Source organism: Medicago truncatula, chromosome 3 (genome assembly GCF_003473485.1).
Source record: "Medicago truncatula cultivar Jemalong A17 chromosome 3, MtrunA17r5.0-ANR, whole genome shotgun sequence".
NCBI classification, from domain to species: Eukaryota; Viridiplantae; Streptophyta; class Magnoliopsida; order Fabales; family Fabaceae; genus Medicago; species Medicago truncatula.
Window position 1 is genome coordinate 53,619,119 of NC_053044.1, and position 142,412 is coordinate 53,761,530.

At 33.2% G+C, this 142,412-nt stretch overlaps 15 protein-coding genes, 3 long non-coding RNA genes, 1 other non-coding gene and 1 pseudogene across 21 annotated transcripts in view; 11 read left to right on the top strand and 9 right to left on the bottom strand.

Annotated features, from left to right (window-relative positions):
- Window positions 1–5,086: 5,086 nt before the first annotated feature.
- On the bottom strand, window positions 5,087–8,108 carry LOC11433028 (glucan endo-1,3-beta-glucosidase 5). Its single transcript, XM_024777671.2, has 2 exons — window positions 7,408–8,108; window positions 5,087–6,347 (listed from the first exon to the last, which is right to left on the bottom strand). Exons 1-2 carry the CDS (start codon window positions 7,761–7,763, stop codon window positions 5,234–5,236), a joined length of 1,470 nt encoding a protein of 489 aa, XP_024633439.2. The 5' UTR covers window positions 7,764–8,108; the 3' UTR covers window positions 5,087–5,233.
- Window positions 8,109–10,214: 2,106 nt separating this feature from the next.
- On the top strand, window positions 10,215–10,317 carry LOC11427342 (U6 spliceosomal RNA). The gene has a single exon (XR_003010775.1). It is a non-coding gene; the product is annotated as a U6 spliceosomal RNA (small nuclear RNA).
- Window positions 10,318–16,839: 6,522 nt separating this feature from the next.
- Window positions 16,840–18,813, top strand: LOC11431984 (uncharacterized). The gene is made up of 4 exons (XM_003603468.4): window positions 16,840–17,023; window positions 17,122–17,220; window positions 17,377–17,591; window positions 18,304–18,813. Exons 2-4 carry the CDS (start codon window positions 17,131–17,133, stop codon window positions 18,554–18,556), a joined length of 558 nt encoding a protein of 185 aa, XP_003603516.2. The 5' UTR covers window positions 16,840–17,023; window positions 17,122–17,130; the 3' UTR covers window positions 18,557–18,813.
- Window positions 18,814–20,388: 1,575 nt separating this feature from the next.
- LOC11431985 (protein arginine N-methyltransferase 1.5) lies at window positions 20,389–32,515 on the top strand. The gene is made up of 23 exons (XM_003603469.4): window positions 20,389–20,620; window positions 22,995–23,112; window positions 23,625–23,734; window positions 24,275–24,364; window positions 24,466–24,531; window positions 24,904–24,983; window positions 25,147–25,222; window positions 25,318–25,404; window positions 25,622–25,697; window positions 26,898–26,989; window positions 27,071–27,106; window positions 27,208–27,276; window positions 27,621–27,689; window positions 28,008–28,061; window positions 28,163–28,237; window positions 28,844–28,936; window positions 29,021–29,124; window positions 30,545–30,593; window positions 30,677–30,763; window positions 30,905–31,013; window positions 31,580–31,667; window positions 32,038–32,131; window positions 32,241–32,515. Exons 1-23 carry the CDS (start codon window positions 20,483–20,485, stop codon window positions 32,322–32,324), a joined length of 1,944 nt encoding a protein of 647 aa, XP_003603517.1. The 5' UTR covers window positions 20,389–20,482; the 3' UTR covers window positions 32,325–32,515.
- Window positions 32,516–34,638: 2,123 nt separating this feature from the next.
- LOC11431986 (uncharacterized) lies at window positions 34,639–35,637 on the top strand. Its single transcript, XR_003009989.2, has 2 exons — window positions 34,639–35,010; window positions 35,383–35,637. It is a non-coding gene; the product is annotated as an uncharacterized lncRNA (long non-coding RNA).
- Window positions 35,638–37,174: 1,537 nt separating this feature from the next.
- On the bottom strand, window positions 37,175–47,859 carry LOC11435462 (ubiquitin carboxyl-terminal hydrolase 26). The gene is made up of 14 exons (XM_003603471.4): window positions 47,706–47,859; window positions 47,200–47,305; window positions 46,515–47,111; window positions 45,718–45,973; window positions 43,210–43,946; window positions 42,972–43,080; window positions 42,163–42,341; window positions 41,651–41,935; window positions 41,375–41,573; window positions 40,517–40,588; window positions 40,000–40,230; window positions 39,326–39,589; window positions 37,887–38,034; window positions 37,175–37,775 (listed from the first exon to the last, which is right to left on the bottom strand). The coding sequence occupies exons 2-14, from the start codon at window positions 47,277–47,279 to the stop codon at window positions 37,681–37,683; spliced, it is 3,252 nt and encodes a 1,083-aa protein (XP_003603519.1). The 5' UTR covers window positions 47,280–47,305; window positions 47,706–47,859; the 3' UTR covers window positions 37,175–37,680.
- Window positions 47,860–48,469: 610 nt separating this feature from the next.
- Window positions 48,470–51,721, bottom strand: LOC11431536 (uncharacterized). Of its 2 annotated transcripts, none has more exons than XR_003009827.2 (2): window positions 51,128–51,721; window positions 48,470–50,186 (listed from the first exon to the last, which is right to left on the bottom strand). It is a non-coding gene; the product is annotated as an uncharacterized lncRNA (long non-coding RNA). The 2 variants fall into 2 exon arrangements; XR_005645348.1 differs by having other exon boundaries at window positions 48,470–48,632; window positions 51,128–51,719.
- Window positions 51,722–56,983: 5,262 nt separating this feature from the next.
- On the top strand, window positions 56,984–58,265 carry LOC11425868 (uncharacterized). Its single transcript, XM_024779071.1, has 5 exons — window positions 56,984–57,079; window positions 57,188–57,352; window positions 57,468–57,521; window positions 57,661–57,804; window positions 57,891–58,265. Exons 1-5 carry the CDS (start codon window positions 56,984–56,986, stop codon window positions 58,263–58,265), a joined length of 834 nt encoding a protein of 277 aa, XP_024634839.1.
- A 1,470-nt stretch (window positions 58,266–59,735) lies between these two features.
- Window positions 59,736–64,169, bottom strand: LOC11433034 (uncharacterized protein At2g24330). The gene is made up of 6 exons (XM_003603474.4): window positions 63,959–64,169; window positions 63,518–63,801; window positions 62,669–62,813; window positions 61,488–61,597; window positions 60,680–61,109; window positions 59,736–60,522 (listed from the first exon to the last, which is right to left on the bottom strand). Exons 2-6 carry the CDS (start codon window positions 63,779–63,781, stop codon window positions 60,104–60,106), a joined length of 1,368 nt encoding a protein of 455 aa, XP_003603522.1. The 5' UTR covers window positions 63,782–63,801; window positions 63,959–64,169; the 3' UTR covers window positions 59,736–60,103.
- A 1,135-nt stretch (window positions 64,170–65,304) lies between these two features.
- Window positions 65,305–71,165, bottom strand: LOC11427347 (cryptochrome DASH, chloroplastic/mitochondrial). Its single transcript, XM_003603475.4, has 13 exons — window positions 70,671–71,165; window positions 70,140–70,279; window positions 69,785–70,009; window positions 68,429–68,554; window positions 68,240–68,314; window positions 67,719–67,835; window positions 67,584–67,630; window positions 67,167–67,243; window positions 66,903–66,978; window positions 66,665–66,734; window positions 66,415–66,538; window positions 66,171–66,220; window positions 65,305–66,052 (listed from the first exon to the last, which is right to left on the bottom strand). Exons 1-13 carry the CDS (start codon window positions 71,110–71,112, stop codon window positions 65,834–65,836), a joined length of 1,788 nt encoding a protein of 595 aa, XP_003603523.2. The 5' UTR covers window positions 71,113–71,165; the 3' UTR covers window positions 65,305–65,833.
- Window positions 71,166–75,550: 4,385 nt separating this feature from the next.
- Window positions 75,551–77,641, top strand: LOC11429988 (protein FAM32A). The gene is made up of 2 exons (XM_003603477.4): window positions 75,551–75,869; window positions 77,251–77,641. The coding sequence occupies exons 1-2, from the start codon at window positions 75,731–75,733 to the stop codon at window positions 77,475–77,477; spliced, it is 366 nt and encodes a 121-aa protein (XP_003603525.2). The 5' UTR covers window positions 75,551–75,730; the 3' UTR covers window positions 77,478–77,641.
- A 1,235-nt stretch (window positions 77,642–78,876) lies between these two features.
- On the top strand, window positions 78,877–84,196 carry LOC11433540 (glycosyltransferase BC10). The gene is made up of 10 exons (XM_003603478.3): window positions 78,877–79,263; window positions 81,301–81,399; window positions 81,478–81,578; window positions 81,669–81,740; window positions 81,889–81,979; window positions 82,280–82,360; window positions 82,697–82,759; window positions 82,852–82,974; window positions 83,593–83,631; window positions 83,737–84,196. The coding sequence occupies exons 1-10, from the start codon at window positions 78,919–78,921 to the stop codon at window positions 83,872–83,874; spliced, it is 1,152 nt and encodes a 383-aa protein (XP_003603526.1). The 5' UTR covers window positions 78,877–78,918; the 3' UTR covers window positions 83,875–84,196.
- Window positions 84,197–84,556: 360 nt separating this feature from the next.
- Window positions 84,557–86,300, bottom strand: LOC112420287 (pentatricopeptide repeat-containing protein At3g02650, mitochondrial-like; annotated as a pseudogene).
- A 2,970-nt stretch (window positions 86,301–89,270) lies between these two features.
- LOC112419774 (uncharacterized) lies at window positions 89,271–90,686 on the bottom strand. Its single transcript, XR_003009823.2, has 2 exons — window positions 90,272–90,686; window positions 89,271–90,001 (listed from the first exon to the last, which is right to left on the bottom strand). It is a non-coding gene; the product is annotated as an uncharacterized lncRNA (long non-coding RNA).
- A 1,724-nt stretch (window positions 90,687–92,410) lies between these two features.
- On the top strand, window positions 92,411–93,399 carry LOC11433911 (fasciclin-like arabinogalactan protein 3). The gene has a single exon (XM_003603480.4). The coding sequence runs from the start codon at window positions 92,474–92,476 to the stop codon at window positions 93,254–93,256; it is 783 nt and encodes a 260-aa protein (XP_003603528.1). The 5' UTR covers window positions 92,411–92,473; the 3' UTR covers window positions 93,257–93,399.
- An 810-nt stretch (window positions 93,400–94,209) lies between these two features.
- LOC11433035 (thioredoxin-like protein YLS8) lies at window positions 94,210–96,072 on the bottom strand. The gene is made up of 2 exons (XM_003603481.3): window positions 95,855–96,072; window positions 94,210–94,774 (listed from the first exon to the last, which is right to left on the bottom strand). The coding sequence occupies exons 1-2, from the start codon at window positions 95,972–95,974 to the stop codon at window positions 94,466–94,468; spliced, it is 429 nt and encodes a 142-aa protein (XP_003603529.1). The 5' UTR covers window positions 95,975–96,072; the 3' UTR covers window positions 94,210–94,465.
- A 9,957-nt stretch (window positions 96,073–106,029) lies between these two features.
- On the top strand, window positions 106,030–114,206 carry LOC11427348 (protein KAKU4). Of its 2 annotated transcripts, none has more exons than XM_013606462.3 (13): window positions 106,030–106,511; window positions 106,896–106,960; window positions 107,794–107,906; window positions 108,625–108,737; window positions 108,818–108,948; window positions 109,061–109,234; window positions 110,242–110,503; window positions 110,705–110,784; window positions 110,918–110,945; window positions 111,333–111,402; window positions 111,957–112,030; window positions 112,758–112,851; window positions 113,334–114,206. In XM_013606462.3, the coding sequence occupies exons 1-13, from the start codon at window positions 106,238–106,240 to the stop codon at window positions 113,674–113,676; spliced, it is 1,821 nt and encodes a 606-aa protein (XP_013461916.1). In that variant the 5' UTR covers window positions 106,030–106,237; the 3' UTR covers window positions 113,677–114,206. The 2 variants fall into 2 exon arrangements, with proteins under 2 accessions (XP_013461916.1, XP_003603530.1); XM_003603482.4 differs by having other exon boundaries at window positions 106,032–106,511; window positions 112,752–112,851.
- Window positions 114,207–119,913: 5,707 nt separating this feature from the next.
- LOC11433036 (COP9 signalosome complex subunit 5a) lies at window positions 119,914–122,844 on the top strand. Its single transcript, XM_003603483.4, has 6 exons — window positions 119,914–120,423; window positions 121,187–121,468; window positions 121,567–121,714; window positions 121,845–121,927; window positions 122,285–122,362; window positions 122,458–122,844. The coding sequence occupies exons 1-6, from the start codon at window positions 119,929–119,931 to the stop codon at window positions 122,545–122,547; spliced, it is 1,176 nt and encodes a 391-aa protein (XP_003603531.2). The 5' UTR covers window positions 119,914–119,928; the 3' UTR covers window positions 122,548–122,844.
- A 7,296-nt stretch (window positions 122,845–130,140) lies between these two features.
- Window positions 130,141–136,600, top strand: LOC11436640 (plasma membrane ATPase 4). Its single transcript, XM_003603484.3, has 15 exons — window positions 130,141–130,188; window positions 131,067–131,423; window positions 132,079–132,840; window positions 133,044–133,166; window positions 133,254–133,358; window positions 133,457–133,601; window positions 133,695–133,859; window positions 133,970–134,208; window positions 134,294–134,326; window positions 134,430–134,511; window positions 134,601–134,761; window positions 134,852–135,025; window positions 135,305–135,487; window positions 135,845–136,026; window positions 136,142–136,600. The coding sequence occupies exons 1-15, from the start codon at window positions 130,141–130,143 to the stop codon at window positions 136,236–136,238; spliced, it is 2,856 nt and encodes a 951-aa protein (XP_003603532.1). The 3' UTR covers window positions 136,239–136,600.
- Window positions 136,601–138,351: 1,751 nt separating this feature from the next.
- LOC25490045 (uncharacterized) overlaps window positions 138,352–142,412 on the bottom strand; it is a 6,239-nt gene continuing 2,178 nt past the window's right edge. Inside the window, exons 8-13 of the mRNA XM_013606464.3 lie at window positions 140,787–140,844; window positions 140,506–140,642; window positions 140,364–140,420; window positions 139,537–139,634; window positions 139,117–139,316; window positions 138,352–138,706 (exon numbers count right to left, since the gene is read on the bottom strand). Coding sequence (XP_013461918.1) covers window positions 138,651–138,706; window positions 139,117–139,316; window positions 139,537–139,634; window positions 140,364–140,420; window positions 140,506–140,642; window positions 140,787–140,844 — 606 coding nt within the window. The 3' untranslated portion in view covers window positions 138,352–138,650. The remainder of the gene's footprint in view (window positions 138,707–139,116; window positions 139,317–139,536; window positions 139,635–140,363; window positions 140,421–140,505; window positions 140,643–140,786; window positions 140,845–142,412) is intronic.

The window sequence follows — 142,412 nt, forward strand, 5'->3', positions numbered from 1 at the left end:
TGGGGAGTGATTGGAAGAAAAATGGGATTTTTGGGTAAAACCAGTTTTCTGCCCGTACAGAAGTTCATCGCTCGCCTCGCGAGCAACTGTGCTCGCCATGGCGAGTGAGCAACTTCATCGCTCGCCTCGCGAGCAATCCAACTCGCCATGGCGAGTAGCCCAGATTAAAACTTAATTTTTGAAAAGTTGTTATAAGATGTTTTGGGGATGGTTTAAGGTACCTAGATGATTTTAATGATGAATGGTGGAAGTTTTAGGTTAGAAAGATGAATAGGGAGCTTAGAATTGGAGTTTGAGTGAGAAAATAGCATTTTTCCCGAGAGCACCTAATTTTCACTCGCCTCGAGTTCGCCTTGAACTCGCCATGGCGAGCTAGTGTTTTTGTGAACTCGCCATGGCGAGCAGATGTGCTCGCGAGGCGAGCTACTCAGTTCCTGTATGTTGAATTTCGTGCTTGATTGGTAGTACCTTAATGTTGTTGTATTGAGCATAGTTTCATGTAATTATGCATTATTGTGGTTGTTTTGATTTCTGGATTGATGATTGCTGATGATGAATGAAATGTATGCAAAGTAATGAATCATACATGTTGTTTAAGTTGAGTCACATGGAGTTGCATTGCATGGTCAGTTGTATGTAGATATACACAAGTAGGTCCATTGCATATGCATAAAACAGCGGTGAGGGCTTCGGTCCTGGAGTACTAGTTGCTCAACAGCGGTGAGGGCTTCGGTCCTGATGAATGCTTTAACCATTCAAAAGCGGTGAGGGCCTCGGTCCTGATTGGTACCACATGCATTATTGCATTTCATTTAAGAAGTCTAAGATGGTGTCTTAGCAGTGGTCATGTCATTTGCATGAGTCTTAGTGGTTATTCAGTTGTTATCTGATAAGGTGAATTTGGTGTTGAATAGGTGATATATACATATATATGATATTCAGGATGATTATGGTGTGTTGTTGATGTTGTTGATGCTTGTGACTTATACCTTCATATGTTTACAAGATAATGTGTTGTTGATTAGGGTGTTAGATTCAATGGTTGATTTTAATATCTATATTTATTGTTGTGAATCTCACCCCTTCTGCTTGAAAATGTTGCCCTTCCTATGGGTAACTTGCAGGTGATCCTGAGTAGTAGGTGGTGGCTCAAAGTCGTGTCTAGGGCTCTGATACGTGGGATGGGAATTATCATTTTTGTTATTGTTGCTTTTCCTTTCCATGTATCAAATTTTGGAACTTATGGTGTGGAGCCTTTTATTATCTTTTGAACATTGTTGATGAATTATGCTAAGGCCTTTAATGCCGTAGGATGTTGTTGGATTGAAAACTATTCCGCTGCTATGTTTTAATATTTTATCAGGTGGTTTGATTAAATAGTTTTATTTTCTATTTAAGAATTTTGAAATTGCAATGTAGCATACCCGTTTGGTGAAATACTCTGATGATTATTGTTATTTATTTACTTTTGGGTAACGGGGTGTTACATTAAGCATAATTAAACAAATTTTAATTTGAAAGGGACTAAAAACACTAATAGAAAATTTTGTAGGGACTAAAAAGTGTGATTTATTTTTATAGGGACTAAGAACAAAACTGCAGATATTTATAGGAAGCAAAAACTTAATTAACCCATTAATTAAAAGTAGGAAAATTAAATCTCAATGCATTAACTGCAACTAAATATTTCCACTTTTGACTCCTTAACATGTGCCCTTAAGGCACAAGTTAACATTTCCCTAAAACAAAATTAAACCATTTGACGACGGTTATAAACAAAAATCTATTTTTTAGATTTATGGAATAGATTATTGGTTTTTATAGAGATTATATATATTATTTATTTAATGAATCTGATGTTTGCCTATGATAATAGTGTATGGATGTTTGATTGAGATTTTGAAACAGCCATAAAATATTATGATTTGATTGCCCTTTTATGATAGAACAATCACCTTCAAAATCGCGTCAAGCAAGGATGTCAAACTTTAAAAAAAAAAAAAAAAAAAACGTGTTCTGCAAATCAACGTTATACTATCTGCGTTTAACATTTTAGACTTTCTAACACGAGATGTTGTCGTCATTTTACACAAAGTTTAAAAGGTCGTTCGTAACAAAATTATGCCTCTTAGATTCACAAATATTGTGTTTAAAAAAATTGAATTTGTGATAAAAAAAAATTTAGCGGCTCAACTTGTTGTTTGTTTGTGTTTCACTTATGTGTAATTTTTTGTATATGGAGATATATTTTTTGTTTTTAACTTACAATTACATAAAAGACTCGATGTTTTGTGAATTTTAAAATATTATGTAAGAATACCGTATTTCCGTGAGCATAACTCAAATATTAGAGATAGTGTATTGAAATATGCAGAGGTAAAGGCTCAAATCTTGTATTTTCCGCTTACTCAACTTAAAAGATGATGAATTTTTTTTATTTTTTTTGTCAGATAGTCTAGTGGGTAGAATTCACCTTATAAGGTGAATAAGTGGAGTGTCCGGGGTTCGAACCCCGGTCCCTAATAATGTATTGTTCTACCAACTGAACTATACTCACAGGACAAAGATGATGAAATTTAAACCACTGAATTACTTGACAAAAAAAAGAATCTTGTAATAATTAATAACCTTTTCCTTATTTTTTTTTATAATTTTATTAAAAAAAATTATGGATTTAATATGTTTTTAATCCTTACAAAATCATGGGTTTTTAGATTTTGGCTCTATTAAACTTTAACGATAATTAAATTCTTTCATAACATTAGCATTAATAAGGTTATAGTCCCAATTTAAAAAATAAGATAAAAATATGAATAAAAGTCAATATATTTTTTTATGGACAAAACTTTGAAGGTCGTGATTTTATAGTCATGTGGCCTTAGTTTTATAGTCAAAGTTTTAGAGATTAAATTATAAATAAAAATAAAAATCATACTAAGAATTTATAGGATTTAGCTAACTTTATTAATTTATAAGATTTCGAAGTCATACACACACTCTATCCTTTTTTTTTTTTTTTTTTTTCCGTTACATCTCTATCCTTTTTAACTACACAAAGTTTGTGAATTTAAAGAGAATGTTATATATAAAATTAAATCCTTCAAAAAAATTAGATTAAAGAAACTGATACTTTAAATTGATGGCTTAATGATTTCTAATATTTTTCTTAAAAAAAAATTAGTTTTTGTATCAAAATGACAGATTTTTTCAGTCTATAAATAATTTACGACAATTATATTCTATCGTAAGTGAGAAACAGCAACTAAGAAATTTTTTCCTAAAAATGAAAATAAAAACTAAACAAGTGTATAAATCTAGTAAGAAAAAGTCTAGATAATTCTACCTAAGTTATTTTCTTCATAAATCGTTTATTTTACCAAAAAATAATAAATTATTATTGTTTTTTTAAGAAAAATAATATTGTTTTCAATTCTTATTGTCAGTTCATTGAACGGAAATAAATAATCTACTATTTTATTAGTTTATTATTAATAATTTACTAATTTCCATAAAATAATTTATTAATTATTTACTATTTTATTAGATCATGGTTAATAATTAATATTAATATATTAACTACATTCCATACAATAATTTAGTTATAACTTTTTTAAAATACAATAAATTATAACTATAAAATAAATACTTCTATGCATGTAAATATATATAGACTTTTTTGATCAAGTAGCGTAGTGAGTAGAAATTTATCTTTTTAGGGTGAATAAGTGAGGTGTCTGGAATTCAAACTTCGGTCTCTCTGCATATATTATTCAATTTTCCTATCAACTGAACAAAATTATTACTTTTTGATAATAAAAAAAAACTATTAGTTTTACCATTGAATATTTAATTTACAATATTAAATACTACAAATTGAAGTGTTTTAATAAGTTTGAAACATTAATATCTTCGGCAGAAGATGTCACCTAACGTGTTTATTTATAAAAGTAGTGAAAAATGCTCATATGAAAATAAAAAAACTCAATTTAATTAATATATAAAAATAAAACTTTATAATCTTATATTAAGGAGAATTTAAAATTCAAGTGCGGGAAATAAAGACCCATTACCCAGACTAATGCAATTAACACCTTGACAAACATATAGGCACACTTGGTGGTGCCACATCTCTTGATCACCAGGCTTGCTGATGTCCTCCATTGAAGCAAATGACGTTCAGATTTAAATCAACACTAAATTGTTGATTTTACAACAAGTGAATTGTCATTTATACTAGCAGCAGAAAAAAAGGAATAACGTTGCAAGTAATGCATAACCACATGCATTCCTTCTGGAATATCATCAAGACAAGAAATAGAATTATCATCTTGTATAGAGTTATTATATAGAGAAATGATATTTGTATAATCATTTTGTGACAATTTTCTCTCTCATACTTACATGATGTTCTTTCCCTCTCTCTTCTTTTTTCTCTCTTCATTGATTTTGACCAATAAAAAAAGAGAAACATAAGGTTGTCATGAAATTGATGTACATATATCACTGCTCTATTATATAAGTGATATGTTGTGACAAATCCTCCTTTCCCTCAGACAAGGAAAGTAGTTATACTCCGACATTGTAAGTGGAGCCTCCTATACTAGTAGAAGACAATCTTCGGCAAAGAATGGGTGGAAGTAATGCAGAGAGTCACTGGACCATGACAAAGCACATATGTAGAAGTAGAAACCTTAAATTAATGCATTATTACCAAGAAAAATGTCCAGACTAACTACAAGAATTAATCCCCTCAAAAAAAAAAAAAGAATTATGCAACATACAACTAAGATCTACCAAACAAGATTGCTTTGCATTGAGAAATTGGGTATTCCCCATATCAACATTGTATTAAAAGTTCATATATCTACTATAAACTCTCTAATGACTAAATTCTATTGTAGTATGATAGATGTATTGCATCAAGTTTGCTACTCGATTGGACACATATACCGCAGTATAGAAATTGTATCTCATTGTAATCAACTTTTGTCATTCTATTGTAGTTTGTTTCTCATTCTATTTTTATTTTTTTTAGCAAAAACCATATAAGTTTCACCAGCTCCACCAAAATACCGTCTAAAATATGTGATTTAAAGAACCTCGCTGAATTTCACCCATTCTTTGATCTGCTACGAGTGTTTTTATACACCGGCTAAGCTCATACATACTGAGAATTTTTAATAGACATATCAAGTTATCCATCAATAATAAATTAAAAATAAAAACATGAAAATCAAAATTTAACATTACACAAGAGTGAAAAAACCAAAGCAAGGAACACTGTTGTTGTTGACCCAACAATACCATTTAGCTCAGCAGAATCTGTCTGTATCATGATTCTGAATTTGCAAGTTCCAACTGAAGGATCTTTATCGGTAACCATCGAAAGTCCAGGGAATTTGCATGCACTATCCATCTGATCATTAACTTGGTAGTAACTGTTAAATGCATAAGAGATATTGCCTTTCACATCTAAATTACTACATGAAGTTCCATATCCAAGACTAGTACAATCAGCGTTTTGACAAGCATAAGATACACTTGGTGCCAATTGATCACTATTAAGATTTGCTGAAGGCTTCAAAACGCACCACTTTTTCGCCAAATGATCAACACCGCTAGCTCCTACCAATCCGTTGGCCCGGCCCGTTCCAAGATTAAGTTGGTATTTGGGCTGTCCATCTAAGTAAAACAGCCCCCAATGACGCTCGAAGTTCCCGGGCTGAATGCTCTTATTATCTTCATCTATGAAACTAAACAAGTATGCGTCTATAGGACTAGGCCTCATCGGTGTACCCTTTCCAGAAACATACTTTGACATAAAACCTTGGTTAAATCGCTGCGCATTTTGAAGATTTGCAAATTTGTCTCCGTCCGTAGGCCACCCTATTTCCCCGACAATTATAGGCAAGTTTCCATAACCGTGTTTTTGTAGTGCCCAAACCAGAGTATCATGGTTAGCATCGAGCACGTTGTCGTAGGTCTTTCCATTGTCAACTATAGCAGACTGGAAGCCATTAAAAAAGGCATATTCAGAGGGGAAACTGGGATCCAAGTAGAGGCTGATAAAAGGATAGATGTTAACAGTGAATGGAGCTCCGTTGTCGCTCAAGAATTTGACTATCTGCAGCATGAGATTGTTGATATTCGATCTGAAATCGCCGTCGGATGGCTTTTCTGACGAGCTTTCATATACATCAGCGTTTAAAGGGACGGTGACTTTGACCCGACTGCTCAGACCGGCTTTTGTGAGAGCTGCCTGGATGTTTACAAGAGCTGGCAGTGTTGTTGCTTCAAAGGTGCCATTGTATGTTGACAGGAATGGTTCGTTACCCACAGCAACATACCTTGTGAAGACCACAGAGAATAAATGTGTATGAAATGACAAAATATAGAATGTAGTGGCTGATTTCATAATCAGTGAATTATCAAACATAACAACAGAAGAAAAAAGAGTAGCATAACTATTAACTAGGACACAACATTATACGTAATCAATGAGATACAATTAAATCCTCTTAGAGAAAGTTAGCAGAATCATTATTGATAATGCTTGTGTCCATGTTATGTCCTATGCGTGTTTCAAATCTTACATTTCAACTGAAATGTTCAAGATACGTATCCAAATCAGAAGAATAATGGAGCAAAAAACTAAAATCTGCCACATGCATTATTTGACAGTGGGGAGATCAGATAACTTCACAGCAACATAAACATTTGGTGATTGTGTTAGATACAATAACTTGTGGTAAAACACCACATGTACTGAATTTTAAATCTTGCATCTTTACTTGGTTCTTATCAGGCTAATGTAAAATAGATAAAACTAAAAAACAAATGGAATTGTGGACTTGATGTATATCATTAGTAAATCATTCAAGAGCAGAAACAGAAACAAAACTATTTCTGGCATTTCTTAGTTTGTATGTCTTCACATTAGGTATGTTACATAAAGTTAATAAACATTAGAAATTGATTTTTTTAAAATGTTCAGTCATTGCACTGTAAAACCAAATTAATTGTCATCTAATTGGTAGTAGGGCTGGCTGCCATGATGTCATTCATTAATATTTCTAAAGAAAATCATTGGTTTATGCACAGTTTATGAACACCACACTTCTCAACCCACTAACTTGTTTTCAACTAAGGGCTTAAAGCAGGTAATACCCCATGAAAGCAGTGCATCCACACCCTCTGTGGTAAAGAGGGCTTAACAGGCCCAGTAGCCTTTTCAGCTCAGATTGGGGGATAATATCCGTCTTACTCTTCGTCTCACATTGCTTAGGAATCGAGGCTAATTATAAACACTAACACTCACCGTGAGAGCTTACACGAGACCCAAACCGAACAAGTGTACTTAAGGTCAGAACAAAACCCTAAAAATATAAATTCAAATAGAGGGTATACCTGATATCAACACCTCCAGAAGAGACATGAGCAGAAACATTCTTGGAAACCCATTTTTCAGCAGCTGGAAGACTATTAGCAAGTGTATAAAGCATGTCATTTGGAATCCCCACCATGACTTGAATACCAGTCTTCTTGAGAGCATTTAAGATATTTGGATCAGCATCAAATAGTTTCACCTTCTGAATCCCATTATCTTTCAGCATTTTCACCACTGTGGTTGGTGACAAAAGATGTGTACACTGTGTACCCCAGTTAACACCAATTCCACTCACACAACACAACAACAACGCGTTAAAGAACAAGATAAAAACAACACAGTTACTAAACTTTTCACTTCTAGCAAACTCCATCATATGAGAAAAAAGAGTGTTGGTTTGTAATACAATTAGTGTATGCAAAATCTAAAGCTCAATAACTTTCCCTCAATAATCTCAAGTGAAAGAGTTGAAAAGTACAAGAGAGTAAAGTAAGGGCGAAAACTTAGGAGATAATAGACATACACACTGAAGCTGATGAGTTTGAAACTGCTTTTTGAGTTAAGCTGCTTTTTTGAACACCTCCACACTGAAATGAGTAAGTGAGAGAATGAGAAACAAGTTATGTGTTGTGTTGTGTTGGATTGGAGAATCTTTTTCCTTTTCCATTGGTACTAGTAACTAGTAACTCGGCATGCTTACTCGGAGACAGACCTTTTTCAAACAAAAGTTAAATAAAAGCCATGTCACCCATGTGATTATTTATTGCTTAAACTACTGCTCCTCCGGTCCGTTCCGCTATAAATGAGCATTTTCTTCATTTCACATACGTACTAAGAAAAAGTGTGTAAATGAAAGAGAGAAAAATGATTTTTAGTGTTTTTGTCATAAATGTAAATTAAAATATATTAAATTGGGAGTGGTGAAAATAATATTAATTAGAATTATAATTGGAAAAAAAAAATTAATATTGTATTGTAAAGTGAAATTGGTCAATGTTGCTCCGACAATATTTTTTTGCAAATGACCCACTTATTATGGAATGGAGGGAGTAGTATTTATAAGATATTATGTCTTATTTTAAATTAAAAAAATCAAAGCATGATTGACACCAAACATTATACCACTAAATGGGTCGTCTACATTAATCAAATTATGTCACAGTATTTTATCCAAAATCATATTATGTTGGCTTAATACATCCCCGGGTCCCTTAACTTATTTTAATTTCTCAGTTTGGTCACTTAACTATTAAATGTTTCAATTTGGTCCTTGTCTTTGTTTTCGTCATCAATTTGGTCCTATTTTATTAATTTTAAATCCCTAAGAAAGTAGACCGTTGAATAAAAGTATCACCAACACTTAAGTATCTGAAATTTAATTTTTAAAAAATAAAAAAATTTAAGGAATAAATTAACTTAAAAAATTGAAAATTAATTTTCGAAAATAAAAAAATTCTAAAATGAATTGAACAAAATCACGATACATTAAGTGCTTGTTTGCTTCCACAGCAAAACAACTCCAAATGTATGTTCACTAAGAAGCTTGGATTTTTAGCTTTAGAAAATCACAAGAGATTTTTGTTGGAATGCGAGAGAAAAATGTTGAATGTGTTTCCAAACACACACTAAATGACAAATTAAACATAAATTATAAAAAAGGAAAATGTTAACTAGTCGGTAAGCTAAATATAACAAAATTTATGTTGGAAATTATGTTTTCGACTTTTTTAAATTTGTGTTGAAAATTGTGAGTTTTTTAAAGTTTGAAATTTAAATTCACAAATTAAAAGAATTCTAAGTGCATGTTTGATTCCATTTTCAGAGAGCTCAAGATTGATTTTGGACGTGTATAATTGATTTTGACATGTTTGATTATTTTCTAGTATAATTCATTTTAATAATAAAGTTTTCTTAAATAATTAAATTTTAATATTTTGTTTTTATATAATGGCCTTGACTAAAATTAAATATTTTATATCTTTTAACTTAAAACAAATTAAGACAAAATTAAAAGACGAAATAACCAAATAACCTTAACTTTATTTATAAAGCTCTCACTTTAATTTTTATTATTAAAACAATTTTTTATGCGTTAAAAAAATTGAGTCAGGCGTACCATTATTCTCCCATAAACAGAGGAGAAAGTCTTGGTTGGGCACATCTCCAACATTTCAATTTTGGGCACATACTCACATAAAACTAACAAAATTAAATAAAAAATATTTAATCACATCAATTGATATATTATAATTTTATTAATTTTATTTTTCTTGGTTTTGTGTATGTGCCTAAAATTGAAGTGTTGGATATGTGTCCAACCAAGACTTTCTCATGGCCAAACACTCATATTTGAGCACAAATTTCATTACAATGATTAAGATTACAATAAAACCCTTTGATTTATTTGGATGAGAAAGTAAATAAAAATCCAATAAATGAAACAGAAAAACAGACAGTGATATAAATAATATATAAAGATGATAAAAATAAGGTGGCAAGCTAAGAAAAAAAAATTCGAGCGGTGAAAGGGATAGTGTCTAGTGGTTCAGACTACACTAACTTGAGGTACCTATACCTAATATTTTGTTTAAAATAAAAAGAAAAGAATAAAGAAAACAAAAGATCATCGTTTTTGTTGTGTAATGTTACTCTGTAGGAAGAAATTTCTATTTGCTATGGACTGGAATTTCGAGCAAGAGCTCATTGAGAAAATGCATCTTTCGCAGTAAGAGGTGCGTGTTGTTTGTTTTTGTCCAGAGTAAGTCCCACATCGACTAAATATGTGAAAATTTCAGTCTTTATATTACGCTACAACACCTCCTTGCTTGTCCCTTTGGGGACATCTGATAAAATTGGAACGATACAGAGAAGATTAGCATGGCCCCTGCGCAAGGATGACACGCACAAATCGAGAAATGGTCCAATTTTTTTTTTTATTGGTTTGTGTTTTTGTGGCTATTTTCATTTTCAATTTCGTGACGTCTCCTTTATGTTGCAGATGTAGTACCTTAACATAGTTTGTGTGAGTTTGAATGAATAAGGACGATACATGTTTCCAGATTTTTTATTCACACAGGTCTTCATATAATTTGATTCTGTTTTGTCCCCTTGATTTCAGTTTGTAGAGTAGGTTTAGGAGAGGAATTAGATGCTAATCTTGTCTTGCATACTCACCTATGAAGCTCTGACACAAACATTGACACATCAACGCCGATGATAATTTGATAAAATTAATGAAATGAATGTAGTCACATGTGTCAATGTCATGTCGGAGATACCAACATGCATCGGACACCGGACAGTTCGATCAAAGTGTCGGTGTTACATAGATACTCACTAATGTATGAACACTATAGTGAGTGTTTGTACCCTCTTAGAAGTTTGGCACAAAGATATGAAATGATTCATTTATTCTATTGCAAAGGACTCAAAATTCTTGCCCTAACATAATTCAGTTGCTACTTCCTCATTGCTTAGATTTTTTCTCCTTAATTGCTTCTTAAACAGTATGACTATATATCTTTGATGAAGTTTCTGGTAATATACTTTGTTTTTACGAGGTTTCTGGTAACATACTGTGTTTTTTATATTACAAAATGAATTTATGGCCTTCTGTCCGTTTTGCCCTCGCTGCCTACACTATTCCTCTTTGATTGTTTCGAGGGGATTCGAACCCAGTCACTTTGAATCCACACGTATTACAAATTACAGTATTTCTAGTGAGTTTTTCCTGAATACTCAATAATCTATAATATGGAAGTGTGTTTTCTCAATGATTTTGCTTCTACATGCTATATATTTGAGATCATATTACAGCTGATCTGAACAAGCATTATAAGGTCGTGCATTCAAAATTATCATTTGCATTTCATGAAGTTCATTAGGTTCCAAAGTGATTACTGGCTAGTGTTATACTAATATATGGATGAAACAAATCAGTGAAGGACTTGCTATGTAAATTTTACCAAGACAAACCAAACAAAATGTTCAATAAACATGTATATATAGTAGAGTGGGTTCTAGTGACTCCATAATGAATGGGTATACCGCCTAATTTTTATCTATGCCTTATTACAAGCTCCTTAAATCATTGGCCAGTCTAAAGCTTTTTCTGTTGTAGAACATATGTCCTTATTTGAAACGTATAAAGTGAAGAAAAGCATTCAAAAAAGTACTGATAAAATGAAGCTTAGGTTGTTAGGCTGTATTCCCAACTATATATTGCTAGACATGTCCTTGTTTATTTTTCGTTTTCGATGCTCATGTCTTGCATGGATTCTGGCAGTTTCATTGTTCTTCTGATTTCAACAACTTTTAAGTTAGAACAAGATTGAAATTAAATGTATATATATTATGTTAAGTATACTTTGAAAGGTGGAAATGACATGAAAATAAGTGTATCATGTGTGTCATCATTATGTGTCCTGCATCTTAGTACCACATGAAATATTTCTATAAATATCTCAATGTATATATGTAAGCATACTACACTACAACATTTTTGAACATAGGCCATACTTCAAAAAGGGCAGCCAAAGCCAGAAAATCCGTGGCCAAAGTCTTACACCACGGTTTGGCCACTATTATTCAAGTGTGGTCTATGCGCCCGTGGCCTTCCCAATGACCACGGATTTTTTCCTTAGCCCACGAAATTGTAGTAACCGTGGCTGAAGGTACATCAACAGGGTACGGTTTTATGGATTAGTTTAAACCACGGATTTTGGCATTTGATTTAGGTTTAGGTGTCACCTAAACATTAGGCCACGGTTTCAACTGTTGCCTTAGCATCAGAGTCAGAATGATCGAATACTATTGCCTTTTTAGTTGGACTACTCAGTCGTTAACTAAACTTTTGATAACGACAGTTGCCCATACTTTTAGGCCGCAACATTGTCTATTTATTTTTGTGCCTTTATTTCATATTTTCTAATATTTCTTAAAATAACACAAACATAATTAAAAAATTCATTAGAAAAAAGGAACATAAATTAACATGATAGTGTCACAAAATATATATTTAATTAAGGAAAGACAAAGTTATCTTTAACAAAATATGGTCTTGACTTCCAAAAGAAAAAACAACCAAGTTTTTGATTCCAAAAAATAAAATACGACCAAGTCTTGAATTTCTAAAACATAAAACAAGTATTACGTGCAACTCACTAGCTTCATTCCTCTTGAAGATAATCTTCGGGTCCAAACTGTAACAATAAAAAAAATTACATTAATAAAAATGAAACAAAAAATAAAGATGTAATGAAGGCACAAATGTGTTTAAATCTTTTAATTTTTTTACTAATTTATTTTGTATCTTTAATTTGGTATTTTATTTGCATTTTAGTTGACATTTACAATTTGATATAGAATATAGTGCAAAATATTATAGATATACTCAAGTCAAAGACCATAATAAAAACATTAGTTCATTTTAATGTCAGAACAACATAAAGTTCATCAGAGCCAAAAGAACACAACTGAAACAAACAAACAAACGCTTCACTAACTAACATCATTCCTCCTAGAGCTGTTAAAACGGGCGGCCCGGCCGGTTGACAAAACGGGCTTGAAATATACTACCCGAGCCCGGCCCTACACGGGCCGCGGGCTAAACGAGCCGGCCCATATTAAAAATTATATTTTTATTTTATTTTAAAAAAGTACTATAAAACACTGCTATAATTTTTTTATAAATAATATTTTTAATATGTTTAAATAATGTCTAGCACAAAAGTAAACTGTAAACATTTTCGTACAAACGTCGTAAACTAAAACGACGAGGAAAATGATTTTAAATAAATTAGATATGTTATGGTTATAGATATTTATATATTCGATCTTTAAAACTATAAAAAACGAAATGAATAAATATAATTTTATATTACATTTATATTTGTGTTAATTCATTGAATTTTCACTTTTGTTTTTTACTTTGATAATCAACTAAGTAAATAATTATTTGAAAAATATATATAATTTATAGATTTTTTTTTGTTATGCGGGCTAACGGGCTACCCGCGGCCCATTCGGGCTAGCCCTAACGGGTACCGGGCTTTTAAGGGTCGGGCTAAAAAGCCCTATTAAAATTTGGGCTCAATATTTTAGACCCAAGCCCTATATTTATTCGGGCTAAACGGGCCGGCCCGTTTTGACAGCTCTAATTCCTCCAATACTCATCCACTGTGTATTCAAGACAACTCATATACTATCATGCACAAAATTATTCAAAATTATCCAATTCATTTAGTTAATTAACCTTCTAGAATGTCATTAACAGTTGAAGCATGTCCAAGATTCAACATTCTCAGTCCCAAAACACTAATATTCTACAAGTAATGTCTTTTAACATTCTTTTACTAAGCAATTATCTAATCTTAAAATCAAGTAACTCAAACTAATATATCATACCTTTTCAGGAACATGGGTTGATGTAGACGAATGATGTGCTGCACTATTTGCAATGCCCAAAACATGTCCCATCATGTTATCCACGTCATCTTCACTTAAAAATAAACTATAAGCGCGTGATAAAATAATATAAAATGACAGTTATTAAACGAGATTTTTTTAGTCAAATGTCTTGCCAAACAAACCTTAGTATTTTCTGGGTCCGTTGCCTTACATACATTAAATAATTTGATCTATTAAGTTGTAAACAATAGATACTTTTGTCCTTTAGGTTACAAATGTCGGTCACTTTAATCTTGAAGAATCCTGAAGACGATTCACTGCAGTCATTCGCTGCATTCACATAGTCAAAACAATAATGACCGCCCAATCGTAATTGATCGGTCTAGGAAAAAAACATATTGCATTTTTATTTTATGTAATTCATAAGATATCAATCTTAATGAAACGAACACTCAAGTGTGACTGCGTGATTTTGGTAACATCAGCTAATCATGGTCTTTTTAATCCCTCCTTTCAATATTTATTGTTTGTAATTTAAATGATCAAAACTACAAACTTTTTTTTCTTAATAGACAACTGTGTCTAAAGTTTACAACTTAAGGGAACAAAGTGTTTAAACTTTGTAACTTAAATGACCAAAGTGAGATTAAAAAAACTCAAAATCAAAATGTGTAACATTTAAAACTTCAGATATTTAAGAGAGATCGAATAAAACTTAAAGAGTAATGTTATCGACACTTTCTTTTGAACACTCTTTGTAATACTCACTCTCTTATTGGTTTAAATCATTGTGGGTCTACACTTTTAAAATTGAACCCCCGCAAAGTTGTGGAACATACATTAATTTCATTCAATAAATAAGTAAGTATCAGAGTGTGTTGAAAAGTGAGTGTTGCTGCTAACATTCCTCAAATTAAAAATAACTTAGCAATCTAAAAATGTAATTTAGCTAAAAAGAGAAGTATATTGCATTGGGTACTTATGCTTTTTTTTTTTTTTTTTTTAAGAGTTTTTACCCTGAGTTCTTATGGTTTAATAAATTAAAACGCGAGAGTGAATATCGAATATTTCGTTAGAATTTCGGAATGGTTTGAATGCACTCTAAAAGTTGAGGTTGGACAAGTTTTTTTGCCGAGCAGCATATTCACTGGTACATTGTTATCCAAAAGTATTCTATACATAACTTGAACACTCGTCACTTTTACTGTAACTGAGTTCAATTATTTAATCGAAATCAAGCAATTATAATCTCCAAGGCACTGTCTCAGTTGGCAAAACATAATAGAGCGGAGTGCATGGATGTTGGAACTTAATTGTTTTGGTCTTTGTTGCTTTAACTCAAGTCTCGTGAAATTATCTGGAATGCAAGTCCTATAGCCTTGTGTTTTTTCTATCATGATGCTTTTCACCTTACAAACTGATTAGAGCTTAGTTGTTTTAGCCCAAGTCTCGTGAGATTACTTGTAACACAAGTCATCTAGCCTTGTGTTTTAGTTGAGAGAAGACAAACCTTTTTTGAGCCAACTGTTCGGCCAGGTTTGACCATAAAACATCAGAGGAGACACCAAGAGAAAACTAGAGATTAGAAGAGGTTGGAAAATCCCTAATACATTGGAAACAAGATGATGATGATGCATCAAGGATAAAGTTGAGATACACAAGAAACTTGATTTTTTTTTCTTTTTCTGAACCGCCATATCCAAGACCACGTTAGAGATGTTGCATCCCCATTTCTTTGCTTCAAAAATCAAATGAAACCAGACATGGTATTGTAGGAGTCGTTGAATTTGTTAGACCAAATGAAAGTATTTTCAATGTTGGGATTAAAGTGAAGACTGAGGTTGTTGATAACAACAAGGGGTAACTAAGTATGAAAGATTCAAGGTTAAAGGTGATGAGACACGAATCTCGTTAACTCTCAAAGCAACATCATTGATTCGCACACAAGGAACAAAGAACATAATGGGCCATATGAGATCCAATGGCTATATCAAGAGGAGAAGTTACCATATCCCCATCATCCATGTCAATTGAAACCATTTTTGAGATTGTTTTTGGCCTTTATGATGGAGTTCCAAGTAAGGACACTAGAAGTGACAATGCGAGCAAGAAAGCGAGCACAGTGTGTTATATATAATATGTTGGATTAATTATTTAATTAATCAATTATGGATTGACAATAATCAATTATTATAAATTAATATTATAATTTATAATATGGTCTACTGTATTAAGCACTCATTAGTTGATGAATATGTATGATTGTGCTATTATTTCTAAATGGACCGTGATGGGTTGGACCATTTAACTAAGTTCAATGAAAGGTTCATGCCCTCAGCCGTTTGGCTATTTAAATGTGATCACATCAGACGGTTAAACTATTCTGAACTCTTCTCAGGGAATGAGGGTAGTCATTCCGCTCATCCTTCTGACAGCTATTTTTTATGAACGAATCCTTAATCCTTAAAGGTACACAATCTCTTATCCCTTCTTTATTGTCTTGATATGCTATAACTTGTATCTAATGATCCATGCTAAATTCTAAAACTTTTATCATAATATTGACCCAAAACTTGTTAGTTTATTGAAGTAAATCACATACCAGTTTACCAAGAAGAGATGTGTTGACATCTTTTAGCATACGATACCTAGGCCTCCCCGCATCTTAGATCAATAAATTTTTTCCCAACTCACCAATGGCATCATCACAAATGATTTGACAAAAAATAGTTAAGAGTTAGTTTACTCTGGAGTTTATTTTTTATTTTTTTAAGGAGTTGACTTTTGAGTTGTCGGTATAAATTGTTATATATATATATTTTTTTTGGAAATTATTATTATTATTATTATCATTCATTATTTTACCAATTGTTATAATTATTTTATAAAATGAATTTGACCAATATTTTGTTTTTGTTCAAAAGAAGAAGAGAGACGTTAACCCGTCCACATGCAGAGACATTTAATGTGTTTATTTGTTTTTCCGCAATCGGTATGCTATTTTATGCATAAAAGAAAAAATACTGACTTAAAAAAAATAATTAAGGAAAAGAATTAATTATAGTGAGCTGTGATTGTATAGATTCGACCGCCAGAAACGGTGATTGGGAAGTTGACGATTTCAGCGGCATCCATTTAGCGGTAGATAACGTAGTCTCACTCTCACCTCTTTATAGTCACTGAATCATTAACGATCCCCTTTCGTCAATCTCTCTCTCTTTCTCCAAGGTCATTACTCACTCATAATTTGATTTTATTTTCCTTAATAATTCTTCAAAATCATTCCCTTGTTTTAATTAATTAAAATTGCTTGTTTTCTGTTACAGTGCGAAGTCATGGCTGCCTCCATCAAACACATGGCTCTCGCTGTTTCGTTACTTGGTTTCGTCTCTTTCATACTCGGTGTTATTGCCGAAAACAAAAAGGTAGCATTACTCTTTCTTACTTTTTCATCAAAAATCAATTATTTATCTTTGTGTAAAGTATGTCGCGTCAATATTATCTAATCAACTTTTGACTTTAATTTATCTATTCTCTCTCTCTGTTACTCAAATTGTAATCATTTGGATTGTAATTTGTAGCCTGCTTCTGGTACACCAATAGCTGTGAAGGATGGTGTGACCTGCAAGTTCCCTTCCGATCCAACAGTTGCATTAGGTTATCTTTCTGTTGCATTTCTCATCGCATCAACAGTCGTTGGATATCTTTCCCTTTTTTACCCTTACCAAGGAAAGTCTGTTCCACAAGGGGTTCTCTTTAAACACACCACTTTCCTTGTTTTCTTCAATATTGCATTGTAAGTACTATAACACCACTACTTCCTTATTCCTTGTTTTCTTCAAAATCTGTTGACTTTAATCGTAATTATCTTTTAAAATCGCACATATGATTGATTATAATGTAACCAAATGGTTTAAAAGATGGGTCTGCTTGATTGGTTGACTTGACGGTGAAATTCATTCTCCATCTTATGTTTTAAAAGATGGCTCTATTTTCTGTCAAAGCAAATTTACTAATAATGGTTACTGATACATCCTAAATGAAGAATGCATCTCTCTGTTTTTTAATTGGATTAAAGGGGGCAAAGCCCCTGGAACAAGACTATAAATCACAAGTGAAAAAACGAAACATGCATCCGTTACAAGCTGAGTCACAGACAAACCCAGAGCATTATCGCTAGTGTAGATTTGAATTACCTACAGTTGATAAATACTAAGTTAAACTATTCACACTGTATGATATTATGCAGATTTTGAATTTTATTTTTAAATTTAACTTTACAAGCTTAAAATATGAGCCGTCCAATTTTAAATCCCAATTTGCATTAGACCTTTAACCTCGAGCAATTTGCAGCCTTGATATGAAAGATACGTAGTTATTTACATTTATAATTCCCCTCCCAACTCGCATGTATAACCTGCAGGTCTTCTACCAGATTTACTTCGTCATATCTAAATCCTCCAATTTCTACTGCTTTTTTTTGTACTGATAACGGTGTTTTTACTTAGGTTTTCATCGGGACTTGCTGCAACTCTGCTGTTATGGCCAGTAATAACGGAGCAGATTCACCTATCGCGCAAAGTACATCTTGATGCCAACTATGCTTGCCCTACAGCTAAAACTGGTCTCATTGGAGGTGGTGCCTTTTTATCCCTTGATTCATGCCTCTTTTGGTTGGTCGCCCTTATGTTAGCTGACAATGCTAGGGAGGATCATTTTGAAGAAAACAAGACTTTTGAAGATGCAAGTGTAGCCATATAGGAACAGAAATGAATGGATGTGCTATAACCTGTTAATAAAGTCAAAGTAGAAGCATCAAACATTATTTTTATCTTGTCATTGTTTCAATTATATGATGGATTATATGGATTTATTTACTTTACGTGGCTGTTCTATTTTCTATGAATTTCATCGTGGTTCAAGCAGCACCACATTGTTGTCTATGATCAAGAACAATGCAACACTGTCACTTTTTTACCTTTTTAATGATAAATGTTAATATAGTAATTGTTATGTTAGTATTTTCTCACTTGTAAGGATTCAGAGAACCTTTAAACTGGGTAGGCCGATCACCATGTCAGCTTGGTTGGTCTCTTTTCAATGTCTACATTACAGGGCAGGCCAATCACGAGGCATTTTCACTGAACAATTTTTTAAACTCAAAATGATTATTATCCTGAAGCTAGCTTTTACTACAAAAGGAGATAGCAATTGTGGTTCATAGTCAAATGGTTAGCTGCTGTTGCAATTTATATTAATTAACAATTTTTTTTTTTTGAAAGAACAAAAATATTTTATGGACACCCAATCTGATAAACCTGACTAATTACATACAAAATAGTGATTCATTCAATTGAATATATGATTAATATGGATCACGTTGAAAACTTTAAAATTATGGTTAATCATGTAGTTGAAACCGCGACTTTTATGGGAATTGAATTAAATAAAAAATTTCCCCTGATCAATATCATTACTCACTCATTAGTCGTCTATTGTTTTTAGTTACACCGAGTGACTTACGGTAGAAATAAAGGTTGGTTGGAGTTGATCCACCCGTAAAGTTGTGAAGTTGTGGGTCAAACTTTCATCGCCATCGTAAATCATCTTTGATAAGTGATTTTTTTTAAGGAATCTTTGATAAGTGATCTGTAAGTACATTTATAAGCGTTTATTTACTTGCCCCGACTTTGACTACCACTCATTTTCTTTTACGAGACTACTACTCAGTTATAATTACACTTGCTTGATTTTAATTAGAATTTATTTAATATGTTATTTGCGCAATTATTTCACACATGTATGCAATAATGTGTTGTCATGTAAATTAATAAACATGAAAACATATTAGTTGTCATATTTTGTAATTGCTTTGACAAAACATTATTAAATACGTATATAAAATAATTGTACAATGACATGACTTACTAATTACACTTTATTATAATTTTTCTTGAAATGATGTGATCAATTGACGATGTAAAAAGCTTTACACCCACAATGTGTTGAAATAAACTGATTTTAATAAGGGCTGTTTGATAAGCAATTGGAGTTTAAAAGTATTATATCGTCCATAAATTAAATCAATTATATGCGTAATTTACCCATTTGGGTTTGACTAAGTGGTTGACTTGGGATCTTGAAGTGCGCTCCTCTCAAGGTCTCAGATTCGATTCCCTCTATTGCCAATTTTGATGTGCAAGTCCATACAGAGCTGATACCGAGTTTTAAAAAAAATAATTATATGCGTAATTTTAGAATATATGTGTTCACAAGTTACTTTGTCATTACTCAAAAGTACTTGGATAACATGACAATGAATGTCTTCGAACTTAACCACACGTCCTTTGTTCGAATCGAATGCAGTAGTGATAAATCTCTTGATGTAAAACTACGCCAGTCATTATGGTACAGTTGTACAAAAACACATGGTTCACACAAAAGAAAAGGCTAGTTTACTACAGGTAAAGAAAAATAAAATTGAAGGGTGTGACTAGTAACTGTAGCCTCTTGAGTTTTGGGCCAAGTTCTTTGAAGAATTTAGTTCTGAAAAGCCCATCCACTTGGCAAAGCCGTAAAACCCTAATTAGTGACGAGTAGGTAGCTGTTTCCAGCTTCGTCTACAAAAACCCTACCAAAACCTTGAGCAAAATTACTCCATTTGTCATTTAATTCAACGCAGCGAAAATGCCTCTAGGAGACAGAGGAGGTGATAAAAGTGAAGCTCGATTTTGCGGTGTAGAAACAGAGTTCAGCGATGACATGCCTAATGTCATTACTTTCAATCTCTCCACTGGAAAATTCGATTTCGTTGTTGCTCCTCTCGTAAGTCTTTTTTATTGTATTGTATTGTATAGTTTATGGTGACTAATTAGCCATTCATACTGCAACTTCACTGTTGCTCATTTGTGTGTGTGGTCAGTAAGCTCACCTATATCGATAACTGTTTGATGAGCATTTTCCGCCGAAGCAGCTCGATTGAGAGCATCCAAGGATTCACTGGATTGCTCTATTGAACTACATTGTACAACACTATGAGCAGTTTTGCGAGATTCACTTTTCTATTTAGTTATGTTTTTGCATGTGAATCTTTCATTTTTGTGTGTATTAGTGTAGCGTAGAATGTTCTAAGATCTATTGGATTACTGCTAAACAAGTTAAGTAACTACTAGTTGGTTATATTGCGATTATTTAGCTAAAGTATTGATATGATAAGCTGATAATCGAAGTTTTTTTATTGTATAATTTATAGTTTATGGTGACTAATTAGCCATTCACACTGCGACATCATCATTGTTGCCCCTTTTTGTGTGTGTGGTCAGTAAGCTCACCTAAAGCGATAAAGGTTCAATGAGCCTTTTTCAGTGAAACTGCTCCATTGTGAGCATTTGAGGGTTCACTGGGCCGCTACACTGAACTACATTTCACAACGCTGTCACTGGGAATAGTTTTTTGAGTTTCATTTTTCTGTATAGTTCCGTTTCTGTATTTCTGTATTGTTTTTGTCAGTATAATCTATAATGTTCTAAGATCTGGTAGATTGTTGTTAGAGTGGTTAAGTGACCGCTGGTTAGTTAAATCCTCATTAATTTGCTAATGACTTGTATAAATAATGAATAATAAATAGTCTGAAGAATGTTTTGAGGTAACAAATCATGTTTATTTAGGAGCGTGCGATATCATAAAAAGGGCAGCCTAGTGCACTTCATCATACACGCTATATTAATAGTTGGAGTTTTTTTACTGTACTTTATAGTTTATGGTGACTAATTAGCCATTCACACTGCAACTTCATTGTTGCTCCCTTGTTTGCGTGGTCAGTAAGCTCACCTAAATCGATAACTGTTCGATGAGCCTTTACTAGTGAAACTGCTCCATTGTGAGCATTTGAGGGTTCACTAGATTGCTCTACTGAACTACATTTCACTACATTAGGAGCAGTTTTATGATATTCATTTTGGTGATTAGTTCTGTTTTTGCATACGATTCTGTAATTTTTGTATATAGTAGTGTAATATGAAATTGGGTCTCGTTAACTTGTGCCCTAAGGGTACATGATAAAAAACTAAATATAGTAATTTGATCTTGGAAATTGTGCATTCATAATTTGAAAAACTTAAAAGTTTATCTTTTCAATACAACATTTATTTTTTAATTCCACTTTTAGATCCTTATCTTGTGCCCTAAGGGCACAAGTTAACATTTTCCTATGAAATTTTCTAAGATCTGTCTGACTGTTGTATGAGCAGTTAAATAACTGCTAGTTAGTTAAGTATTGATTAATTAGCCATTGTCTTGTGTGAAAAATGAACAATAAATAGTCGGAAGACTCTTTATGAGATAACATATCATGTTCATTTTAACGGGTTCTGTATCATATGATAAAGTGATAATTGGATTTGTTTTATTTATCTATTGTACTAGATAGTTTATGGTGACTAATTAGCCATACCACAACTTAATTGTTGCTCCTTTGTGTGCGTGGTCAGTAAGCTCACCTAGATTGAAATTGTTTGAAGAGCCTTTTCTAGTGAAGCCGCTTGATTGAGAGCATTTGAGGATTCACTGGATAGCTCTATTGAACTACATTTGACAATTTTGCAGAAATTCGTTTTTTGTTCAGTTATGCTTCTTTATGCAATTCTATATTGATTGTGTGTTAGATTGCTGTTAGAGTGGTTAAGTAACTGCAGGTTAGTTAAATGCGGATTAATTTAGCTAATGTATTCTATGAATACTAGTCTGAAAACTCTTCATGAGGTAACAAAATTCATATTCAGTTTTTTCAGATGCGCTCCTACGGTAGCCAATTAGCCAGTTACATTTCATATATGATTGGTCAGTAGGCTTACCCAAACTAACACTGTCCTGTACTTTATATGTAAAACGGACTAAATGTGATTTCACTCTAAGAGCTTAATGGACTACATTATTGAAACAATGTATGGACATGAAATGAAGCACACTGCCAAATTTCCCGTGCTTTCCAAGGGGGATTACTTGTGATATTCTATCATCCAAATGGATAGTTCATTTCCAGCTTTCCTGATTTCTTGAGCTTATGCAGTTTATCTTGCTACTGATATTTTTGTTGCAAATTATTGGTTTATAATTTAATATTATGAGAAATGATAATATCCTTCAACATATGCATTTCTTACTGCCCATTTAGCTTACATGATTTTGTGGTACAATTCAGACGGATCCTTCCTATAGGCCAAGCTTAGTGCAAAAGGATAGTTTGGGATCTGCTTCCCCGCCATTTGCTGGGTCAGACTTGGTCTTAAGTCCATCCCAGTGGAGTAGTCATGTAGTTGGTATGAGTTGCCTATCATTCTTACTATTAGCATTCATGTTTTTTAATTTATATTATGATTTATTGAGTATTTCATTATAATAATAATCCGCCTTTTATATTCTCCTTCATCAATTTTGCGTTCTTGGAAGAATATTGATTCTATCATGAATTCTGTTAGGCTCTTTTCTTTTTTTCTTTTTAAATTGCTTCATGGCCCAAAACTAATTTTTTTTGAATGTGGTTATTTTTTATGTTAGTTGGTCATGATTATATGGTTACTTTTTGCTAAAATTGTATGAGTTTGGTTTTCCTTTTCATCTTAAAAATTTCTATTTAAGAATTCGTTTATTTGTTTTTTCAATGATGCTTTTCATAGATGTTGATATTGTTGAGCACCTGATGAGCCTACTTTTCTTTTCTGTGCATTAATTTTTTTTACTCTTTTGGTAGTGGGTTTTCTATTCATTATTAAACTTTTGTTATCCACAACTGTATGAAACTTCTAAGGCAATTTATTGCATTTTTACTCAGGAAAAATTAGCTCATGGATTGATTTGGACTCGGAAGATGAGACCTTTAGAATAGATTCTGAAACTACTCTTAGACAAGAATTAGCCTGGGCTTCTCATCTCTCATTACAGGTGTGCTTTGTATAACTGAGTTGAACGAACTTCCCAGTTTCCAATGGATTAGGCACTCTTGTCTGATTGTTGGTAGTAATCATTATTTTGCTTGAGGTATCATGAAATTATCTGCCATTGAAAAAAAAGTCAAGAAATTTTCTATCTTTACTTTCCCTACACGAAGCGATATCATATTCTTATGGATATACTGTTTTTGTTGTTGTTGTTTTACTATTATTGTTGTTATTTATGTTGTGTCATGCCTGTATCTGCTACAAATCTGCTTGGTATTACTCTATGACATGTAGTTCCTAAAAAACGAAGTCTTTTATGAACCGTGTGGCATTTACTTCAATGTTGTCAACTTTCTCCCATAGCGCATCCTGTCATGGCAGATGTTGTGCCAAGCCGTAGGCTGCAACGCCTATTATCTCCACCATATTTTCGCCATATGCTACAACGTTACATTTATAAGGATTTTTAGCTTGTCAACATAATCTGCCATTCGTTATTTTCAACGTTGCTTTGTTTTTCCTAATTTCGTTTAATATACTGTAGGCGTGTCTGCTTCCTTCCCCTAAAGGAACCTCTTGTGCTAATTATGCACGGTGTGTGAATCAAATCTTACAGGACCTGAGTAATATGCAGGTGCTATTATGAGTTCAAACATTGTGATTGGTTAAATGTCTTTTCTTCATAACTGTCCTCATTTCATTCTTATGTTCATGTTTCTTTTATTTTGAATACAGTTGTGGCTCAGGATTCCCTTGGTTGTTCCCGATGATGACTCTATGGATGCAAGCTCTGCCACTTTGGTGAGTAAATATGCTAGGAACATGCCGTGAAGGTTATGTCTTCTGCGTGTTGTATCTTGGCTGGGTTCATGTAATGTACCGTTATGCTGTTCTTTTCTCTGCACAGGCAAAGCATGCACCGTTTTTTTTTTTTTTTTTTTTTTTTTTTTTCCTTTCTTTTTCTAATGTAAACTTAGGTCTTATTTTGGTTAAACAGAATGTTCAATTTTTTTCCCATTTATAACTACAAATATGCCCTTTGTTTTCATTGTAATTCTTGTTTTCCAATAGTTTTTATGGGAGAAAACAAAATTTAGGCTTATTGCAGCCAGTAAAGAATTAGGCTGTTATGCTTTCTGTATTTTTTTAAGGGATTTCAATCTTGATTTTTAGGTGGACTCCTGGGAAACATGGAATTCATTTCGTCTAATGTGCGAGCATCACAGTCAACTGTCAGCTGCACTTGATATTCTGTGAGTATTTTGTACTTCGGTTCATTAACATATTCTACTCCATTGTATACAAAGACCTTTGATATTTTTGCATGATTTTAATCCCTGAACTTCTTTTTAAATGCACTAATTCCGTATTGATCTCCTAAGTTCTGAGGGTTGTTATTGTAATCTCTTTCCTTAGGAGTACCCTGCCATCAGCAAATTCATTAGGACGGTGGTTTGGGGAGTCTGTTAGAGCAGCTATAGTAAATACGGATGTAAGGACATCTTATGACTAAGGAATTTTAAATGTCAGGTTTCATAGTTCTCATTGTTATCTAAAGTTTAAAGGTTTTAATTGGAATTTTGGCAGTCCTTTTTAACTAATGGTCGTGGATATCCATGCCTCTCCAAGCGTCATCAGATGTTGATTACACGGTTTTTTAACCATAATATACAGGTGAATAATTCTTTGAATTTTGAGGCAATAGTGTTTTCATACGCAAGTTGAGCAGTTATTGGTATTGTATATTACCATGCTGTCCTACAGTTATGTATTTCATTATTTTTGTGGATACTGCATTCTTGCTTGCATTGATTAAGTGAAATGGAATTTAAGTTCAAGTAGCACTGTTTTCCTTTGAAAGGTATTGAGTGAGTTTGAAACATCTATGTAGATAATTATATCTGGAAATTCTGGTCATCCTAAAGCAAGTGTGGATGCAAATGATTTTCATAATCGATCTGTTGCAGGTAAGTTACTGTTATTTATTCATGGGTCTGTTAAGATCATAATTCATGAAATTAAGGGCCTGTTTACTTCCCATGTTTCACGTTTTCATTTTCGCTTCTCTTAATACACCAGTCTCCTTTATATTTTCTGAAAATTGAGCCCTAGCATTTTAGATGTTTTGAAAATGGAATAACATTCTTTTCGTTGTTTCTAAAAATGCATTCTTTGCGGCTGCACTTCGATCTTCTCTTCATCACAATTGTTCAATACGCGGGTCATCCATCTACTTGTTAACAATTTAAAATGAACATATATTTTTGAAACTGGAAACTGAAGATATTTTCTGAAAGTAAACACGGCCTAAAATGTCTCAAGAGTGTGTTTGGATGAGGTAATTGAGAAATTTTAAAGAATCGAGAATTCTTGGCAATTTAAATACTTCAATTAAATTGTCTTCATTTCTAAATATTCTTGTTTGGATGGAGTAATAATTTCATTGTCATCATTTTTTAGCAACTTTTATACATTTTAATAATTTTAGCCAAATTTGAAAATTGAAATTAGTGGACAATTTGCAATTACAAAAATTTGGCGGGGTCAATTTATAATTTTGATAAATTGAGGGGTAAATTTGTAATTTCCAAAAATAGGGGTCAATTTGCAATATTTTGAAAATTTATTGGGGTCAATTTTAAAATTTGAGGACCAAAATGCAATGTTTAACTTGAACAAAAAACTTCATTAATTTCCATCCTTTTGAAAATTCTCCATATTATTATCCAAACAATGGAATTCAGCTAAAATTATTTGAGTTTCCTCAAAACATTACATTACCTCAAAACATTCCCATCACAGTTGTTGAATATGCAGGTCATCCATCTACTTGTTAACAATTTTAAATGAACATATATTTTTGAAACGGGAAACTGAAAATATTTTCTGAAAGTAAACATGGCCTAAAATGTCTTATTCTCGTTGTAATTTTGTTTGTAAATATGTTTCTATTTATATGCACTACTGTTTGGCCTCCATTGAAGCCGCAAAATGTCTCTTTTTTACAAAAGTATTTATATTTATTTAAGTATCCTCTTATCTTCCCCACTTTGTGTGCACACATGATTGTGCTTTGTATATTGTATGTGATGGTTGTGAATATTTTTCCCTTGGACCGAGTCCTTGGCCAAAACCTTCTGTTTATAGTGACGTGTTTTGCACCTTAGATTCACAAAGACATCCCTTGCGTCTATATCTGGAATATGTTGGACATCTGTACCAAAAAATGGATCCTCTTCCCGAGCAAGAACGTTTTGAGGTAGTTATCTTGTCATATGTTTGTAATATAGACATGACATGATTGTATTATCTTCTACTGACTCGCAACTTTTTATGCCAGCTGGGATATAGGGATTATTTACAATCACCTTTGCAAGTAAGCATTTTTTTCAGGCTAGTTTCTAATAATTTTATTGGCTTTTATACCTATGCACATTCAGTTATGTAATCTTGGAATCTCCAAAAAAATTTGTGCAGCCTTTGATGGATAATTTGGAGGCTCGTACCTATGAGACTTTTGAGAAAGATGCCATGAAGTACATTCAGGTATTGCAATGCATGACTTATATCCTCAAATTCACTCATCCAATTTATGTTTATGTTTTCTCTCCTGACCTTGAAGTCCTGTAGCTATACTATCACCTCTACTACAAACATGATGAGCTTTATGATTTAGTGCTCCCTTCCTTCCCATTGTATTCAACTGTTGTCCAATGTCTGTAGTCTGTTTTATATTTTAGTTTGTTTGGGTAGTATAAATATTTTGTATTGTCAGCTGTTGAATGTGATCATAAATCAAAGTATTGTCAGGTTTTTTTTTATATCTAGGTATTGACTTAGATTCTATGTTATGTACTTGTAGTCTAATCATTAGCTTTCCTTTTTTACAGTACCAAAGAGCAGTAAGTAAAGCAATGCTAGACATGATTCCTGATGAAGAGGCATCTGTTAAAACCATTGTAAGATTTTTTTCTCGTGTTTGATTTTTAAATGCATTTTCAGTATTAGGAGAAATTGGATTCACCTCCTTTCGGTTATGCTTAATTGACACACACCATTCTATTTTATTATATCAAACACTCACCACTCTTATTTGTTTGTAAAATTGCTTCACCTCCCCTCAGTCAATGTATTGAAATACAAGATTAGCTGTCTGTTATTTAAGAACACCTCAAGGAAATTGAGTGCAATTCCCCTTATTTTTAATTGCTATTTTTGTGTTTGAGAAGCAGTACTTTGAATGCATGTGGAGTTTAATTGTTTTTACTCACTGCTAGGTACTGATGGTTGTTGGAGCAGGGCGTGGACCTCTTGTGCGGGCATCATTACAGGTGTGATATTTCACCTTATTGTTCGCAATATATGACTCTGTTATATGTAGATTGGATATATTGTATTATTTTGACCGATTTTTGTGCATTTTTATTTGTAGGCTTCGGAAGAAACTGGGCGGAAGCTAAAAGTTTATGCCGTTGAAAAGAATCCAAATGCAGTTGTGACCCTTCATGTTAGTTGTGGATCTTTTAATTTATAGTGATTCCATGAAATTCTGTTCCTATATAGCGTTATTTGTTTATGGATCATGCTAACTTGTGCCTTTATAGGGCACAAGTTAAGGAGCTTAAAATAGAATAAAAAATAAATTTTATATTGAAAAGATAACTTTTGAAATTTTTAAGACATTGAATGCACAATTTCCAAGAAAAAAACTTCTACATTTGGTTTCTTAACTTATGCCCCAAGGGCACAAGTTAACATTTCCCTTTGTTTATTACTGAAGTAGAAAAACTCATTCACTGCCTAAACTTCATCAAGTATTATTTTTAGTGAAATGCTCTTTGTCATGCTATTGGTTTTGTTTTGCTAAATGTTAATTTAAGTTTTTAGTACCCGTATGTAATCATGGTAGGTAATACAAGTATTTAGTTCCTTTATTGTTCGGTCATTGTAACAGTTTTTTTATCTCTTGTTCATGAGAGTGTGGTTTCAATTTCTTGGTATTTTTGTGTTCTCTAATCAACCGTTCAGGAAGATATAAATTAGTTTACTTATTCTTCCCATTGTTTGAGATTATCCTTCCATCAATTTAGACACGGGTTATTTGTTGGAACAGGCATTAGTTAAATTAGAGGGATGGGAGGATACTGTTACTATAGTCTCAAGTGACATGCGCTATTGGAACGCCCCTGAAAAAGCTGATATCTTGGTAAACTTCCTATGCTCCCTTTGTTAATTGTTTGATTTTTGTTGTTTATGCTCCAGTGTCTGATTTATGTTGGTTTGAATTTAGGTTAGCGAATTGCTAGGTTCTTTTGGTGACAATGAACTGTCTCCCGAGTGCCTTGATGGAGCTCAGAGGTTTTTAAAGCCGGGTGGAATTTCAATACCATCTTCGTATGTAAATTCCTTTTATTTCATACACTGGTACCCATGTTTTGGGATTTTGTTTTTTGTTTTTTTTGATAGAGGGGTGACCACTAAAATTTATTTGAAAAAAATACATAAACAGAAAAATACAAAACATTGCCTCTGTCAATTGTCATTAACATACCCAATATAAGTTTTGAAAGTGTTCAAACTAATTATTCATTATATAGAATCAATATTAGCCAACAGAGGTTGGCACATATGACTGGACCTGCCATTCCCACCAGCTGTGGCATAGGTTGAAGTCCGAAATTTCTCTGTTGGTGAGCTATACAAAAATACATAAATCCTCGCTGAGGCTGATGTTCTGGGCCTTGCATGAGGGTGTGTACTCTAATTTTCCATATAAAAAATAGAATCACTGTCTGTGTCCACTTTGAAGTTTTTGTACTTCATCATTCTCCTTTTCTTGGCTGTGCTGCCTTGGCAAAATGCAATCCGGAGAAATGCATTCAGCAGAGCTTCTCGCCGCGCAGTGATTCTATGATTGTGTATGATAGTGGCGTGATTGGCTACATTGAGCATGAATGACAGTGTTTATAAGTTACACAAATGCAGAGTGTTGTATTTATCTTCCTAGATATTTTGCTCTGCTTGAAAATTGAGTGCTAAACATTGTACAAATTCCTTGAAAACCCAGGTTTCTTGCAGACTTGCACATGTTTTCTTCTTGTCAAACAATTTGTATATAAACTATTCAGTTATCCATATCGTTATGAGCTTATTTACCATTAGCATCATCATATTTTGATGTGATAATTATGTCCATAGTTTCACAAGTGTTCTAGGAAGGAAGGTAGTTAAAATAGATTTTTTTTGCAAAATCGTTAAGGGGATGTTAAATTATTAGTCGGGGAATCGTAACACTAATCGTAAGATTATACGAAATTCATAAGTTTCAAATATATATGCATGTAAATTCATATACATGCATATAAAATAGCACAAGTAAGACGAAAAAACTCTTCAATTACACTTGAATTACCTGTCGACATTAAAACGTTAAATCAAAATAATAAGTCTCAAGCCAAACAACAACTAAAGTTGCCTTCTCTAGTTCCACCACCACGACCATAATCGTAGAACCGTTTCAAAGAAAAGCATATTATACAGGATTCTACCAAAAATAAGATTTTGCATATACTCATAATTGTTGAAGGCAAGTATGATCACAAAATCAAGATTTTCAGATGAAAGTTGAAGTTAACTACCACGCTTGGGAGACAACACTGGTGTTGGCTACATGGATTAATAGATGCCATAGTGTGGAGTGTATCTAGGGACCAATTATTGATTAAATTATTTTATGTATTTTATGTTTGATTCCTGTTTTGTTTGTTTAGTTTATCCACATGTCTATTTATCTTTATGTACTATCTACTTTCAGGTACACAAGTTTCATCCAACCAGTGACAGCTTCAAAGTTATATAATGATGTATATCTCCTGTACTTCGGACATCAATTTACATTATAAAATTTATTATTTAATTAATATACTCACTTCTGGTTGTATTTCAGGTTAAGGCACATAAAGATATTTCACACTTTGAAACTGCTTATGTTGTGAAAATACACAACGCAGCTCGACTTACACCATGTCAATCTGTGCGTTTCTTCATGTGCAGTTTATTTTTTATTTGATGTGAATCTATTCACCGTTCTTGGTTTACATGTTAGTTATGGTTTCTTTCTTGTCATAGTTGATAATTTAATTTCTTTCTTTCTGCTGGTTTTGTCTTTGGATAGGTTTTTACATTTACTCATCCAAAACCCGTTAATGATAGAGAAAGCAATCAACGCTATAAGAAGTTGCATTTTACAATACCAAATGACACTGGGTCCGCAATGGTACATGGTAAGTACTGTTTTTCTATTTCTATTCCTATAGACTGAGTAGGCTTTATTCTAATGATTTATCTTGAGATATTCAGCTTTTTAATTTCTGTCTCTTGCGATATTCAGAATCCAACATTGATTATCTCATCTACTCTGTGATGATCCATTTTGTCATTAATAAAATAAGGGAAATGCTAACAAGTGCCTTTAGGGCACTAGTTAAGAAACTAAAAGTAGAATCTTTATCTTGGAAATTGTGTATTTGACTTATTGAAATACCAAAAAGCAACTCTTTCAACATAAAATTTAGCAATTGTTTCCTTTTTTGAATCCTTAACTAGTGTCCTAAGGGCACTTGTTAGCATAACCCATAAAATAAAACATAGTCATAAAAACGTTAATAAATAATTAATTACATGGAAATGGTTGTTAAATGGTTTAGATATTTGAAAGTGTTCGTTTTAACCAACCAAATAGACACTCAATGTGTAATCTTGTCTCATTTCATGTGTTCGTTTTAACCAACCAAACAGATGTTATATTTATCTTTTTGATACTGACATTGTGCGTACTCCATGGTCATAGGATTTGCTGGCTACTTTGATGCCACTCTTTACAAGGATGTGCATCTTGGGATTGAACCTTCAACAGCTACACCAAACATGTTCAGCTGGTATTGAGATATTTCTTGTGTTGCAAGACATTTTTTTATTTTTATTTTTTAAATTAAGTTTTGGTGTTCTAATGTGTGTACTGCGATGATGCTCAACACCATGTTTTGTGCTGATATGTACTTGCAGTAATATTTTCCGGTACCAAGTACAAAGATATACTTGCTTGGGCACAAAACCGAAATAAAAAAATTTGCACGCACACAACTAAAAAAAATTGAAAAGAGAATAAAATTGAATAATGTCAATTGATGTGACTAAATTATTTTTCTTAAATTTTGTTCATTTCACGTGAGTGTGCCTAAATAAGATTGATTTGTGGTTGTGCCAAGTATAACTCACATTTTATGTTTTGTTCTCTTCTATTTGCAGGTTTTCAATATTTTTCCCTCTACGGACACCTATTTGCGTGAAACCAGGTTCAAAACTTGAAGTAGATTTCTGGCGCTGTTGCGGTCCTAAAAAGGTGATTTTATCTCACTAGCAACTTAGATGTTTCATTATTTTGAAGCCTTCTTCTTGTTGTCTATTATTTCCTTTTAGTAACATTGATTTCTTTGTCGAATCTGAAACAGGTTTGGTATGAGTGGTGTGTTGCATCTCCCTCTCCGTCTCCAATCCACAACAGTAATGGACGGTCATACTGGGTAGGGCTGTAGTATTATTTTATAATACATGTACCAAGTACAGCTGAAATACACACAAGCTGTTATTTTGGGTGCCAGTCTGTCTTCATTTCAACTCATTCTAGGAAATATGTTGTATACTAAGATCTAATATTAATCAACAACGTTCATGTATATCTTGAAAGTTGAGTGTTTTGTTTTTGGTTTGTTTCTGTTTCGGTTAATCTGGTATTTAATGTGAAGTCTAAGATTTTATGAGATTTAAAAGATGAAGTTAAATTTAAAACTGGTATTATTTGGTTGTAAATCCATCAATGTCAAAATTGCAATTGCATCATTTCGTTTGGACGAATTGAATGTCTAATTAAAAACCTTTTAATGAATATACAACGTACATATTAAAATTTAGGGTATAATTTTATCTTTAGTTTTAGTAAAATTTAAACAAATACTATAAAAGCATCTATACAACCATGCATTTGGGTGTATTTAACAAAATTTGAGTTAGTGTATTTTACAAGTGTTTTTAAGAAATATATTTTACAACAGTAATGACAATGAAATATATTTGATATTTATGAGAAATACAAATATATTTAATCCACGATGTGCAGAGAAGTACAAACTCCACTAGTGAGTTTCACCCATTTATTTCTTAGGTGTTTTTTAGCAACATGCAGCTTAAGACTATGTTTGTATTGGTGGTATGGCATAAAATTAAATGAAGTGATGAGTAATTAAATTCTATTGTTTGAATTTGCAGAAATGGAGTGGAATATAATGCCACCCATTCCATCCCATACCATTTAATCCTCCAATTTTTCTTTTCCCTCGATTTGGAATGTATCAAGTGGAATAGAGCTCCATAATTTAAATATGGAAAATGTTAACCGATGTCTTTGGGCAATAGTTATGGAATCAAATATAGAAAGTATTGCATTGGAATTTGTGTTGTCAACTCCTAAAAAACATAAAAATTGTTATTTTTACTTTAAAATTTCCCTTTTTAGTTTCCTTAGACCATGTCCAATGAACCTATTGAAAGGGTGATTCAATATGTTGAACCATTGGAGGGAGAGTCTTGAAGATGATATGGAGGAAAGAGGTGATGAATGTTTTCAACATGTTGAACCTGCAAACCGATGGACAAATGACGAGTTTTCGTTGGAAGAAACAGGCGCGTGCGTCACACGCGCCGATAGTGGCAAGTGGAGCGGCTGGAACATGAGAAAGAAGATGCTGAAAGGATAACTGGGTGACACTTGGCAGTTCCTTATTGGCTGTCTTTTTTTTTATTTTTATCTCATCTTAATTTTTAAACTCAATTATTTCATTGAAAATTATTTTATTTTTTGAAACTTTTTTTTACCAAAATTCATGATTTTTTTTTTTTTTTATCTAGAGAGACTTGGTACATTTGATTTGGACACAGGAAAAAAAAAACAAGTTTTTCACTATCTTAATATTATTTATGTGTCGCGTGCTTAGTTTGTTGTATTGCATTTTAAGAAAATAAAAATGTTTTTTATTTTAATTTATTTATAATCGATAATTGTAATTTTATGTAATTATAAAAACAAAAATATAAAATTAAATAAGAATAAGAAATAAAAGGTGGTGGGGTAGATATTGAATGAAAAACCATCGAAGAAAGTAAAAGTTGAATATGCGTTGAATAAGAGAGATAAAATGATGTGGAGTGTTGGGAATTGAAAAAATGACTGTTTGAAAGAAAAAAAAATTGGTCTTAACCACTGCCCCGGATACTCATGACCCTTTAAATATTACTCTTTTTACACTGTTTGATTTTATCATTACGGCTTCCTCTTCGTCTCAAATATTTTTTTTGACAGATCTTCGTCTCAAATATGTTCCTCTTCTTCTCAATTACAATCATCAATTGCATTACCTTGATTTCTCCTATTTGGGTTTTCGATTTAAAATGTTTACGACCTACATAGATTTATTTTTGAGTATTGACTTCCATAAGTAGAAATAAATCATATTACAAATTAACTCTGATACATATCAGGTAGTTTTTTTATTTTTGACACAAATAACATATCAGGTAGTTAATGACTTTAAAGTTTGCATATGAATACTTTTCATTTCGTATTAAAATTTTAGCAACTTAACTTAATTTCAAGTAAAGTTTGATCCTTATTTTTTTTTCATTTTAATTTTATCTTTTTGATCCATTTAGATATGAATTTTCAAGTTTTAAATCTAATATTCAAATGATCATATATTTGAAGATTTATATACAAATGATCTAAAAAGACTAAATTAAAATGAAAAAAAAAAATAAAGACTAAAATATTACCTGAAATTAAGTTAAGGGAACTATTAGCTTTTGGTAGATTCAAGTCATCATACGAAATGAAAAGTAGAGAGATGAAAGGAGCCTCTACCCTAGTTCAATTGTTCAAATGCACATGGTGATATGTTTTCTTGTCATTGTTTTTTTCCCACACATTGCTTATTTGCTGGGATCTCACAACCTATTTCCTGTTTTTTCTTTTTGACCCATCCACGATTCAAACAGAAAAATTGCACCCACCACCTTGCCTCAAACAGGAGCAGAATAGTACCAGAAGACTTCAAAGGAGAAGGGGAAAAGGTTCTTCATCTTATGGCACAAACAGGAGCTTGGTTTCTAGGGAAGCATAGGATGAAAGTTGCCATATCCAATCTTAATAATCAGATTGACATCATCCAGGTCAACCACTTATTTATTATTTTAACACACACATAATTAATTACTACTTTGTATCAATGATCAACTTTCTTTTTGCTTACACACAATTTGGTATCAATAAAGTGATTATGATGATGCATAAAGAACTGGAAGAACTTGAAATAGTAGGTGAATCCTCCATTGTATGCAATAAGTAAGCAAAACTAATATTTATTTTTCTTTAGCATAAAGTAAAAAGAGGGTCTAAATTTTGATTAATTTTTTATAATCATCTAAATAAGATGGGTTATCCATTGATGTTTTGCAGTGTTATTTCAAGCGTTGAATCTGTTCCTGATCGTAACATTATATTAAAATTATGACCAAATTGTGTTTATATTTATGTACTAGCAGGACTAGAGGTCAAGTAGATGCTAGCTGGGATCGATGGTTCGAGGGATGCAATCACAATTCAACAAGTCATAATCGATGGATTCATAGTTGATAGTTCAACATCCTGCTGCAACTGCAAGATAAATGATGGCTAAGTTATTGCAATACAATGATTAATAATAATAAAATTTCCTTATGCGTTATTTTTTCCTTTATACTTGGTTGTTGTTGTTCTAATATGTTTTGTTTGCAAGATCAATCACTGTTCTACTTCTACTTCTACATGACATTTTTATAAAATGAAAAATAACTATATAGTTTTTTTTAAGCAAAAATAGAGTGCACATACATCATATGACAGAAAAGGAAGGCATCCAACTAAGTTGACACATCCAAACCACCACACCACCTATTATTTCTTGCACTCTAAATATATATCAAAGTAAAAATAATGAAAAAAGAGTTTGGGATGACTAGGCCAAAACCCAAAAAATCAAAGTAGCCAACACATAACAGCTTGCTTGTTAAAGCATGGTAAAAGAAATTGGAGTGCAGTGCAATACAATGAAACTAGAAAGATAACTCATCCACTTTAAATTACAAACCAAAGTCATGTTAACCTGCAATCTTGTAAATTAATTGAGAATCTACACCATATAAATGTGTTTCTTTTGTAATCACATCCACACAGAAGGCAATGTTTGTGCAAAAAAAATAGCTACTTTGGTATTTCCATCTAAAACTTTGTTGAGTGGAAAAGTCACCTCATTGCATCATATTACATGCTACTAATCTTCCTGAAATACATTACACATTATCCCAATCATAGTGTAAAAGGGTTCATACAATCATCATCATCAACATCATAAAGTAAGTTCGTTCACTCAAACATTGCCATACTTGTGGGATCCCTTCATTAAAGTTCACATTTATGGAACAAATATCTCAAGCACTAACGAAAAACTATTTACACACATATATCAAGCACAAACGATATACTTCAATCGTATAATAAAATGGACAATTAGTCTTATCCACTAATTATAAGACTACATCATTGCATACCAATAACATATTTTTTCCTGTTATCGTAACATTTTCCATGTTTGATATCCGAATATTAACATTGTACTTCTAGAACATCATAAAGAGAAATTCTAAGATCTCTTGTTGAATCAGTATAATAACTCTCTCAAGTATCTTAAAGCCTTTTCAAAAAAAATAAAAATTTGATAGTACATGTTAATCCTCATTTTCATAAATACTTCACAACGACAAAAGCCTCTCACACAAATATTATCGATTCTTCAACAAAAAAATTAAAATCACATTTTTTTTTTTTATTTCTTAAACCTCTAAACATGTCAATAAAATTATGAAAGAGAAGACCACCTAAAACATTTTGTATAACACATTAGCCTCTTTACCAATTTCATTCAAGTTGTGGGACAATTGTTTAAATCTCAACCAACAGGTGAACAATCGACATACTCACATGCATAAGACAAAAGCCATATATGCTAAAAAAAGAAAATAAAAATGAAAGAATTTTTTTTTGGTTTAAAATCTACAGAAAATTATTCTCATTTCAGTTTATGTAATCGGTATAGAGATTAGAAACTAAGTTTAAAATTTACAGCCTCAATTTTTGTCCTCTAGGCGCCAGTAAAAACTGAATTGAAAACAATTTCGTGTATGGAGACCAGTTTGAAAACATTTTCTTTTTTACAATTAAATGGCATGTCAGAACCAAAATTATAAACCTAACTCAACACTCCTTTTTTTTTTTTTTTCCTTTCTAAAACAAAGGGGCTTATACATGATAACTTCAACAACTCTGTTAGCTGAAGAGTTTGAGAAGTAGAGCCAGAGTTTACACTGTAGTCTGTAGCTATTAACATAACAACCACTACGATTTACTAAAAAAAATCTAAAGCAAAAAATAATATTAAATTTTTTCTTCACAATGTTCCCTTCATAGTACTCCAGAACAATTCTACTTTTTCTCTGTTTGTTTTCATGCCTTTATCCTCCTCATTCATATATATTTAACCACTCTTCTAAAAACCATATATGTGCACCTAAATGCATGTTCCATTAGTAACTAGGTAGCAAAATACATTCCAAAATTTGCCTTTATCTTGGCTTTAGGAGGACAAGTGGTGCTCAACAGTAGGAAAGCACCAGGCATGTTGATTTACATGGCTGTATTGTATTGTACAGAACAATTTCTTTCTCCACTCAACTGTTTTTTCTTTAAATGTATATACACCACCAAAAAAGATGTCAGATATATATCTACTACTGAAAGGGCATTTCTTAGACAACCTGGGATGAAATGTTTGCTGTAAGAAGTGTTCCACGAAAACCTTCCTCCGTATGCTGCACATCCATCTTATCACAGCAGAGCTCATCTGCAAAAGATGAATGTAGTTCAATTCTAACTTTTTGCATGTCATGTATCCACTTAGGAAGGATAAAAAAGATCGTGCATCACCGTTATGGCACACTATCAAATTGCTTACCTGCAATATCTCGATTTTCATGGATCTCAGAATCCCTCACTATAATCTGATCTCTGGCAAATATATTTGCATCCGCAAGGGTAGCACATTCATCATCCATATCAATTATCCTATCACCTTTATGTAGGATCTGGTTTTCCTTGACAACCTGGGATGACAAATTATCATCGATAAGATTCATGAAAAGAAATTTAGACATTATGAAGGTTTGCACTCTAACATAGCAATTCACTGATTATTATTAATGCCCTGAAAATAATACTTTCCTGACATTAGAAAAAAATTCATCTGATAAAAGTGAAAGCAACTGCCTATGAAATGTCAATTAATGCGTATATATAACCTGTGAAGATAACACCTAGCTAACTGATGTTCTCTCAAGACAAAACGGACATGATCAACATGCTAACCGATTTCATAAAAGAGGTTAAACTATTTGTCATCCTTCTTGTAGTACATTGAAGAAGTGCTAAATTGAATGGAAAATTTAGAACAGACGTTATTTCAAAGTTAAATGGCACAAAAGAGCGTGATGGAAAAGCACAGCTCGTTTATACTTCACCCCACAAATTTTACCCGTTAATATAGTATGAAACCGAGCTGAAAAAGATTTTCCACCTTTTACCATACAACTAAAAGTGAAATCGTAACTCCTTTAAATATTAATCCGCATCCTAATTCCTCACCTCCTTAAATAAGAACATCCTTTAATTTAAATGGAAGGATCGATACCAGTGATCCTGCTTTATATCACACTACTTTAAGGTGACATTGAGACAGGTGTATTTCAGGAAGAAAAAGAAATATATGGTTAGAAAAAACAGCAAACCACAAAACCATGTTATATGCATGAGATAGTATTTCAGTGAGTGTAGGATAACTAAAAATCTGAAGGTTGACTATTGTATAAATTCTTATAATCTTAACTGTTCAGTTCAGTTTTTCAATTCAATGAATATATAAGAATTCAATTTACAATTCTCTGTTTTCCTTATTCCTAATACCTCCAAAAGATTTCTCCTTTAACATCCAATACAACAATCAAATGCGTCGATTGATCCCTCACCATCACCAATCCAATTTCTCCTATCAAAAGATCTCTTCTATGTTCTAACTATCTATTAACTAATCTAACTAACGTAATAATCAACTGACAGATGTCTTAATTAGACCTGGAAGATGTACCCAACAGAAACTTGATACTAACCTGAACTGAAACTTCAATCATAAGACTTCAAGTTTGGTCACTTGAACTTAGGATAAAATAAGAACCCAAGAATGCTTTTTAATGCTTTAATAACAATTTTTCCAAAGTGTGCAATAATATGGTTATCAGCCCAAAATGTTAAAGAATTCATTTAGCCATTTTCAATGAGTGCTTGTTCGTACAACATTTAAATTGACCTAAAGCATATGCATACAGCATTGAGTTTACTTACCCCAAAGGACTCCCATATCATCATCTTCAGCTGGTATAGTGATGTGGAAGCAGAAACTTTCAGACTAACCGAACTTCCATTTTTAGTCTTCCGGGAGCGCTTGGAAATCCGCCGATCTGTTTCAACTAATCCCTTTGAGGCCTCCAATATTGATTTAGGTACCTCCTTACCACGTACAAGAATTACACATATGTCCTCATTGCAATAGTTAAGTTTATGCATTAATTCACAGCTTTCTTTTTCTCCAATGCAACTTTCACAGACCTGGACATTGAGAGGTAATGAAATAATAGTTGAAGTGAATGTTTGTATATATAATCCAATAAAAGAAGTTTCTGGTAAATTCAGCACTGGATTCTAAAAATAAAATAATCATAAAAATGTAATGACACAAGTTGAGATGGTAATATTTTCTCAGTTGAATAAAAACAGATGACTTTCGAACTTAAGTTACAATAATTACATTATTCACCCACGATCAATAACTTGTCAGTCAAGTTAGATCCATAGATTCATTAAGCAATATTAACTAAAGAACAAAAAAATTCTCAGACAGGGACTATTGAAAAACAGGGAAACCAATCATATGGATTTCAAAACCATAATTTAATATCTAAAAGAATACAGTGCCAAAAAGTATGATGGGGCTAGTAACGTAACAGTTTTTGGATTACCTCAGGACAGGTCTTGATCAAAATTTGTCCAGTTCCATTTTCATTATTCATTTTATCCTCCGTGTGTGACTGATCCTCACATATCAGCATCTCGTCGCAGGATCCAGTCAATAAGTTATCTGAATCATTAATATAATCAATTGTTGCTGATATTCCTTTGGTCTCAGAACCACCCCATTCTTCACAGAAGCATATCCAATCATTCTCAGATATGATGGTTAAGCCACCTGCCTATGATCCACAAAAAACAGATGGAAATTTGAGATTCAACAAATTAACATAAAAGAACTAAAACTACACCCATCAACATGTGAAAAGGAAGGAGGAAGAAACAAAGTGAAAGAGCAAATGGATATCAAGAATTCATAATTTACTTGTTTAATTTTTATAAGGATTCAAAGCATACTAAAACAGGTGAACTAGTTCCCTATCAAGAAACTGACATGTGATTGCATGCACTGACATACATTCATGAGAACAGAAAATATATTTTATTCTCTTTTCCTAATTAACTTACCGAAGATTCTCTCTGGATTATAGCACCGCGTCTGAAAACCAGTTCAGGAGGTCTTTCAATAAGTCGTGAGTGCTGATACCACACACAAAATTCAACATAAGAATTTGCTAGGGATGAAATTATAAAGAATAGAAATGCTATGCACACAAAATCACATGTCTCTGCTACTTAAGTCACCAACACACGTATTTGGTAGTTTTGAATAGGATTATTCTCTGTAGGAATTTTCCAATGCAGGGAGAGCATCCTTAGCTTAGTTTATGTAAAATTTTGGGTTTAATCATAATAGCTGTCTGATATCAGCCTGATATTAACCCACCAGACCCAAAATGTTATCCTGTCTCGTGTTTCAGGTAGGATATTATATAAATTATTTTCAAATGACAACATTAGCCTTACACTCGGTGGCAGCGGTGGAGGGTGTCAGTCAATGAAGGAAGTGTCGGGCGCTAGCAGTAGTGGAACGTGGGCGGCATCGGGTTCTATTGTGGAAAAAAGGAAGAGTGAAGGGAAGAAGATAGGCAGAAGAAAATAATATTTCATCTTTTCTATCTTATGATGTTAATTTCTAACCCAGTCCACGATTCCGGATTATTTTTCAACAAGTGTGCAAGATCGAATAAAGTTATCCTATCATATTGCCTCCCCATACTATGGATCAAAATAAGATATGATAACTTATGGTACCCTATCTCCCCTTCTTGATATACCTTCTCAAACAGTTGTACGTAATTTATTTGTTATTCTGCCAAAGAGCAGTCACAATGATTTTGTGTAGTAGTAACTAAAGCAAATTAAACACGTAGCATAGACTAAACTGCGAAAATGACCAAATTGCAGAGTAAAATAACAATATACCTTTTCACAAATCAGCGAATCAATTACCCCATCTAAAGTTTCAGGTTTATCTAGATTCTTGAATGGTGGACTAATGTAATTTCTCCATTTAGAAATCCATGAAGAAGCCACCAAGAAATATTTGCAATTCACAGAGAGTGGCATGCTTTTAGCCTGGAATAATTTCTCATGATTCTGACGCTGCTTTTGTTTAACTACTCTGCAACATCAATACAGAAGTCACCTGAATATGTGCTATATTAGCTCTATATTAATGGCAATTACAAATGAAATAACCTCAAGGAGTCCTCCAAGCATGCTGCTTGAGATAATTCAACAGTGCATTGAGAACACTCTAGGGAATCTGAAGGAAGAGCTGGGCCACCTACAGGATCATCAGGTTTTACAGAAATAGCATCTTCGTATAAGAAGAGCCAAAAAGTCTCAGGAATAAGCACCCGCTTTGCACCAGGAGCTTGCTCTGGCATCAATAGACCGTGCGGACAATTAATTGCTGCTGTTAGTCCAGCATCAGCTTCAGATGGAGCATCAAGAACTTTTCTTTTCCACCACTGCTGCAACCTTAAAAAATAAACTCATCAGCTAAAACAGGTTCTAAAAATATACTCACCAGTATAATAAGACGGAAAAAAAGAGATTGAAGCAAATCAGGGCAGGTTGCAGATTTATCTATAACAAGGTCCAGTCGGTCAAGATATTTACTGTTCCTAAATACAAGAAATAGAACACTTTTCTTGTTCCCTATCAGTGGAAGCATGTAGGCCATGAAAGAAGATTTGTTGTCATACCATGGTCTGGATATGAAATACTTTCCATCTAGACAGTTCCCATCAAGAATATCCCGTGCAAGTGACTTCAATGATTCTCTTCTACCGCGATAGGTGTCGGCTGATACCACTGTCTGAGCCCCGCATATCAGACAATCCCGACAATGGTCATCATGAGATAGTGTTGGAATCCCACCATACTGAATTTTGCAACCCAATAAAGTTAAAGTGTCATGAATATTGTGTTGATAAAATGGAATACAAGAAGTAACAATAGAGAAACAACAATTTGGAGGAGATATACAATAAAATACTAGTCCATAAAAAAGCATCAGCGTCTAAATCTCTTAGAAGAGCATGCACATCCTGTCCTTTTTGTTAGATACTGATTCATTCAGACTAGTGCACTGCCTTCTCCTCCTCACATAAACAAAACACCTTTATACAAATACTTCACAAATACAAGTTCTCTTACATCAGGTTCCCATATGACTCCAATTTTCTTACCGACAATCACCACGAAGAAACAGGCAGTATTTCATAATCAAAACAAATTACTCCCTCAAATTCTAAGTTACTTTCACCTATAGAACACTAGATTTGAAACAGTTCCATCTGATAAGCTTTTGCTTCATCTTTCCTATCAGTATTATCTAACATGTAAAACTACACTGATAGATAAACACATTGCCATGGACCTAGCACTAACTTTACTTAACACCATCAAATATAAATACGCTCCTAGAAATCCACGAACAGTATATATGACATGATATCACAAGTAGACAATTAAAAATCCAAACATATCAAAGCAAACAAACAAAAGTTACCTTGGAGAACAACTTATCCCAGGCTTTGACAGACAGTCGCTTTATTGAGGGAACCTTTGAAACTGGGACTTTCCCATGTGAACATTGGATGGATGTGTTGTCGATAGAACTGCGTATACATTGCAAAGTAAAAAACGTACAAGTAACATCAACACACCTTACACAAATAATTGACACAAATTTAAAAACATTGAAGAGTGCATGACCACTGTAATACTGTACAAAAATATGCACTAACGTTGGAATAATGTTGTCAGCCCACTGGCGAAGCCAGTCACTAGAAATCCAATAAAACGGTCGCTCCAATGGTGGAACAGGAGCTTCAGCTAAAATAGATCGAACTTCATGTCTCCTATCAGTAATACGACTCAATTCTAACTCTTTCCTATGACTGTATTGTTGACAAGCATCAAGATATGAGGCGTTGACATTGCAAATCTCATCATAAAGATGAGAAGGAAGAGAAGCATCATCTTGTGCAGTAGCTACAACACCCTCTATTTCTTTATGGCTAGCACCGCAAACTATGCCCCCATTTTCCTTTATACCTTTAGTATGTCTAAGATGGTACATCAACATGTATGCATCACAAGAAGAAAATGTCTCTATAAGCGAAGATTGTGAATGGGTGGTGTGGAAGCCGTTTCCATTACTTTCAGCTATCCTTGCTTCAGAGCAGTCAGAGTGAATTGCATCAATTGCAATGGACTTAGTAGTAGAACTAGAAGATCCTTCGCCAAATGGATGGTTACCCAAATTAGTAACATGCTCATCATCAAATTCCCACCACTGCCCCGTGTTTTTGTCCTTGATGTGGGCAATGTAATGGCCACTATTAACACCGGTTCCCTTGTGAATCAGTACAGCTGACAAGTCATATACCAAATCAAACTGAGACAACTCAGGCAGTCTGTGCTGCATATCAAGTTGTGCAGGAAATGAAAATGCAGAAGTAATTTTCTTCTTTGTAGTAGTCTGCAAACACAAATAGGTAAATAGAGAAGCAGACTTATAAGAATGCAACGAGTGGTCCAGGAAATCAAAATTTACACCGTTAAAGAATAATCATCCTTAAACAACAAGTAAGAAAAAGGGGTATATTACACTCCCCTCTCTTGAGAGCTGAACATTTTGTAAACTTGATTTCATTCAATGTAAATGAATCTCTTGGTGTAATAAGCAATTATGAACAAGCTTCCCTAGGCTTTTTTTCTCGCCATACAACTCTTAATGTCACCAATGGCCAACTTTTTAAACACCCAACTATCAACTTTGGGACTATTAGAAGATAAAATAAAGTTCTGACATTTGGAAACTCTTAATACTGGTTTCATAACTTTATCTTAAAATTTCCATTTCATATTTTAAAGTCACAAAGTTGATAGTAGGGATTCAAAACTAGCTATGGATGATATTAAGGGTCATGGAGAGATAAACTGCCCCTAAAAGACTTGTTCAAATTGAATTAGACAAAGTATGATGCGGCACTAATTCCTCTGGTGATGAGGCTGTAATGTTCCAAAATAGAGTGTTGATGTGCAATTTAAGCATCTCTTGGGCAAGGGGATTGTACTTTTGCTTTACCCACAGAAAAAGCATGTAACTATCAAGATAGTTTCTCTCTTAAGAAAATCACCATACATGATCACTACGCTGCAGAAGGTTTCAAAATAACACAGAAAGAATGAACGAATGTCAAACTTATCAAGCACCATAAAGGTTTTGCAAATTGAATCAAGCATTATATGATGTTTATAACCACTAAAGAATTTTTCTCTCTTTTATTTTTTTTTGTTTTGTCAAGAAGAAAATTTATTAGTTAAAAAAGAGAAAAGCACGGGAGCAAGAGCAAAGGATAAGATATCCCACTGAATGAAACCATAAAAAAGCATAATCAAAACCTAAAAACGAACAAGAAAACAAAACAAGGTTGTTGGCTTCTTGCATTGCTCTCTCTCAAAGATATTAGAATACAATGTTCGGTTTAAATGACGAGAGACACACTTAAGGATTTTTTTATTAAAAAAATGATTTAAGGTTTTTCAGCAAGGATAGCAAAATTTGTCAGGAAAATTAGACAGCGTTTTGAAAGTGCACTTTTAGAGAGGAAATCCAGGTTTCTAAAAGGTTAGAATGTGTACTCGTTTTTAGAATTTGGGTTAGACCTAACTCAACCTTACAAGCCATATCTCATTTAATATGGGACTCTTAACACCTCCATCACGCTCACTGGACATTTAGAGCGTAAACTGGGTGGTCCAATGGATCTTGGATAGACTCAACTGCCATCTTAGAATTTGAGTTGGGCCTAACTCAACCTTACTAAACTGACTTGTAAGGTGAGGACTACTTGCCACTTATATAATCACATTTTCGGGCCATATCTCATCCAATATAGGACTCTTAAAAATCGTAATTACATAGGGTTTAAATATGTGAATTGTGCTCCATTAGATCATTAAATAAGACTTTTTTAAACACACTTGTGAAGCGAAGATAATCAATAGAAAGACAGTTTTTCGTTGAAGCTAATTTTTCTTCATAAGATATTTATAAGAAATGCCCTGTCATTCTCTATTTAATACTTATTCCTTTCTTTTGTATGATAAGCATGTCTCTTATATATCCATACAACAGAAAGTATAATAAAACAAAGTAAACAATGAAAAAAGCATGTCACTTAGTAGTACAGCACTCATTAGTCATAACAAAATATGAAAATTGATTATGAAGTTAATCGGAATACCTTTGGAAGAAAGACACAACGTTTAAGTTGAAAATTAAGTACATCAGGTAATGTACACAGCTTGATGCTGCGAGTGGCATCAACTCTTGTGTTGCATGAATCACAAAAATATTGATTGTCTCCATGAAGCTCTTCAACAGCTAGGTAATCATCTAGACTCTCATCTAAACTTTTCAATCCCTTCACATTCAACTCTAACTCATAAAAATCTTCCATTTTGGAAGAAGCTTCAGAGTCTCTTCCACATTGTGAGCACCTACATAGTAAGTCGTATGTTTAAAAGAGATGGGTATTAGTCACATACATAGACACTGCTGGTCACACATACATCTAATATGAATGTAGATTGTGCAATAGAAAGATATTTGATATCATTTCGACATAAATTACCATGGTTGCTTGAGTTCTGACAATTATGAATAAAATGGTCTAGTTCCATGAATTATATTACAAAAATAAGGAGTACGCAACAAAGAATTGAAGCATTTAACATCCTTGTTATTATAGAAGAGAATCGAAATTGTGGCAATATGAAAAATACTCCTGAGAAAACATACTTGTGCACATTTAACAACGGCATCACATGTCAGTAACTCTGCATTATTGGTGATTGTTCTTTAGGCCTGTTTTTGAAAAATATTTGTGGGTATAGTAGTAGTAGTAAGAGGGGTCAAATATAAAATTGAAAAATAGCGGATATTTGAAAAACCTATAACAGGCAATAAAAAACTAGAATGTTGTATGGAGAAAATTAGTGTTTATTAGATAACAAGTTGCTCAAATTCCATGATACATACGTTGTCACATGAGATACACTTCCGCGGAAAAGATCTTGAACTACTGTTCTTGCCTTGGGAACTTTGGAATGACTCAGACAACGCTCAAGCAATGACAGAAGCAATGTCAAGAATTCGTGGCTATCCTGCTGAACTCCATTATCTAACTCCAGTGTTTTCACAAAGGGAGAAGAATCTATATAAGCCATTTTACTAGCTTGTAACTGCGCAAAAAGTCGAGCTAGTTGATCTAACACCGGTTGTTGCCTTAAAACATCTGGTTCTGCAGAAAATATGCCTTCTCGGAATAATTTGTTCATGTACAAGCATTGAAGTATTCCATTGGCATAACACGTTGCCCCAAGATTTGTTAGACCTGCAGGAGAATCAGCAGAATCACGAAGATCATTGTTTGGATCAGGGCCAAGACTTTCAACAAAATCTGACATCTTCTCCCATAAGCCTGACTTCCTGGATCCATTTGGAGGTGGAACCAATCCACAAAAGCAATTAGGGTTATCTTTGGTATTGACACGGCAGCCTGAACAAACCGGTTTCCAAATCATATACAACTGATTAACATCATCTTCAGTAACCACACCGGTTTCGTGAATTTTCCTACAAAAATTGAAGGGCGTATATAATAATACCATTGCTAAAAAGTGATTTAAATTCACAAACTAAACATAAAAACAAGCGAAAGTACCTCCATGTTTCATTAGTACAGACACCATCATCACCCTGTTTTTGTCTTTTATTTTTACTCCGAGTCGTCGGTCTACTCATTCTATGATACAAGTATAATCTAGCCCCTAGAATATCATAACAATTCATTTCCATTATAAAACTTTGAAAGGTAAAAAAAAAAACTAAGAATATCATTGTTTTTTGTGTAGTTGCTATCATTTATCATATCATGGTGAAATATAAGTAGACATTAAAGACTAAAGTAAAATGCATTGAAAAAACGAACAGGGCAAAATCTCTTCCATAAAAATTTATAATTATTCAATTCGGCTTAGTTAGGCTTTGGAGATGATTGCACAGTAGAAAATTGAGGAATAAAATTAGAGAAATTAAGGGTTGAGATAAAGAGAAAAACCCTAGAATTTTAAACCGTACTAGATACCGGGGAGAAATTAATGAACGAGGAATTAAAAAGCACGTTAAACTCGAAAACGCAAATATTAGAAGGAAATTGAAAAAGAATACCAGATTATTATGATTAAACGAATGATAGTGAGGCAGAGAAATTGTTGTTATGCTGTTTAGGGTGGAAATTGAAGGTTTTTGGCTTCAGCTGCAGGATACAAAACTTCTTCCAATTCTGGGAACAAAATAAATCAACTATGAACAATAACATTATTTTTTTATTTATTATTTGTTTTATTAAACATTTTTATTGGCAAGCAACAGAATGATAAAAAAAAAAAAAAAAACAATTAAATAAAACACGATATTTTTTTTTTTTTATTTGAAAGGAAAACACTATATTTTTATATATTAAGTCAAGATATGTTTTTTGTTTATATTGTTGATTGTACGTATTGTTGTGAGTTTGTTCTATTTTAATTTTAATGAGATTTAACTAATTTATTAATGGATAATTTAAATAATATTATAAAAAAAAAATGACAAAATTGTTTAAATGAACGGTGAAAATTGAAGAAAAAAATTCTGTTCAAAATAGTATATTCCATTTATATGCAAAAAGACGGTCACTACCGTCTCTGTCTATTCGGTCTTTTTACTATTCTGTTCGAAATTATTTTCATGTACTTGTCATTCCAAAAATTCAATGTAGTAAAACAATCTTGAAAAAATTATTTAGAAACCTGACCAAATAACAATATTTTCTAATGATTTCTTAAAAAAAAAAACAATATTTTCTAATGATTAAAGAAAATAATACGTTAAAAATATTTTTGGGGAGCAACAAATTAAATCTTTAGAACAAACAACAACAACTACAAGTCTACTACAACAACAATATATATCAAAGTAATGTCATACATAAATCTCATAAATAATAATCAATACTACAGTCCAACTTTTATATAAGCATAAGCTAATAATATAAAGTCCCTAGCTTAGTGAATCTATATGAGATGGCTCCTCGCACTCCTCTTTGACAATCAACTGCATACACATCAAAAAAAGATAAGATGGACATAAAAGGGGTCAGTACATATTACATGTATGTGGTACCTATATAACTGTAGAAGTAAATAAAACATCAACCAATTAAAACTTATCATTAAACAATTTAAGCACAGACTCTGCAATGCATTACCAAGCACCATCCAATACAACAAAACACCCACGGCCACACCCCTTTATCATGACACTACTTACAGCACCTATGAAGTCAAACCAAGAAATACAACTAAAAACAAAAATTGTCAACCAACACAGAGTATCTTTGTCTGAGATTAAATAAGGCATCATATGCTACTGATAAAATAAAATCACAATTTCACAAATCACCATTTGCTGGGCATTTGTAAGATTCTCTTTGTTAACCAAAAGTACAGAAAAATAAAGGTGAAGTAGTCGAAACAAACAACTTAATTTATTCTGAAATTAACTAACTTGTCGTGTTTACTAAAATAAACTAAGAACATCTCCATGAGATGACGTAAGTTTTTCATCAGCCATATCAAAGGAAAGGTTACTTCCCAACATGAATTTATTATTGCCAATGGCACCTCTACCCTACCCCTAATCCAGATTATGATGATTGATTCATTGTAGATCAATTTATTGGATTTCTCCTCGCGCTCCATTAATGAGCTAGATAGTGTTGTGTTCTCCGCCTGCAACACAACCTGCCAATCATGGATTGAGGCCAAATATGCAAATCCATATCGGACTCATGTGATGTCCCTGAAGAACCAGCTGCAGAGAAGTGTTGTAAATCACGGGATGAGATGGGTAAAGATCATACAAATTGGAAAGATAGAGAGCATATTAATACTCTCGAGAATCCATTAAAATTTGATCGAAAAAAATGATGAAATGAGTAGATACTAGTCGTACTTATAGGACTCAATTGACTAACCAACTTATAACTTCACTAACTTTTTTTTTTTTTTTTTTTTTTGAAATTGCAAATATTATTAAACTAGGCTAGCACAAGATGCACTATACCCGCAAAGGAGGAAAAAGAGTACAAACGAGGGCCAAAATAGCGGGCATCTCTCCACCAACCAAACTCAATAAAAAAAACCCTAAATATGAAAATAAAACCAAACAGAAAGAAAGTTACAAAAAAAAACACAAGATCAGCACCAAATAAGTGACCCGCCTCCTAGAACCAAAATCGTCCCTGCTGTCAAAAACAGAAAACTGCACACCAGACAGCAGAAAACAGCTACTGTCATCACAGCACCAGTAGCCAAAAACCGATACAGGCTCATGACAGCAACAGAAACTCAGGCGCGCAAAATACCAAGGCACCATTTCGGATTCCATCGCCATTCATAATACAAGCACAGATGAATCCTCAATCTAGCCAAACTCCACTTCCAAGACAGCATTTTAATTTCGTCCAAAACATCTTCCACCTCTATGCCGCCATTGTTGAAGATGATGTTGTTCCTAAAATTCCAAATAACCCAAATAGTTGTGTGCCATATGATTCGCATCCCCCTTTTTGATTCTTTCCTATTTGACAGCAGGCCATCCGAACATCTACAATGAGAAAAGAGGTTTGAAGGTATAGATATAATGAAATTTACCTCTAACCAATTTTGCAAAGTCAACCAAATCTTCCAATTCACATTACAATGCAAAAAGAGATGATTGGTGGACTCCCTCCACCTCATTACAAAAAACACAATTTGAACTAGCGTCTAGCGGCAAAACGTTTCTCCAAGCTAAATTCACTCTAGTTGGAACACGATTTAGCAAACCCTTCCAAGAAAGAGCCACCACCCTAGATGGAGCCGGACTCTTCCAAATTTTACTAAACACTCGATTCTCCGCCACACCCCACCTATCTTCCCCAATCGACGCCGCTGCCAACTTCTTGTAGGTTGAACCAACCGTAAAGCAACCTCTATCCTCCAACTTCCACCTCCACTCATCTTCCCCTTGAGACCACTCAAAGCCTTGAAGATCAAGCAACAAGCTATTGAGAACCTCCTCCTCCTCCAATTAAAATTCAAACCGGATTCGGTGCCCCTTTCCGTCCACATATCCGCTACTTTTGCCTCCTTTTGATTTGAAATTGTAAAAAGTCTCGGATATTTAGATCTAAAAGTCGTTTCTCCCCTCAACTTGGTATTCCAAAAGGAAGTATTAGGCCTATTATGCACTCTCCTTGTCACTTCCGCATTAAACCAACTTTCTCCTCCTCCAACGTCTAACGTCACTATGTCTTTCCACCATTTTGAAACATATCAGGGCCAATTTTCATTCTCCGCTTCCAATAAGTCTCCAATCTTAAATTATTTCAACACCTCTATCCAAAGCGCTTCATCCCCTTGTAGAATTCTCCATCTCCATTTAGCCAAAATACTTAAATTAACAAGCCTAATATCCCTAATACCCAGGCCCCCTTCACTGAGGCACTGAGATAGACTCTTCTAACAAATAATCAAATGATTCAGGAGAAAGAGGAACCAACGAACCTGTGAGCTAAGCCGGAAGCATCTCCACCTCACCGACTGGCATAGGTGCGACTGCTGACCGTGGTGTTGAATGGCGCCACTTGATGAACTCGGGGTAGATAACCCAGTAGACTAGAGCTGAGATTGCGAAGAAGGCAAAGACGGCGAGGCCGGCTATCAAAAACGGCCAGTAAGCTACACCACGATGTAGCCAGCTGTAGTCACTGTTGTCTCCAAAGTCAACTACTGGAAACGGAACATCGGGAAACGGTAGGTTACTGGCGGAAGACATGTGAACGGAGTAAGAACGGAAAGGAAAAGTTGGGCGATGAATGATGCACACGCTACACGTTTTCCCATTTTAGCACAAAAATAGGAATAAGTGAAGTTTTGCTGTAGATGAGAGAAGCGGGCAAGTTTTGACAGAAAGAGGAATGAAGAGAATAGAGTTTTTGCCGGAAAAAGGAAGAGGACGGAGATGAAAGAGAAAGACTCCACCAAGTTAACGTATATGGATTATTAATTACTATTTCTATTTTGAGGAGGATTAATTAATTATTCATTTATTAAAGGAAAAATAGTCATTTCGGCTAGAAAATGTTGAGTCGCCAAAGTTTTCTCCTAGTCAGATTGTGCTCAAGAAGAATAACGATTTTTTTTTGGGAAGAAGACAGGGGTATTTTAGTATTTTCTCATGCGATTGGATTCATTTAGATGGAAAATGCCGAGTCATCAAGATTTTGTTTCAGTCAGATTGTGGCACATAACTAATCATATGTAATCAGGACTAAAATTCAAATGATTAGTAATTTCGGGATAATTTTGAAAGAATTAGTAAATTCAATGATGAAAATTCAAGAGAGCCCTTTTTTTTTTTTACAAAAGCAAAATGATATTCATTCATTCAAATTGATATAATACATCAGAATCAACATCGCTAAAAACGTAAAGGATGAATCTGCGAACAAACTCACAACATCCAAGTTAATAGCATATAACGGCAAAATGCCTACAAAAAATATGATGATATCTAAATCACCAGAATACTCATGCTTCCGGATCTGCAACGTTAACGTCCAAATCATCGATTGAATCTGTGATTGACTGAAGCTGGTCTTTCAATATGAAACAAACGAACACCGCACTCAGACGACGAAATCACGAAAAAACACAAAAGAAAACACTTGATATATGTGGAAATCACTTATTTAGATTGAAAGAGAAGGGAAAAAGGATGCAGAGAGGTGATTTTAGGTCAAAAAATGATCTAAAACCACTCCTTCTCGACGAGTGAAAGAGAACGAAAACTTAGAGAGAAGTTGGAGTTTCTCTCACTAAAAAACTAGGGTCGGCTCAACAAAGCCTTATTTATAGGGACAAAACACATATTTAAACTTTTTTGTATTTTTGTTCTTCTAGTATAAGCTCTTTTCATATTTAGAGCTTCTAACAAAATATGTTTGACGTAATTTATAGTTTAAAGAAGAAGAAAAGCTAAAAGTCAATTGGCTCAAACCCTATCTCATTGGAAGAAAAAAGTGGTTTTTGGTAAATGAGAAAAACAACTTAATCTCAATTTTCTTTATACTTTATTTGGTTTTTTTTTTTTACATTTTATTTGGTTGATGAGTAGAAATTAGGAATACTATTTAGTAGTTATGTGTGAAATAAAAAGAAATGAGACATTCTCAAAAAGGAAATATATGCATTCATAAAAGGTAAAATTGTCATTTTGGGCAGAAAATATTGCAACAACTAAACATATATTTAAACCTTACAAAAACATAAGAAAAGTAACTTGAAAAGAAGTCAAAAATATCAACCTTACGAGACCTTTAGCGGAGCATAATATAGATGGTTGATCTTCGAATTTCACAGGGGTGTAATACGTTTTCTTCTTATTACTTTTAGATTAAACTCTTCGTTTATTTTTATGGGACAAGATTGTGGACCTTCATATTTTTTTAGTGCATTGTGGATCTTTGCTTGGCCCATATTTTTCACAACTTTTCTTCAGATTTTTTTTCCTGTTACAAAAACTCGGTATCCGATTAAAGAACGGACTAATTCGAATGGATCAATTCTACCGTCCATTTGGGATCATTTAAAGTAAGAACAAAACTTTATTTAAACTTGCCCACCAAATTTGACACAGGGACGATCGAACTTGAGATCTTGAGAGAAGCAAACTCCAAGATCCCAAGACAACCACTATGCTAACCCCAAACAGGTCTTCTTATTTTAAGGAGAAGTCATGTCAAATACAAATTGAGAGAAGTTCCTTACAAAATAAGGACTTTTTTTTTTAGTGAAGAAAAACGGTGTATAAGAAGCCTAAAAAAAATTATAAATATAAATTTCTTTAAACCTACGCCTCCTTTTTTAGTTGGTCCCTCCTTCGATGCCCAACTCCAACAATTCATATTTTTATTTTAATCTTTTATATATTGAAAACGATATCAAAGTGTACATGCTCTGTTTGGTAAGATTATGAATTAGCTTATAATTTATAGCGAATAACTTATAAATTTGTCTGACAAAAAAAACCTAGTTTGGTAACGGTCTCTCCACGCTGAGCTTATAACATTTTAAATGTTGCGATTTTGATCCCCTGTTAAAAAAAATGACAAATTTAGTCCCATATGAATTAACCTCTTTACAATATTCGTCCTTTTCGTAAATTTTGACTTATTCAATGTCTATGTATCACCTCATTAAACAAGTTGATATGTCACACGTGTGAATATCTATTTAAAAAAAATGACACTGTGTATTATCTGCTGAATTAAAAAATGACACTGTGTATTATCTCCAGAATTAAAAAAAAATGATTTTTTTTTGGAATCACACGTGATTTTTCCATCCAATCACCATCATCTTGTCCAAAACACCATCCTCTTCTTCATCGTCGTTATCTTCAACATCATTTTCACCCTCATCAACAAATTTAATTACGAAGAACATCATCGTCATATCCATTAATATGGGTTTTCCAAAAAAAAATCCTCAACATCAAATTTTATTGACAAGAACATCATCATATTTATTTGACTAAAATATGGTTTTAGTCCCTGCAAATATGCCTCGTTTTGGTTTTAGTCCCTGTAAAAAAAAAATGTTTTTGGTCCCTGCAATTTTTTTTTTGTTTTTTTAAATAGTCCCTGACCCTATTTTTGTGATGATTTGCATACGTGGCACATGATGACTGAACACATTCTGTAGTTTTTGGTCCCTGCAAAATATTTTGTTTTTTAAAAAGATCCCTGCAAAAAATTTTGTTTTTGAAAATAGTCCCTGGGACTATTTTCAAAAACAAAATTTTTTGCAGGGATCAAAAACATTTTTTTTTTTTACAGGGACTAAAACAAAAACGAGGCATATTTGTAGGGACTAAAACCATATTTTAGCCTATTTATTTATCTGGGTTTACAAAAAGTCCTGAAAAAATTTCCTCTTCTCCATCATCAACAATAATAACACAATACTCTCTCTCTATATATATATATATATATATATATATATATATATATATATATATCTTGTCACAATAAGAGTCGGGTTCAAATGAGTTTTGATTTTAGGTGTGTTTAAGTTGGATTTGAAGTTATTTCTAGTTTGATATTTGTCCACATTGCTCATGTTTCCGTACTGTTGAGTGTATAAATATGTTTAAATACCCTCATCCTTTGAGCTAACTTTTGGGATGAGATCCAAACCTATTTAACATGGTATCAAAGCCATGAGCCTTTTGGGATCATATCCAAACCTATTTAACATGGTATCATAGTCGGATTAAGGATTGCAATGTGGAAATTGGACTTAGACCCACACTAGGGGTGAGAGTGGGTGTTGAAGTTGTTTATAGTTTGTTATTTGTCCCACATTGCTCAGGTTCACGAACTGTTGAGTGTATAAATATGGTCGAGTACCCTCATCCTTTGATCTAGCTTTTGGGATTTGGGTTGATGCTATCCATTTTCGCACAAATAAAAACAATGATTCAGATTTAGGATTGAAAGTTGGGGGCCAAAAATCCACCCATGCTCTCTTTGGTAAAAATAAGCTATAAGCTAATAGCTGAAAAACTAGTTTATGGCTGATGACTGAAAGCTGAAAATCCAGTTGTTTGAAATTAAAGTGTTTGGTAAAATTAGCTTTTGAAATGAGTGATAAATATAAAATGACATAAAAGTACATGCATCTTTATTTTTTTACAAATTACATTTATAAATATTTTCAACTGATATATTTATCTTAATTATTTAATTTATTTCAAAGTATTTTTTATCTTTAAAATGATAACTGTGATTTATAATTTTAATCGATATATTTTTTTAACAAATCTTGCATGACTTCATTTTTATATTTTTTTAACGATTTTTTCTTTTTATCTGAATCAGTAAATAAGTTAAAAGAAAAAAAATGATAATATGAATACATAAGTTCAATAGAATGTGTCCCTTTTGGAACAATATCTCAAAGAACTAGAATTAATCCTAAAAAAAAGAACTAAAGTTAAAAAAATAAAAATCAACGAAAAAAAGAGAATTAAAGAAAAATAAATAATAGAGTAGTAATTAAGTGAGCAGTTTTCTTTAAAAAAAGAAGAACGTGGGTAGTTTTTTCCTTTTTAGTGGACAATTTGTTTTTATAAAAAAGAATACTAAAGGTTAAAAATGGAAGCAAATGTAAAAAATAATCATCTATAAACTAAAAAATTACTTGAAATGACCTTTCAAAAAAAGCTATAAGCTCATGAGAAAAACTTGTTACTAAACACATCACGTTTTCATCCAACAAATTTATAAATTAATCCAATTAACTATAAACTAGCTTATTTGTATTATCAAACACGTAGTCTAAAAATACAAAATGGAAATGAGTGGGTAATCATCACCGATTCGTGGCCGTAACAAAAATTAACCTTTAAAGTTTAGTGTTATAAGCTCTACGTTATTATGTGTAACAAAAAAAAAAAGCTCTACGTTATTATGATGATATGGTATTAATACCTGTGTTTTTTTTTTTTTTGAGCAAATTAATACCTGTGTTGTCAATAAGTTTTTAAGTAGGAAAAGTAATGCCACTGTTTCTTTCAAAAAAAAAAAAGCAATGTCATTGAATGTGCTACCTTAATTTCTCCTTAAATTTGTAACAGAAAAAAAGTTTCTCCTGAAAGTGTATAAGGAAAATAATTAATGTAATAACTTCGGTCAAATAATATATTTAATTCATATTAATGACCTACGATATTTTACTTTAATTTGAATTCTTGTTTTATTTCATTTTTTTTCGGTCAAAATTTATTTCATTTGTTACTGTGCATAAATATATAAATAGACAATATACTAAACTATGATCCATCATGAAGTTTTTGCTTTTAACGAGAGAATTGTGAAAATGATCAATACACTATTCTTTGTATTGTGTTTGGTAACTAGCAGTACTGGGTACACAATTGATAGTACGCATAGTACATTGAAAGAAGATTCGGAGTTGAAGAGACAACGAAAAGTCATTAATGTATTTACACATATATTTTATTGGTGGATTAATTTGATCTTCATATTTAATAATTTTTTTTGACAAAATATTTAATAATTTTGTTTTTGTTTGATTTTGGTGGTTACTATAGACAAAGTCTGGATACACAATTGATTGTGTTGATATTTACAAACAACCAGCTTTTGATCATCCTTTATTAAAAAATCATAAGTTGCAGGTAAAATATTTTAATATGGTTAAATTTCAGTTTTTTCTTTTTTTCAAATGTCTTGTTTTCTTTCTTTTGTGTAGAGAAAACCAAGTTTTGAAAGTGAAGATATTTTCCATACGAAACCTATGCATATGCTTGAGAAAGTTAGGTGTCTAAAAGAAATGGTCCCTATTCCGAGGACAACCAGAGATGAGCTCATTCAAAGTAGTTTTTCATTCAATAATCATAGCCTAGCTCAAACTAGCTCTTCTAGTCGTGTAAGTTATCTCATTATACAACTTAACTTTAAATTTCTTAGTTTATCTATATAAATAACATTATTGCTTCAATAGTCAAATTAATACGTGAATATATTGAATTTGTAGTCTGCTTATGTGTTTGTTGATGCTTCGTTTGGTCCTTACTATGGAGTTAGTGGAGCTACGAGCATGTATAATCCAAAAGTTGACAAGGGCCAATCAAGCGAAGGTTATTTATATGTTAAAAACGGAGAGGGAGATGGTACTAATATGATTGTCATTGGATGGAATGTGAGTTTTAATTTATTCTATTATGTAAATTTTCTTTTATCAAAAATATGCATCTATCAATTGATTTATATTTTAAATAAATTTGGAGTAATCTTTCCCATATATATGATGTTAGGTATCTCCAGATTTGTACAATGATGATGCAACTCATATTTATTCAAGATGGACAGTAAGTGAAGGTTTATGGCTTTTAATATTTTTTATTATTATAATGTTAATGAGATGTTTTGGTGGTGTTAACTCATATTTATTCTTTGAATCTTACAAAAACCACGGTTTCTTTTCTTTAAAATATAAATAAAATGCAGTCAGATAATTTCAAGACTACTGGATGCTACAATATGTTGTGCAAAGGATTTGTTCAAACCGATAAATATTACTTCGGTTCACGTGTAGAAAAAACATCTACATACGATGGAAAAATGGTAGAGATGCCAATATCTCTTTTTCAGGTAAAATTTAAATTAAAAATATTTAGATTATTCATTCAATATGAAAAAAATAATAATATTCACAAGTGTACTATGAATATATCCAGGATCCAACAACAAAAAATTGGTGGGTGAAAGTGGTAAATATAACAATTGGATATTTTCCTGCAACCTTATTCTCCAACATGGCCAACGCTAATGAAGTGGGATGGGGTGGTAGAACGGTGACTCCTGCGGGTGCTTCTAGTCCCTCAATGGGATCAGGACACCTCCCTGATGACGATTTCAAACATGCATGTTATTTTAGGTATATTTCATATCAAAGTGTAGCTAGAAAAGATTTAGGACCAGAATACTATATGGTAGGTAAATTCAATGATGCCCCAAAATCATGTTATGAAGTTGAATTCTATGGAGATCAAAGAGGACAAGTTGGGTATTCTATGCAATTCGGAGGACCTGGTGGTAACTGCGGCACTTAAATTAAACAAGCCTTGGTTATAGTATGATAATAATTAAATAAATGAATATTACACAATCTTTATTGAGAATAACTTCTTTTTTCTAATGATCTATACACATAAATGATGCCTTCCTTTTTGTGTTTTTGATTAAAAAAAAGGTTAAATAAATTTTTGGTCTCTAAATATTACGAATTTTGTTTTTAATCATCATTAAAAAAAGTGACATGTTTTAATTCGTATAAAAAAATTCAGCATGCCGTTTTAGTTTCTATTATTAAAATTTATTTAATTATGTTTAAATTTTTGAATGATATTTTTAAAAATATGTTAATAACATTATAAGAAACTCTTTTATAAAATATTATATATTTTTTAACATGTCGTTAATTAAACATGAATTTTCTCCTTAAAAAAAATCAAACATAATTTTTTTTATAGAGACCAAAACATATTACTTTTTCTTACGAGAACTAAAAAAAATTAATTATATTTATAAGAACCAAAAACTTATTTAACACAACAAAAATTGATTTGCGTAATCCTATTCTTAATAAATTGAAAAAAGAAAAGTTTAAAGTGTTTTTTATGATCAAATAACGTAAACATATTAATATATAAAAATTATTTAAAAATGAAGAAAATCCAATTTGTTTATTTGCCTCATGGACAATGTGATGATATCGTAAGTTGTGAAGGTAGAATCTAAAGAAAAATAAATTCATCCCTAAAAATAAAATTTAAGGAAATAATGAAAATTTGCTCAACCGTTAAGATTCAAAGCATAACCCTTATTCTTTTCACAAATTTGCATATCTCCTAAAATGTAGAGATGTATTTAAGAGTATATAATGCTCACGGGGACGTAACCATGATTCTCTTTATTTGTAAAATGAAAATAAATTACCCAATCAATAATATTGACTCAAAAAAAAAAAATCCATATCACTATTTATAAAATTCATCTATAAATTAAATTTCGTTAGTCAACTTTACTTTTGATGTTGATCAATGATGGACCACTTTCAATGTTGTATTCATGTTAGATAACATGTGCTTCATTCGTTGTTTTTGCTCCTTTATTGTTATATTTGTTGAATCATACCTTGATTCTTAAGTTTTGTTTGCAAATTTGGAGGGGAAAGAAGTTTGGAAAAAAAGAAAAGAGTAAATGGAAGAAACAAAGGACATTGAGAGAAAGGGAACCAAAAAATTGCAAAGGTTTTGGAGGATTTTGGAGAGTTTATAAGAATTCTTCAAATTAATATATGGTGTTATAATATTCTTAAAACTAAAAATATATTATTAATCATAAGCATTAATTTACCATTCTCTAAAAAAATACTCTTTCAAAAATTGTGAAAGATTTTTCAATTTTTCCCTATATTTCTCTTCCCCCATAGCCCTTTTTCCCTATATTTCATTTTGATTTCTTAAAATGAACAATTCCAAAATGGAAATAAACAGACGTAATAATGTAGGCCTATCAGGTTCACAATTTCTTTTGATGAATTGAGACGATCCATCATGGCCGGAATGCATGCACAATATGGATATAAAGTCCGTTTTCAAAATTTCTCTCATGTATGATCTGGGTTTGTAACCGGAACACTGAAGCAATATAATACCAAAAAAGAAAGAAAAAAACACACCAAAATTGCCTTATCTCACAAGCAATCCATCTAATCTATGTATAACAAATCACAATATGTATCAAAGTATTTCCGCACTCTTCGTGTAGCAAAACCAACAAAGGAAACCAACTGTTTAGTTCCTCCCCTTATAGTCAGTTCCTCCCGTGGAACAAGGGGCAAGACATGGCATCCCAACAACCAAATCACTAAAAGTACGCTAGCATTTCAATCAGTTTTCTCCTCTAAATTTGTCATTTCTGATACTTTCTCAGCCTCAGGGCTAGCATTTACGGGACCATTGCTTGTGATTATGCTCTCTGCAGCAGAAGCATTAGCATTTAAAATTGCCTCACCATCGCCTGTTTTTGGAGACCCTGCATTAGGGGAAGGAAGGCCTGAGATACGCTCATCCATTTGCACAGACCCTACATTAAGGGAAGGAAGGCCCGAGATACGCTCATCCATTTGCACAGACCCTACATTAAGGGAAGGAAGGCCCAAGATACCCTCATCCATTTGCACTGACCCTGCATTTGGGGAAGCAAGACCGGAGACACTCCCGTCCAATTGCTTTGGTTTGTTCAGAGCATGGCAATGTGGGCAGTAATAAGTGATAAATGGGAAATCCTCCTTCCGAACAAGACCTGGTCATAAGCAGATAAAATACACTTTTCCCGTTACTGTGTTCAACAATTAACAATGATGAATGCCCAAAAAACTAGCACTACACTCTTCTTTTTTATTTCCTGCAATAAATGCAAAAGGACAAAAACATAGACAACAAAATTCAGAGCCCCTTACCGTTATGCATGTGGCAGTTACCGCATATGAGAGCATAAGACTGCGTTGGATCCTCACCCACAAGCAACGCTGCAATTCTTGCAATCCATCCTCCATCTTGTGGGGTTGAACTTTGAGGTTGGTGATGTTCGACGACAGCATGTTGATTATACTCAGAGGTCTGGGTTTGATCGAATCCCCCTGAACCTGCTAATTGTTGATCAGCAAAATTTGGCGTGGATGTCCCTGGACTAGTGGATCTAGTTTGAACTTGTTTCCGATTTCGAAGTCCAGAGGACTGCACAAGTTCAACATCATTGCTCTTCCCTGTTGAAGCACCACTGAGATTGGATTCATCACCCATGTACAATCTCATACCAGAATCTGCACCCAATTTGGAAGCCAAAACAGTTGCAGCAGCTGCCTTTGCTGCTGGGTCTGGGTCATATCTCTATGTACATCATCACATGTATAATAGTCAGCAATATTAAAGTAGTGGTAAACATATACCATCAAAAGCTGCTCAACAATTTAAAGCACAGACACGGGCATAACTCATAATGAATTAAGGAACTTCGATTCCATTAGTCATGTCGTATGTTCACATTGTTGATTCTTCCAAAAAATAAAGCACACGGGTTATTATTTCATGCATAAAAAAATCCTAACTGAGAATTAGAAGGCGTGTCATCAAGCTCTAATAGGATTCTGAAAAATTAAATAATGAGTTGTATGTTCTCAATTTATCTTGTCTGATCCAAATAGCTTAAAAAAAATATGATATTGAAAACAATGTAACAAGCCTTCTTTCAGTTCCTCAAACAATCACCTGAATAAGCTGTTGTGTAGTGTAATAATTTGTCTTTTCTTTGAGCTCATCAATTTTTGCTTGCCTTTCAGCTCTAAGCTTTTCAAGAATGTTCTGGTCCCTACGATCACCTACATAATCACACATTATGAATTAAAACTTCAACAAATTAGGAAATTTACTTTTTACTCATCGATGTTCAAATAATACAGCCTTTATAACTTCGTATTAATGGTGTTGAAATTTGGGGCCTAACTCATCCTTACAAAACCGGTTTATAAGGTGAGGAGTGCCTCCTCTTTATAAACTCTTCTCAAGAGTCTTATCTATCCGATGTGAGACTAAACCCACCCCCTCAAAGCCAACACAATGAAGGTGTTGGAGGCTGCAATGAAGGCTAACCAAAGGTCACAATTTAGGCGACTAGGGGCGGACCGCAAGGCGGAATTTCCAACAGATGGCAACACTTTTCTTTAACAAATAAAATGCTACTCCTTCAAGAGAAAATCTATACATACAAGTTTCATAGTCTGTTTTATTGAATGAACTTAAGGACCTTCTAATGAAATATAAAACCTGCTATGACCAAACATTTTTATCAGCATTTGCTGACTACCGTGGAGTCATCGATTTGATAGCATGAGGAAATGTTTTCATTAAAAGTATTCATATCAGGAAGTACTGAACTGCGGACTTTCCAATGGCTCTAAGCCTCTAACAATTAGGAATGGCAGCAATTGTAACGGATGATGAATTTATAACTTGTTCCAATTGTAAACATTTTAATGTAGGGTTTGTCTAACATGTGCAACATTGCACATGTTAAAACAACTAATAGTAGTAATTTTTTCTTGGAAAATAACAATTATATATTCAAAAGTTTTATATTTAATATTAAATGTACAGGTTCCAATACAAAATTTCTATTTTAAACTTCTTAACATGTGCAAATTTGCACATGATAGAAAAACCCTTTTATTTTATCATAAATAAGACCACTAGATGACATCAAATTTGAGAGTTATGACATGGAAGTTAAGATTTCATTCACATAGATGACAATTGCAAATGAAGCAACACTAGAGCAAACCCAATCAAAGTAGAACACAGACCATACATATAAAGCCGTGATAGCTAAAGATGAAATAAACATGTAGACTACCATCTGTAAGATATGCATGTCTAAAGCTTTTGACACTTACACATTCGTGTGAAGGTGATAAATGCTGAATAAACAGCAGATGATAGTGCAGGCAAAAGAAACATCGGTAAAACCCGGATCGCCCTCATTTTCCAATCAATACCCACCGATCTTGTTGTCATAATAGCATAACCTACAGCAATGACCTGAAAGTTGAAACTATTTTCAGCGAAACTCTATTTTTTATTACAATGAGAAAAAGGGGGGCTACAGTTTAGGACCATGGCAGCAAGTCTGCAACTTAGTTATTGATAGAAACCAAATAACCACTTAATTAGCTGTTTAATCAAAATGGATAAATAATATGAACTATTAAACTGAACTGAATAACCACTGCGGTCAATTACTTGCTCTCTATATATATGTGCCAAACTATAAATAAGGTAATTTTTTATTTTTTATTTTTGGAATAAAAATAAAGGTAAGAAGAAGAGAGAGCATAACATATTGTTTCTGTTATATGTTTGATACATATTTCAAAAGTAGAACAAACCATGCCGGTAGACAATCCTATAAATATCTACAATGGGAAAAGGAATGAACAACCAAAAGTTTCTAAGGATTAAAGAAACAACTTAAATATCAGGTTCAATGGAGAAAACATGAGAATTTCAACAGGCAATATTACAGTGAAAAGTACAAAGGAGTGATGTTAAATAACAGTTATAAGGGTGCTACAGCGCTGTTGCATAACGCAGTTTGCACAAATTGGTATTGTTCCGAAGACCCTAATCAGTACTACAAAACATTGTGAAATAGCGACTCCAAAAATCAGCAATTGACAACAGTGGCTAAAAGGCATACAAAGTATAATTAAGCATCAACTATATTAAAAAAAAATAGAACAAACCTCAAATATAACAGAAAAAACAATAAGATTGCGGGAAGTCTGGCGCCTGGATCGTGATCTCCTGGTGACTCGAGCAATAACAGTAGCTTCCTCTTTAGAAATATGTTTAAGGCGCTTCTCAAAATCATCGCCGTGTAACCTAAAAATCCCATTCCAAATTCGGGAAATGAATCCTTTGCGCTTCTTCTTTACATTCCCAGAAGCAGTAGCAGTAGGACTTGTCTCCTTCTTTTCACCTTCCTCAACTGCTTTGTCATCGGCCATTATTTCCCCCCTCCTGTTTCCTAAAAACACAAACAGAAATCAAACGGATCAACAATCACACTCACAAGACAACAACACAGATAGGAATTAATCGTTCTACTTAACTAATTAAGCGATTAATTAATTAATAAAATTGCTGAAGAAAAAGGAAAGTAGGCGTGAAATGGAGAAATTAACCTCCTCCTGAGGTTGATTATTGAGTGGATTGTTGGGATCTTGCTATTGATTGAATATGTAAACGTTGGATTGGATTGGATTGCCGGGAGGAGGAAGCAAAATCGGGGGAGTTAGTATTTTTGGAGTTTCCAAACACGTCGTGAACACGTAGCACGAGGATCGTAATCAAGAAAAGAAACAAAGACTTGAATGCCACTCAATGTATATACCAATTGGAAAACTAACTTTATGCCACAGCCAGGTGAAAAAGGAGTATTTAATCATTCAGTATCATATTATTATACGATATACCGATACTCCATTTCATAAATTTATAAATTAATTATTATTTTATGAAATAAGTTGTTATTTGTCATTATTTATATTTTAGAAAACACCATCTTATGAGGAAAAAAAACACCATTTCATTGTTTATATGAATTATATTAAACTTTTAATATTTTGACCATTAAACTACTTGCTAATTAGTAAATCATTTAAATTACCTCTTCGTAAAAAGATCATTTAAATTACCTAAAAATATGATTTTAGTTTTTTTTTTTTTTTTTTTTTTGTAAATTAAGCATAATACCTTCCATCAAAACTAACACTTTTTTTTTTCAAAATTTATATTTAAGGACATAAATTAGAGTGATACCAACTAGAGTCTATCCCACGGTATGGAGAAACTATGTTCAAATATTGTATGAGATGAGCATTCACATTTAGTGATAGTCAATATCTTGAATAAGGTTACCTTTAGCGAATAAGTAAAAGAGGAGTGTTATTTAAACAACTATTTAGTTGACAACTTTTAGGACAACCATAATTTACAAAGAAAAAGTTGATATTTGCACGAAAACCAAAACAATAGAGAGATAAAGTAAAAAGTAATGTGAGTATGAGAGAGAAAGTTGTTGCAAAAGTTGTCACAAAATGGATGTTCAAATATCATTTCTCTAAGTAAAAAAATAGCATGAATAACTTGTAAGACTGCGGGACAATGTGACCTGGCTTTATAGAAACAAATTTTATTTTAATTAAACAAGATAAATAATTTAAAAGTTGATTTATAAAAATTATTTATCTTGTCAAAAAAAGTTACCATATATAACTTTTTGAAATTGAAGTCGATTAAACAAGATACACAATCTAAAAAATCTCTACGGTCTAATAATATTTTCTACAACAAAGACTTATTTACTCATTAATATTTATGATCTACATAAAAACTTTGGTGTATAAGTTTATTTAGTGATAAATTTAGGCATATTACAATGTTGAGGACTGTTGGTCCTTTACACACACACACACACAAAAAAATGCATTGTTACAACTCTCTTTGGCATGCTGTTTATTAATCTGACTGTGCAACATTGTTGATAAGTTCATTCCCATAAGAATCATATCTATGAGCTAGGAGTTCTTATTGGTGATATGTATTCACCTTATTATCCCTCAGTCACAGTCTTAGGAGATTAACTATAATTTGGTCACATAAGCCATAAGCCATGAGCCTAGTTCCTAGATTGTTGATATTGTGTACCATCTTGTACAGATTCTTTACAATCGAATGATATGTATGATGAGTTTGCTTGTAAAAATAAAATAAAAATTGACCATACTCAACTTACCATATATATCTTGTCAAAAAAAAAGTTACAATATATAAAAATTGTCTAAAAAAAAAGTTATCATATAGATATGGATTACTTCAATTTCAACGGGGGCACAAACTTTCTTACCATCTTTTGATACGCTCCAGGTAGACAAAGCCTACCCTATCTATCATTTAGAAGATCTCCACATCCCACTGAGGATGATGGTATGCATAGAAGTGTGAGATACAGTGATATAACAGGTGGCCATGCTTCTAATTCCCTTGTTCCTCCAAATTTATCTCCTGTTCCATCTTCGTTCATTTCCTCTATCATTACCTCTTCTTGCACCAAGTGACTTGTCTCCATTATTATGTCTACTAGTCGTTCCAAACTTGAGAGGCACAATTTGACGAATGTATAAATTACCAGGAAAGTTCCTTTTTTCTTTTGAGATTGCTCTTAACTGTGGCAACCAGTATGCAACATATTCACCTTCTGGGTCATATGTTTGTGCCTGACAACAAGTATATAATAGTTCTACATCAGAACCAAATTTAAAAATTTACTGAATATTATATCCGTTTCAAGTCCATATTTTGAAGTAAATTGTGAATCTTCTCATAGACACTTACTTGTTTTGGTATGCTGAAATATCGGTCTTCTCTGGGATCATTCCCGACTCCTGATTAGGAAGAAGAAAATGTAAGAGAGTATGGAGTATAACTTACATTGTTTAAAGAATTTATGGACAACATAATAATGTTGGCATGACATATTAAAAAATATAAAAGGATTTTTATCAAGAGAGAAATGTGGAAATAATGGATTTCATTTGAATTACTACAGAAAGTGTTACATATACTTCCAAATATTTACCTGATCCATAAGTCCAGTTTCCATAATTAGAACATGGATCATAATCCAAAAGACATGTCTCAAACCATTCTGCTCCCATGCGCCAATCTATGCCCATATCACGAACTAGGAAGGAACACACAATCTGTCAAAAAAGGGTAATCTTTCATGTTCCGGTTGCAAAAGGTGTGTGCAAATTCACATGAGTTCAATGTATCAATTCCTAGCAATTACTATACTGTAGAAAGACATTAAATGTACTTTGGTTTACCTGCCGTCCACGGTTCGACATAAATCCTGTAGTGGATAATTCTTTCATGTTTGCATCAATCAGAGGATACCTGAAGGTGTATATACACAGTGAAGAAAAAGCCAACTACAGCTTTGAGTTTGCTAAAAGAAAAAACTACAGGTTTGAGTTCTATTCTAGAAGAACAAAAATAATATCAAGAAATAGTATTGTATTGAAACAAACAAGAAAATTGTATAATGATGTGATAGAAACTAACCCTGTACAACCATCTCTCCAGGATTCAAATAATTTCTTGTCTTGGCTCCAATTTTTCTGAACATTTCTAGGTCCACCTACAAAGAAATAAAGACTACACATAAGCAATCTGATAAATTAATTATAACAAAAAGGTTCTACGGAGATGCATCAACACACTTGCACTCCACAATTATGAATAACACCGCCATATTAAATCAGCAGAAGTTTTAATCCATGACCCGATAAATCGCCAGAGGCATCAGAGACTTTGAACAACCCATACCTATATGGAAAAGTGAATTTCCATATTTGACTGATAAAAACCTAAAGTAATCCCTCCATATCAACTCGAACAAAACCCTGTGAAAATAAAGACGGATTCAGAAGAAGAATGTGTTACAAGAAGATGTAGGGTGTCAACCGTGTAATTATTTAACTGTCTACTATTACTGAACTTTCATGAAGAATTAAAGAATGAATAGCTTGGTTTTTCTCCTATTAGTTTTTCTTTCCTTAAGCATTACCCTTTCTTTGGCACTGAATTTTGCACTAGCCTTTTCTAGATGGAGTTAAAGCAAGTGTGCGAAATACAACTTGACAGATAAGTGAATTATTCAGAAATAGCTAAAAAAGTGCAAATAAGAGAATTCTATCAATAAATATGATGTAGATCTACAATAATAAGAAAACGAAGTGTTACCAGTAGGTAGAACTATTTGCTTGTCTTTCATTCTCATATCTCTTCACCTATGATGAACAGACAATACTTTATCAAAGGAGTCTAGTTTTTCAATATCATGTAATAAACAAATCAGAATTTATTGTCAACTTTAACCTCTTCGTGTATGAGACGAGGAGACAAGCTTCCGGATGCAAGCCATGGCGAGAATTTAGTAGAATAATCAGGCCCTAACATCCCATTTCGGGTCTCTTTATATACCTTTAGTAAATCCTACACATGTGCAATCTTGAGAATGAGTTAGATAACTAAACAATGTTTCGACCACACTATATTTTTAGATCTTGAATATCTTAATTAACTCCCGGAGCCAGTGAACATATTTTCGTTTGACCCTTTTTCCTATTTTATGTCGCACACAATTAAATAGTTCCCTTCCATTCTGTATCAGTGATAACTCTTGAACCTTCATGTTTACTCAAAAAGGTGAAAAAAATATCACTCCTAAATCAACTCATTATTCGGAGAATAGACAGATGCAGAACGACATAAATTAAATCTACATTTTCATTTGGAGATAAGGAGTTCAAGTTTCCATCCCTACTCCCATCATAACTAACATTAATTCCAACATAACATTTATAGTTAAAAAAATGTAGATAAGTGTAACCTCTGACCTTCTTCCAAAAGTATTCATATATTCTGCTCAATGCGGCAGTTTCACCCCCCACAAATTTCATCCCCTTGTTAACCTACATCAAGAGGAAGCAAACAGAAAGAGCAAAACTCATTACTTTTTCATTGTTGAGTTCAAAGGACTAGATTCTCGCATGGATATCCACAGGTATACTTATGGCAAAACCTACATTCTGTGAGGAAAGTCCCAGCTGCTCCAATGAAGGAAGACATCCCCAATCCTCAATTGGGGGAGGTGGTCCAAGTGATGTTGGCAGTTTGATGCATGAGCGCACGACACATTTCGCTTCAGCAGTCTGCAAATTCAGTAGCAGCATGAGTAGCAACAAAAGCCATTTCCTATTTCGGTGGACAACTTAACTAAGTGCTTATAGCATAAGCTCTTATATACAAGCTAATTATATAAACAAAAATAAAGTTCAATTGTTTTCAAATAACCTATGGGTGGTTTTCATAAGTTACCCTGGAGAGCTTATGGAAATAACAAGGTAATCAAAACCGGACCGGACATAAAACCGGTATACCTATGGGTTCGAGGTTTAAGGATTCAACCGGGTTGAACCGGTTTTAGTTAAATATGTATTTTTTTTTTATCATTATATAAAACAATAACATACAAAATTATATATTATTCATATTTTACAGTACTGAAACTTAAACTCATTCAACAATTTCCCATACTTATTAAAAATTAAAATGATATAATATTTTTTACGAATAATCATGTGAATTAATACATACAACTCTTTTAGTTTCTTCTTAAAAAAACTCTTTTAGTTTCTTATAGTGCCTTTAAAATTTTAAAATTATATAATTTTATTTCCAAATGTTTACAAGCTAATGAACAAACAAAATAAGTTAATTATTGTTCCAAAAAAAAAATCATGAAAGCACGACTAAATTAATTACTCACATGTGAACTAAAACTGAACGTTGTCTTACAAAGAGCAAACAACTTTGAATGTGTAGTGGGCCTTATAGGTTAGCTAGTTGGTCCAAAAAATTTATTTGAGTATAACCCTAATGACCTGACCCGAATCAATTAAACCTGAGCTGCTTCTTTCATCTTTTCTTTCTCCTCTAGAGCCGCACTTACCCTCTGCTTCTGTTCTCACTTTTCTAAACCAAAATCCACCCATGGAATCGATGCTTTTTTGTCATTTTTTTGCAGGATATGCTAAATACGGTCCAACCCATGGAATCGGATGAACCGGCGGTTTTACCGGTTATTTCCGGTTTCCGCCCGGTTCTCCGGTTTATACCCCGGTTCTATATGAGGACGGTTTTTACGGCCAGTCGGACCGGACACAGGTCCGGTTCCCGGTTCAACCGGTTGAACCGGCCGGTCCGGTCCGGTTTTAATTACCTTGGGAAATAAGATGAAATCAACTATGGATGTGTTATAAGTTGTTTTCATAAGTTCTCTCAAACAGTCTTACAAGTGCTTATGTTAGTAGATAAGCTAAAATAAGTTAATCCAAACAAATCCATATAAATCTATACACATGTCAATTGAAATACCATGCCTTACGAAATTGAGTATAAACATCCGGCAAACAAGGGACATCAAAAGGAAGATCATCATGGTGGTACATAGTGGTGCCCCAAACAAACTGTAATTTGGGGTGGCTGTTAGAAGTTGTTGCCGCCCCAGCAGATCCATTAGATGGTACCACCACTTGTTGAAGACGATTGTTTACAGACCTTTCAACATTCAACTCTTCGCTACAAGTTTCTTTCTGTGCATAAACCTGACAATTTCACATTCACTAATTAATGAACCAACCCTAAAGATTCTTCAATTATCACAAAATTTGGAAATTTCATCAATCTAAACTAGCTTATTAAACATAATTAAAAAAATGATACTCAAATACTAACTGTATGAGCTCCATAAGCTTTAACTAGAGAAGGAAGAATATCTTCAGGTTTGCCATGTTGAATAAGCAAATTAAGTCCCCGTTTCATTAGATTCTTCCTCAAGTCATCCAAACATTCAAGGAGAAATTGTGTTCTCAATGCTGCACAAGGTCATGTTCGTAAAGGTGATGCTATATTATATTGCTACTGCATTAATCAAATTCAAATCCATAGCACCAACAAAACAAACATAGAAGCTAAAAAAAAGCTACAAAACACTAACACATTAGATTGAAGATGTATTATTTGTTGTCCAACATGCGTCAAACTATGAAACAACATATCACGGAAAAAAATACTATGGCACAACGCTGACAAATGTTACATTCAGGCTCAGTTCAGCAAGGTCAAACCGATAGCTTAGTGTACAAGTTTGTACTATAAAAGTATAGTATTTTTTGATACACTACTTAGAGCAGAGTTTTAACTAATAAATAGTGTCAATGTCATTGAAGAAAAGAGATAAAAGACGTTATCGAAAAAAGAATATACCTCCAGTTTTTGGAAATCCGAAATGGTAAGTGGTTGCAAATAGCCGAGGATCAATACAGTAAACAGGCAATAAAGTTTGTGAGGAAAGCCAAGCCTTGTAGAGAGTTTCATTATCCAAAACTCTGAGATCGTTTCTAAACCACACGATTGCTGTACCTTTACCACTCCTCTTGGTATTGTTGGAAGTGTACCTTTGGAATGTTTGGTTTGCCACACGTTCCATTTCGTTAGAATCTAGCTCTGGCACGTGTTGCATTGACGAAGAAGATGCTGAGGGTTCGGATTTGGTGGTGCACAAGTTCATTGCGATGTTTGGGAACTGAAATCGTGTTGTTGGGTTTGTGATTGTGAGGATTGATGTTAGGGTGGATTTTGATGAGTTGAGAGTTGTTGTTGTAAGAGAAAGAAATGGAAGTGTAGTGTTGTAGAGGGAAATGGCCATGTAAGAGCGAACAACGTCGATTTGCTTTTGGGGACGGAGATTTGTGAGGAAGAAAAACACGTTATGCACTTTAAACTGTGACACGTGGCAGAAACGGATTGTTGTGACGTGGACATGTATTGTCCTATTGTTGTACTTTGTACTTACCTCTGCGTCAAGGTAGAAGTTAATTATCCAGAGAATTGCTCTTTCCACATTTGATAATACACTGCCCAGGAATTAGAAATCTGACTGCACTTAACTGCCGAGAAAAACTTCGATAGTTCATTGCCGAGGAAAACAAATTATGGAGACAGTGAGCTCTGCATGATTCTAAAACATTTCTAAGCTATTTTTCGGCCAGTTTTTACCTGTAATTAAAGCAGAGCATTTCGAAAGGCAAAATAATTCATACAACATTGAAACTCGGACATAAACAAGAAAAATGCAATATCTTTTACAATTGTCCATAATTAAATCAAACCGACATTTGGTTCAAATTACACAAACGTTTGAAATTCATCATAACGGTTCAAATCACAAAAAAATATTGGCGCAAATGCACAACTTAATTAAACCAACATTTTTATACATTAAACAAAGTAAAAAATCTCATGAAATTAAAAGTAATGTCATCAAAGTACAAATATACAAATCAATGTCATGAAAACACCAAAACTAAAAAACAAGTCCTAAAAAACAAAATACTACTACTGGTCATGGTCCTGGTCCTGTTGATGGTGCCTCCTCCTCGGCCTCTGGCCTCGCCTCCTAGTCAAAATCGGCGCGATCTGCTCTCTTATATGGCTCATGGCCTGAAACCACAGCTGATGGGTAATGCTTATGACCTTCTCCTGGCCTAACTGCGCATCAACGTAGGCAACAACGCCACAATCCATGTCATAGGTGTTAGGCGGGCTTCTCGCCTCATACCGCTCCCACTGCTGTGCAATGATCTGCTTTTCATTTGCTGGCCTCGGAATATCTCCTGGAAGAGGTGGCAAGATTTGAGGGTGAGACACCCTAGTGTACCATAGCACATAGCCATCCGCCATGTCTGCTCTCTTAGCTGCTCACCCCAATCGGTCGTCTTAAGCGTGTGAGTGAGGAAGTCGACGAACGCCTACACAATGTGAGGCGGTGACAGCTTTACAATATCCGTCGGATGTCTGGGGACGGTCTGGACGTATCCGGCCAGAATACGAGAAAACCTCCTCAAAATCCTGGATCTTCCTGTGCTCTTCGTACGGCCTGCAACATACGTCATTAAACTGTATACGATCAAGCAGTGACCGATACGTGACCCCCTCTCTATGACCCTTCTGAAGCTTCCACCTCGCTGCAACTGGATAGTTTTCCATGTAGTCAGTGTTGGGATCAACACTGTAAAAGTCAGGAAAATGCGCCAAAAACCATGCCTGCACAAACCAAACAAATCACATTTATAAATTATTACACACGAAAAAATATAACAAAAAAATAAAAGTTAAGGTTCACATTTATAAGTTTCTTACAGTGAGCAGTGTCACGCTCCCCCCCAAGAGCTTTGTTTTCAGGCCTACACGCATCAGCTAACTCGCCGTATAGGTATGCGAGTGTCATCCCTCCCAAGAATAATTACGCATCCCTACGTAGCCGTCCTCCATGGTCGTCAGATAGACCAACTCGATGCGTTTGTTGCTTCTATCGCCAAACAACAAGCATCTAACCAAGTAGAGAAGGTAACACCTCACGCAATAAGTCCTAACCCTCTCCCGCTCCTCCAGCTCCTCTGGATCTTCCGTATCAGCCAATACGTTGGCCTTACCAAGGTACCTCGTATATAAGTCCCTCAGCCTCGGGTAGCTAATGTACCCACCGAACTCCTACCAACAAATTTTGTCCGCCTCCTGCTGCGACACACCCAAGTGCCTCATAAGTAGCGCCGCTCCCTCATGTCTCGACATCTTCTTCCCATGGCTCAACATCCGCCCCTCAATCTGAAGATGCGTCAGACATTCGACATCATCCAAGGTCACAGTCATCTCCCCCAAAGGCATGTGAAAGGTGCTGGTCTCAGGATGCCACCTCTCGCATAGAGTCATCAGCATGACATGAGGCACATTGGCGTAGCCCAGGTAAACCAAATCATGTAACCTGCTCTCCCTAAGCGGATCCCAAAACCAATCCTGATTCTCGTTTGGGCGTCCGAGACTCAAGATGTTAGCCCCATGATTAATCGGTTTTGCCACACGGAGCTTACGAACCTGAAATAATAGAAAAATAAACATAGTTTGAACAAACACACATATAAAGAAAATAATTAAATATAAAGAAAATAATTAAAAACAAACACATATAATAATTAAACAAGCACAGATATAAAGAAAATAATTAAACATAAAGAAAAAACATTTAAAAAAAACAAATATAAAGGTGGATATAATAATTAAACATACACACATATAAAGAAAATAATTAAACATAAAGAAAAAACATTTAAAAGAATTACACTTACGTTATCTGAATTATACCAAAGCGGCAACGCCGCATGATTGACATAAGAGTGCAGCAAAGATAAGTCTGTCGGTCCTCTAGGAAAGGGAGGGTCCACAGGTAACACCTCCGGGGCAGCAGCTGCTACAATGTCATCATCATCTCCTACATGCTGTTGTTGTGGTATATGATCCTGGTCATACCCACCATCAGTCACATTGTGGTGTACCTGCCTGATAATTCAGGTACTCCAACTCAGACTGGTCAACAACCTGTGACAGGTCAACAACCTGTGACTCTTTAGATTGTGTAGCCTGAGAACTCTCTGAACCATCTCCCCTCCGACCTCTACCCCTCTTTGGGATGTGGCCGCTCTGCCTGTCCCTCCGATGACTTTGAGTCATCGCACGCCTACCACCAATCATTTTAGATGGATCAATGGGGTCCTGATCGGCCATATCTACACAAAAAAAAAAAAAAAAATTAACATCATTTCCATAACATAATCAAACACATTAAATCTAAACTAAACATAAACATAATCAAACTCACTAAAAGTACAACAATGAACATCATTTCCATAACCTTAAATCATTCAATATAATCAACATACAATAAAATTTATGTCCATCATTTCCATAATAACCTAAACATTATTCATCATTTAACATACACTTAATCATTTCTATACACTTAACCAAACTATAATTAACATCATTTCTATCATTTCCATAACCTAAACTAACCACATAATCAATAAAATTGTCATTGAAGCATTTTATCAAACACTTTGTGTGCAAAGCATAAAACATATTCAAATTGTGTTCATTTGCCACCATTCAAAACCACATTATGATTTAAACAACATAGGCAACAACTACATTCATTTATCAATTCCTAAATTACACATGCAATCATCAAATTATCAATTTTAAAATCAACCCTAACCACATGCAAACTACTCTAATTTAAAAATAAAAAAATCAACCTAAACAAATTTACATTATCATTAAAATGATTGACACAACTTACTTGTGATAATGTGCAGTTGATTTGCTTGCAATTCGTGAAAATGGATTTGGTGAAGATTGGAGAGAAATTGTGAATTTTGAATATGTTTTGGAAATGGAAAGGTTCTGGTTCTGCGTATGATTATGTTCAGATTTTCTCGGCAGTTAACTGCAGCCGGATTTTTAATTCCTCGGCAGTTAACTGCCAATGGGGCAAAAACGTCAATTACTCGTGTGCCACAACCTTATCAAATGTGGGAACAACAATTCTCAAGTATTTATACATGTAATCAATCATTGAAAATCGAAATGATTGACTTCTTTAAAGAATAATTGCTTGTTTTAGTATGTTTAAAGAGTGCTCTTGGGACACTCGTTAACAAAATCCTTATTAATATTAGTACTTATGTCCCTAATTACAAGACTTTTAGAAAAAAATAACGGGAATTAAGAAAATTGATAGTGGTAATAAATTTATTTGTAATTATAATTGTTTTAATAATTTTATTCTTTAAGAGAATAATATTTAATGTTAATTGAAAAAAATATATAAAATAAACAGTATGATGGTGGAAAATTAATTGATGAAATACCAAAGGAGTTTTATAAAATGAGACAATTAATTAGAAGCTCTTTTAAAATGGTTCTTTAAAATTCACAAACAAATTTATTTAAGGAAGGACCTGATAATCTGAAGTTTAGGTAGGAGGTTAATAAGATTCAATTAAAAATTATTATGTAAGAATAATTTCATCCTTCAAAAAAAGAATAATTTAATTCATACGAGGTAAATAGAGTTTTTGTTCTCCTAAATTCTAGCCAAATTTTGTTATGACAAGTCATAAACTTAATTATTTAGTAAATTAACAATTCAGTGTTTATTTTTAAACTATATATAAAATAAAATCCACCACCTCTTGTAATGTAGCATGCTTGTGTTTCAAAATACTATTTGTTTAACTATATAGGGTGCAAAAAGTACAAATACCTACCGAGTACTAGTCGTTTCTAGAAAATTCGCCAACTTTCCTACCTTTTCCCATCTTCCCTTCGAGCAAATATATTATTCAACCTACTACTTCCAATTATCACACAGAAAGCACTATCTGTTCTCGATCACCGATTGAATCCATAATATTGTGGCTCTGAATCAGATGTCTCCGTACGACGGCGTCGTGATCGGAAAATTGAAACTGAAAGGAAAGCCAATGAATGTCAAAGATGGTGGGATAAATAAGAAGAAGAAGAAGAAACACGACAACAGTTACCATTACTCGTCAGAGTTTAATTCAGGTGAAGATTAGTCTCTTTCTTATTTATCCGTTGAAACGCAATTGCAAAAACTTTTCACTTGATTATGCTACGTGCATTTTCTTATTTCAAATGCATTGAACGAATTCTTACTAATTTAAGTGTAATTTCACTCAATAACGCATTATTTTATAAGAAATTTTAATTTCATTGAAAAAAAGGGCTAAGATACATGCTATTAGATTGATTCGCTTCAATCGATGAATTTGGTTATTGAAAATTTGTTGTTGTATCAGGATGAAGTGATGCAGACCGCTAAAGATTCAGAAAAATATATACTCAATCAAAAGGGAAAAGATACATTGAAAATACGGTCAATATTTCATTCAATGCCCTAATGTTTATTCCCTAGGTCCATGCATGTTTGTTTTTTACGTTTAACTGTTTAAGAGTTTTTCTTTTGTTTTACATGTCTGGATTCACTTTTTGGTTGATTCTAAAGACTTATAAACTACAATTGATTTTAGGATGTTTGGTGGTTTCTAGCTTATAATGATTTTGTCTTTAGAGTTAATTTCAACTTGAAGCTATGATTTACAATTTCTTCCCCCGGAACTTGATTTTTACACTCAAATTTTATTGTACAATTTTCATGTCAAAGTATTCAAACCTTAATCATTTTATGAATTCTCTTTTAGCTCAAATCAATTCAATTGAAGTAAACTTTTGTCGCCTTAAAATTGTTTTCGGGGTACTTGTTTGGTTATGTAAGTTTGACAATTTTGATTATTTCGGCATGTGTTTCTAGTGGTTGAGTTCAGAATTTGGAGTTCTTTATCTTGTTGATAATATTACTCCGGAGGCCAAGTATGCCAAAGTTGACAACCATTCAGCAGATTGGCTGTTGATTGTTCTAACTGTGTATATAAACTACTAAAATCAGGCACGTGTCAAATTCATGTCATTCTTATTTTGAGTTCTCCTTAAGAGTCTAGTCTTCTTTGATGTTTTGGCATGCAGAGCATATGAATGGATTCATTTGTCATGATAAATGAGCAACTGAATAATAGTTTGTAGGAAGAATTTATCTAATTTCATTGAGAAGCTAGATTATTGTGGGTTGTTACATTACATCATACTGATTTGATGATTTATTGTGAATTTGTATGAAAACTTTGGCAGAGTTGGATTGCTTTAAGTATGATTGGCATCAGTTCATTAAGCATGAAGCACTACTAGACACGACATTACTAACAGAACACGACATGTTGGAACTAGTGTTGATCTAAGAAAACAAAAATGATTGAATGTAGAAGATCAACATCTGTTGAATTTGAACAACAGACACATTGTTGATACTACCTAGGTTAATGGTTCTTCACTTTGTATAAGATATGATATTTGAAAAAAATGTTGTCAACAGGTAGCATGAACGAGGGTGACAAGTATGAGGGCAAGGGAAACCGTGCATCTTTTGATGATCACCTAACTCCAGCTGAGAGAAGATTTCTCCAACAGACAGAGAAACTTGAACTTCAAAGGCTAGCAAAGATGGCGAGCAGATCTCATCGAGATAGGATTCAGCAGTTCAATCAATATCTGGCTAATCTTAGTGAACATTATGATATTCCAAAAGTGGGGCCTGGCTAACAAAACATTTGGATTCATTTGTTTCCTTGTTTTTAAAAGTTTCATTGTTATAAGGTTGGTTGTAGTAGCTGGTATCTGGTTTGGTTTTCCTTGGTCTGGTGTGGTTGTAATAGCAATGCTCCTATTGGAACTATCAAGAGTTGCATTCATCTTGATTTTTTTTCTTTCTTTTTTCTTTCTCTTTTTTATTGACTTTTAAATTGCAGTTGCATCTGGTTAAAATAACTATGATTAAAACTTAGCTTGTGAAAAATATTGGTAATTTTGAAATACGAGATGAAATCTGCTAGACATAATATGCATATTGTGAAACAGAAGTATTCTGCAAATGCATATCGTCTCTTTCCCCTAACAAAAAAATACATATCATCTCATTTGTTTTGTTTGCAGTTTTCACCACGCTCATTGTTCTTGTAAGTAATGGAGTAACTAACAAAGCTAAACTAAAAGTAAAAACATATTTAAAAAAAAGAAAAGGAAAGAATCTAAACTAACAACAATTAGACCAATAAAAGTATATGTAGAATAGGCAACTACCAATAGTATAAAGGACAAGTTTATGTAGATAAAATTATGTTTTTTTGATACATTAGGAGAAAATAAGATTTTCGGACATAAAATCACGTTTAATTATTTCATCTATGAATTTGTTTTTTGGTCAAGATTGTACGAGTTGTTTTAATAAGGATATTTAGAGTATGTTTGGTAAGATCATAAGTTAGTTTATAGTGTATGACTTTTAGCTTACAAGTTTGCATGATAAAAATAAAATAAAATTTGGTAACGGTCTTTTCATCATGAGTTTATAGCTTATTTTTTTCACATGATATTTTAAGTAGCGTTTGAGCTTATAACTTATTTCTGAGTATTATTTGTAAACAATAGTAAGATGTCAAAACAAAATAAAAAAATTAACCATGGTGTTTTTTTTAACCACTAATTTTATAAGAGTCGTAAGCAAGTGAAATCTACTCAATAAATTGTTTCACCTAGAACTCGATTGGAATGATATTTTTTTTGTGTTAATCAATAAGTTATAGTAATTTAAATCTCGATTGGAAGGTTAGTAAAATTTTATTCGTTTTTGTACCATAAAATAAGTCTTATTCTTCTTTCGTTGAAACTCAATAACTACTCGAATATAATCACTTTTAGATTGGATAAAATGCTTAATTTTAGTTTGATTGATATAAAATGCTTCAATTAAAAGTATGAAAATATTTGGTTATGATTAAAAAAAAAAAAAGTATTTCTATTGAAGACAGTTGGGCGTGTGAGTGAGGTGGCAAGAACTCCGTAGTTTGATTAAATCTCATAAAATTCTGTTGGCTACCAAAGATCAATTATGAGTTGCATTTGCATGGCTTTATTGGCCATGAATTAAGGTTTATGTAAGAAATTAATCGTCCTATAATCGTTGTGATGAACGAATGATTCATTCATGATGATAGGGTTAAGAAAACACAAATTAAGAAGACCTGCATTGGTCATTGCATTGGCTTCTGTGGCGTGCTTTGTTATGATTATAACCGCTTACATTTATAGTACACCAACGAGAACAGGTTCCGATAAATGCAACTTCTATTCCTCTGAAGGTTGTCGTACACGTGATCTATTTCCAAATGATTTTTCAAGGGAATTAACTGATAAAGAGATTGAATCTCGTGTTGTTGTTAAGGATTTACTCAACTATGTTCCTATTCAAACTAATACACCTAAGGTTGCTTTTTTGTTCATGACTCCTGGTACATTGCCTTTTGAGAAACTCTGGCACTTGTTCTTTCAAGTACGTCACTTCATTCAATCCTTATTTTCTCTTTTCTTTTCGAATGCTTTCTTTTATTTTTGTTCTGTTTTTGTTTTAGATTTATTTATCATTTTATTGTACGGTCTCATATATTTTTTTTTTTTTACATTTCTCATGTTGCATTGTAAAAGAAAGTGTTGCAATTGTTTAGTCATATTCTAATTTAAAAATCTTTAGTAAGTTTGTGATGTATGTTGTCTCAAAAGAAAGGTTGTGATGTATGTCGTTAAGAGTCCTGCATTGGATGAGATAAGACTTGATCATGGTTTTATTAGTGAGTGCGATCCTCACTTTACAAACCGATTTTCTAAGGTTGAGTTAGGTCCAACCCAATTTTTAAGATGGTATCTTAGTCTATCCAAAATTTGTTGGGCCACCTCTTATCTCACCTTTTAAGATGGTATCACTATTAATTGATGCCGTATGAAAATCAAATTCACAGCACATACTAGGATACAACATTAATATCCAAGTAAGGTGGGTGAAATGAATCAGTGCCTTTTTTCTTACTAAAACAACCTGAAATGAATAAATGCTTAAGGTCTTTTTAATGAAAAACTCAACTGCATGGTTGCAACTCTTTCATTTGCTGAATACAACTGAAAGTTAAAGTTTCAACAAAATGTAAACTCGATGTTCTGGAGATGAAAATGATACTACGATTTGTGGTGGTTATAGAAGACACAATAGGACTAGAAATAAATCCATTTGAGAGAAAGTCGAAGGTATATTGTATTATAAAAAGATGATAGAATCTCGTCGTATGTAATTTAGGTATGTGTAAATAAAACATGAATAAGTACTAGTTATAAGAGGTGGATCGGATGGAGGACAGTTCAGTGACTGGATGTGGAGGGCAGCCAAGAAAAATCTTAGTCCTAGTCATTACCAGAGATTTAGAGTTAAATAGTCTATCAATAAACTTAATTCTTGACAGGGCATTATCACGGTTTTTAAACCATGCAGCGATTCTGCCTACTAAGAAAAGATTTTTAAACCATGCAGCGATTCTGCCTACTAGCACATGTAGATATAATCTTACATCATGGCAATCAAGTTTAGTTCTTAATATGAGCTAGTGCACGGGCAATGTCTGGAGTTGTGAGAATTTAGGTTGGGGACTTGCCTATCTGTGCAGAATCTTAGAGAATGCAAAGTTATTCTTATCTTTTGTTTTTCAATCAAAACTGTAAATATTTATTTTCAAGTGATGAATCAAAAATATATTTGGAATACAGACAGAACAGAATAGAGCAGTCCATAAAGTTATGTTCTCTTCGGTTCCAACTAAAAAAGGCGAAACCAAAATGTATCATCTTTCTTAACTCTGTCTTGTATTATTCTACTCTTATTATGCATCAAACATAAAACCAAAAGTCTTATCTTATGTCCTTTCATTTTCTGACCTAATATTAACTGGAATAAGTAGCATTATCTGCTAGGAAAACTTATTTTATCTTCTGTTTCATGTAATTTCTTATGTCAACCAAAAATACAGGACATGTTTTTACCGATTTTAACTCATCAATGTGACTATTGGGACATTTAGCATGAAGCATGTGATTATGCTTTCTATTCAAAGTTATTCTAACAGCTAGGATTTGCAGTCTTCTTGCGCGGATGTCCTTGCCCAATTTATGAATTCATTTTTCACCAGTATTACTGTTTATAAAGCTTTGAGGGACTTAAGTTGGCCAACGTGTTTATAAAATCAAAAAAAGAAAAATAAATCCTTCTACTTTATCATCATAGAGCAAGTTTGATGGTATTTAGCATCAGAGAAAGGAATTTATTAACAAAACATACTTTTTTCTACAAGTGAAGAATGTATCTAAAAATTTGTGACAAAGAATGCTTTGAATGTAACAGTGTGTGAAAATTGTACAAAGAATGTATGCAAAAGTTGTGTAACCACTAACCATTACTTGTGAAGATGGACTTATTCAAGAGCCAAATTTATGCCACGAAAATTTAGTTCCTTCCTATTTGATCTTTATTACTTATAACAAAGTGCAGGGGCATGATGGCAGATTTTCAATTTATGTACATGCATCCAGGGAAAAACCAGTACATTTCAGCAGATACTTTGTTGGTCGAGAAATTCACAGTGAACCGGTATGTATGGCGCATATGATATTTTTAGGTACGCCATAATTGTTAATATAATATTAACCGGTCTAAATTTTCATAAAGGTGAGTTGGGGGAGTTTTGCAATGATGGAAGCAGAAAGAAGGCTTCTGGCAAATGCACTTTTAGACCCTGATAACCAACATTTTGTCTTGCTATCTGAAAGGTAATTTTTTTAGCAGATTTCTCTTTAGTGTAAAGTCATGATTGGTTTAGGGATTTGATCTAGTCAATGACATCTTATATTTTGTTTCAGTTGTATACCTATACGTCACTTTGAATTCGTGTACAACTATTTAGTGTTTACAAATGTTAGCTTCATTGAATGGTAAGACATTATTTTACATTCGAAGAACTAATGCTAATTAGTTCATGAAAATTTTAAATCCTTTTCCTTGTTCCATATTTGTTAGATGGAAATTCTGACTAAATTCTTCTTCTTCCACCTTTCCAATCATCCACTGAAAAAAAAAAAGCTTTGTTGATCCTGGCCCTCATGGTAACGGCCGATATATAGAGCATATGTTGCCTGAAGTAGAAATGAAGGATTTTCGGAAGGGTTCACAGGTATGATTTATGTACTAGAAATTTTTAGTGTGATCTTAACTGAGAAAAAGTCTTGACAAACTTGACCACAAATGCATATGGGAAAATAATTATTAGAATATTAATCTTACAGTGAATTTTAAATAGTGATTGTTATAATAGCATCTTCTGATCATTTATCTCCCCTCTACATTGTGCAACCACTCGTTGCAATCAAGATTTGGCTCACATCATCGTTTTTGCAATACGAATGTAGAAACTCAGGAATCAATTTGAAACATTTCTCGTGTGGGGTTAATTTACATCATGTTTGTACTGCAGTGGTTCTCAATGAAGCGGCAGCATGCTGTTATAGTCATCGCAGACAACCTTTATTTCACAAAATTCAAGTATTACTGCAGGGTACTTCTATGTTTATCATATTTTTATTGATGCTTTTGCTGATTTGAAGATTGTTTATTCCCTTTTGTATTATTCTTGTCACCTCTCGCAAGTATGTTAATCGTGATAAATATATTCATAAATCAATGAACTAAAAGATTTAAGGATTTCTTGTTGACCAGGTTACAAAAGCAACACTTAACAATAGTTTATTTCTTTCATTTAAACTACAATTCCTTATGAGGTTACTCTGCTTTCTGTTAATTCTATAGTTTTAGAAATTGTTGGGAAGAATGGAGTCTATAAAAATAGCTTCACTGACAAACAATCTGTTGTTCATGTTTTTAACTTCCACAGCCAAATATGGAGGGAGGACGCAACTGCTACTCGGATGAGCATTACTTACCAACATATTTTAATGTCAGTGTTCAATGTTCATCAGTCTGAGATCTTCTAATAATTTGCAATGACATCAGTCTCTTTCGTTGCTAACTTATTCGTTATATGTTTAGATGCTTGATCCAGGTGGAATTTCAAACAGGTCGGTAACATATGTTGATTGGTCTGAAGGAAAATGGCATCCTAGATCATTCGGTGCTCAACATATTACATATAAACTCCTCAAAACCTTGACAGTATGTTATACAAACTATGCGTTTTTTTTTCCGGCTCTCTTTTTTCCCTAGAAAATTAGATTTACTCCTAATGTCTACAATTTGTGTGGATGCTCACTACAAAAAACATCTCTCATGAAAATTACTGGCCTTGAAGAGTTACAAAGGCTTCTTTTTAGCGCGGCTTACTTTTGGCTTGTCTTCTCCATAAAAGAAGTTAGGTCGAATAGTATTTTTTAAAAGATCTTAATTAAGAAATGAGCTTGTAGGAGATCTTTGATCTTTGTTTCATATATTTTTTATTATTTAACTCAAATTTTCCATTCTATAAAAAAAAAAAAAATTAAGCAAAAAAGTAACAATAATCAACAAACAATTTTAGCTTTATTTCTATAGCTCCTATTTTTAGCTAAGCTTTAACTTTAAAGTAACTTTTAATGTCAACATAAGTCAGGCCAAACGTAGCTGAGCCTAAGACTCGAGAGAGAAAAACAAAATGAAAACAGGAAATTTACTTGACTAGGGTTAGTCCTTTTTTAAGAATATCACTTTGTTCCCTATTTTTATCCTTATTATACTACTTGGTTTTTAGGCAGCATTTTTTCTATAATTTTAATGACATAGTTTTATTCAATGCAGTCCCTTAATCAAAGTCCACATATTACAAGTGATTCAAAGGTATAAATGATAGAATAAGGACTTCAATATTGTGATACTAATTATAGTTTTCTTTTTATCAAAGAAATGAATTATTGTTTATTTTAAATTTCATATGCTTTGCAGAGAACAGTGTTGATCACTCCTTGCATGTGGAATGGGTCAAAAAGACCTTGTTATTTATTTGCCAGGAAGTTTTATCCAGAAGCCTTGGATAAATTGATGTATCTTTTCGCTAATTCAACTGTTTCTTTTGGAAATTAACATCATATGATTATGATCTTTAGCCTCACCTTGGCTCTTGCACATAACATTTTTGATAATTTGGTGAAGTCCCACAATTCAGAGGCAATTAGATAAAATTTTATGGGGAGACAAAGAAACTGATTCATTCAAACATTTTTCTTGGCTGGGCCTTGACAAAACTGCTCTACTAGCTTTCCTAGAAAGATGGATAGTTTGCAGTTTCTATTTTACATTGTTGTGATTATTTGTTTAGCAACACTGTGGATTTTTCTGTTAGATGAAAAAATCTGGTGCCCTTGATAGAGGCATGGAAAAGAGTTGGACATTTTAAATTTTACTCTGGAAGTTATGTGTTTTAATGCATGGAAATTTTCAAGCTCACATACATTAATGTGGTTTTTAGATAAATACTTGAAATAAAGGTTTATTTAACAAATTCTTATGACATTATGGCTTATATGCATAGTGCAAACCAAGTTAGTTCTATATGTAAACTTAACAAATAGGAGAATATGTACCAAGTCTCTTCTCAATACCATTGCTACATTTTGTATGAATAATGCCCCACTCCTGAAGCCCCACCTCCTCAATTCACATCAACCAACAAACGATTAAAAAGTAACAATCCATAGAAAGAGAGAGTCAATTTGCGTTTCTTGCAAAGCAAGGTTTCTTACTCAACTCTGTTTTGGGAGTCAGAATAAATAAAGAGATAGAAATGGCTACATTGCCTCCAAAAAAATGTAAGCTTTCAACGCCACCCTCTTCCTTACCACTATCACCAGCAATAGTAGACTACATTTCTAATAGTAGACTAGTGCACTTTGCATTTTGGCGCCTATCATTGTTTGTAGTCTAGTGTACTTTGCATTTTGGGACCTATTAGTATGTTATTTTATTTTAGTCTGAATTCGAACTTAAATTCTCCTGAACAACTAATTTTTAACTAAAGTTCATTAACCACTTGAGTTCCACCACTTGACTTCCTATTTGATTACCTTAATTACTGCATTAGTGATATTAACAGATAGATTGATTCAACTCTAAAACCACTTCTTTCTTATATGAACAACCAATAAGAGGTTGCTTTGCAATAAGGAAGGAGGGAGGCGAGACATCCATCAGTTAGGGGCATTGGTTAGTGACGCACCCTTGAAATATAAACCATTTTCTTTCATTTCTCCTTGCAGTTTTTCTTCTTTTTCCTATCAAAAGCCTTCAAGCAGAGAGACTGTATCAACTTCTTGTAATCATCAGCAGTAGTGCAGACACCAAAACCTTTCATCTCAGACACCAACTCCAAAGCCTCATCAAATCGTTCCAGCTTGCAATATCCTCGGATTAGAGTGTGATACATTAACAGGGCATAACTTTAAATGATTCTTTTTAGCTTCTTCTAAGATCTTCCTAGCCTCTTCCATCTTGCCGACATCTGAATAAGCACTAGCAATAGCAGAATATGAGTATACATCTGGTTTCAAATCCCTACTTTCAAGTAGACTCAACATTTCCACAGCTTGTCCCATTTCCCCAGCTTTGGAATAACCAGTGATAACAAAATTGAAAGCAGCATTTCTAGGAGGTGGACCATTAGCAATCATTTTGAAAACAAACTTCTTGGCTGCATCAACATCCTTAAAGCTACACGACGCTTGAACAAAATCCGAAAACGTCTTCATTCCACGTTTCCTCATTGTCACACAGGGATATCATTCAACACCTCCAACGCCAGTTCTAAGGTTTCTTCTTTATCACATAAACCAGCAGCAAAAAAATTAACACAGGACAAAGGTGGATACCTCTTATTCTCAATTAATTGCTGCCACATATACTGCATGAGCTTCTTTAAACGTTCCGTCTCTACACAACCAAGACATTATTCTACCCATTTTTTCGCCATCAGGAAGTCTGTGCAGCAATAATCTTCTGACAAACAGAACAAACCAATTCAGATACCTCAGATTTCTTTGGTCCAGTTCCAGTGCAAAGAGCTTCGATGGTTAAACAATAAGTTTCTGCAGTTGGCACCAACTGAAACACCTCAATTTTTAAAAAAAACCTCAAGTACAGCTGCTACTGCCCCTTCTTCCATGTATGAGAATGTAATTATCAACTTATTGAGAATGGTTACATTGAGAAGACCACTTTGTTTCTCGGCGATTTACTTGACCGAATCCCAAAGAGAGTATATATGTATCTTTGTCCCGTAGACATAATCTGAAATTGCCGCAAATTTTGAAAACAAGTGATTGTAGAACTAGGGTGGTGAGGTGAAGAGAATGCTGACTCCAAACTCACTTGAAAAAGTTCACAAGATCCACATGGTAATATATATGCAGTTCAGTTTTTTCAAGCACCTTGATGATAAAATCTTGATGTATAGTCAAATTCATGTGATCAAGAGAAGATGGTTCAACGACATGATCATCGTCATTACTCTGCATAAGAGACAACAACTTCTCCAATTTTTCGTCATTGATGGGGAGCGTGGCGGTTTGATGATGAGAGAAGAATCTAGGGTTGTTAATGATATTGGAAACTCAGGGAAAGAATCTTAGAGGGGGAAGAATAAGTAGTAGTTGTTGATTGTGAGAGAAGAACAACCTGAATTGGAGAGACGTTGTTGCAGTTGCAAATGAGAGCATATGTTTGTCATCTCATCTACCTCATCGACATTTTTGAATTTTGAACGATACTGTTACTATAATATACCTCCCGCTGCTAAAAAACTATATTAAGTATTAACAATCATCCCTTCAATCCACCAAGAATGAAAATCTACAACAAAAATCAATCTATGATTGTTCAAACACTACCATGATTGGAGTTTGATACGATCCAATAGCTGCTTGAAAGATTCTTATTTCCTACAAAAAATTCTTGAATTATGTTCTTTCCAAATAATTCAAATACATGTCATCCAAATTGCCTGAAAACACATACAAAATTCCTTTCTAAACAAGTAAGCACCACAAAATTTAAAGCATGCTCTCCAATGTCAACTGGGTTCACAAAACAATACCCAACCACCGACAAACGCCATTCCAAACATTACTAAAAACTTCACAACCTAAAAAAATATCCTTAATTGTTTCCTCCTTCCCACCCCCTCCCGGGCAAAGCAAAGAAGTAGCAAGCACCACTCCATGTTGAAAAAAGAAGATCCTTAGTAGGAATCCTTTTGTTCAAGAGCCTCCATATATAATGATATCTTCATAGTTTAGTTTTGTTCCAAACCAAATGAGAAAAAAATATCTAAGTTGGGTTGATCACATGCTTATGAGTTTGATAAGCATCTTTGACTGAATATCCGTTAGACAGACTAAGTAACCAAAGTCATCAATCAACCATGTTAACCTGTAAAAAAAGCCGCCTCCTAAGTAAAAAGACGCCTTCTCCACCTCTGCACATCCACTCCCCACCCTCACCTATGCATCTCAGCTGCTATAACATTACTATCTATGCAATGATAAAAAAGACATCTAATCCTTGACTACATAGTCACAACATACACCCCCTCCAACCACGGATCACGCTAATACGATATACTCTCACCATTCCCTACACTACACCCCACACTTTCTATAAACCAGCTCTCCTCCCCACCTACAATTAAAGTTTAATGCATATTTAATTATTTAACGAGGTGATTGTGCTTCAAGCATCTCTTAGGGGAGCAAAATATAATTTTCTCTAACTTTTTACTTCTCAATGTATTAGTGTATATTTTAGAGGAGTGTAATTCAAACTTCTCTCGAGAAAGGGCCTTGATAATTCGAAAGAGAAATGTTATTTGAACATCCAAAAAACAACAACTATTTGATAATAAGTATAAAAATACACAATTTATAACTAATGATATGACCATAAGAGAGAAATAAGTAATTAAAAATGAAATAGTACTTATACGGTATACATATATGGTATTGAACAACCAAAAGGTTGTTAAGATAACATTTCTCAATCTCAGATTCGATCAGGATGTAAGTAAAATTTAGTAAAAAAAATTGTTTCAGTTAGACTTCGTCTCCTAAACAATTCGTCAATTTTTTTTCTTGAAGGGGCTAAGTTAGCCCACTCAAATTGGTGGGGGCAAGAATCGAACATGAGACCTTGAGAAGTTTGAGAATGAACAATTTGTCAAAATTCTTTTGAAAGAGTGGTTGTATATTTATTTATTTATTAAACACACAAATTGATGCAAAATATATATTTTTTTTTAACAGACAATATATATATATATATATATATATATATATATATATATATATATATATATATATATATATATATATATATATATATTAAAGGTAAAAATATATACTTATGAAAAGAAAACATCTTTTTACATTTTTTATTAGTTGGATATTTCAAGTTGGACATATTGTGGAAGAGGTTAAGGTTAGTTATGTCGTGGAGATGGGGGTTAAGTCGATTGCAAACGTCTGCTTGCTTGTTCTATGAGTGGCAATGGAACCCTATAGAGTGCTTGTTGCGGTAGGGCTTTGGTGGTCTGTTGTACTTTCGAGGCTGAAGCTGTGGTATTCGGCGCGTGCCAGACTGTTTTGGTGCTGCTGTTACTGTTGCATATGACAGCATTAGTTTTATGTTTTGATAGCAGTAAGGTTCGGCTACTGTTTGATGATAGCAAGGCAGATTATTTGGGCTAGTTTTTAGGGTGTTGGTCTCAGGTTTTCCGGTATATCGGTGACCTTTGTTTGTTTTCCTTGCTCGCGAGTTTGTTTTGCTTCTTGTACACTCCCGACGTGAATAACAAAATGTAAAATTAGAGCTGTAACATTTGATCTTTAAGATCTTGTACTTTAAAATTGTGATCAATGAAAACAAATTATTTGTATACATTGTTTAGCATATTGCTGCTATTAAACTCAAATGGAATTAAACTTGTAATATGTGAAAGATCCGGAAGCAATTGTTAGGTGTAAAAATTGAATCAAGATGAAATTGAACTTGTAATGTAACACGGCTATCACAATGCAGAAACCAACACCTACACTGATATAACAGTGTAGAAATCAGCTGCTACAATTGTTAGGCTGCGCATTGCTATACATGTTGGTTTCGCATCTGTAAAATTTGTTTTTCTGCACCATTCTAGCAGTACACAGCTGATCATAAGAGGTCTACAATCAGAATACCTTGCGGGCAGCAGTTTTATGTGTTGTAGCAGCAATTTTATGTGCTGTTTTTCTGCACTATTCTAGCAGTTTTATGTGTTGTAGCAACAATTTTATGTGTTGTTTTTCTGCACTATTCTAGCAGCTTTATGTGCTATTTTTCTGCATTATTCTAGCAGTACAATACCCGTAACAAAACCTGTAGCAGAGCAGTTTTATGTGTTATTTTAAGCTGTCGACAAGCAGAGAAATATTGCATTGATCACAAGTACAAGCTAGACAAATAATTAGGTTCCATTGATCGAAATTTCAAAGTACAAGATCTTGAAGATCACATGTTAAAACCATAACTATAATTTTACATTGATGTACAAAGAACCTAATACAAGCTAATAACTCTTCCTCTTTTACAACCAGGACTATAATTTTACATTGTAGTACAAACAATCTAATACAAACTAATAACTCTTCCTCTTTTACATTTTTCTTTTTAGAATAAACAAATTTTATTCACGTCGAGAGTGTACAAGTGCAACAAACTCGCGGACAAGGAAAACAAACAGAGGTCACCGATATACCGGAAAACTCGAAACCAACACCCTAAAAACTGGCCCAAAAAATCTGCCCTGCTATCAACACACAGCTGCTGAACCTTGCTACTATCAAACCAGAAAAACTGATGTTGTACTGGCACAAAAATCTGCCCTGCTATCAACAAACAGCAGCCGAACCTTGCTGCTATCATACAAGAAAAACTGATGCTGTCATATACAGCAGTAACATCAGTGCCAAAACAGTCCCGCACGCGCCGAATACCACAGCTTCAACCTCGAAAGCACAAGAGACCACGACAACTCCACCGCAACAGACACTCTAAGGTACCATTGCCACTCATAAACCATTTTGCGACATAACCAACTTCTCCAAATAAACCATATCTCCAATTCTTTCAGGTATTTCACCAATTAAGTTAGGGTTGTAGACATAAAAAAAAAAAACCTTTCAACCTGGGTATACTCAAAAGCAAAGGAAACAGTAGCATTAAAGGACAAATCCAAACACTCAAATTCAACAATTCATCAATCTCATCAGAAACAAACAGTACCATTGAAACAAAAAATATACAAGACCAGTGATTTGAATTGAAAATTAGTATTCTGTAATCATTGTAATCAAATTAAGATTTTTTTTTCTTTCAAATTATCACTGTAATTACTCTAATCAGTGTAATCCATTCAAATGATTGGAACCGAAATAAAATTCAAATTGGTACTCACCGTAATCCACCATCGTGGTGCCCCTCCGCCGCACAACATAAGGAAAGAAGGATTTTGAAGGAAGATGGAAAATAGAGAAGGAAGGACAACCGTCGCTGTAGTCAGCTGTTGTGGTTTGCCGCCACACGTCTCCACCGCGCAACCACCGTTCCGCCGCCGCTGTTGAGATGGGTTTCTGAAATTGAGAGTGAATGAATGGCAAAGAAACAACGTGAGGAAGGGAAGAAAAGAAATGAATCAACTTGTAAAATAAAAAATAAAAATTAAGGGCTAAGATTAATTAAGATGTCATTAAAAGAATGGATGGTTAAGATTATTTCACAGGAGGAAATTTCCACCGGAGTGGATCCTCTCCCTCAAACTCGTGAGCTAAATCGTAAAAATGTTTTCACATTGTATCTATCAAATTCTATTTCGCTAGTAAATCAAAATGGCGAGATTTAGACTAACTTTAAAAGAAGGTGGATAATTTAGTATACACCAACAATTAGGGAGTATTTTACACATTTAACATATCCCTTTTATTATTTGCAAATGACATTTTACAATTTAAATAAATCAACAAGTTAATTAGATTCCCCCTTCAATCCAATCACTCACACCTCTTTTCTTCTTTAAATTTGAGTTTATCCTCCATCTTTCATTCCCCATTCAACCACTCTCCCATTCATCTTCTTCAACCATTCAAAATGGTTGAAGAATAACACTAGTGCTCATCATAAACTAATAACACTAGTACTAATGCCAACATAAAAAATCCTTTTATGATATTAGGTACTTACTGAACAACCACAACAGTCATCTTCAAAAAACAAAAAAAACACAACAGTCAATTTTTCGTTTCCATAACCATTTATAAATCAAAAGGGTTATTTGTTTTCATAATTGAGGTTGGGTATTTTTTGTTGAAATTTAAAACAAAATTCACTTTGAGTGTTTAAATATGCAGAAAATTGTTTGTAATCACTAATCACAAGGATATGTTCTGGTTAATGATTATGTGTTTAAATTAAGTTTTCGATGTTAAAAATAGTTTTTTGTTTCGAGTCGCATAGTTGTTAATTAGATCGTTATGACCCGTCTAAAGGTTAAAGATAAAAAAAAAAAAAAATAACGTAGGTATCGAACCTGCAATACCTACACAAAATACACACTGCGCCAACCGCACCATGCATTAAAAACAGTTTTTTTGTTTAACTTATACGAATCTTGTAAATTATGATCTATTAATGTATGATTAACATTCATATAATATAATGATTATTGTTATACGAATTCAATAGTAGAAAGCAATAAAGATCCAATAGTATAACAAGCAAGAAAGATTCTCTAAAAAAATGCAATAAAAGATCCAATTAATTAATCCATTATATTATTTTTTGTCAAAAAAAAAAAAAATCCATTATATTATTTATTAAATGTTTGTAATTATATGTGTGATGTTAAAAATTTAATCATTCAACTATTTAAATTAAAATTAATTGTTGTGAAATTGGATTGGCAAAAAGGAGGCTTATAGAAAGTTAGATTTTTTTGGTTTGCTGATATGCAAAGAAGTAAATGATGTAATGTATTTGAGTCACATTATGAATGTATCTAGATGTTTTGAATTTTGTTGTGGTACAAACTCTTTGCCGGTTAATTAGCGTTGCAACCAACAGTAATAAACACTTTCCTTAAGAATAAAATAAAAAATAGCAATCCCCGTGAGCTTAGCTCAGTTGGTAGGGATATTGCATATTATATGCAGGAGCCGGGGTTCGAACCCCGGACACTCCACTTCTCCACAATTAAATTGTGTGAGCTCTAGCCACTAGGCTACTTGACCAAAAAAAAAAAAAAAAAAATAGCAACACTTAAACTTAGATCAAGCAAAAAACTCCTAAGTTTAGAAAAGGAGAGCATGCCCATATATCACCATCAAATTAATCAAAGATCTCCCAAAAATACACATAAAGTCACAAAGCATGCCCAACCATCCAAAATGCTTCCCTCTTTAAACCACCAGATCACAATTTCTGTTACAATTTTGACTTTACTATAATTAAAATTGACCACTAATCCCACACACCACACATTTATAAACCAAACGCATATATATACCTACACACATCAAAACCTACAAACTCAACAATTTCATATACCACCAACTTGGTTTCGGATTGTCCCTGATCAAAGAAGAGAAAGCAAGAAAAAAGAACAATGGGTTTGAGAAACACCTCTGTTCTGTGCTTGGCACTTATGTTGTCTTTCTCTTCGGCCATTAATTGTTTGGACATAACCAAAACTTTGGGACAATATCCGGAACTCTCCACGTTCAGCAAATACCTAACCGAAACCAAGTTGGCTGAACAAATAAACAGTGGTAAAGCCGTTACCATTCTTGCCCTTGACAACAAAGCTATTGCTTCTCTTTCTGGTAAACCAATTGACGCCATTAAAGCCGTTATTGGGACCCATGTTATACCTGAATTCTACGATGAGAAAAAACTTTTTGATATCATTGGAAGCCATGCACAATTGCCTACACTTTCAACCGCTCCAGGTTTAGCCGCTAAAATCTACGTGTCACTTATTAATGAAGGTGAAATGGCATTTAGTTCTGCTGTTGAAGGCTCAACCTTCGATGCCACGCTTGTTCAAAGCACTGAGGCTGAACCAGGCGTTGTTTCAATTCTCCAGGTTTCACAGCCAATTGTTAAGGTTGGTGCTTCAGCTCCAGCAACTCCAGCAACACTATCAAAACCAGCAACACCTGCAGCTGTGTCAACATCCAGTGCCGGTGAGGTTGCAACACCAGCAGCTGTGCCAGCATCCGGTGCCGGTCAGGTTACAACACCAGCAGCATCACCTTCTGTGGTGATTGCTGAGTCACCTGAGAGTTTTGGTGATGCACCTGCTCCTGCTCCTAGTGCCTCTTCTCGTGCCACATTCAGATTCATTGGTGCTGTTATTGCCTTTGCTTCCATTTTTGTCTCTTTGTAAGCGTTATATAATGTATTTCTAGAGAGAAAATGAAACAATATTGATTGGAAGGGATAAATTAATTAATTTGTTACAATATATAATGTAACACCTTGATTTGTGCTTATGGGATTCGTTTGTTCAGATTGAATATATCTCTCACTTTTTTTTAATGATTGATGTGGATTCTTTACATACGTTTTATGGTGCATAACTTTATGTGTTTTGAGTAAAGAATTCACTATTCAAAACGGTGCTAGCCTGCAATGTAGGTTCTACTCTGTCAATAAATGCACAATGTAATTAGGAATTTCAAATAACTATGACTTCTGTTAAAAATAATGCCGAAGGAAACAATTGATGATAATATCATTGTGATCACACACAATTGTTGATTTATCTATCGATAGCTACAGAACAAAATCTAAAACGAATTGAGCATACATATATGCAACCAATCATAGATTTTATATATGATTCTTCAAATGATCAACAAGAGCTATGATTAACAAAATATACGATTTTTTTATTGGTAAAAAAATAAAAAAATACGATTTTGATTTTAGCATTTTGGAACTGGATGATTTGTATTGTTTGTAGTGGTGCCAGAGTAGTTAATATAAGTTATGTTTTGGTGGTTAAAGTTGTTAAGAGGTAGCGAATTGGCTTAAGTACTAGGAGAGGTAGTAGTGGAGGCACTTGGGGGAAGTAGCATTAAATCTATAGTGGAAAAGGAAGATCCTTTGCGAAGAAGAAATTCTGGTACGGAAAATTACCTCATGTCTTTGTTCGTAATTTCATTGTACATTTCCAAAGCGATGCTTTTCTTTACCTTCTTCATTTTTCTCATCTATCTGGAAACTGAGAATCAGTTGTTGGGTTAGTTTAGCTGCTTAGCATGCTTGATCAGACTGAATGATTTGTGTTTGATTGATTATCATTAGTTGAATAAACTTGTCCTGACAAACAATTCCTACCATTTTAAATCAATCACTTTTATCATAAAATATAAATCTTTGTTGGTCACATAATCCAAGTACATGTGGGGCATACACAAAGCATAACAATTACAGTTTAAGATGACATACAAGTGGGTGTGTAAACTGATAGTTTAGTGACAGTTACACACTTAATAAAGGGTGTACCAAATGAGGTAGATTTTGGACAAGAATGAAAATACTCAAATAGAGTTCAAATCACACATATCCTCCCTGTAGAGATTGATACATTCTAGTAACGGTACTTGGTGGAGTAATCTTTCGGAGCAATGACAAGACCACGCCCCTTCCTTGCACCTCTGTAGACAGTCTCAATGATGTCAATGAACTCCTGTTTGTCCTTCATAGCCCAATTGATCTTGTTGTTGTTTCCAGTTCCAAGGTCTATCATGATGTGCTTGTTCCTAAAGAAGAACATAACTGTGGAAGGGTCATACAGCTCATACATAGTGTTAAAGTCAGGCACCTCTGTGATGTCCACAAGGTATATCACAGCAAAGTTCTTTATTGTCTCTGCAACCGATGACAGCACCTCATCCATCTTGACACATACCCAAAGGAAAAAAAAAAAATCAACCAGCAGTACTAACCTAATTAATGAAATTTCGCTCAATATAACCCTTATCAACCTAAAATTAAGAATTGGCACATGATGATTGTTGAAAGAAACAAACATTATGTATGATATAATAATACCAATCGAGTGGTGTTCGTGGTAACATCCATGTAATTGTGAAAAGTTGCAGATAAATATGATTGTTAATGTGGTGGTTGAAGATAGTAGCTCTATGACTCAGTTTGAATTAGCTTTATAAATTTTTAATATGCAAAAAGAAATATTCTAAGCATGTAGAGATGTTGATGTATTTACAGAGAAACAGGCTTAAGAAAAAGTTGAGAAGCAGAAACTATATTGGGGAAATACTAGTTACGAAATCAAATTACACAAATTAGCATGACACAAATTTGCACCATCTTATTAATCTCCAGCTCCCTAAATTCATTACTTTATCTCTCTTATGTCCTATATTATTGGCTGTTTCTGTTCTGTATTGTTTTCATGCGAGAAAGATTGATGCTATATAGCACTGTTCAGCTAATCTCAACTTACATGTACAAGAAATTGTTGCTTAATAAAAAAGCATTCTTTTCCTCTAAAAAAAAGTATAATTCTTTTCAAAATAATTTTCTCAAAAGTACTAGTCCTTGGTGAGAAGTTGTGTATCAAAATTCTAAACTGTCTCTAAAATCTCAATAACAATCAAGTCTTATCATAATGTGTGGGGACGGCTACATGGATCAAACGGAGCAGTAATGTTCTATCATATACAATATTTCTATCCAACTCAATAATCTCTGAATCTTTCTTAATAGTTTTCTAGGTTCTACTCTGCCTCTAGTGATTGGACTAGCCGTAATCCAGTACAAGTAAATATGAATCATAATTTGTCTGATTTTGTTTCATACAAAAAAATACAAGCAGAAGCAAGAAATAAAAATTTCCTTTCATGAGCATTTTAAGGTTTTGATTCCTCTATAAAGACTTTGGTGGAAGTAGAAGTTGATTAAAGCAATTATGGTATGAATAGATTTAAATATAAAACATTGATTGATGTTATACCTGCATACAAGTCTCATCCCAATCGTGACCAAAACGGATGACAACGAGACGTTCCTCCTCAGCAAGGATTGCCTGATCAACAGCCCATCCCGAATGCAAGTGAGGCAGCATGTACGACATCTTTCTTCTTCTTCTTCCCCTTTTCTTTTCTTAATTAGGGTTTCCACCTTCAATTCAACAACAATAGAGCGGGTGTGGTGAGATAGATAGATAGAGGTGATGTAAAGTGAAAAAGAAAAATTTATTTTATTTTATTTAACTCAAATTCCATATTTGTCCCTACCTAATCAGTAAACTTGATGTCCGTCCCTACCTTAGGTTGTCTCACAATTGAAATTGATTTGCTGAGTTTATTCAAATCGTAAAATGTATTCATTTATAGAAGTGATCTCTAACATAGGGAAAAAATGTCGAATGATATTCAATTGCACAATACCTATTCAAAGGGGAGAAGTCTATATGTCGAATAAGAAGCTCTTTTTGTATAACTTTTTCATTTTCCTTATTTAAGCAGGTTTATGTCCCTAATTTTTGTTTTTCCTTTTTTTTCTCTTCAATGAATTTTTAACTTTGAAATAGAAAATCAAGATAGCATTGATAAAGTTGGCTCTTGATAAACCATATTTAAAAGTCATATTTTTTTTTAATGGATTATGCTAATGCAAGAGGAGAAAGTTAATCACTAGGTATACAACACTTGTTTTGAGTTGTTTAAATGCTATTTTTGATAATTCAGTAACAAATGGATAGAAATAATTATAATTTATATGAAAACTTTTGATAGCACATATTATTATTTTTTATTTTGATCTTTATAATTGCATTTTTTTTTTTATATAGATAGACGAAATGGCAAAACCATTATAAACTCACACACACAAGTGGAGGTACCGGAGTTCGAACTCCGATCATGGCATCCGGCCTAACAATTTCGACATTTTACCAGTTGAGCTAGGACTTCTGAATTGCATTTTTTTTTTTTAAACATATATAATTGGATATCGATGATCCCTAAAAAAAGTACATATTAACGAAGAATGCATATATTTTTAGCAAAGTTTATAAAAGAACATTTTTTTTTAGGGGAATTGTATATTTTAAATTTAATTTTTAGCTTGAATACAATTTTGATCCGTTATTTTCAAATTTGTTAACTTTTGATATCCTATTTTTTAAAACCAACTCTTTGATCCCCTATTTAAAAAGAATTTTTTGCTAACTTTTAAATTGGAGGACCAAACAGATGCTTTTAAAAAAAATGGGTATCAAAAGGTAAAAAAATTGAAAATAGAGGGATCAAAATTGAAAATAGTATGGACACCCGTGCCAAGCACGGGCTAGAATTTCGTCATGGTTGAGGGAGACAATATTATGATGTATCTAGTGTCAGTTAAATTCAAACATGGGATAAAACAACGGAGGTTTATTAACTAATAAGCGGAAGAAGCAAAAAAACTAATACTTAAGCATGAAATTTTTGGATTAAGATGCAGTATCATTCTCACTTGTGTGGTTGTTCCTTCTCAAATGTGTCGATCGACCGGTGTTGGCTCCTCCAGAAAGTCCAACGATGGTATGTTATTTATGTTTAACATTGCGGGGGAGAAGTTCTTGATGGTGGAACACAAATATTGTGTCAAGTGTTAGTAAAAATTTCACTTTGTATGAAATCAGCGGTGGATATATGTTAGGGCTATGTGAGGCTAAAGCCCCACATGCCCTTCCCTATTTTTCTATATATATGATAAAAATGGTAATAGTTATTTTGGTCCTGAATATGTAATAAATAGTCATAATAATCTCTCAGTGTATTAAAATTCTAAAATAATCCATGTTTATGTACTTTGTTAGTTATAATAGTCCCTGAAGTGACAATAAATAAGTATATTGAAGGACTAATATGACAATATCAATTAAGTATTTGAATGTTGGACTATTTTGACTAATAAAGTGTACAATCAGAGACATTGATGGACTATTTTAGCCTCACATGTAGCCAATGTCTAGATCTGTCCCTCGATGCAAAAGTAAATGTTAATTAGAAACATATAAGTGAGATGATCGATATACCTAATACACTAAGATTTTGGATGATGATGTGCTGTCAATTGTATGATTAACCTTAACATAATGTGGCGATCCAACTCATTGTAGTCTCCATCAGAACTCTGGACTTTTTTTTTTTTGTTACTGAACTCTGAACATTATGATGAACTGTTTTGTTAGTTTTTGGATGTCATTTATTTAATTTTAATATTAAATTGAAGTAGATGTTGAACAACATATAAGTTACAAGACTCATATACCTACTACTTTAAGCTTTAGGGTGAAGATGTGGTGTCTAATCACTTGTTCGGTTTTTTTTTTTAATCTAACGCGATGATCAAACTCAATGTAGGATGCCCCGAAACTCACGACAATATGATGAACTATTTTTTTAGTTTTTGGATGTCATTTGTTTAATTTTGGCTTAATTACAGTTTTAGTTCTTCTATTTTCACTCACTCGCGGAAATTGTCCTTCCATTTCAAAATTACACGGTCTTGGTGCCTCTTTCAGATTTTTGAACTTAAAAATGGTGATATGTCATATTTAAATTAAAACTTTAAAGGAGTTTTCATGTAATTACATGGGTATTGATCATTCTACATCATGAGACTAAATGCAAAGTCATCTAAAATATGTCACATCATTGTTTTCTAGTATAAAAATAGCATAAAGGGACCAAAATACTACTAAAAAAAACAAAAATTAGTGAGGGATAACATGAAATCTCTCTCTAATTATGTTACTAAATTTTGCGTCCAAGGAATTTATGAGAGATTTTATTTTTTCCGTCACTAATTTTGCATTTCCTAGCAGTGAAGCTGAGTGATTTTAAAATGAACGGACCAATTCATTAGTTGCTGAAAATATGGGACTAAATCTGAAATTAAGTCTTTAACTTTTCAATCTTAAAATTTTATTTTTGAATGTCATTCTCTTTCTTGTGAATTTTTCATTCAACCTCAATTATTTCAAATTTATTTACTTTTGGTCGTGTGTGGCAAATGATAATGAAAAATTGTCAATGTCTTATGTTGGGTTGATAAATATATTCTTATTAGATATTTAAAAATATGTGGTGTTTTTTTAATTGAATCTAATTTTTTAGTAAAATAGTTGTCCAAAGAATCTCCAACTCCTTGAGTAAACTCATAGATTTATCATACAACTCACACTGTTTTCTATACCTTCACAGACAAAACACACAATGATTGGTTTTTTTTCCATTATCTTCTCTCATGTTCAAATCTTTTTTTCGTATCCTTTTTCTTACTTCTAATTTCCTTTCTCTCTTCTCATGTGAGAAAGAAAAATAAACATCCCTCAATGAAACCATCATTAACCAACCTTTTTAAACATATGGTGTCTTCATTTGATATTATTTGACTATGTCACGTAATTATGGACACAGAGAGTTGCAAACTTGAATAAAAAATGTTAATGTGTCAAGTGTGAGTTAAAATTCTATAGTGGATATAAGAGTAAATTATGAATAACATATAAGTGAGATGACTCATATACATACTACTGGCTTAAAGTTTTGTGTGAATATGTGATATCAATCTCACTTGTATGGTATCTCTTAGTCTAATATGGTGATAAAACTCACTGTAAGATCCCTTGGAAGTCCCAAAGTTATGATGAATTGTTTTGTTAGCTTTTATATCTCATTTATTTAAAAAATTTATCCTAAATTTTGATTATTGAACGCCATTTGCTTCCATGCTATTTTTTTTATTCAACCTCCCTTATTTCAAATTCCTTCACTTTGTTCTACTGAGTTGACAAAAACATACTTATTAAAATATTTAAATTGATGTTGCGATTCTTTAATTGAGTCTAATTTGTCGTAAAATAATTACTCCAAAACTCCTAATTCTTCAACAATCCCACAAAATTACCAGCAACTCATATAATTCCATATACTCTCGTGGTAAAAGCACACACTCATTTTTTCCTTATCATTTCTTGTAACACCCCGTTTTCCTAACATAAAAATTTCATAAAATAATAAGAGTAAAACATCACATAAACGGGATATCACACTTCTTAAAAATCATAAATGAGGTAATTAACTAATTATCTTTCCAAAAATCATCAACATATTAATTCAAAATTTACAGCGGATTAAATTCATTAACATAAATAACTCTTTGGCACGCAGGCCTTATTAAAATATACACAATACGTAAAGGAATAGAAAATAGCCACAAAATATTTCATCCCGTTACGTATCAGAGCATCCTAAGACTCGGTGAGGAATAAGTCACTCACGACAACAACAACAACAACAACCTATTAACGATCACCTGCAAGTTACTCATAGGAAGAGCAACATTTCCAAGTAGAAGGGGTGAGATTTCACAAAACAATAATATTGAGCATATAATTCAACAATTATATTTAATCAACATCAAATCATCTTAATATTCATTATAGATAGTAATATATCATTTAGCACTTCAATCATAGTTTGTATAAACAATTACAACTTCACAACTTATCAACATAAACATCATTGACTCGACAAATGCGACTCCAACTCGACTATGCAACTTAGACATCTTATATGCATGTGGTACCAATACGGAGCATCAAGCCCCTATCGTTATTTGAGTATTAATATACTCCAGAGCATCAAGCCCCTATCGCTATTTAAGTATTATTATACTCCAGAGCATCAAGCCCCCAACAAAGAACGTTGATGCATGGACTCGACTTCTTAAACATCTTAAATCGACAACTCTTGTATAATCCAATAATTTGGAACTTCATCATTTTAATCAACTTAGACCGACTCATGCAGCTTAGTTAAATAACAACAGCAACACAGTAGTATACAAAAACAACATGACATAATAATATCAAATGCAAATCAACAACGTCTCAATTATTCACATATAATTCAAGTAATGCATATATAATTATATCACAATATAACAACATCAAATCATAATCAACATCAACTTAAACATCTTATATAATTCACATAATGCATATACAAATATATTACATTACTATCAACATTAAATCATATTATAATAGCTTCACAGATCATCAGTAATATTATATTTAACCCTCATTCATACCCCAAGGATCAACTCACAACATGGGTTAAATACTCTTAAACACCTTAATTGAACTCATAGTACTTCTAGTTTTGAGGGTTGGAATTATCTCATAAGTTTTGGATTAACTTAGAAACGGTTATGCTGAATTTTCATAAGGTTTCACTAAGACCTCCTTGGACTATTTTCATCATATCTCAAAAACTAAAAATCATTTTCAAGTGAAACCAAAGCCATTGGAAATGTAACTCAATTATCTACAACTTTCATGTTTACACCGAAAGCAAATTCAAAACAGAAAAGGGTGAAAATTACGAATATTTTCAAGATTTGCCTGCCAGAAAATCGGTGGCCGATTTTGACAATCGCGGGCCGATTTTCGTCGAACCAAAGCTAGAAAATCAGCTCAGAAATCGGGGGCCGATCTTGGAAACTCGGTGGCCGATTTTGAGCTTCACAACAGTTCAAAAATCAGTTTAACAATGCGTTTTTCACTTAACAATCACTCTTAATTCACTAGACTAAAACACAAACTCTCAAATTTGTTAGGAAACTTAACCTATGATTATTCTACAACATGAACATCAATTCTTAACACAATTACCATGGTTTCTACACTTTTCTAATCAAACTCAACAATGGAAAACCTAATTCCCAATTCTCAAACTAAACCTCCAACATGTTAAATCTAATTATGAGAATCACAGGCTTAAGAAGATTGAATGTTAGTCTCACCCTTACCTTAACAATGAAAATCGCAGCTCTCTAGGTGCTTCTCCCTTCTCTTGGCTTTTTCTCCAAAATTGGTCGTACGTTCTGTTTTTCTAAACCAGGTCTTTCCTACTTATAACTCCACCATCTATCTTATCTTATTTCTCTTTCTTCCCCCAAACTTTCTAAAATCTCATAACAACCCCTAAACTCAATAATATTCTATTTTCAAATCTTATTCTATTAAATAATATAATAAGCCACTTAATAAATCACATAATCATATAAATATATTTTAAACTTATTAAAACAATCAAATAATTCAAAGAGGGCGTTACATTTCTCTCATGTTAAAATTTCTTTTTTATTTATTTCTTTTTCTAGTTCATTTTCTCTATACTCATGAAATAAATGAATATAACCATCTCTTCATCAAATCCTCATCAACCAACCTTTTCTACCATTTTGTGCCTCAATATTATTTTATTTGGTTATGTCACCAAATTACAGATGTAGAAAGTCTCACATTTAGGAGAGAGAAGTTAATTTGTCGTATGTGAGTTAAAGTTTCATATTGGATGCAAGAGTAGGTGTTCAAAAAAAAAAAGTGAGATGACACAAATAACCAATGCCTTAAAATTTTGGATGAGGATGTGGTGTTAGTTTCACTTTTATGGGTGCTTTTATCTAAATGTGATTATCCAACTCAGTTTAGGCTCCCCCTGGAAGTCACAATATTACGATGAACTGTTTTGTTAGTTTTAGATGTCATTTGTTTAATTTTTTATCATGTTAAAATTTTAGTTTTCGAATGTCAATTGGTTTGACGCAATTTTTTTGTCATGTTAAAGTATTTGAAATAGAGATTAGTTTTTTTTTTTTTTTTTTTCTTTTATAAATTTAACGATAAATTTTTCAAATATGAACTATTCCCAAAAAAAAATAAAAAATGTTTTTTGTTTATTTAAAAAAAATTCAAATATTCAATAATTTTTTTTTAAGTAATCTCAATTATTTGAATTTCGATAGCACATCATTATTTCTTTGCAATATAATTTAAATTTTTTATTTCGTTTAATTAATAGCTACAATTAAGGATATTATTTAAAGAACATTTTAATTTTTTGGTTGACCTCTTTAAAAAAAAATGTATGGCCTATTAAACAACACAATTTAATATTTATAGGATCAAACCAATTAAAATGACACATAAAATATAATTATTATAAATTATAAAAATATAATATTTCAAAATTAATGACAAATTTTATTGTTTGTAAATTAAATAGTACTTCAAAAGAAATGAAGGTAAAACATTAATAAAAAAAGTTAAAAGATTCAAATAATTCAGTTTTTTTATATGGATAGAAAAATTGAACGTTTTGAATTTTAAACATCTTTCATTTATTTGATATAATATACTTCAATATTTGTTTGTTTCCATCTTTTTTTGGTTTAGTTGTTTCCTTTAATTAAGGGTTATAATTAACGCTATTATTTAATTTGTTTCCGTTTTCCATCTCATCCATCAAATGAGATCTTTTCATTCTAAATAATTAAATGAGACATTTTAACCTTTATGAAATTATTTTAATTTAAATTAAATGACATATTAATTACTCTTAAATTGCTTTATCATTATTATCCTCAATAAAAGGAAAAAAAGAATATTTGTGAACTATATAAAATTATTAAGTATACAAATATATGAAACTTTCGTGTTAATATAATTCATTTTGGCTTGTTAATAATATCAAATACGTGAAACTTAGAAAGAAAAAAAGAAAAAAGACGACATTGAGACAAAAGATTGAAAAAATACAATTTTTTTATTGAAATTGTGCGTGAAATTGCTTGCAAATGGATGTTATTTATAATACAGATTAGATAGAAAAATTAACAATATTTTTAATAGTCCCTGAAAAAAATATTTAATAATAACTATCTAATTGACAAATCAAAGGAGAAAAAAAGTCATATATTGATTGTCAAATAAATGAGATGAAATGACACTTAAAGACTATGTCCTATACTGTCAAAAAAAATAAAAAAAATAAACCATGATTATTGATCAATGGTTGATGGAAGCTTTTGATCCATTCTATTGAAGAAACTATGTTAAGTGAAAATCCGTCATAGTAAAACATGATGAAGTTAAGATGTCTTCTTATAAGAAAAGGTTTGTGCTAAATTAGATTTTTTTTTTTTTTGTCCAAATTAGATGATGTGAACCAATTGTATGCAACCTTTATGATGATGTTCAACATGTTCGGAGATGTGTTTAAAAGCATCAATTAGGATTTATCAAATAAGAGCTCATGTGTAATATATCATTTGTGCAAGACAAAAGTTCATATAATAAATTTAGATAAAGACTAAATCAATTTATTGAGATTAGTTTTTCGACATATCAATTCATTAAAAATATTCAATCAACCTAATGTATCTAAACTCTAACATCTTGATTCTATATCAAATACAAAACATTGTCTTGACTAAAAATTATATTGTTGATGTTGAACGTCTTGAAGTCATTGAATATAGAAACATGCTCTCCAATAGGATCCTGAGAAAGTAGCATCAACAATTAACAATTAGATACAAATAAAAAAGAAAATCAACCCTATAATTTACAACTAAATGATTAAACTTCTATGCTTTTACAACACATAAAATACTTGTTATTACAAAAAAAAAATTATGGGGGAAGAGTCACATGAAAATAATGAAAAACAAATTGTCTATATATAGGAAAAAAATCAAGGCATGATCACTTTTGATTGGTTGATGAAAACTAAATGAGTCATGGTTCATCTTGATTGGCTAATAAAAAAAATGAATGAGTCATAATTCAATTTGATTGGACGATAAGAAAGCATTAAATGAGATGAAGAATGTGAAGATGCCACGTGTTCTCTTAAAAAAAATTTAAGACAAATCTTATCTTATCTTATATTATCTAATACGAAGGTACATAATGCATGCTACTTTTTCCAAAACCCTAATGTACTTGGCGGGATTTTCTTCACCTAATTGCATTTACGGTATGTTTGGATGACTAAAGAAAATGTAAGGAAAGAAAGTAGTGGAAAGAAGGTTAAGGAATGAAAGTGAATAGAAAATAAGTGGAAAATAAAATGATTATTTTAGTTGTTTGGTACAAGAGAAAGTGAGAAAGATAGTGAAAAGAAAGATAGATATGTATGTATTAAATGACATATATACCCATATATTATAGATATATGATATCTATTTATATAAGCCACAATATAATGAATAATTAGCAACGTATGCACACAAAGTAAATTACGAATCTTTATATAATAAAAATAAATTGAAGAGGCACGCATGTTACTGCTGAATGAGAAACAAATTAATAGAAGGAAATATAATTGACAAATTCCATGGTACACCCAATATATTTGAGTGTACCGGTACACCCACTCTTTAAATTAATAGTTAAATGAGTTGTTTTGTGAAGAAAAATATTAGAAGCAAGGGCAATTCTGTAATTCTGTAATTTTAAAAGCTCAATCCAGCTTTCTTCGCAATCTGGTAGGGAAAGTATTTGACAGTGGAGCACACCCAAATCAAACTTTCTTTCCTCTCAGTCAAAGCAACCAAATGATGAAAACACGTTTTTCCATAAACTTTCCATTCTCTATGCTTTCTTTCATTAATCTATCCATTGTACCAAACACAGCCTTAAAGCTGAAATTTGAATTTCAAATCCAGCACTACAACTTATTTATTTCAAAACCCCATGAGCCAACTCTTTCCATTCCTTCTGCTTCTCCTAACATTGATTCAAGTCAATAAAGTATAATGTCTAGTGACTATATAATAGACATTATACTTTATTGACTTATTTATTGCTATGTGTGTAGGATGTTTTATATAGTCACTAGACATTATACTTTATTGACTTGAGGCCGACAAACATTACTTATGCTTCTCCTAACATTGATTCAAACATTGTTTTTTTTGGTTCTTATATCGAAGCTCACATTTGAGATTGGAATGATTCTAAATTCTAATTCTAGATAGAAACATTCAAATAATACTGTAAATACTGCGTATGAGAAACTCTCAATTTGTTGACGAAAATTCAACCAACTCAACACATACATCTGATGATCATTATGAAGGCCTAGACAAAAGCTCTCAATCTTGTATAAACTCAACACATACATTTGAATGTTTTGTTTCAAATAATTATGAGCACGGGTGCAAGGTCTAGTGTTTATCGAGTAAATTATTACTAAATGCGCCTATAATTATTACTATTTTAATTTTTGACGGGATAATGAATAGTACTAGTAGATATATCGAGTAAAAAACTGAAAACGCAATAAACCGAAGATAACCGCTTAGGACAATAAAACACCTGGTGGTCTGTTAGTTTCTTGGAAGTAAGGTTTTGAAGCGAAAGAGAAGACTAGTAGAACTAAATTAAAAAACCTCTTAAGTTATTAAACCAAGAACAAGATTCCAAACTTCACTTCCAATTCAATTCAATTCCCACGTGCACTTGCGCGCGTGCGTGTTGCTCTGCTCCATGGCTTCCATTTCCGGATCTCAATCTGGAGGCAAAATGGTCCGCCTCCGCCGTACCGCCGTCGCCAGAAACCGCACTCCGTACTCCCGACCCTCTCCACCACAACCTCAGCTGGAAAGCCCCAATTGGCTTTCACGTTTCGTCATCTCTCCTACTCGTTTCATTGCTTCTGGTGCCGGAAAGATTCTCACTTCTGTTTTGGATCTTGAATCTTCCCCTGCTTCTTCATCCTCCGCTACTTCTTCTTCTTCTTCTTATCAAGATTCTGTTGCTGGTAATTCTTCTTATAATTCTATTTATTTATGCAATTTCTACTTTCAAATTCAGTGCTAGGGTTTATTCTAACGTTTAATTCACAAATTCTTTTTATCTTGACCACGTGGACTCTAGTATAGTGTACTCAAATTCTGTAACTTTACTTGTAGTTTACCTTAGTTCGATTTATTTTGAGTATGTGTTAGATTAATTCAGTTTGTTTATTTTTTATTATTTTTTACACTTATGTTGCCATATGCTTAATTGGATTTCAAAGAGACAAATTGCATAAAATTAATGTATTGTGAATTTTAAATATAAGTTAAATATACATGTCTTTTGGTATTTGATAAGAGTCATGCTATACACTCCTGAAAAACCTGTTTGCTGTTCAATTTTGCAGCGGAAGTTGGTGAACTTGATGATGTAAGTTACAATCCTTTTGGAGGTGAGGCTGCATTAAAAGAGGTGAGTTATATTGTGCTTCAGATGCAATGCTTTTACTGTTAGAAAAGTAGAAATTAGTCATTTCCAATATATTATTTGTGTTTTGGTAGTTTAGTTTTGCTTTGTTTTTGGCTGGAGACATTGAATTGTTTTTCATTATTTTATGTTATTTACATGTTGATAACCCGACACGAGAATAAAATAAGCATAGCGGAGATGATGATGTTTCGTTGGATGTGTGGTAGGACTAGACGAGATAGGATGATTAGAAATGATAACATTAGAGAGAGAGTTGGGGTAGCGCGTATAGTAGAAAAGATGGTGGAAACTAGACTTAGGTGGTGGTTTGGGCATGTAGAGTGAAGACATGTAGATTCTTTAGTAAGGAGAGTAGATCAGATGGGGGATAGTCATATCACCAGAGGTAGAGGAAGACCTAGAAGAGAAACTATAAAAAAGATCTCAAAATAAATGAGTTAAACCAAAATATGATTTATGAGAGAACATTGCGGCTTACTTTGATCCATGTAGTCGACCCCACTTAGTGGGATACGGCTTGGTTGTTGTTGTTGTTTCTTCAGTCTTCCTTATGTCTTACCTTGTGGTTCTACTTACCAACTGGCCTTTGTTAATTTTAGAAGATTTCAGTCCTTCAACCTGTTCTCTCCAAAATGGCAGTTGAATCTGAATCATTAAACTATAATATTCAGGAATGTATTGGCTTGTGAGTTGTAATAGTACTGTAGATTATGTTTCCATTCAGTTAGAGGCAATTTTGATTGGTTGTTTCCTGTCTTTATGAGTCCCCGCTTCCATCTATACTGTACATTTGACTTTGGTATATCTGTTGAAAGGGTGGGACATCAAAACCCAACGATTTATCCTCGAAGGAGCTCCAACCATTAGTTGCGAATAGCAAAAGCAAGCGTGCCATTGAGCAGCTACTAATGCAGGAGACATTCTCAAGGTACTGAAGAATTTATATTGATTCTAACTTTAACATTGGATTTCCCTTTTCTGTTTCTTACTTTTTTGCACCCTTGTTGTATATTTTGGTTGAAAGTTTGTTTTATCGGCCTCTTTTGTAAACAAAGTAATTTCATCAACACTTACCGGCAGTTAGGTAAAAATGACAGAATCCTGGTTTTATGTCTGGCCAAATTTTTTCCACGCTCCAGATGTGTAGTCTCAGCCACAAGGCAGTGTTGTTCTTAGGCTACCAGCAACTTTCCGTGCTCCATATGTCCAGTTCTAGGCATGAGAGTGTCTTGAGATCCCATATCGACTAGCGATATTGTGAGGTATTTCTTTTATGGCTTGGGCAATCCTGACCTCTTGAGCTATCTTTTTAAATTGATTTGCAAGACTTGGTAGCATCTGTCGACTTCAAAAATTTCCTCCAACCATGTACAACTCTGCTTATTTTATCTTTCGAATATTGGGAGCCTTGAAAAGATAAGCATTAAATCAGGGCAGGCAAGGAATGTATTCATGTAAATTGTACAGTGCAGCAGATATCTTGGCCTATACTGAATTTAGAGACCTTGAGCCATATGTTCTGTGTGAACTATAGGGAGTAGAAGTGCATTTATTGTGTGCTTCACACTGTAGGATTTTATGGTTGCATGAATAGTTTCCTCTTGTTGTTCTAAATAAGATTCTCAAACAACTTAATATTTGATCAGGGAAGAAGGTGATAGGTTGATTAAAATTATAAGATCAAGAGTTGTGGATTCTCCTGCAAATGATGATAGGATTACCAGGCCAAGGGATATATCCAACATGACTCTTGCAACCGGTAATTCTCTATATTCAAAACACAATTTTAACTGCATTCTTTTACCTGACCATGGATTTTCATTTATTTCTTGGATACAGGCTCACCTGAACTATGTAGTGCTGCTGTTATGGAGGCAAAGAAATGGGTGCTAGAAAAGAAGTCTGGATTAGATTCAAATTCTGATTTAGGTTACCGAAGTCATAGTTTGAATTTGATCGCTTTACCTCAAGTTAGTGATTCTCTCTCTTCCCCTTTTGCTCCTTCTTCGTATAGTATATATCTTGGCAATATGAATTGATGTTAATTGTTTGTTTTTACCTATATACCTGGCTGTTATGCAGGCTCCCAAAGATGAAGGATCTCCTGTGGATGTTGCAAAGTCATATATGCGTTCACGACCTCCATGGTCATCTCCTTCCATAGACCATACTAAGCCTCCTACACTGTCCGGAATTCAGCTCTTTAAAGAAGAAACTCCACATATATTTGGTGGCAATTCTACGTCATCCTTGAAGGTGTCATTCAATGTGTTATGTATTTATTGAAATAATGTGTACATCATTTTAATACTTATTTTCTTATGAATTATTTTTGCTTTCAAACCAATGCTGCCAATCATGGATAGCGGAAAATAGCGGACTGTCAAAATTCCGCTACACAATAATGCTTTAGCGCCGTTATAGCAGCTATTTGACAACATTTTCTACTAAATAGCATATCGCGGAACAAGAGCGGTATAACACCGCCACTCTAGCTGCTATTTAACAACACTGCTTCAAACTGAACTTTTACCTTGGTCTTATCCATGTCAGCACTGGAAATATATTTAGAGAATGGTCCCTACATTTTGAACAGACATTGCTGTTATGAAGCGGTAAACCAGACAACTTATTATTATTGAAGTTCAAATCTTGCTAACAAATTGTGATAGAGTACCAGACAATTGAATACACAGTAGATAGAGAACAATATATGGTTGATGGAAAGGGTCTTTTTTATTTTCAATAATTTTGAACATCATTTCCTTCGGTTGTCTTCAGAAAATATAAACACTGAATTTGGAAAATGTCAATTATGTATGATGTATGAGGAGATATCATGGTTCATGTGTGTAAATTGAGTGGAAAGGGCAATATTTTGGGACGCCCAATGTGATCTTTTAGAAGACAACAGTACACTAGAGAAATTTTGTGAGTCCCTATCTCTTAAATTTTGATTTGTATTGTCTAGAAACTCACATACTTCAACTTTAGAAAACATCATAGTTCGGTTGTAAAAGGTAAATAACATGATATCTCTTGGTAGAGTTTCTCTTGCTTTGGAATATCATTTGTCAAGAAAGTTACATGCACTGCTCCTGTCAGTCATGGCTCAGTTGTCATTAGGCTGGAATATCATTTGTCAAGAAAGTTACATGCACTGCTCCTGTCAATCAGGGCTCGGTTGTCATTAGGGGGTCATTGAGTTGCAGTATTCAATTTTTATTATCAGCTGTTTCATATTTGTTGATGCTCAATTGCAGTTTAAAAGGGATTCTTCTGCTACCGGGTCATGGAGTATTCAGGACGAGATAAGAAGAGTTAGATCCAGGGCAACAGAGGAGATGCTTAGAACACTCCCCTCCTCAAAAATTGATTGGTCTGCACTTGCTGCAGATAGAAATAATGTCAACTCATCTGCAATTGAGGATATTGGAGCTAGGTCGGGGGGAAAAGTACACAATTTTACAAATTTAGATAAAACTGCAAACTTGGCCAGTGGATTGGGTTCTCAGGTCATTCCAGGTATGATTCTACTAGTGGGAATCCTTGTGCTTTTTTCTGATAGTCAATCCTTTTAATATAAGGACATATTCATTTATTTTTATTACATATATATGTCTTGAATGTTTCACACTCACTTTTATTTTCCTGCCTATTTATTTTAAAAACACATAACCCGAACCTCTTGGATGTTTTACAATTTTCTTTTGGTTTGCCTTTCAGATTTGCAGAGTAAACTGGATGGGCACCAGCCTGAATCTGTGCTGCCTGACCCAGCTAATATTATTTCTGAACAGAATCAGGTGCTCGTTTGAAGTAGAGTTTATACAACAAGCACATATTTAGGATCCCATCCCCCTCTCCCTGAAATACATTAAGCCTTGTTTAAGATTAACCTATTTTGTGTCTTAACATTTTGTTTTTCCTTTTGTTAAGGGCTTTGTAGCTGTTCCAAAAACCAAAGGTAACAGTTTTGCTAATTGACATTTTATTAATCACTCGCAACTACACTGAAACACCACAAAAAAAATATTTAATGCCATATATTGTCTGAATTAGAATTTTGTTTAATTTGTATGTCAAATATATTTTAGAAGCAAAACCGTTTTGTTAATTATCAATGCTTAGCTTATGTAATACTCAGAACAACTATAATTGGGCAATTTGACTCGGACACTGTTTGTTATTATTTACAAGCTGAGAAGTATGATTTAACTAGCATGCATAAATCCATTGTTCTATCTGTTGGTGCAATCTGACTAGCAGATAGAATGATTGTTCATTCATGAGATTTATTCCCTCGTCTCTCGGTAAAAGTCTTACTTGGCTTATAAAAAACCATGTCACATAGGTACCCAAGATGACTGTCATGAAACAACTACTTCAGTGCTAAGAGATGGGTCCTCAGATAATATGCACAGGTGAGAGTATATATCATTTTGACATTTCTCTGTAAAATACTGTGATAGTACCTTCTTCTCCCTTCCTACAACCCTACCCTAACTTTACATTTTCTATGTTTCTTTTTTCTTGTTTGATTGATGGAGTGAAAATACAGTGCATTTAAGGTCCTTTATACCCTATAATTGAACTCATTAATCATGTTTTTGACAATTTCTTTAGGCTGTTGAGAGGATTTTTAGTTTACCTACACCACAAATCTTTCATTTGGCCCTGCTCGGTCTGAAACTTATCACAACCCTGATAACCCCTGCTTCTCAAAGTCCCTGTATTTTATTATTGTCAATTTGTCATGTTGTTATCTTTGGCTAATAGGAAAAAATTGTAAGACTAAATGACTTGTACAGATTACAGTAACAGTTAAACATTATGTTGGGTTTAATCCTATGTCAGTGTTTATGGTTATCAAGAATCCCATGTACAGAGGTCTGGTCATGCTTTTGTGGGGGGATATCTTGCCCTGTTTGGTTATACTATTTGTCTTCTAATTTTCGTGTTTTCCTGAATGCAATAGGGATGGTAATCTTGTGAAAGTCAACGGCATCAATGATAAGCATCAGCCAGGCCCAGTTGAAGAAACTAGGGAAGGTAGGAGTTTTTAGTTCATTTGGCCCCTTATGATTAGAAAATGCACCCAGTTGATGTTACGAGCTATTTGCAATTTATGTAGTCATGGTTGTTAATAATGTTATTGTGAATTTGTGATAAATTAAACTGTTTGGTTTCACAACCCAGTAGATCGGTGGTATCTTCTCCTGTTAGTAATAGCATTTGATAGTTAAACTGAAGCAAAATTAAAATCACTCTCTATGTAGCTTTTCTGATCATTCTAGCTAAATATCTAGTAAAAAGAACCCTTAAACTTCCATGAACTTTTTTACATTGTCTGGCTATTGGAAGCCTTTAGATTCACTGGAGGTTTGTAGCCACGCAAGGGCGATTCAGCTTTTCAATTTCTATAGTTTAAGAATTCAGGATTTATGTTTGGTCAAACAGAAAAGCCCTCCCAATGGCATCAGTTAGTGGTAGATCCGACAGACCTTTCATGCAGAGGGCTTTTGCTAGTATACGATCCTCACATTTTATGATTAATAATATGATTGCATCCAATTTATAGATATTTTGGTGAAATATGTTATGCATTTTCTTAAGGACGTGTTTGCAAGATCAGGTTAATTATGTAGGTAGATATGGTATATCACCGTCATTTGCTTATGATAATTTCTGTCTTTGCCTCCTTAGTTTAAATATTTATCCAATATTTTCAAATATTAGTTTGCTTCTTAGATGATCCTTCCTCCGAACACAGTTTCAGATTCTAGATTACAAGATGGAAATCTCTCAGAATTCAAAGAGAAGGTTGGAGCAGAAGATGCATTGTCAAATGGATTCCCCTCTTCGGGACCCAGGTAATCGTGGTTCACATGCTTCTCTTGTTCACTTTTTTTGGTCAACGTTATGTACGCAAAACCTTTTTACTTTAGGGAATGTCGGCAACATATGTTTTATTATTGGGTGAAATTAATGTGGATTCGACCAAATAAGAAATTTCTCTGACCATATAGGGATTAGGGAATGGGAGACGCAAAAATTGGTAAGATCCATGTGAGTTTTAGTTTTACTTGTAATAAAAGGCATATTGCTAGTCTTTTTTAAAATAAGGTTAGTTTTAGTTAATCAATGGAATGTAAAATTGTGATTTAAGTTTTAGTGTTGCCTTCATCATAGTACTTGGTCTCATCACCTACAGATTCTCGTCTTACTTCCTCAACTACCAAATTGGTAACGGCAATGTTTGATTGACTTGAAATGTCATAGTGGGAAAATCTTCATGTCTTATCCCATTTATCGAAATAGTAAATTAAGTTCTACCTTTTTTTCTGTTTGCTAGTGTCTGTGTAGGGAATGTTACTGAACAGAACTCAAAAACATTGAATAATGAACCAAGTACAGTTAATTCAAGTCAGGAGAGGATAGCTCAGGGCTTTCTTGAGCAAGAGACTTGTAAAACGTCGCACGGATCTACTGAAGTGCCTGATGTGAGTGTAGATGGTATTGTTGCTTCCAAAGACAGTGGGTCGCAGAACAGCTCCAGCGTACAGTATGAGATTCAACAGAACAGTTCTCAGCCAGGTTCGGAATCAGGTTTGGTAGCCACGCCAACCAGTATTGCTAATCGGAAGAGTAAAAGATTGGCCAGATACAACAGAAGGGGTAGCAAAGGTGTCAAATGATGCTGGTTGTATTTTGTATGTTAAATTGTAAGTTACTGTTAGCTTGGAAATAGGGATTATGCTGGGTAGGCCATTTGTTGAGGTTAATAATGTTTACAAATGAGTCTGCGTCAACTTAGGCAGTATTTTTAGTTCATTTGTTTTTTGTTCTATGTCAACGGAAATCAAGCTCAGGAAATTGAATGTATCATCTGTAAAAATAGTTAATTAGCGACATGGAAGTTTTTTCTTTTCCTACTTAACTAATTGACATGGATCTGCATGCACAAGCATGTGCAACCTGATATGTAAAATTGGCCCCTGGCAGTCAGGCTCCGTGAGGCTCCTCCATCACAAGCCAACAGAGTTAGAACACGCACCTTCACAGAACAACGGAAGGTATAGATGATTCATGATAATAATATGTAAGGAAGGATGCTTGTTTGTGTGTGTGATGATAATAATGTGAGGGTGTGTTTGTGTATTAATTTAATTGTATTATTATTATTATTAAATTTTAGCCAAATGCATTATGTGATGTGATCTTTTAAGTTGGATGTTTATAATAAGTTAGTTTTTAAGTTTTTTTTTTCCAACAAATTCGCCTGTTATGTCATAAAATGTTCACACATTACTGATTTTCATCCCAACTATTAAAAATGCTTAGGTGCTTATGATTATGAGGTGACATGTTCACACTAGCAAATTATATTTTGTAAATGAATTTTCATGCAAAATCCAAAAATAATAATAATAAAGGTTATTAATATTCTTCATCATGTTGCTCTAAAAAAATATTCTTTATCATGTTCATTTTCGTCAACTTTCAAATTAAAACTGGAAATGCACACTCGAAAAAATCCCTTTCTTCTCTCTTTTCGTTCACCATCTTAGTCCTCTTAATTCTCACTCCTCCCTAACACAAACAAACTTGCATTCCCTCGCAAAAATCCCACCCACTCCTTTATGAGCCTCTTCTTGGTTAAGCATAATTAATTAATCATCAGCTCTCTAAGAACAAACGAGCAGCATAATTTTTTTAGGGGAAACAAGCATCATAATTTTGAAAAAGCATAGCTCCTTAATCAACCTTCATTCTTTTCATCTTCTTCGTAAAAGAAAACCAAAATTCCCAAATAAGAACATTTAAGATCTAAAGAACACATAAATCACAACAAATTAGAGTTTATGAGTTTCTGGATTTAAACCAAGAAACTAAAACAACTATAGAAGAAACGTTAAAGATTAAACCAATAAATTGAAACGGAGGATGTTCAGAAAGATGAGAATGATCCAGAAGAACTTATTTTTTAAGGTTTTGAATATTGGTGGTGGTTTGACATGAATCATGATGGGTTGGTTTTAAAATTTGAGCTTGAAGTTGTTTACTTCAAAATTTGAAGCTTCAATATTGAATATAAGGTCGTGGGAGAAAAAGGGAAGCAATACTTTCTTTCTTTTTTACTTAGGGTGAAATAGTGAAAAGAATGGGAGTTTTGGTGAAGGATAAAGTTGTTGTCCTGTGAGTATTATATATTAAATGTAGGACTCTTTCTCAGGTCATGCGTATGAGAGGGTTTTAGTGTATCATCCTTTTTTTAAGGTAAAATAGTGAAAAAAGTGAAGAAATATGAAGCGGTGATAATTATGTAAGTCAAATTTTGAGTTCAAAAGCTAGAAACTCAAACTTTTGAAGAACCTTAGTCACTTTAATTTACGATTTTTTATTTTTAATATTTCTATTTCAAAAATATGTTATTTGAATAAAAACATCAATACGAATGTCTTCTGCATCGTGTTATATTTACTCTGACTATTGAATTTGCATCACTTAAATCACTTTTTAATCTATTTGAATTGATGAACAAAACCATTATAACCCTTTACTTAAAGCAATAAACTTTGTTGAATGACTATATATCATAAAATCTGCATGGTTACGATAAACTCAATAGTTACCTTTGATACCCCTAGGCATCCAATAAAAGTTTATGATAAATTCTATGGTACACCTACTATATTTGAGTGTATCGGTACACTCACTCTTTAAATTTATAGTTAAATGAGTTATTTTTTTTTAAAAATATATTATTTTTTAGCATTTATAATTATAATAACTAAATCTTATTCATCAAAAGTGTCAACGAAATGATTTTTTATTTTTTTAAATTTTTATCACTCATAATTGAGAACATTCATTATTTTTTACGATAATATGTAAAAAAAGTTACTATGATTCTTATAAACAATTAAATGATATTTTTTCTTATGAAATGTTGTTCTATAAAATATAAATATTAACAAATAGTTATTTACTACATAAAAAATGATCGTTCATTCATAAAATTAAGAAGCATGAATACCGATACACCTCATTTTGTGAGTGTACCGTAGAAAGTTCCCTTATCTTATTCCCATTTTTAATTACGTGAGAAATTTTTGTTTTGGCTTCCTCCAAAGTTTGAACATTAGGTTTCTAAAGATTGAAAGAATCATAATTAAGATTGAAAGTAAGGGAAATAAGTGTATACCGTGTATTTTACGATTTTAATATCTTATCCCAAAGAGACTTTGGTTAAGTGAGAAATCTCCAACCAAGTTTCATCATATTAACTTTGTTTAACAAAAGAATATAGATTTAACTTTAGATTGTTCAGTTTTTTTAATCTCCATACTTAGTCCAAGAGTAAATAAAAATAATTTTTTGGATACTTTTTTTATGAAACACATAAGCAGCAGGGCCGTTCCTGAGAATTCGGAGGCTCGGCTCTGGGAACGAAAAGAGATCAGTGATAAAATCAAAACATATTTTTTTAAAAAGAGCGATGTTCTATTTATATTTTTTAAAAAATAAATACAAGGTGTCGTATATATGCGGTACACCCGGAGGGTGAAAATGACTATTGTATGCATGAGGAACCCCCACTCTTGAGGCCCATCCTTGAGGGAGGCCCAGCTCATTTGAGCTGTTTGCACCCCCTCAGGGACGCCCCTGATAAGCAGCAAGATAAATTCCAAGATCTTTTGTCTAATAGATGCCAATAGCTTGACACGGTGAATAACTTGGGTCTTTTACGAAGTTATCTTTCTGGCCTGAACAAGCACAAAATTTGCGGAGAGAATGTGCGAAATAACCTCTTCTAAGTGAATTATTTTTGCATTGGTGATACCTCAAATCCTTGCAAAAGGATGAATAGAGGCACAAAGGTGGATTGTACCAACGATCGATGCAACAACACCAATAATTCTTATGTCTGCATAACGATATGCGTTGCCAAGAATGATAGTTGAGGACAATAGAGACTAAATTACATTTTTGGTCCCTTAACTATTTAATTGGTTTCGGTTTGGTCCCTTAACTAAATTTTGAATTATTTTGGTCCCTTAACTTTCTCTTTGTTACACATTTTGATCATTTTCTTTAAATTTAATTAAAAAACGTTAGGGTTTAATAAAAAAATATTAACTGTTGTACACGTGTCATTATGACATTGGCTCTGAAAAATTTTATTATATTTTTTCTTTATCTTCAACTTCTTCAATAAAATTTTCAGATCTGTTTCACATTTTCCAAATCTTCATCTTCTCACAGCAAAAAAAATCTCTTTTCTTCTCTTCTCTTTTCAACAACCACAAATACCCAATCTCAATTTCAACAACAACAATTCCATCAAATCATTTCAAGAAATCATTTGAGCAACAACAATTCCAACAATTCCAGCAAAATTTCTTTCTCAAATCGTAAATTGTTGAATTCGTTTTCCCCAATTTTGGAACCCTAATTGTTTTTCCGTTTTCCGCAATTGAAGAACCATAATCGATTTCGTTTTCCCCAATTGATGTGTTTGCTGTGTTATGATTATTGAGAGAGTGATTTGTGTGCGGTTTGCTGTGTTTGTTGTTTTACTGTGTTTGTTGTCATGTATGTGTTGCGATTTGTGTGCCTCATTTGCTGCTTTTGTATTTGGTCTTTGGACTTATGGTTTTGAGTTATGATTATTGAGAGTTGAAAGATGATGAAGATTATGATTATGATTTTTGTTTATGCTTTTGGAATTTGTATGGAAAATATAATGGGAAGATGAATTAGAAATGATTTTTCTTGTTTATGGTTTTTGTTATAAAATTTGGATTTCTTTTTGTTTATGAAGTTATGGGTTTGTGTATGAATTTTATGAGTTTCTAGGTGTTTTTCTTGTAGCTGGTGATGGTGTTGTTGCTAAGTTATAAACCCTAACATTTTTTAATTAAACTTAACGGAAAAAATCAAAATGTGTAACGGAGAGAAAGTTAAGGGACCAAAATAATTCAAAGAGAAAGTTAAAGGACCAAAATAATTCAAAATTTAGTTAAGAAACCAAACCGAAACCAATTAATTAGTTAAGGGACCAAAAATGTAATTTGCGGAGAGAATGTGTGAAATAACCTCTTCTAAGTGAACAATTTATTTATTTATTTTTTTTATTGGTAAAAAAAAAAAAGTGAACTATTTTTTGCATCGGTGATACCTCAAATCCTTGCAAGAGGATTAATAGAGGCACAAAGGTGAATTGTACCAACGATCGATGCAACAACACCAACAACTCTTATGTCTGCATAACGATATGCGTTGCCAAGAATGATAATCGAGGACAATAGATATTCTATATTGAAATTGTGAATGGCTCCAAACAATTAGATCCTTTAGAAAGTCTATTTGTTCCAAAACCACTTTTCTTGCTATCTATAATACCATCTCTTGAGCTAGTCATCTATTCATTCCTATTTAACCTTAAAATTCTCATGTCTTTTTTGCAAAGATCGTAAAACCCAAAATGTTTGAGCAAATTTGGTTAGAGACGACGATTGCACTGAAATTGTCATGAATACTATACAAAATCGTAAGACTCTTTGTTGCATTTAAAAAAAAAAATCAATTAGATTTTGCAATTTCTCAATTGAGCAAACCGTAGTATTTGTTTACACTAGAACATAAGGTGGCTATTCATCTCCAATAGTCCAACTAAACCCTATATATTGGTTATCTTTTTCCATCTTGTCTGGCTGGCTTCCCAAGTGCTCTCGAAATTTCAAAAATACTCTTGAATTTTCGAATTTTATAAATTGAAATGAGGTTTTTGCATACACCCTCCGGTTACTAATATAAGCAAAAATCCACTTTTTAGATACATTCAATTAATGATGTATGTGGTCTTTATTATATGTCACATACATCCTTAAATGAATGTATCTTAAAAGTGAATTTTTTGCTTATATTAGTGACCGGAGGGTGTATTTTCAAAGGGTAAAAATAATAGCCGCGGTCGTTTTAGCTAGAATTCAACTGTGATTAATTTTTTTTATTTTTTTTCAATCTGAATTATACTTCAATACTTAATTTATGATCGTAAAAGAGTGTCGCAACATTCATTAACAAGACACTTTATTTTATTCTTACTCACAGTTTGAGAAATTATAAGGACTGTAATTGAGTGCAATCAAAATAATAACACAGTCAGATTGAGTCTCACTAAAAATCTACGACGAAGCAAACCAAATCTGTCAATCTTCTCCCTTTCTCCAACTCTCTAACCCAGGAAGCTGCTATGGTGAAACATTGAACAAACCACCACCTTCTCTCACCGTCTTTTATTATCATTTCTCTTTGTTTTGAAGGAGAGAGTCTTTATCTGAGCTTATTGTGAAAGTTACTCATTCTCCGTCGTCAAAGAATTCGGAGAGTGTCGTTGTTGATGGATTGAAGTGTGTTTCACATTTGTTGATTCATAGGGATAGTGTTCATTGGTCTGATGTGTCCACGTTGTTCAATCTTTTTTGCTAGGGTTTTTGTAGGCTAAAATATGATTTTAGTCCCTGTAAAAAAAATTGTTTTTGGTCCCTGCAAAATTTAAGGACTATTTTCAAAAACACAAAATTTTGCGGGGACCTTTTTTAAAAACAAAATATTTTGCAGGGACCAAAAACTACAAAATTGGTTCAGTTATAATGTGCCAGCATGCAAATCATCACAAAAGTGGAGTCAGAGACTATTTTCAAAAACAAAAAATTTTGTAGGAATCAATTTTTTTTTTTTTACAGAGACTAAAACCAAAATGAAACATATTTGCAGGGACTAAAACGATATTTTAGCCATTGATTGAAGCGACCCAACATTTGGTTTGCGGTGTTGTGGATTTTAAGTGAGACTCAATCTGAAGCATTGGTTTCATCTAATGGCTGTAATTAATTTGACTGTGTTAACTGCATTTACCAATTCTCAGCTTATAAATAGCAATGAATAATTTATATTTTCCCCTTTCTTCTTCCAGTGTAGGGTTCTTCTCAGTTCCCACTCATTCGCTCACCGGAGAGAAAGGATTCACCCACGGCGGCACAATGGAAGCTTCTTCGTCATCATCTTCGGCGATAGCACAACAAACATGGGAATTAGAGAACAACATAATCCCAATGGAAACTCCTTCAGACGATTCAATCTTCCACTACGACGAAGCAGGACAAGCCGAATTCCAACGCGATAAGCCATGGGCAAACGATCCTCACTACTTCAAGCGTGTCAAGATCTCTGCACTCGCTCTACTCAAGATGGTTGTTCACGCGCGTTCTGGTGGAACAATCGAGGTTATGGGTCTTATGCAAGGTAAAACCGATGCTGATTCAATCATCGTTATGGATGCTTTTGCGCTACCTGTTGAAGGAACTGAAACTCGTGTCAATGCTCAAGCTGATGCTTATGAATACATGGTTGATTATTCTCAGACAAACAAACAGGTTCGTCTTTTCAATTTCTTACTTTATTTTAAACCCTAACCCTACCTAGTTAGAGTATATTTTGCCCCAATTAGCTGCCTGCTGCCGTAATTATAATCCCGTAAACCCTAAATCCTGATCACAATTGATTTTTCCCTTAAACCCTAACCCTAATTACAATTGTGATTTTTCCCTTAAACCCTAAATGGTTTTAAACCAACAGTTGTACGAAAAGGCGTTCGTAGCTGTGTGAATTTTTCAGAACATTGCCCAAATCTTATTAAACTTTTTTATACTATCATAATGTGTAATAACATAATTTCTCATTGTTAATGTAAATACTTTCATTATTTTGTAACGTTTTTAGAAGAGACAAAGCATAAAAAATCCAAATGATACAATAAATATGTTCGTTACCGGTTGCACGGTGTATTTTCGTGTCAGTTTCCGTGATTTTTGTTCACTCCGTTAAAACAGAGAAAAACGGTATCATCCACCACCTATACCTTTATGTCGCAGCAGTTTTTGCGGTAACAGACCCAATTTTAAAACCTTGGTTGACCCTAATTACAATTTTGATTTTTTCCTTAAACCCTATCCCCGATTACAATTGTGATTTTTCCTAATCAGTTGATATTTTGCACCAATTAAATCCCTAACCCTAATTACAATTGTAATTTTTCCCTTTAAACCAACACTGATTACAAATGTGATTTTGTCCTTTCACCCTAACCCCAATTTTAACTGTGATTTTGACCTGATTAGTTGATTTTTGTGTGTGTAGGCTGGGAGGTTGGAGAATGTTGTGGGGTGGTATCATTCACATCCTGGTTATGGTTGCTGGCTTTCTGGGATTGATGTTTCGACACAGATGTTGAATCAGCAATTTCAGGAGCCGTTTTTGGCAGTTGTGATTGATCCAACAAGAACTGTTTCTGCTGGGAAAGTGGAGATTGGGGCTTTCAGGACTTACCCTGAAGGTTATAAGCCTGCTGATGATCCTATTTCTGAGTATCAAACTATTCCTCTTAATAAGATTGAAGATTTTGGTGTCCATTGTAAACAGGTCCATTGTAAACTATTCTTTCCTTGCTCCCCATTTCAAACCCTACAAACTCTTGTTTTTTTGTATTTCTCTCAACTACATTTGTGTGTTTTTTTCAGTATTATTCCTTGGATATCACTTACTTTAAGTCTTCTCTTGATTCACACCTTTTGGATCTTCTGTGGAACAAATATTGGGTGAATACACTTTCATCTTCTCCTTTATTGGGCAATGGAGACTATGTAGCTGGACAAATCTCAGATTTAGGTACTCTTCAGTGCCATTATTTTTTTATGTGATAATTTGTTTTGGTTTTATATTATTCTTATTGAATGTCCTGTCAATGTTATATTCTGTAATTATGAATATCTCAATTGGGAAATTTTCTTTGTTGCAGCCGAAAAGCTAGAACAAGCAGAGAATCAATTGGCACACTCGCGTTTCGGGCCACTGGTAGCACCTACACCTAGAAAGAAAGAAGTGAGTGATTGTTTTTTTATACGTCTTCTGCAATGTACTGTCTAATTATTGGAATTTCTTTATTGAGAGTTTCAGATAGATTATTCAAGTTTTTCACTTGTTCATTTGAAGTCTAGGACGACTATAATTTTTTATGATTGAAACTGTTCTTGTTGTTTTGTTCCCGTCGAAAGAAAGGAGAGAGGGAGGGAGGGTTTTTTAGTTTGGAGCAATCTTCAGCCCATGGCATAGAACCAATCTTGACCATGCAAATGCATGATAAACTGTTATCTATTTGATGTTATCTATCACTATTAAAGAGCCATCACACTGGTTAATTTTTCGTTCTGACATATCAAATTCTCAAATGATTTGCAGGAAGAATCTCCACTTGCTAAGATCACTCGTGATAGTGCAAAAATAACTGTTGAACAAGTGCATGGTTTAATGTCACAGGTAATTGCCAACACCATCCTCCTACGAAAAAAAGAAAAAATATGTAAAAATATTTCTAGACAGCTAAAATATTATGGTGAATTTGTTGGATGCAGGTAATCAAGGACATCCTGTTCAACTCTGTTCATCAAGCTAACAAGTCTCGTACAGAAACATCTGACCCTGAACCAATGATTGAAAGTTGATTTTGGTTTCTTTTCTACTAGACATGCAATTGCAGTTTTTGTGTTTGCCGTCTTCATCAACGGCCAACAGATTTACTTTCAGCGGATAGACTGTTAATCTAGTTTTGCGTTTTGTGTAATGCTCTGTATATCCTCGATGGCGTTGCATCTTACAAAACATTCTTCCAGGCTTATTATCAACCAGGCAATTGGATTCAAGTTCTCATAGAATTGATTATAAATTGCACACAGTGTAGTTATAAATCTCGTGGTTCACATTTAACAAATTTTATTGTGCTTTATTATTTTACTATTTCAGATTTTAGAAATTGTTTTAAATTTGAAGCATTTGATAGAAACATGAGGTTATTGTTTAAAAAGAATAAAAATATAGTTATTTTTCTTATAGGAGATGATTTATTTATTTTTGTTTGTAGTCTTGAACATAGTTGACAACCGTTCAATTTGTAAAATTGAGGACTTAAATTCAAAAACTAAAATATGAGCAACTAAATTTTCAAGAAATACGAAAATGATATATCAACTAGTACATTTTTAAAAAGAAGTGCAATCAAAACCAAAACCAAAGGTGGGATTTTGGGTAAATGTTTTTTCTAAAATATTTTTTTTTCTCTCCTATTATTATATAGTATTACTCACAAAGCAAAGAGAACTCCCAAATAGGGTGGGATTCCCGTGCTGTTTCCACACCTCTACAAAAGAGAGGTTTGGTGAAATAGACATACATGTGAAGTTGTAGAACCGGATAGAAAATCCCTATGAAGCTTGTGTGTTTCTTGAGATTGACTTTGGACTTTTCTTGCGTAACTTTGGTGGAGGGCAAAGAAGACTTTTCTTGCGTAACTTTGGTGGAGGGCAAAGAAGACCTCCTTCCGCGGGAGCTGTGCCTTCAGGGAGATATTATAGAAGAGCTAAAATTCTTACATTGTGTCATAATACAAATCAAGGACCAATCTCATGTGAACATTTTTTGTGGTGAAGGCATCCCAAAAAGCAATGGAGGCGTGTAAATGTTTCCTGGACACGACAGAGATGGACCCTCCGCCAAACAAGCAGAACAGATTAACAACAAGATTCACCCGTCGAACAAGTAGGGAAAAGAAAGGGAGGATGGTCGTCCAACTTGTATGAGTTTTTTCTTAGACCAAAAGGTCAAATTTAGGAAACTCGTAAATTATGGATGGTGATTTTTATTTTTTTCAGGTGTTGGGGATGATTTTAGCTAGATTTCAAAAATTATTAATTTTGTTTCTCTTATACTCCCAAAACAAACAAATAAATATTATTATTTCTAAGCTTTATTTATAAATTCTGAAATAAGATCCTCATTATTAGAGGAACTGAAATCTACCTAAAAATAAAATTCTTGGTACTCGCAAACTAACAACAAGAAATTAACATTTCACAAAGCATACAAGTCATGACCACAGTGGTAAAATTGGATACATATGCTATGTAAGAATGGTTGGTTTATACTAAAAAACAAAAAGGATTGCTCTGAAATTAGTAAGGTAGGTTCTAGAATAGTTCAACGTTGTGCCTGCACATGAATGTACAAGAAAACTAAAATTTTGCAAGTCATTTTCATATGGTACGGTAATTCAGACCTATAATCAATTAGATGCCCAATACAAGAGGCCTCTATGAAAACGTACTCTTCATCTTTTTCATCCCCACCACCATCAAGAGCAAAAGTCCAAGTGAAATAGAACTTCCAAAGTTATCTACTTTATAATTTTAGTCGTATTTTTTTCTTCGAGAATCATAATTTTACTTGTATTTCAACCTCTGATGATCTTTTATGAATTTCCAAACAAAGTATGCTTCTAATAATGAATGAATAGTATCAACGTAGTGTGACACAATTTAAAGATAATTGAGTTTTTTGAGTATGTGGTCATAAGTTAATTTTTAACACGTGTGTATTTTGACACGAGTGTATTTCCGATCGGAGGATACTATTGACAAAAAAAAATGTAGTAGGTTAGAATTATGTACTAAAAATATAAATGAAATTTTTTATCTCAACACTTTTTTATGACCATATTAGGGGTACCCATTAATAATTGATTTAAATATATTTTTTGATAAATAATTCTTTGGTTATGTCTGCCAAAGAATGTTTTGATCCCACTCTTTCTGTCTCTCTCACTGTCACACCAACATGCAATTGATAAGATTCTCATGGGATAGCATATATCAAAAAGAGACGTCTTCATTCACAAGCAAATGGTCCTTTGAATTCTCTTTTTTGTATGCAACTCTCACATTGCACTTTAACCACACACATAGGCACACATGAGACTCCTCTCTCTAGAATTTGGTTGTGTATGGAAATGAAAGGCTAGCCACTTCAAGGGGCAACTTAATTTCAGAATACAACAACAAACATATCACTATATTTTTTTTTCTTCTCACTTTGCCAAAATTATATTTGTCTAAGCTAATTTGTCTTGTGACCACTATCTCACTCACAAACTTCATCATCTAAATTGTCTTTTGGGTTTTAAGAGACATGTCCTAGTCCTACCACTATTTTCTCGTGATAAATCTGACTTGAACCATCCAAGTATCCAACTTCTTGTTGTTAAAACCAACCACAAAAACGTTTTCTGTTTTATGAAAGGTAAAGAATAAAAATGCAAATTACTTTAGTCTAGTTTGAGGGATGAATATGACAATACTAATAGATAGCATAACACCGTAACAGTATCAAAGGGTGGGGGTAAAGTAGAAAAGAGAGCTTTTTGACTTTTTAAATATGGTTGGTTCAGAGAAGTACCAATCTTTCCAAAGTGGATGGTAATTAGAAGAGTGAATCATCATAAATTTATTGGTTTTTGAAATTGTAGATTAGACAATTTTTTCCTCTAAATTTATGAAATAAAAAAAAAAAACTAATCTCTAAAATTAAAGACTATTTAATCAATTTAACTCCATAAATCAATTTCCATGAATTTGGATTGCAAAACAAAGAATAATTAGAGACTTAAGTCAGTAAACAAACTTCAATTTCAAATCATTTTATAAAATTGGACAATCAAATTGCTTAACTCAAATGTATTTTTTTGGTATATATCCAAATTGTGATTCATCAAAATTCAAAATTATCACAAAAGTGAAAATGCCCTTGCCACTTGAGGTTGGAATGTCTATATAGTCCTCTATGTTATGTTCTATTTATGTGCAATTCACAATCACACAAACAAACTATGTGGTGATTTTCTTATATGTCAAATGCTTGAAGAGAAAAAAACACATTCCTAAATTAAATTGTATCCTTGCCTTTGAGAGTGAAAGGTGGGGCACTTCCACTATTCAGATCGGATACATTCCTTCTCACCCGGACAGCAATGATTTTTTTGCAAACCCAATCCATACCATATGCCTTGTATAAGGCTGTTTATGAAGAATCTTTGCTCCACTTGGTTCTCATCAATAGACAATAATTTAATTGATTAATTTTTGTTTAGTGTGCCTAAAATATGAGAGAATTACTATAAGCCCAATCAACTTTTTGGCAGCAATAATAATAATTATTCTAATGGAATCTCTTATCTTAGCCTTTCTTTCCAATTTCTTTTTTCTATTCAACTTTATACTCATGGTGTGTCTATTATATTACTCCATTGCCTATTTGTTTTGGTAGGTCAAAAAGATAGGGCATGAAGGAACTTAATTTGTGGAGGGTAATGTTAGGATGCAATAACTAAGGATCACTTCATAGAATATTAACAATATTAGGGGTAAATGTGACATTGTTATTGTTAGTGTACACGTATTGAAAATATTGATATATGCCATTTTCGTTAAATGGTAACCATTGCTTGTTTGAGAACTCATTCTATTTTCAAAGGAGACCAAATCTTCTTTTTTTTTTTAGCATAAATGCTTATTTATCTTCCCATGAGTCATGGAAGATAAGATACACATTGAAAGCTAAAGGGAAATGATAGCTTCCCACTGACTATTTAATTTGGGTCAACGCATTATGTATCCAAGCTGAAACAAAAATATTGGTGAATATCTTAATATATCACTCTCTGTATCCTAAATTATACTACTACGTTTTAATTTTTGATTGTTTCACATAAATTTTGTAATGTAATTAATATTATATGAGAAAAAAAATTATAAGTTTTTTTACAAAATTATCTTTCATTAATGATATAATTTAAGAATTTTTTTTTCCACAAAACGACTTACTCCATAATTTAGAACGGAGGAAATGCTCTTTTAAAAGCTCTTAATTCCCACTATAATTAACTCAATGCTTCTAATACACCAGTACGTTTTTAATAAGCAAACATGCTTCTCGTACTAAATATATAACTAGTTTCACCCAGTGTGGGGATGCTTGAGCTAAAGCAAAACAACACTCTCTATATCTAGTTCAAATCTAAAGTTTCAAAAAATTAGAATTTAGCTTTGAATATAGTTCTTGGATTTCTTTTGTACATTTGTACCCCATAACGTTTATCAAATTCTTGGAAAGACAAATGCTCGTTGTTAGTAAATTGTTAGAGAAGATGGAAAAATGTCAGTTACGGATGAGCGAAATGAAAACTTTTTTTTTTTTTTTTTTTCCGATAATTAGACGTTTATTGATAAAAGGAGTAATCGAAAGAATAGTCAAAGATTAAATAGAAGCCATCTATAATCTCCTACCAGAGAACACAATGACAAACTCTAAGATTTAAAAACGTTTAAATTTAGCCGACTTTAAAAAGAACTATTAGCCTCAAATGAGATAAAATAAATTAAACCATACGATGTAGGGCTAATTGACACCATCTAGTTTGATACAAAAAAAATGTCTTACTAAAAGATATATTTGCTTGCATCGCCCCCGGACATATAAAAGCTCTCATGGCACCTGTGTAGTTGATCAATATCACATAACATTGACACCACAATGTCACACAAATATTCTACCTCGATACACAAGCCACACCATTGACCATCTTCTAGGAATGACACCAAAATTGTTTAGCTAGGACTAGTTAAGCTAAACAATATTTATTAGACTTTTTATTTATTTTTTTACCCAACATGTACTTGTTCTCCTCTTATATTCTTTCCTTAGTTTCCCGTATTCATCTTTATCATCTTTAACGTGTATGCATACATGTATTCACGTTCTTCCGATTTAAAGGTCTAGCATGAAATGTCACCGTCGAATTGATGCCTATACTCTAGGGCCATTATAATGAAGGAAGCAAATTGATGATAACGGACCATAATTTTACTTGTGTTTTTTATGTGGAAATTGAAGAGAAGAAGAAAAGTATAATGGACCAAAGATTGTTATTTGCTTCAATAGCACAACAAGAATCAAAGTCGAGGAAAATATAATGCAGTCTGGATCGATTGTATTGTAAAGCCAATTCGAATATTCATAATCATCAAAATTATATACATTATTAATTATTAATTTCTAATAACCATCCAAGAACTACTTGGCCGTGCATGTATGAATTAATAATGCAGAGGGAAAGAAAGAGGAATCAGAAACAAGCTGTTATATTCCACTTTTATGCCCCCAAACTTGTTACATTGAAAGAGTATTTTTGCACTTTGCATATGTATCTCCAGCGCAAAATGTATGTGCCAATTGGGAATATTAATTAGGACTCGTGTCTTGATGTATAGCTTCTTTTTCATTACATCCCTTAATTCATTATACGCTACTTTAACACATTGCACAAGAATTAAGAAATATAGTTAGTTTTGGTAATTAATATAATTAGTTCAGATCATGCATAATGTTTTATAAATGAAAAATATATTAAAATAAAGGAAAAATGACAAAATTCATAAAAAGAACTGTTTTTTTTTACATTGACATTTGATATCTTACATTGAGATTTTTTATTCAACATTTAAGAATCACGGGAGATCTCACACACATATACGCAAACTCATTTTAAGTACACTTCTAAATATTGTTTTATTTTTTTTATTTTTTAAGATTTTATTACATGAACTCAATTGAGTTCACATACTTGAATTTATTATAATTTTGGATATGGGCTATGTCATATGTGAGTTCCTATACTACTACATAGTTCATGTAAACAATTCACACATCATTCTTATACCAGTTCACGTGCTCAGTACACATAAGTTTTTGTACCACCTACACACTTCACGTACATAATGCAAATTCAGTATTACATATATAGGTGCACGTGAATTAAAATTAGTATGCAAAAAAATTGTGGAAAAAATGGGCATGGAAAAATGAGAGGAAGACAAAAAAAGAGAAAGAGGATGAATATGAAGATCAATTAGAAAAAGGTGATGGTTAAAATTTTGAAAAAGAACAAAGAATATTTTCGTTTAACTAGAATAAATCTATCTCTAATCTTGTTGACTTTGTGTTAACTATAGTTATCTAAACATTGCACAAAAAAGATATGTTATAATGTGACTATACTTTCACTCTATATATACACTAATTAAGTGATTTAATCATATTAGAATCTTAACAATGAATGGGCAAAAGATAGTAAGATAAGTATAAAAATGAAAATTTGGTACGTAAGAAAGGTGGTTGGAAAGGAAAGTAAAAAAGAAGTGGGTGAAACTAGAAAAAGAGAAATTTAAGTTGTACAAGTAGGAAACAAAAGGGGAAAGGAAGAAAGAAGACGCATTAGAAGAGAATAGTAACCTAACCATGATGATGATCATAATCTCATAACCCATAGAATTCGTGCGTGGCATGTGAAAGAACAATAGCACTTTTATCTATCGGAATTTTAAAATAGTCTCTATTTGTACACTTTGTTAGTCGAAATAATCTCTGACGTTAAAATATTTGGTTAATATTGTCTTATCAGTTCTTCAATATACTTACTTATCATCTTATTAGTCCTTATATGTACTTACTTATTATCATTTCATTCTGAAAAAAGTTATTTCAAGTATTGAGAGATTATTTATGAGTCAAAGACTTTTTTTACTAACAAAGGGCATAAACATGACTATGTTAAAATTTTGATACATTTAAAGACTACGTAATTGTCCCCATGAGCTTAGCTCATTTGGTAAGAGATAATGCATTTGTATGCAGGGGCCGTGGTTCGAACCCCGTACATCCCACTTATTCACCTTTAAGGTGAATTTCTCTAACCGCTAGACTACTTGACTGAAAAAAAAAATATCATAACTAATGCTTATATATTCCGGATGAAAATGACTATTAACCCTCAAAAAAGTGTTGCTTCTTCTGTTTCTGTCTATGTGGAACCCCACCACCTTCAAAACAAAAACGCATAAACCATACACATCATCGATTCTCACCTACAAAATTTGGTACATTACCTGGACCGGTTATTATTAGTACAACTTTATTTATTATCATACATGACATGAATGAATATACATTGCATTGCATACATGTAACATTGGGAGTATATATAAAGCACCCTATGGCTCTAAACAACCGCTGCATCACCCTTTCTTCACTTCATTTTTTTCACATTCCCTGCATTTATATATTTTCTCAGCTCTATTGTTCCATGACTGTGTATCACCCTTCACTTCATTAATAATAATATATTTCTACTAAGACTTGTCTGTTGGTCCAACATGGGAGGTATCAGCCTAGAGGAGATCAAAAACGAGAACGTTGATCTGGTATATACATAATTACATATTTTTACTCTTTCTTCTTTTGTGTTTGCATTTTCTGTACGGTTTGAATATGATTATTCGTTTCATTGAGCAACAAAATTGAGACAGTAATTCACAGCACTACTTATATAGTAATTTTCATTCCATTTGAGTAATGAACATGCTAATATTTCAATTTAATTTTTTTAATACCTAAATTTTACATTAACGAAAACTTGATGAGCTAATTATTTTCACACATAATCACAGCACTTTGTTATATAGATTATATAGGTAGGAAGGGCGTGGCGTGTTCTTGTGTTTTGGCGCGTCAATAGAAATTCCTTTTAAGTTACTGTTACTTACTTACTACTACTATACTACGCTAACTTACTTTTTAAGTTCTTGTTATTCATTATTATGTGACCATGTTTCTATATTTTGCTATTTATTAAATAAAAAGATACAAAAAGTCAAAATTATTGCTAAACATTTTTCATTTATTCTAAATAATTTGTCAAAAATTAACAATATCACATTAAACAAGGATATAGAAGCAATATTTTAAAAATCAAACCGGTGCTTTCAATTTATATTATAAAAAATCTCACCTCACCATCCAATTTTCTATTTGATTTTTAAAATATTGGATGTTAGTTTCTTTATTGGCCATTTTTTGAACTTTTCATTTCATCCCTAGGTTGTATGTATGTCCTTGAAACCATTCTTTGTCCAGAGAAACTCTTGTGTGATTGTAAGTAAGATTTGGACACTCTGACAAAAGTAAATAAAAAATAAAAATTATAAATAATTTCTGTGAAAATGTTTGTTTGATTCTTTAGCAACTTGAATTCATGATTTTCACAACCAAAACAAAACATTGAAACAGCGTTGTTTTTCAGGAACGAATTCCAGTAGAGGAAGTGTTCGAGCAACTGAAATGTTCAAGAGCAGGTTTAACCTCAGACGAAGGAGCCAACAGGCTTCAAGTGTTTGGTCCAAACAAATTGGAAGAGAAAAGGGAAAGCAAGTTTTTGAAGTTCTTAGGATTTATGTGGAATCCATTATCATGGGTTATGGAAGCTGCTGCTATTATGGCCATTGCTTTGGCTAATGGCAGTGGAAGACCTCCTGATTGGCAGGATTTTGTTGGTATCATTTCTCTTTTGGTTATTAACTCAACTATCAGTTTCATTGAAGAGAATAATGCTGGTAATGCTGCTGCTGCTCTCATGGCTGGTTTAGCCCCCAAAACAAGGGTATATATATAATTTTACTATTTTACTCATTCAAATTATAAAGACTGGTTAGTTTAGTATATATATATATATATATATATCTGAATTTAAATGTTTTATTCATTTTGATGGATGTTACAAAAGAAATAGTTTGGTGAAGGTACTTAATTGATTGATATTTTTCAATTCAAGGGACTAAATTGACCTACCTTTACATGCACTGTTTATCTACTCTTCAGTTTTGTTTGCATGCACTGTTTGGAGAGTAAATACACAAATTGGTCCTTGGAATTGTTTGTAAGACTGTATCAATCTAGTCTCTTAGATGATCAATATTCCAAACTGATCCTGAAATTGTAAGATTTTAATCAAATTTAGTATTTGCAGGGACTAGAATCACATTAAGTTGATAGTATCAGTGATGAGTTTGAATCAAAGTGAATAGTGTTAGGGATGTATTTGATAATAGATTCAGACAGAAAAAGAACTTAATCAACATTTTGCAATCCTAGGGGTCGTTTTGAAATATTGATAATATGGGAAACTAGTTTGATAGAACCCTACGATTTCAATGACCAACTTGAATATTTAGTCATTATTTAGGGTTCTATATATTTATTTTTTTCTTTTCTTATTAATTGATGATAATTTACATTTCTTGCTACAAAACATGTAGGTTCTCAGAGATGGTAGGTGGTCTGAAGAAGATGCTGCAATTTTGGTCCCAGGTGATATCATCAGCATTAAATTAGGAGATATCATTCCTGCTGATGCTCGTCTGCTTGAGGGTGATGCTTTGAGTGTTGATCAGTCTGCTTTAACTGGAGAATCTCTCCCGGCAACAAAGAATCCCTCAGATGAAGTGTTTTCTGGTTCAACTGTTAAGAAAGGTGAGATTGAAGCAGTTGTAATTGCTACTGGAGTGCACACATTTTTTGGTAAAGCTGCTCATTTGGTTGACAGCACCAATCAAGTTGGTCACTTTCAGAAAGTCCTAACAGCAATTGGTAATTTCTGCATTTGCTCAATTGCTGTTGGAATACTGATTGAACTCGTTGTCATGTATCCGATACAACACCGCAAGTATAGAGACGGAATTGACAATCTTTTGGTTCTATTGATTGGAGGAATTCCAATTGCTATGCCAACTGTTTTGTCTGTTACTATGGCTATTGGTTCTCACAGACTCTCTCAACAAGGTGCAATTACAAAGAGAATGACAGCTATTGAGGAAATGGCAGGGATGGATGTTCTCTGTAGTGACAAAACCGGAACTCTGACTTTAAATAAGTTATCTGTTGACAAAAACTTGATTGAGGTTTTTGCTAAGGGTGTAGAGAAGGATTATGTCATCCTTCTTGCTGCAAGGGCTTCTAGGACTGAGAATCAAGATGCCATAGATGCTGCAATTGTTGGCATGCTTGCTGATCCAAAGGAGGTAAATAAATATGTCTAAATACTATATCTTTCTGCTAGTTTTTTTATCGGTAGGAATCGAACTCGATACCTCAGGGTTTATAACACTCACACACTGCGCACCGACAACTTGTGCTAGACCCCGGTGGTCTATCTTTCTGATACTGAATTTTAGGTTGAAGATAAAAGAAATTCTAACTCCTAGTTTTACTTTGAATTGCACAGGCACGAGCTGGTGTCAGGGAGGTTCATTTTTTCCCATTCAATCCTGTAGACAAGAGAACTGCTTTAACTTACATTGATGCTGATGGAAATTGGCATAGATCAAGCAAAGGTGCTCCTGAGCAGGTAAAATATTTGTTTTGTTAGCAGTGGCACCACCATATGATTATGTTCATGACGATGACTAATTGATATTTTTTTTTCCGGGTTTAGATATTGAACCTCTGCAACTGCAAAGAGGATGTCAGGAAAAAAGCTCATTCGACAATTGACAAGTTCGCCGAGCGTGGACTCCGTTCTCTGGGTGTTGCTAGACAGGTCTAGAAATTTGATATTACTGTTAGAATTTCTTGTTTATTAGACTTATTCGAATACCCTTCTTTTGTTGATGCTATTGAATGGTTTGTTTATAACAGGAAATACCTGAGAAAGATAAAGATAGCCCTGGTGCACCATGGCAATTTGTTGGTCTGTTACCTCTATTTGATCCTCCTAGGCATGATAGTGCTGAAACCATCACAAGAGCTCTGAACCTTGGTGTGAATGTTAAGATGATTACTGGTAAGATTTGAGGTTCTTCCTTTCTTGTAGCTCATATTTCATATCATAAATGAAATCATGCAGCTTAAACATTGTGGATTTCTCATTCTCTAGGTGATCAGCTTGCCATTGCCAAGGAAACTGGCCGAAGGCTTGGAATGGGAACGAACATGTATCCATCTTCTTCATTGCTCGGTCAAAGCAAGGATGCTGCTGTTTCAGCTCTTCCAGTTGATGAGTTGATTGAGAAGGCTGATGGATTTGCTGGAGTGTTTCCTGGTTGGTCCTTCACAACAATGATGGTTATGATGATAGCATCATCAATTGCATTTTGCTTTCAATTATTTCAAACATGCTAATCATTTTTTTCTCTTTCTATGACATGGTAGAACACAAATATGAAATCGTAAAGAAGCTGCAAGAGAGGAAACATATATGTGGAATGACAGGTGATGGTGTCAACGACGCTCCTGCCTTAAAGAGAGCAGATATTGGAATTGCTGTTGCTGATGCTACAGATGCTGCTAGAGGTGCTTCTGATATTGTCCTTACTGAGCCCGGTCTGAGTGTCATTATTAGTGCAGTGCTCACAAGCAGGGCAATTTTCCAAAGGATGAAGAACTATACTGTTAGTTTCCAAGCTTACTTGATTTAATTGCTTGATTTCATTTCAAAATCTTTAGCATTCTAACACAGAATATTGAATGTTGCAGATCTATGCTGTGTCAATTACCATCCGTATTGTGGTAAGGGCAAAAATAGGTTATTTCATAAGAAAATGTTAACTTCTTGTCCATACTTATATAAATGGTTCATACAATTCACATGCTTTATTCTTCATTTTGCCAGTTTGGTTTCATGTTCATTGCCTTGATCTGGAAGTTTGATTTTGCACCCTTCATGGTGTTAATTATCGCCATACTAAATGATGGTGAGATAATGTCTGATTGACCTTCATATTGTTTACTTCAAGTGTTCTGTGAAAATTTAATATTTAATTTCCTTCACCCCTGTTACTAGGTACCATTATGACAATATCCAAGGATAGAGTAAAACCATCTCCAATGCCAGACAGTTGGAAACTGAGAGAGATATTTGCTACTGGTGTTGTGCTAGGTAGCTACATGGCACTAATGACAGTGGTGTTTTTCTGGCTCATGAAGGATACCGATTTCTTCTCGGTAATAATTTACATTCAATAGTTCCCTCAACATTATCTCCTAGTAACAAAAAAAAATTAAGAGGTATGAACACAACTTCTATTATTGCAGGACAAGTTTGGTGTGAGATCAATCAGAAACAACCCTGATGAAATGATGGCAGCCCTCTACCTACAAGTCAGTATTATAAGTCAGGCACTAATTTTTGTCACCAGGTCCCGTAGCTGGTCCGTTGTTGAAAGACCTGGTCTTCTCCTATTGGGTGCTTTTATGATTGCTCAGCTGGTAAATTTGCTTCTATCTCTTACGATTTTACGATCGCGTGTCGATGATCATATGCATTTTTCCCTCACTCTTGATGATCATACACTTGTTCCTCATTTCTTCTCCACGACCACCGCTAAATAAAATGTACACTGCATCTCTAACTATAGTAACTAAACTAAGAGTTACACTTCTGTTGCCTTAGAAAGAAATAGTGTAAATTAGAATCTAGGAGCTGCCTTATCAGCTGATAACACAAATTATTGATTAAATTATAATAATTTGTTTCATGATTTACAGTTGGCAACTTTTATAGCAGTATATGCTAATTGGAGCTTTGCAAGAATTAAGGGAATGGGATGGGGTTGGGCTGGTGTAATCTGGATGTACAGTATAGTGACATATATCCCCCTTGATATACTCAAATTCGTAATCCGCTATGTTCTAAGTGGCAAAGCTTGGGATAATCTTCTGGAGAACAAGGTAATTTCTCCTTCTGTCTTACTACCTCCGTATCTTAATACAAGACCCTCTTGAGACCCTTTTTCAAATTTTCAACTGCATTAATTATTTTCTTTACAAATATATCCCTAATAATAATATTACATCTTTCTCTACAACCTGTTATAAATACTATGATGAAAAAATAAACTAATTTTCTCTCCTGAAAAGTACACTTGTAAAACGATATCAATTGTCAATAAACTTAAAACTACTACCAGCTTTCTTAATTTAGTCAACCGAGTCCTAGAAGCAGCATTATATTACTATTAGTTGCATTTTTTATCTTAATCCAGAGATTTCAAGATTCCAAATCTTTTTAAAACTTTCTATCTACAGACTGCCTTCACAACAAAGAAAGACTATGGCAAAGAAGAGAGAGAAGCTCAGTGGGCAACTGCTCAGAGGACTCTTCATGGTCTTCAGTCACCTGACACAACCAACCTTTTCAATGACAAGAATAGCTACAGGGAGCTTTCTGAGATTGCTGAGCAAGCCAAGAGACGCGCTGAAGTTGCACGGTAAGTCATCGAGTCTGTGTCCGAAAGGATTCAAGAAGTGTTAGATATAATGATGATACTAAAATATATTATATATATCCTAGTGTCTTAAGAGATTTTTTAAATTTGTTCACAGGCTTAGGGAGCTTCACACACTAAAGGGTCACGTTGAATCAGTCGTGAAGCTTAAGGGACTTGATATCGACACTATGCAACAACATTATACTGTTTAAGAAGCTTGGACAACCTTCAAGAAGAACAGGGTTACGTATGTGCTTTTCCAAGAAGCAAAAACAACAAATGCAGTGGTGAAGACTTAAGTTAATCATGTGTTTTTAGATTAGGATGAAGGGTCCTTTTGTGAAAAATTGAGTGGTTACTCCTCAATGCCACTAGCTAGAGGAGATACTATTCTCTTAGGTACCAAATAACATGGTTGATAGGATTTACTTGCGTCTTATTTTTGGTAATGTTAGTGACTTTAATGTCACGTAAAAACTCTATTTTTTTAGCTGAACAAAAGTCAATATTTCGACCTTGACTACTAATGTCGTTCAATAATGAATGCATGCAATCTTTAGGTTTCTTTTTCTGACTTCATGTCTAGCCTAAAAACAGTGAAAGGGTGAGAAGTGTGTTTAGTTACTGCAATCAGAGTTTTAAATAAAGGCATGCGACCACAATTTGGGCCGCTCCTCGCAACACATGAGTTTTTATGTTTTCATAATCACAATATCAAGGATTGTGATGTGGCTGCAGCTGTTATCGCGGTGGTTGTTTAAAACCCTTACTGCAACAAAGAAGGAAACAAGTGTTTGATAATTGTAAAAAAAACTGTTTGATAATTTAATGAACAGAAAAACAAGACGAGTAGTTCAGTTAAGCATTGCACTGTGCTGTCATGCATCTCACCTTTGTTTCTCTGTTTAGTCGTAACCAATGAGAGGAAAAAGCAATCCTATGTTGAGCAGATACATTAACATTATCTGGTATAGATTAGGAGCTACTATCTTCTTTCTTTTTTCTGAACAAAAACGAGATCAAACTATTATTAAGCATCAAAACCAGCCAATCTGTCCGGTTACCGTTTCTACCTATGAATACAATATTAGTGTTTTCTTGCCTATCTAACTAACATTTGAGAGCAAGTACGAGCTAGCAAGCGTGAAAATTTCTGAGAAACAATTGCTTTCACCAACACTTCTGAGTCAATTTCTGATACCACCTTGCCCAGATTCATGATTTCTGCATTAGTAATAGCTTGATAAAGACCCATTGTCTCAGCTGTGATGTCATCTGAGAAGGGTAAGCTATGTGAATTCAGCTGTGCTATCTATGCACGTGGTTGAATGTTTTGGTGCCCCAGCCTAATCTTCAATGAAATAAAGCTAAAACAGAAAGTCATTAGCAGATAAACACACCTCCAGTATGATCTTCCATTAAGAGTGCGTTGGTCCTAATCTCTTTTTAGAACTAAATTTTCCTTAGGAGAGGATAGATGATAACATAACCCTCGCCTTATTTAATTTAAGAGGAGAGTAGGAAAATATTTGTTATCATATAATAATATTAATAAATTTATACTAATAAGGAAATGCATTTTATTTGACTCATTGTTTAAAATGATAAGCTCGTTCAAAGAAACTGTGGAAGCTTCAATACAATCTCAGCATATGCTGGGATAAGAAACATAATATAAAATCAGTAGAGAGCTCGATAACTTCTGAGACAAATGCATGAAAATCAAAATATGATCTTTGAGGGAAATGCGTTGTCTCTTTTTTGGTTAGCTTGTTTGACATATTGATGAAAATCAAAAGAGCAATGATATTTGTACATCCATTTCATGACAACTTTAATGACAACCTTGTTTTTCTCTCTTCTTATTTGTCAAAAACAATGGAGAGAGAAAAAGGAAGAGAGAGGATAAGTCCATCATGTGAATATGAAAGAGAAAGTTGTACAAAAGTTGTCATAGAATGGTTGTACAAATATCATTTCTCAAATCAAAATTGTCTTCAGGGCCAAACCTCAATATGATTAAATAATTAAAAAAATAGGCTAAATGTTAAGTTGAAAAATCAATGCTTTTACATTGTATTTTACACTAAACTTGATTTTAGAGTAAAATTTTGTTACATGAAAGTTGATAAACTAGATTTTACACTAAAACTATCTATTAGTGTGGACAGAAGTGTACTCGCTCTTAGTAACATAAGATCATATTTCAAATTCTAGATGTACATGCTGGCAGGGGAGGGGGGTTGCCTCACACGAAGATATACTTCTATTTTTTTGCTTTTTATGTAGAAAGATAGAACTTATCATATGGAACCAAATTACAGGTATATAGAATTGTGGAGAAGAGATGAATTATAAGTCTCAATAGTCAATAAATGTCAACGTATCCCTGTTGTACAAATGGTACAAGACACCACCAGAGAGGATATTGAAGGAATAACGAGGGAGCAATATATGTTGGTGTATGACATAGTACATCAAATGAATCCTCAACCTATATAACCAATTTCGCTAGGTACTATATAACTTCTGGAATGATATTTTCTAATATTTAATAACATTCTACTTAAGAAACTTTTTACAAGAGAATCCAAGACTGCAGAAAGGGCGAAGCTCTAGGTTGTTTAATGATATATCTGCTGAAGAGCTTGTGGAAGATTCAACACAATCTCTGCATATGCTGGGAAAAGAAACATAATATAAAATCAGTAGAGAGCAAGATAACTTTAAAATAGATCAATAAAGAGACATATCAGACTTAAGTGTGCATGGGAGCAGGCTTGTAGAATAAGAAAGTTAATCAAAAAAGGACTTGCTAAAGGTTATGTACAATATTTAATGCATTTGTAACATTAAATTTTTATATTTTGAATAGAAAACATTATTCATAATTCCTCATAGCCAATATTAATTATGAGGACACTAGTTAGCATTTGCTGAAAAGTGAAAGGCATGCTATTCCAGAGTCTAATTTCATTTAAGTACTATAGAAGTCACCTAGTTGCACACATGATCACATTCAGGCAAGAAATGTTGCCGAAAATAAGACATTGTTCACTTATAATTTAACCGAAGTATTATAGTTTTCACCTTCTGGTAGACTCATGGTTCGTAAGGCATCTTCAGCATAGGATAGTCGAACTGGAGCAGGATGACTTCCTGAGATTCCATCTTCCATCATGTTGAAAATTGGAGTAGAATTTATCTTCAACATTGGCCAGGCTAGCACTGAGATTCGAGTTGGAAGCACCGAAATGAGATCTGTGTATCGAAGGCTGACTGTCACTTTGCTGCAAATAAAAAAAAAAAAAAGACTTCTTGATCAATATTACAAGGTGAGAAAACAAGAGAAAATGTAGGAAATGGAGGGAAAAGAGTCAAGAGAATAAGAAAGAGTATATTGTACCACCAATGATTTCCCGTGCTAACATTTGAAAGGGGGAAGAAAATTTGAAAAGGTTAAAAATACAATTACAAAATTGAAGAGAAAAATCACTTTAACCCACTAACCAGTCAAAATCATCTAATACAAACTCGATCATGTGATAAGGAAGGCTATGATACAGCTCTCCAATTTGATTTCCATAAAGTTCCTTTATAAGTCTAACCTGCATGACATTTGTAGTAGGCAAAAAGTTAAATGTTAATTTGTAACAGAACAGTAGACAGACTAGATATTTACAGGCACACATGAAAAGAGGGAGACAGTAAAGTTCCTATGCCTTCCCCAACCTTTAACATAGAATAGAATGTTTAGGCTTTGTTTGGGAGTTAGGAGCGTAAGTGAAGGTTTGCCAGAATAAAAGAAACATAATCAAGATGATCATACCATCTAATATTTTACATACCAAGATGCCTAAGTAACACACCAAGTTTAATATCTTCCACAATTGGTGTTCTTAAATGGCACAGTCAGATAACTGCAACCCAGAATACATGTTTTGACAATTGTTTAGAAAAAATGGGAAGAAAAAAAAAGGTATGAACAATATAACCGAGTTATCGGTAGATAGTGTTCTGAGAATTTAAACTAACAAGGATGAGTTGTGGTAACAGTGAAAATTATTAAATGTTACAATGCAAATCTATTTCACTAAATAAATATGGCTACAGGTAAACTAGTCCAAATACTAGCTTTAATGTGTTCTGACATTATTCTTTCGTTGGCACATTTAGGTTATTCATTCAAACAATTAAACATGCATGCTTGTTTTAGTGTAAACTTTTGCTCCGTGTGTAACATACATGTCCATAAGGATCATGATGACCCAATATTAGTATTCCCAAAAATGAACATATCCAACATTCTCTAAAGATTACATACATAGGCAATCTACCTGTTCCCGTCTATCCACGTATGCTTGCAATAGATCTCCAACATGATCTATGAATTTCTGAATGCAAACCAATAGAAAAGAGGCTTAGAAAAATGTTCAAATAAACATGGTCCATGACAACATCATATATAACTGATTTTACCATTGCATTGGATGAAAGAAGATCATTTTCTGTTTCACGTATTGGCAAGAAAAATGGAACTGTGTGCTCAAGGACAGTCATCTTTTCAAGAAATGACTTGCTCTCCAGCACGCAGTGGTAAAACTCACAGATTTCACCTAGAAATAAATGAAAAGACATAATTGTCAGTAAATGGGAAACAGAAGGAGCATCTAGAGAAAGATCCAGCCTCCATCTTGTCATTCATAATGTCAGCTCATAAACTAGCTAAGTAAGTCATGAACAATTTAGTTCAAAATTACCAGCAAAAGATGTCTCATACTGTATGCCAATTCTTGCTCCTTCCAAACAGCAAATTATCTGCTCCCAAATACATAACCAATATTAAAAAGATTATATGATTGTGAAGTTAATACACAAACAGCTAATCCAAGTATAGCATTGAACGTGTACGGAAACCAATGATTTTTTTTTTGCGAGGAGACACAACAAACCCCACAACCAAGCCTTATTCAATTAGGTGGGGTCAGCGATATACATCAAATGTCACCATCAGTACCTATTATGTATTCAATTCAAAGACTGTTTACCTCTAAATCTCTCTATGGTTTGGACTGTAATCTTTATCGATTTTTACCTCTAGCTATTGGACCATCCAGTATCCACCATTTTGTTAACCCTCCTTGGCAATTACTGTCGCCAAGGAGGCCCATGGCAAATTCAATGTCTGCTGCCATAGGAAGCCTATTAAATCCACCATGTGTCTACCCTAGGCCTGCAACACCACATTTATATGGCAGATTTTTGGCTGGACGCCGTAATCGGCCAATGACAACACTTTTCTCCACACACCAATATTTTTTTTATTTTTTTATATTTTTCATTTTTTTTAAACGGCAAAATTTATTCTTCGTCGAGAGGGTGAAAGAAACACCAACAACTCGCGGAACGAAACAAAGGAAAACAAAAGCTCCCACAACGGAAACAAATAAAAACCCCTAAAAATCATGAGGCCGAGGTATACACCAGGCTGCCTGAAACAAGACCAAACCCAACAAAATACCAAGACATGCCAAGGTACCGCCAACAAAAGAATACCCCTGCCTCACAACCGGCAAAACCGCGCAACAACAGCTGTTAGCAAACTTGCAGAGGCACAACAGCTGCTGTCAAAAACCAAAAACCTCCAACCAATATTTTATTATTTCCTTAACACTGCTTGGATCGTCAATTTTATTTGGCTGAGCGGTTATACCAATCGACACCAAGCTGATGATTGTTCGATTCTCTCTACAACTTTTCCGAAAGAAAAAAAAAACTGCTTGGATCCTATAATTTACAGATCTCCCTCTATCTTGTTGTCACTTTGTATGATGGTCACATGTTACTTACAATATGAGACTTGAGGTATATATTCTCCAATTTCAACCTCCAAGCTATGATTTGTATGTCACTTGCTAAATCAGCATTTTACACTCTAATTATTGTCTCCTACAGTCCTACTTAGTGGAAGTTGTATGTTTTAAAGTCTTGTTTCCATATCTCACTTACCATTTATTTATTCTCAACTCTCTAACTAAATAACATGCACCAAGGTAGTGTCTCATCAATTTGATATGTTAAGTAAGAATATCTAAAATTAAAATGAAAAAGATAATGGCTCGGTGTCGACCTTAGAGTTATGGGGAATCTTAAAAACCCATCATCTTATCCCAGGATTTCTGACTTGACTGTTTCATTTTATTTTTCTCTCAACTTGCACGCCCATGACCAGTACTTTGCTAGGTAGCTAAACTCTCTCTGGACACGACTTTGCAATTCATGTAAATTTTCTATTCAATTTCTTTATCAAAAAGATATCAAGTTGGGACTTGGGAGCATCTCACACCACTGTTGTATTTTAAAAGATGTTCCTCTTGTTTTTAGTG

Coding starts and splice junctions, on each gene's coding strand:
- LOC11433028 (XM_024777671.2), bottom strand. CDS start 7,763: ATGATGGAGTTTGCTAGAAGTGAAAAGTTTAGTAACTGTGTTGTTTTT. Junction 6,348..7,407: donor TCTGGAGGTGTTGATATCAG/GTATACCCTCTA, acceptor GGTCTTCACAAG/GTATGTTGCTGTGGGTAACG.
- LOC11431984 (XM_003603468.4), top strand. CDS start 17,131: ATGGCTGCCTCCATCAAACACATGGCTCTCGCTGTTTCGTTACTTGGT. Junction 17,221..17,376: donor TTATTGCCGAAAACAAAAAG/GTAGCATTACTC, acceptor TGTAATTTGTAG/CCTGCTTCTGGTACACCAAT. Junction 17,592..18,303: donor GTTTTCTTCAATATTGCATT/GTAAGTACTATA, acceptor GTTTTTACTTAG/GTTTTCATCGGGACTTGCTG.
- LOC11431985 (XM_003603469.4), top strand. CDS start 20,483: ATGCCTCTAGGAGACAGAGGAGGTGATAAAAGTGAAGCTCGATTTTGC. Junction 29,125..30,544: donor GGAATTTCAATACCATCTTC/GTATGTAAATTC, acceptor ATCTACTTTCAG/GTACACAAGTTTCATCCAAC. Junction 31,014..31,579: donor TGGGTCCGCAATGGTACATG/GTAAGTACTGTT, acceptor CCATGGTCATAG/GATTTGCTGGCTACTTTGAT.
- LOC11435462 (XM_003603471.4), bottom strand. CDS start 47,279: ATGAGTAGACCGACGACTCGGAGTAAAAATAAAAGACAAAAACAGGGT. Junction 47,112..47,199: donor TGTACTAATGAAACATGGAG/GTACTTTCGCTT, acceptor CAATTTTTGTAG/GAAAATTCACGAAACCGGTG. Junction 45,974..46,514: donor AGTGTATCTCATGTGACAAC/GTATGTATCATG, acceptor CTTACTATGTAG/GTGCTCACAATGTGGAAGAG.
- LOC11425868 (XM_024779071.1), top strand. CDS start 56,984: ATGGTCCCTATTCCGAGGACAACCAGAGATGAGCTCATTCAAAGTAGT. Junction 57,080..57,187: donor AAACTAGCTCTTCTAGTCGT/GTAAGTTATCTC, acceptor TTGAATTTGTAG/TCTGCTTATGTGTTTGTTGA. Junction 57,522..57,660: donor ATATTTATTCAAGATGGACA/GTAAGTGAAGGT, acceptor AATAAAATGCAG/TCAGATAATTTCAAGACTAC.
- LOC11433034 (XM_003603474.4), bottom strand. CDS start 63,781: ATGGCCGATGACAAAGCAGTTGAGGAAGGTGAAAAGAAGGAGACAAGT. Junction 61,110..61,487: donor CTACACAACAGCTTATTCAG/GTGATTGTTTGA, acceptor TGATGTACATAG/AGATATGACCCAGACCCAGC. Junction 60,523..60,679: donor TAACTGCCACATGCATAACG/GTAAGGGGCTCT, acceptor GCTTATGACCAG/GTCTTGTTCGGAAGGAGGAT.
- LOC11427347 (XM_003603475.4), bottom strand. CDS start 71,112: ATGGCCATTTCCCTCTACAACACTACACTTCCATTTCTTTCTCTTACA. Junction 70,010..70,139: donor AAGCTTATGGAGCTCATACA/GTTAGTATTTGA, acceptor TGAAATTGTCAG/GTTTATGCACAGAAAGAAAC. Junction 67,836..68,239: donor ATGAATACTTTTGGAAGAAG/GTCAGAGGTTAC, acceptor GCACATGTGTAG/GATTTACTAAAGGTATATAA.
- LOC11429988 (XM_003603477.4), top strand. CDS start 75,731: ATGTCTCCGTACGACGGCGTCGTGATCGGAAAATTGAAACTGAAAGGA. Junction 75,870..77,250: donor CTCGTCAGAGTTTAATTCAG/GTGAAGATTAGT, acceptor TGTTGTCAACAG/GTAGCATGAACGAGGGTGAC.
- LOC11433540 (XM_003603478.3), top strand. CDS start 78,919: ATGATGATAGGGTTAAGAAAACACAAATTAAGAAGACCTGCATTGGTC. Junction 81,400..81,477: donor GAGAAATTCACAGTGAACCG/GTATGTATGGCG, acceptor ATTTTCATAAAG/GTGAGTTGGGGGAGTTTTGC. Junction 83,632..83,736: donor ATATTACAAGTGATTCAAAG/GTATAAATGATA, acceptor TATGCTTTGCAG/AGAACAGTGTTGATCACTCC.
- LOC11433911 (XM_003603480.4), top strand. CDS start 92,474: ATGGGTTTGAGAAACACCTCTGTTCTGTGCTTGGCACTTATGTTGTCT.
- LOC11433035 (XM_003603481.3), bottom strand. CDS start 95,974: ATGTCGTACATGCTGCCTCACTTGCATTCGGGATGGGCTGTTGATCAG. Junction 94,775..95,854: donor GGGATGAGACTTGTATGCAG/GTATAACATCAA, acceptor GTATGTGTCAAG/ATGGATGAGGTGCTGTCATC.
- LOC11427348 (XM_003603482.4), top strand. CDS start 106,238: ATGGCTTCCATTTCCGGATCTCAATCTGGAGGCAAAATGGTCCGCCTC. Junction 107,907..108,624: donor ATGCAGGAGACATTCTCAAG/GTACTGAAGAAT, acceptor ATATTTGATCAG/GGAAGAAGGTGATAGGTTGA. Junction 109,235..110,241: donor ATTCTACGTCATCCTTGAAG/GTGTCATTCAAT, acceptor GCTCAATTGCAG/TTTAAAAGGGATTCTTCTGC.
- LOC11433036 (XM_003603483.4), top strand. CDS start 119,929: ATGAATAATTTATATTTTCCCCTTTCTTCTTCCAGTGTAGGGTTCTTC. Junction 121,715..121,844: donor TGGACAAATCTCAGATTTAG/GTACTCTTCAGT, acceptor TCTTTGTTGCAG/CCGAAAAGCTAGAACAAGCA. Junction 121,928..122,284: donor CTACACCTAGAAAGAAAGAA/GTGAGTGATTGT, acceptor AATGATTTGCAG/GAAGAATCTCCACTTGCTAA.
- LOC11436640 (XM_003603484.3), top strand. CDS start 130,141: ATGGGAGGTATCAGCCTAGAGGAGATCAAAAACGAGAACGTTGATCTG. Junction 133,860..133,969: donor ATTTGCTGGAGTGTTTCCTG/GTTGGTCCTTCA, acceptor ATGACATGGTAG/AACACAAATATGAAATCGTA. Junction 134,327..134,429: donor CAATTACCATCCGTATTGTG/GTAAGGGCAAAA, acceptor TCATTTTGCCAG/TTTGGTTTCATGTTCATTGC.